Source organism: Simochromis diagramma, unplaced genomic scaffold, assembly GCF_900408965.1.
Source record: "Simochromis diagramma unplaced genomic scaffold, fSimDia1.1 OVJJ01000685.1, whole genome shotgun sequence".
In the NCBI taxonomy this organism is placed as follows: Eukaryota; Metazoa; Chordata; class Actinopteri; order Cichliformes; family Cichlidae; genus Simochromis; species Simochromis diagramma.
The window spans coordinates 1,157,798-1,300,148 of record NW_024387477.1 but is presented as its reverse complement, the minus strand read 5'-3'; the positions used below and the strand labels follow the sequence as shown (position 1 = coordinate 1,300,148).

Sequence of the window (142,351 nt, the reverse complement as noted above, 5' to 3'; positions counted from 1 at the left end):
GTGCAGTGGCCTCAGTCAAGTCCTGGTTAAACACAAAACATTTTTTTTAAGATTCCTTTTTAAACTCATCTCTTTTGAATCTACCAGTTCTAATGTTAGAGTAATTTAAACCAATGCAAGCAACATAGTAAATAGCTATAGCCAAAGAGTTACCTGCCATGCTGCCATTCATGGTCTAACAGAGTTTCTAAGACAGAGTGAAAACATAATAATTTCAAATTCTTTACATTAGTTTTTGTTAGAAAGACACCGGCCCATCAGAAATCCAGGTTATGTCACTCAGAAGATGTTAGAATTTAGACTTTCCCCACAATTTGGTTAGCTGTTGGTCAGTTGGTCTTTTTTTTTTTTTCAAACAAAAGCTAATGTAAATATTGGTGGGATTTTCCTTTGTTCACTAGAATGACAAATTTAAAGTTTTTTCACACTGATGTGACCCCTAATACAGGGGTTGGGGTGGGGCCTTAAGGGCCGGCGGCCGAGTTCACTACCAGGCCTCATGTGAACTTCAAATTATTAAAGAGGACTACTGGTCCTAACCAGTCCAATGAGGATCAAGTGGATAACTAAATGCATATTTAAATGTTGCAAAGCCACAATCTACTCATAAAACACTCACCATGAACTCCTGCACCAAGATGTTGCAATTGTCTTTCACACAGATGCGGAGCACTTTGATGAGGGACTTCAAGCATTAATGTCATCCTTGAGTATTATAACAAAGAAAACAAAGATTTGTGAACTTTTCAGTAGCACAGAAGAAAATGATCCCAGACAAAAACTCTTGACTTTTTAAACCAGTCAACATGCAACACCAGCATCTACAAAGCAATATCAAAAATTCCTGTTTGACATCAACTTTATGGATATATAGTTTCCAGAACATATATTTTTAAAAAAAGATTAATTTTTCTCAGTGGGCCAGTAAATGCATGACGAAAATTATGGCATCCTTTCAGTGGAATCAGTACTCACAGGTAATAGTTGACTGTTTCAATGGATGCCGCATAAAAATCTTTTACTGACCTAATGCAATACATATACACTTTGTAGTTAAAGAATTTTAAAGTTCTTACTGTCATCATGGCAGCTACATCCTTTAGCTTTGTGTCCTGTTCCCCCGATCACTTTGCAAACACTTTCAGCAGACTGTCAGAGAGAAACTCAGCTCCGTCAGAAACCTTAACTGTAAAGGCATGGTTGGGATGCACTGGAATGCTGCATTTTATCTAAAATGACATAAATTTATTTTGAAATAACAGCAGGCACTGTGCTTGGTTAATCAGTAATGTTTTGTTGAATAAAAACTGTGTTTCCAGATCTTATGGGATTAAAAAAATCCAAAGATGTTTGTTTTCTGATTTGCAACCCAAGAACCCACAAGTTACAACCTCATTTTAGTTCAAGTGTGCATTAATGTGAGTCCAGTAATCATCTTTCTGACAATACATACAGGTATAAGTTAAACCTATGGCAGATTTTGGATTTCTCAGTTGTATTAACAGGGTGGTCTATTTGTGTATGCATGCACCTAATAATTATACAAAACCTATTATAATTAAGTTACAGAAACCTTAAGCGAAAATAGAATATACTTTCTTACCATAACACCTTGAACCCACAATCCATCAGCTGACTCCTGGTGAAATGCAGAATAGAGGTCATCTCTCAATGTGCAGCAAAAAAAACAAAAACAAAAGGACAGCAGGTGAGGGCAGGAGGGGTAGGGATGTAAGCTAGCATAATGCCGCTAATGATATTAGCTAAAGCTGTTCAATGTTCAAAATCTCACTAACACCACGGTGCAGTAAATACACAATGTAACTGAAGAGTCAGTTGGCAAATCTATTTACACAGAAAACCAAATTATGTTATGAGTGCCTCATAATTAGGTTTAATGTGATATTACGGCTCTTGTGCCAAAGACAAATTCAAATGAAAAAGCACCAATTCTTTGACAACAGATAAAACAGCAAATAAGCTAACGGCTCTTTTTTAGCATGTTACAAGGCGACACTCTAGACGTTTAACTACATTTGGCTGAAATATGGTAAATATTAATTCAAAAAATCAAGACATACCAAAAACGTAGAGTTGGCTGCTCGACTTGACTGAGATGGATGCCTTTTTGAACCACGATCGAAAGCCCGCGAGATGAAATCACGCGTGGTTTCACGAGATTTAACGTTGCTATCTTATTGACTTACTTCACCTGAACATGATATGAACAATTTAATACACCCTTTCTGCATATCATGTAGTTTTTACACTATATAGTTACATTTATCTTTAAAACATGAGGTAATTGTGTTAAATACATGCAAGACGCTTACATAAATCCAAGAGATGGCCAGTCCCTTTTTTTCAGTGAAGGAAAATATCTGAGGGGAAACGAGGAAGGACACAACACGGAAAGTCAAGGATATCATATTTTTCACTTCCTTTATTTGTCACATGCATAGTTATACAAGTATAACACCCAGTGAAATGTAGCCCTACATGCTCCTCGACATGTGCAAAAATGGGGGGGGGGTAGAGGATGTGTGTGTGTATATATATATATATATATATATATATATATTTTAGGGGTGCAACGATATTCGTATCGATATTGAACCGTTCGATACAGTGCTTTCGGTTCGGTACGCATATGTATCGAACAATACAAAATTTGTAATTTATTTTATCAACTTTCCTTCTGACCATGCTGTCTGTGTTGAGCGCTCAGTGAATCTGCGTTCGACTACTCCGCCTAGGCTCGACAGTGCAGCCTAGACGGAGTAGTCGACCGCAGATTCACTGAGCGCTCAACACAGACAGCATCGTCAGAAGGAAGAGCGCAGGGCAAGCTAGCGAGACAGAAGTTAAGCTCTCCTTGTAACATGGACCTCCCCCACCCTCATTCAGATCTGGCGTTTGGAATTATTTTGGTTTTCATGTGATGTATGACCCTGAAGGTAAGCGAGTCATGGACTAAAGTAAAACAGTATGTTGGATGTGCCACGCAATGCTCAATTACATGGGTGGGAACTAGTGTGTTAGCGCAGTTAGCTCGTTAACGTGTTGGCCGTCTAGCCCCATGCACGGGGCGATCGGCGGTAGCTCGTTAACGGAGATTTGCCGTGTTGTGGCGTTAAGGTCATTTCAACGAGATTAACCTGAAAGCACTAGTGGGAACACAACGAATATGACTGCACATTTACGCCGACATCATCCTAGTGCAAAGACAAGTGGAAGCAGAAAAAAAACAAGCAAGCATGCTACTAACTTTAGCCGAGTCATTTAGACAGCTGTTAGCACATGATTCTCCTTATATGTTTAATATGCTGCTGAGAATATAGCCCAGAAGAAGCGGATAGTATAGCTTTTATTTTGGAAAGAGACATTTCTCTGTAATAAACTCTCTTTTCCAAAGATGAGTGATTTCTCAATCAGATACAGGGCTCGCAATATCGCTAGCCCGACGTCCCGGGGCTAGCGATTTTTTTCAGTCGGTTTACCAAAATCTATCTCTGCCCTGCCCGTCGGGCTATTGTAGGAAGGAAAAATATATGTCAATGCTTTTGCATTCTTTCAGAAATGTAGCTGGGTAATTATGTCATTGGCATCGGTGAGCCACTGTCAATATGTGACATATTGCAATCGCGTTTGAATTTGCGCTTGTTTTTTTGCTTTCACTTTGCAATTGCGCGAACTGTGTATAGAGAGCGACAGCACTGATCTGTGAGTGATGATAATTTGTGCACCAATTCCTCTGACATCGTCTTATTAATTGTTAGCTTACTATGCAAACATGACAAGTGAAATCTCCCGCAGCAAGCTTAAACATGTGAGAGGTTGATCGCGCAGAGAATCGCTGAGCTTATGTGAGTGCGTGTGTAAAAGCAGCAGGATATATATTTGACTACGATGACCTGGATGACTGAGAACCTTCACAGAAAGATATATATTTTAGTTCTGCTGAGCCAAATAAGACAGGTCAGGGTGAAGAAGTGACAGCCAAAGAAAAGCTTACCACAAAACGGAGAAGTTATGACAAATCAGACTATAAGGCAAAAAGAAAGTGCAGCTTTATGGTTTCATGGACAAAAGAATTTCTGTGGCTGCAATATGACGAGCTAAATAACCAGGGCTGCACATAAGTGGTCCGCAGGTGCGCATTCGCTGTCAAAATAAAAAACACGCACAAGGGTTAGGGTTAAATTTAAAAAACTGTACTTTTGAGTTAAAATATATATTTATAATTTTAATAAATGACAAATTAAAAAGGCATGAACATTTTTTTTGTATCGAAAAAATATCGAACCGTGACACCAAAGTATCGAACCGAACCGAACCGTGAATTTTGTGTATCGTTGCACCCCTAATATATATATATAGAAACATACATACATTGGGTGAATGTGCAGTAGTAGCAGCAAGCACAAGCGCGTTACTTGTAACGCGTTACTGCCCAGTAACGCTGTGTGCAGATCAACAATGGATCATACAGTGGGGCAAAAAAGTATTTAGTCAGCCACCGATTGTGCAAGTTCCCCCACTTAAAATGATGACAGAGGTCAGTAATTTGCACCAGAGGTACACTTCAACTGTGAGAGACAGAATGTGAAAAAAAAAATCCATGAATTCACATGGTAGGATTTGTAAAGAATTTATTCGTAAATTAGGGTGGAAAATGAGTATTTGGTCACCTCAAACAAGGAAAATCTCTGGCTCTCACAGACCTGTAACGTCTTCTGTAAGAAGCTTTTCTGTCCCCCACTCGTTGCCTGTATGAATGGCACCTGTTTGAACTCATCATCTGTATAAAAGACACCTGTCCACAGCCTCAAACAGTCAGACTCCAAACTCCGCCATGGCCAAGACCAAAGAGCTTTCGAAGGACACCAGGAAAAGTATTGTAGACCTGCACCAGACTGGGAAGAGTGAATCTACAATAGGCAAGCAGCTTGGTGTGAAAAAATCAACTGTGGGAGCAATCATCAGAAAATGGAAGACATACAAGACCACTGATAATCTCCCTCGATCTGGGGCTCCACGCAAGATCTCATCCCGTGGGGTCAAAATGATCATGAGAACGGTGAGCAAAGATCCCAGAACCACATGGGGGGACCTGGTGAATGACCTGCAGAGAGCTGGGACCAAAGTAACAAAGGTCACCATCAGTAACACACTACAACGGCAGGGAATCAAATCCCGCAGTGCCAGACGTGTTCCGCTGCTGAAGCCAGTGCATGTCCAGGCCCGTCTGAAGTTTGCCAGAGAGCACATGGATGATACAGCAGAGGATTGGGAGAATGTCATGTGGTCAGATGAAACCAAAGTAGAACTTTTTGGTATAAACTCAACTCGTCGTGTTTGGAGGAAGAAGAATACTGAGTTGCATCCCAAGAACACCATACCTACTGTGAAGCATGGGGGTGGAAACATCATGCTATGGGGCTGTTTTTCTGCCAAGGGGACAGGACGACTGATCCGTGTTAAGGACAGAATGAATGGGGCCATGTATCGTGAGATTTTGAGCCAAAACCTCCTTCCATCAGTGAGAACTTTGAAGATGAAACTAAGCTGGGTCTTCCAACATGACAATGATCCAAAACACACCGCCCGGGCAACAAAGGAGTGGCTCCGTAAGAAGCATTTGAAAGTCCTGGAGTGGCCTAGCCAGTCTCCAGACCTCAACCCCATAGAAAATCTGTGGCGGGAGTTGAAAGTCCGTGTTGCTCGGCGACAGCCCCAAAACATCACTGCTCTCGAGAAGATCTGCATGGAGGAATGGGCCAAAATACCAGCTACTGTGTGTGCAAACCTGGTAAAGACCTATAGTAAACGTTTGACCTCTGTTATTGCCAACAAAGGTTATGTTACAAAGTAATGAGTTGTATTTTTGTTATTGACCAAATACTTATTTTCCACCCTAATTTACGAATAAATTCTTTACAAATCCTACCATGTGGATTCATGGATTTTTTTTTTTCACATTCTGTCTCTCACAGTTGAAGTGTACCTCTGGTGCAAATTACTGACCTCTGTCATCATTTTAGGTGGGGGAACTTGCACAATCGGTGGCTGACTAAATACTTTTTTGCCCCACTGTATATCGAGTGCGGGAGAGAGTATGAGCGTGCAGTGTTTAAAGCATGGAAGTACTGACCTTACTTTGAGTTTGATTCCATAAAAAGTGACAAAAACATTGTGTCCGTTGTGCGTGGGAAGAAAACTTCTTTTTACAGCAGAAAAAAACCCCGTAACTTCCAAACAAGTACCGAGTGCGCTACGACGTAATGGGTAAACTCACAGAGAAACTCGCGGATTCTTCCACTGACCCCTGCGGCACACCTGCACCAGGGTAAACCTCCACCTACCCCACTCCTGCTTTACAGGTGAAAATAGAGCAAAAGGACCGCTAATCTTTATTTATTTTCTGCTGTGTTTTACTTGCATCTATTTGAAAGACTGAGTGTTAACATAAAAAAAGAAAAAATTTATGTTCTGGAATGTGCAGAAAATAGGTTTAAATATTAAACAAATTTCTTCCAGTCAGAGAATGTTGCATATAATTTAATTTTTGCTTGATGCATAAAGTTAAAAGATCAAAACTAATAAAACAAGTTTTAAAAAGAGACTTTTCCATTTGATTACATTTTGTATGGTGGATTATGTAGAAAAAATAGAATTGGGCTGACAGATCTATCGCTTTATCACCTATTCAGGTTGTAAATCATGTTTTTAAAGAGTAACTAAGTAACTAAGTAATTAATTACTTTTGAAAATAAGTAATCAGTAAAGTAACGGGATTACTTTTTGGGGGAAGTAATCAGTAATTAGTTACTGATAACTTGACCGACACTGGTCCCAACACTGGTCCTATAAATCACATGTTCCCTCTGATAAACAGTTTCATTACATTCTCACATTGTATAAGTTTATTCACTAAGAATCAGAGTATCAAGTTTCCTCCACGTCAAAGGTAGTTTCACAAACTCCACTGCAGCAGCTAACACTGGCTAACAGCATCAAAAAAGTTCAGCATATCCTCAACAACTCACCTCAGTATTGCTGTCATCAGTCAGAAGTGAGCTTCTCTGTGAAAGACGTACGACACTTGTCAGTGAGTCAAAGTTATAAAGCATCTTCAGGAGTAAATAAAGATGGACGCTTCTAAAGCTTGTCGGAATTGACAGCTGAGGTAAACTGTGGACAGAAAGCGGGTCCATCCAGACTACAGGGAGTGCAGAATTATTAGGCAAATGAGTATTTTGTCCACATCATCCTCTTCATGCATGTTGTTTTACTCCAAGCTGTATAGGCTCGAAAGCCTACTACCAATTAAGCATATTAGGTGATGTGCATCTCTGTAATGAGAAGGGGTGTGGTCTAATGACATCAACACCCTATATCAGGTGTGCATAATTATTAGGCAACATCCTTTCCTTTGGCAAAATGGGTCAAAAGAAGGACTTGACAGGCTCAGAAAAGTCAAAAACAGTGAGATATCTTGCAGAGGGATGCAGCAGTCTCAAAATTGCAAAGCTCCTGAAGCGTGATCATCGAACAATCAAGCGTTTCATTCAAAATAGTCAACAGGGCTCGCAAGAAGCGTGTGGAAAAAACCAAGGCGCAAAATAACTGCCCATGAACTGAGAAAAGTCAAGCGTGCAGCTGCCAAGATGCCACTTGCCACCAGTTTGGCCATATTTCAGAGCTGCAACATCACTGGAGTGCCCAAATGCACAAGGTGTGCAATACTCAGAGACATGGCCAAGGTAAGAAAGGCTGAAAGACGACCACCACTGAACAAGACACACAAGCTGAAACGTCAAGACTGGGCCAAGAAATATCTCAAGACTGATTTTTCTAAGGTTTTATGGACTGATGAAATGAGAGTGAGTCTTGATGGGCCAGATGGATGGGCCTGTGGCTGGATTGGTAAAGGGCAGAGAGCTCCAGTCCGACTCAGACGCCAGCAAGGTGGAGGTGGAGTACTGGTTTGGGCTGGTATCATCAAAGATGAGCTTGTGGGGCCTTTTCGGGTTGAGGATGGAGTCAAGCTCAACTCCCAGTCCTACTGCCAGTTTCTGGAAGACACCTTCTTCAAGCAGTGGTACAGGAAGAAGTCTGCATCCTTCAAGAAAAACATGATTTTCATGCAGGACAATGCTCCATCACACACGTCAAAGTACTCCACAGCGTGGCTGGCAAGAAAGGGTATAAAAGAAGAAAAACTAATGACATGGCCACCTTGTTCACCTGATCTGAACCCCATTGAGAACCTGTGGTCCATCATCAAATGTGAGATTTACAAGGAGGGAAAACAGTACACCTCTCTGAACAGTGTCTGGGAGGCTGTGGTTGCTGCTGCATGCAATGTTGATGGTGAACAGATCAAAACACTGACAGAATCCATGGATGGCAGGCTTTTGAGTGTCCTTGCAAAGAAAGGTGGCTATATTGGTCGCTGATTTGTTTTTGTTTTGTTTTTGAATGTCAGAAATGTATATTTGTGAATGTGGAGATGTTATATTGGTTTCACTGGTAAAAATAAATAATTGAAATGGGTATATATTCGTTTTTTGCAAGTTGCCTAATAATTATGCACAGTAATAGTCACCTGCACACACAGATATCCCCCTAAAATAGCTAAAACTAAAAACTACTTCCAAAAACATTCAGCTTTGATATTAATGAGTTTTTTGGGTTCATTGAGAACATGGTTGTTGTTCAATAATAAAATTATTCCTCAAAAATACAACTTGCCTAATAATTCTGCACTCCCTGTATAGCAGAAACACGCCACGAATTTAGGCATAAATCTATAGACAGTCTAAATTTAATGTTTTTGATCTCTCATGGCTGACTAAAACATGTACCGCAGGGTCACCAATGCTACGATTATGCACTCGAATTGGAGAGGTCAGAAAGCCAAAGTGCAATCTACTGACATCTAGTGGTGAAAATCTTACACACTGTAAATGGAATTAAGCATTAATCATCCATTTATTAATTTCAGATGTAATTGTATGTTATGAGGGAATTCTTGTTCAAAATGGACTCAGACCATACTTTGAAGGCCCAGACGATGATTAGTATGTAAGGTTTTATAAATGAATAACTACAGAATAATAAAATACTAGTTTAGAACCTGATGAGTAATGTCACAGTGTGATCCTTTTTTGTGCACTGTGCCACCCTCACCGTTTAATGATGACTCATGATTTATCTACAGGTTTTTATTTGAGAAAACAGCGTATGCATTTCCTAAGATGAACTTCTAAAATTAGATCTTCAATATGATGTACCAGCCTTTCATATTGTGCTGTTTCATCCAGGCTATGTAAAAGCGCACAACACTGTGGAAAATATATTTCATAACCAAGAAATATATGATGTCTGCCACAGTACTGATGAAAAAACAAGTATTTGACTGCAACTATGTATGAGTTCCTGTGGAGAGAGCTATAAATGCAATATAGACAGTAGTACACATTTCACATTTGTTTTTCTTTTTGTCTTTTATTTTAATAAAATGTTTAAAATCCCATCATCTTTGATTAATTTTGACTCCAGTATATAGTATTAATTTTAACAATTTTTATTTTTACAAGGAAAAAAGAAATTTTATGTAACCTCCTAAATTCCTATTATTCTTTACGCTTGAAGTAACCAGAGAGCAATCAGAGTAACATTAACTATTACTACTGAATGCTGTTGTGACTCTTTAATGATTCCGTGTTCAAGCTAATATGGGGTGTTATGTTGGCCTCTGGGCAACTAAAATGAATGAGGGGGAAACATGGTCTTGATTAAATGTTAGATGGCACACAACATTCAATCTTTAGCGCCACAGTTATGTGCTGTGCGGCTGGGCTACAAGCCCAGTCATTAACCCCAGCCTCCTTCCAACTGCCAGTGCCAGTGAACATAGGCTGAGTGGCAGGTTTACTCCAGAACATTTTTCAAAATGCAAAACAGGAATGTCTATGGGAGATGAGACAGCAAAATAGCAGAAAAGCACGGCCAACCCAAGAAAAATAGTGAGATAAAAATTGTTAACAAGTGTATGTTTAAAAAAAACAACTAATATCATGAGAATGTTGTTATATACAAAAGCAATATCAAGTAAGTTATGTAGAGGCATTATTTGGAGGGATTTTGCTTTCCTTCCAGGAACAAACTGATGTCATTGTGTAGGAAGTGCAGACTTGCCAACGCTGAATATTTTGCAGCGCAAACAAGGCACCAAGGCAAAATGATGTTAAATCAGCTTGGAAGGAGGGAAACCAATGTGGTGAATAGCTGTTCTGGCTTCTCGGGAAATAGAGCCTAATGGGGGGAGATATTTAATGATAAGAAGAAGAGCCAAACAAAAGCTGGCAATAAACCGAAGAGACAGTTTGGGGACAGAAGGGGCCATCAACAGCCAGAACCCAGCCGGAGAAGATGCAGCTGCACCTCCTCTCCCGAGATGGCTAGATGGATAGTTTTTGGAGGAAAAAAAATTAATTCTAAAAATGTCTTTCTTTTAGTAAAAAGTAATAGGTGCGCGAATTGCTACAAATATCAATAGTATTGATAGCAATGCTGGTATTGGTATCAGGTCAGTACTTTGTTTCTGTCCTTTGGAAATGAAAGAAAACACCTCAAATGCGCGCTGGGAAAAATAGTAAAAAAAAAAAAAAAACATACAATAGCTGGCAAAAATGTTATGTATCTGGAGTTCAGAACTTTTGGGAAATTGATACAAGATCCCAAAAGCATCACACGTCCTGCAGTTCAGGGTGTGGCTACTACAGCTCATTTGCCAAACAAGAAGCACGGCACTCCCAAATATGCCTCCCTGTAGGAGCATTGGACAACCAGCCACAGAGCTGTAACCTCACCTGCCTAGTCTACCAAAGACTGACTCAGCTTGTAACTGTAACAGCCATATCTGTGTCCAAATGGCTCTTACACTTTGTAGTATTTTATAGAAATAAGAAGCATGCCACATCTGATAGATGATGTTTGTCAGGCAAACGGAGTATTCAAAGTGCAGAGTGTAGTGATGGGATTTCTGGCTGTTTTTAGTGAACCGGCTCTTCAGGTTGTTTTGTTGCTTTAATTAATTTATTATTAACAACAATATAAAATTATGCACAAAACGAATTACTAATGTAAAAAAAACGGTGGTTTTATTTATATATGTTTATATATAAATATATATGGTGGCCCCTAGAGACAAAGCACGTACAAGATTTATATATATCTTTTCCATATGGAAAAGATATATATAAATGTTATAAAGTTTGTATCTGTCTTGTGTGAAACTTGTATGAAATTATATAAATCAATTATAAATTGAATTATATAAATGAAACTTGTATGTTTTGGATATTTACTAAAACAATATATGAAAGTAATGAGAAAGTGGCCACTTTCATGAGTAAATCATATACGCCTTATACAATTCACTATATGAAGTAGGCCACATCTTATGCAAGTCTCTTATAAGTTTTTACTATTTCTTTTCCATATGGGAAGATTGTCATTGTCTGGATTTAGCCTCAAGGAGACTGGACCTCCCTACCACTCAGACCTTCTTGAACTGTGTTTCACTTTTATATTTCTTCTCTCTTCCAAGTGAATGCAGTGATTTTATTACAGTAAATAAAACTGCTTTTGACCAGTGTGAAGTGAATTGTGAAAACATAAGGGCTGTTTTTAATATTTGCAGGGAAGTCATTGCACCTTAGGCAGGTCTCCAGCTCATGGACATCACCAAATGCTGCTTTTCCTCTCGCCGAAGGAAATGAGAAAAATGGGGGGACTGTGTATAGAAATGGCCATAATCACATCCTCACATTTGATTTCATATCCCCTGTTAGTGTTCTATTTGCACTAGCTCTAAACCCAGATAAATGGAGAGCGTAGTGTCAAGAAGGGCGTCCGTTGTAAAGTCTTTGCCAAAAACAAGTATGTGAATTGTAAAGAATAAGACTTCCATACTGGACATGGTATGGGACCAGGTTAACAACAGTTTCTGCCACTGTTGGCCAACAGGGTGCCGATGTTAACTGTGCTACTGTTTCTACAGACAAGGAAAAGAGTTGTTAGGAGACTGGTGTGTATAATAGAGAGAGCTGGCTGATACGATGTACAGATGGAAAGCAGTTGTCCACAGAGAAAATTCGTGGATGTGGTGAAGGAGGACACGCAGGATGATAGGGATAGGGTGAGATGGAGAGTGTTGGGAAGGTTACTTTTAAATTGTATTCCACTACAGATTACAGAATACATGCCCCAAAATGTATTGTGTAACGTATTCCGTTACGTTACTCATTGACAGTGTTGGGAAGGTTACTTTTAAAATGTATTCCATTACAGATTACAGAATACATGCCCCAAAATGTATTCTGTAACGTATTCCGTTACGTTACTCGATGAGAGTAACGTATTCTGAATACTTTGGATTACTTAATATGTGCTGTTTACAACTACGTGAATGTACTATTGCTGTGATTTATTACTGTTACTCACCGCGGCTCTGAACCGTAGTAAAGGGACCTCTGACTAATACGGTGGGTTCCGTGTTGGGTTCACAAAGCTGGGTCAACTTTGTTAGCGAGAGACAGAGAGAGGCGTTGAAAGGCTGCTCCAACGGAACTTATTGTTTCGGAGGAAAACACGAACACAGCGTACAGTCGAGTCTTAATAGCTTACTTACAATTGGGCTCCTCAGGCACTCTTCTTGGCTGCAGTGGTTATTATTATATTTACATGCTTCCAGCTCCCGTTTTTGCTCGATGACAGCTCGTACTTTTCCTTTTTCTCCCTCCCTCGCTCACAGACACATAACGTGTATGGCAGTCCATTCTCCCTGCAGCACGGACTACACTGCCTATGATGCTACATTCTTTAGAGCTATACCTGTAGCATTCTGCCTGTTAGCTTAGCACAACAACAACAACAAAAAGGCGCTCTCTCACCCAGGAAACAGGCAGAGAGAGAGAGAGCGTCACCCTTTTGATTGTGGCTCAAGAGTTGGGAGTTCACCTTGTAATTGGAAGGTTGCCGGTTCGAGCCCCGGCTTGGACAGTCTCGGTCGTTGTGTTCTTGGGCAAGACACTTCACCCGTTGCCTACTGGTGGTGGTCAGAGGGCCCAGTGGCGCCAGTGTCCGGCAGCCTCGCCTCTGTCAGTGCACCCCAGGGTGGCTGTGGCTACAATGTAGCTTGCCATCACCAGTGTGTGAATGTGTGCGTGAATGGGTGGATGACTGGATATGTAAAGCGCTTTGGGGTCCTTAGGGACTAGTAAAGCGCTATATAAATACAGGCCATTTACCATTTACCCTGTAACCATGGCAACCGTAACGCTGCCGCCTGAAACAACAGAACGTAGCTGTCAAACAAAACCCAAACAGTCCTGACCCGCGACAATATGAAATAGGAAAGTACCGCCATGTAATCCATTTATTCCAACAAAGTAACTGTATTCTAAATACCACCTTTTTAAACGGTAACTGTAACGGAATACAGTTACTCATATTTTGTATTTTAAATACGTAACGGCGGTACATGTATTCCGTTACTCCCCAACACTGCTCATTGAGAGTAACGTATTCTGAATACTTCGGATTACTTAATATATTATCATGCTGTTTACAACTACATGAATGTGATTTATTGCTGTTACTGAAGGTCCGCGGCTCCGAACCGTAGTAAAGGGACCTCTGGCTAATACGTCGGTTCCGTGTCGGGCTCGTAGCTGAAAACTAGCTTTACTTTGTTGTCTGGGTCAACTTTGCTAGCGGGAGACAGAGAGAGGCGTTGAAAGGCTGCTCCAACGGAACTTATTGTTTCGGAGGAAAACACAAACACAGTGTACAGTCGAGTCTTAATAGCTTACTTACAATTGGGCTCCTCAGGCACTCTTCTTGGCTGCAGTGGTTATTATTATATTTACATGCTTCCAGCTCCCGTTTTTGCTCGATGACAGCTCGTACTTTTCCTTTTTCTCCCTCCCTCGCTCACAGACACATAACGTGTATGGCAGTCCATTCTCCCTGCAGCACGGACTACACTGCCTATGATGCTACATTCTTTAGAGCTATACCTGTAGCATTCTGCCTATTAGCTTAGCACAACAACAACAACAAAAAGGCGCTCTCTCACCCAGGAAACAGGCAGAGAGAGAGAGAGCGTCACCCTGTAACCATGGCAACCGTAACGCTGCCGCCTGAAACAACAGAACGTAGCTGTCAAACAAAACCCAAACAGTCCTGACCCGCGACAATATGAAATAGGAAAGTACCGCCGTGTAATCCATTTATTTCAACAAAGTAACTGTATTCTAAATACCACCTTTTTAAACAGTAACTGTAACGGAATACAGTTACTCATGTTTTGTATTTTAAATACGTAACGGCGGTACATGTATTCCGTTACTCCCCAACACTGGAGATGGAGGCATATGACTACTGTGGAGAAACGTAAAGGGAGCATCTGAATGAAGTAGTGTAATGTACAGAGGTGAGAAAGTGACAAATCTCCTTGACAAAATACTCTTTCACCTCTGTATTAACAAAATCAAAGTATTGCTGCTAATTACACACGGCCCTGTGATAGACTGCCTTTCACCCTACGACAGCTGGGATTGGCTTACCCCCCCTTCTAATAACAATAACAATTGGGTAAGTGGATGGATGGATATTAATACAACATAAAATAGACAGAAACAGTACACCTCAAATAATAAAAAATATTTTTAAAAAAGAAGCAGGCAAAGCTGGACACACACACACACTCTTCCTCTTCTACATCGGCTCTTGGTACTTTTAATCATCTTAAACTCTATGTGGGTCAGCCAGTTCAGCCGATGTCTGAAACAGGCTGTTCCAGCTCCAACTGCACCGCACGCAACCAAAGAAAAACAGACAGTAGACCGACTTCACCTCTCCTACTCATCATTTACATAAAATGTCAGTTTCTCAGATACTTTCACACATGTTGATGAATAAATATGTGAAACAATGTGTATCAACATACAACAACCAGTTGTTTGCAGGGGCACCAAAATGAGCTGGTTGAGTCTGTTTTTTTGTTTGACACAAGGTTGCTTTGCTGCGTCTGTGAACTTCAACTTCTCTTCGACTATGTACAGACCTCTGGCATCACAACAGTAACTACTTTTTTATTTAAAAAAATCACAAAGCAATCACAAGTATGTTATATCTGCTTTAAAGTTTGGACAAAGTGAGCTCTAACAGTTTAATATAGTCCTGTCAAAAATGTGTTTGACAGTTGTTCCAATAGTATTTGTGGGTATAAAACAGCACAAAGAAATATAACTTCAGATCAATCCAGGAACGTCACTGTTTTCTGTTCTCTCAGAAATTACATTGAAAGAAGTCATGATTTTTTTTGAGCATACAACAGAGAACTATAATTATCCACAAACAGCAATCTGGAGTGTTATGTGGTGTGTTGACACCACACTGGGAGCTAACACCCAGCTTACTGTATGAGAACACTGAGATAAAAAAAATTATAAAAGACTCATTTGATCATCTGTGACTGTGTATGAGGGTCACCCGCGGGATGGTGGTGGAGGTCCTTTAATGTAAGGTGCTGGAGTCCTTCATACTTCCCTGCTTCTCACTTTGGCTCCCTGTCTGAGCACATCTATGGCTCCTTATCTCTCCATGTTCATTCTATTTTGAGCAAGGTCTTCCCAGGTACAGGCATCTACTAAATATTTTGAGAATGACACTGACTTTGTCTGTAGTCTTTTTGTGAACTCTGCACCCTGATCCTGCATTTGATCATGATCATAAGTTACAAAGATCGCAGTGGAAAATATAAAGGAAAGCGGGGATAGCATTTAGGTGCCAATTCAAAAGAACTTTGAAGAACCATTGAAAAGAAAAGGCATAAAATCAAACAGTTAAATGATCAAACACACTCTTCCCCACAGAGCAGGAGTAAGCGTCCACAATCATAAACCCACTACGCAAGTAGGAAGGGGCTACATGAATAGGATGATGGACCTATGGATTCTTCGATACCCAACATCCACAATGACGGCGAAACAACTAGTAGCTCAGTGTTCCAACATTCGAAAGAAGGGACTGCTCTCACAGCTAGAGATTGACGAGGTACAACACAAATGCTACGGCAAGGACGAGTCAGGACGCCAGGTCAGGGGGGAGATATCATCACCCCCACCCGAGATTGGGTACATAGCCCCAAGTGCGATAGGAGAAGGACCGTTGAGTGCGAGAGGAACTGACCTGAAAAATAGGATCATGGCCAAGCTTGAAACCTGGATCCCCCGTAGCCGGTTACCAAGATTACGTGAAGTACCCTCAGAAGGTCTGCTAGATGATGTTAATGCAGCACTACAGACAATACCTACAACCACGATTACCGACACTAACAAGCTGATCTACAATACGGCAGCAGTGATCAGTGAGATGCTTGGCTACAAGTTGAACAGCCACAAGGGGCAGTACCCTCCATGGAGAAGGAGGCTAGAAGGCAAGATCAAAGTAGCACGGAGGGAGGTTAGCCAACTAACGGAGTTGCAGAAAGGTGCGACAAAGAAGGTGCATAAGAAATACAGCAAGCTGTCCATACCTGAGGCCTTGGAAACTGCCAAGCAAAGACTCACAGCCTTGGCCAGCCGCTTGAGGAGGTACACCAGAGAGATAGAAGGCAGGAGAATAAACCAGCTGTTCTCCACAGAACCAGCAAAGGTGTACTCTCAGTGGCAAGGGAACAATAATAATAAGAGAACAGCACCACCAAGGCTGGAGACGGAGCAATACTGGAAGAGCATATGGGAGAAGGACGCAACCCATAACGGCAATGCTCAGTGGCTAGTGGATCTGAGGGCAGACCACAGCGACCTCCCTGAACAGAGTCCAGTAACCATCACAGTGGCAGATATCCAAGAAAGGGTCTCCAGTATGAAGAGTTGGACAGCACCAGGGCCCGACATGGTTCACGCCTACTGGCTAAAGAAGCTGACTGCACTCCACGAGCGTCTGGCAGCACAAATGAACCAGCTGCTAGTTAACGAGAGACACCCGGAATGGCTAACCGAAGGTCGGACGGTCCTGATCCCCAAGGACCCCAAGAAGGGACCGGTCCCCTCCAACTACCGACCAATAACCTGCCTCAGTACTACATGGAAGCTCCTGTCAGGCATCATATCGGCTAAGATGAACAGGCACATGGGTCAATACATGAGCGGGACACAGAAAGGAATTGGCAAAAATACCAGAAGTGCAAAACACCAGCTACTGGTAGACAGAACAGTTAGCCGAGACTGCAAGACCAGACTGACCAACCTGTGCACTGCCTGGATTGATTACAAGAAGGCCTATGACTCAATGCCCCACAGCTGGATACTGGAATGCCTAGAATTGTACAAGATCAATGGGACCCTAAGAGCCTTCATCAGGAACTCAATGGGGATGTGGCGTACAACACTAGAGGCCAACTCCAAGCCCATAGCACAAGTCACCATCAAGTGCGGGATCTACCAAGGAGATGCTCTGTCCCCACTGCTGTTCTGCATAGGCCTGAACCCCCTCAGTGAGATCATTAACAAGACTGGCTACGGATACCGACTACGGAACGGAGCAGTTGTCAGCCACCTCCTGTACATGGATGACATCAAGCTATATGCCAAGAGTGAACGAGACATCGATTCACTGATCCACACTACCAGACTATACAGCAATGACATTGGAATGTCGTTCGGACTGGAGAAGTGTAGTCGGATGGTAACAAAGAGAGGGAAGGTAGTCAGAACTGAGGGGATTGAACTACCAGAAGGCAACATTGCAGACATAGAGGACAGTTACAAGTACCTGGGGATCCCGCAGGCAAATGGGAACCATGAAGAGGCCACTAGAAAGGCTGCAACCACCAAGTACCTGCAGAGGGTCAGGCAAGTCCTGAGGAGTCAGCTGAATGGTAAGAACAAGATCCGGGCCATCAACACGTACGCCCTGCCCGTGATCAGGTACCCTGCTGGGGTAATAGGCTGGCCAAAGGAGGAGATAGAAGCCACTGACATAAAGACAAGAAAGCTCCTTACCATGCATGGAGGGTTTCACCCCAAGTCCAGCACCCTGAGGCTGTACGCTAAGCGGAAGGAAGGGGGCCGGGGACTGGTGAGTGTCAGCACCACAGTCCAGGATGAGACAATGATGGCCCCAACTGACCGAGTGCTCAGTGAATACCTCAGGCAGCAGAAACCCAAGAAAGAGGAGGGAGACGAGGAACCATCATGGAAGGACAGGCCCCTGCACGGTATGTACCACCGGCAGATAGAGGAGGTGGCTGATATCCAGAAATCCTACCAGTGGCTGGACAAAGCTGGACTGAAAGACAGCACAGAGGCACTAATCATGGCAGCACAAGAACAAGCTCTGAGTACAAGATCCATAGAGGCTGGGGTCTATCACACCAGGCAAGACCCCAGGTGCAGGCTGTGTAAAGATGCCCCAGAGACAATCCAGCACATAACAGCAGGGTGCAAGATGCTAGCAGGCAAGGCATACAGTGCATGGAACACCATAACCAGGTGGCTGGTATAGTGTACAGGAACATCTGTGCCGAGTATAACCTGGAAGTCCCGAGGTCAAAATGGGAGATGCCCCCAAGGGTGGTGGAGAATGACCGAGCTAAGATCCTGTGGGACTTCCAGATACAGACGGACAAAATGGTGGTGGCTAACCAACCAGACATAGTGGTGGTAGACAAACAGAAGAAGACGGCCGTAGTGATCGATGTAGCGGTTCCGAATGACAGCAATATCAGGAAGAAGGAACACGAGAAGCTGGAGAAATACCAAGGGCTCAGAGAAGAGCTCGAGAGGATGTGGAGGGTGAAGGTAACGGTGGTCCCCGTGGTAATCGGAGCACTAGGTGCGGTGACTCCCAAGCTAGGCGAGTGGCTCCAGCAGATCCCGGGAATAACATCGGAGATCTCTGTCCAGAAGAGCGCAGTCCTGGGAATAGCTAAGATACTGCGCAGGACCCTCAAGCTCCCAGGCCTCTGGTAGAGGACCCGAGCTTGAAGGATAAACCGCCCGCAGGGGCGTGCTGGGTGTTATATATATATATATATATATATATATGTGTGTGTGTGTGTATATGTAATATGGCAAAAACAGTGTTTCTACAATTCTAATGAGTGTGAAAAGTCAAAATGTGGTGTGAACACCTTTATTCTTTAACACAGCCTGAGCTCTCTGAGGAAAGCCTTTTCATCATTTCTACAAGTAAGTCTCCAGCAGAGATGGGCGCGTTACTGTAATCAGATTACTTTTTTCAAGTAACGAGTAAAGTAAGGGATTACTATTGCAAAAACGGTAATTAGATTACCGTTACTTTCCCGTAGGAACGCTGCGTTACTGCGTTACTAAAACCGTGATTTTTTGCGAGAATGTCTAATGACAAAGACGTTAGCAAGTGCGACGTTTGTGACAACAGCTGTGTGCAGATCAACAATGGATCATATATCGAGTGCAGGAGAGAGTATGAGCGTGCAGCATTTAAAGCGTGGAAGTACTGACCTTACTTTGAGTTTGATTCCATAAAAAGTGACAAAAACATTAGCGTCCATTAGCATTGTGCGTGGGAAGACAACTTCTTTTTACAGCGAAAAAAAACCCCTAAACTTCCAAGCAAGCACCGAGTGCGCAATGACGTAATGGGAAATTCACAGAGAAACTCCCGGATTCTTCCACTGACCCCTGCGGCACACCTGCACCAGGATAAACCTCTGCCTACCCTACTCCTGCTTTACAGGTGAAAATAGAGCAAAAGGACCGCTAGTCTTTGACTTTATTTATTTTCTGCTGTGTTTTACTTGCATCTATTTGAAAGAGTGAGTGTAAACACAAAAGACAATTATTTTATGTGCTGGAATGTGCAAAAAATAGGTTTAAATATTAAACAAATTTCTTCCAGTCAGAGAATGTTGCATATAATTTAATTTTTGCTTGATGCATAAAGTTAAAAGATTAAAACTAATAAAACAAGTTTTAAAAAGAGACTTTTCCATTTTATTACATTTTGTATGATGGATTATGTAGAAAAAGTAGAATTGGGCTGAAAGATCTATCGCTTTATCACCTCTTCAGGTTGTAAATCGTGTTTTTTAAAAAGTAACTAAGTAATTAATTACTTTTGAAAATAAGTAATCAGTAAAGTAATGGGATTACTTTTTTGGGGAAGTAATCAGTAATTAGTTACTGATTACTTTTTTCAAGTAACTTGACCAACACTGGTCTCCAGAAATCGTTTTCCAGGCTTCTTTCAGAGCTCTTCTTTAGATGTTGCTGCTTTTTATTTTCTGTCAGCATTATCCCACACTGCTCCACTAGTGTCGAGGTCCGGCCTCTAGGGAGACCAATCTATGACTGTTGTGTTCCACTGTGTGCTTTTCTATCCACGTATGCTTTTACTGCATTGGCAGTGTGTTTGAGATCTCTGTCATTTAAAAAAAGCTGTTTCCAGTCAGATCCTTTTCAGATTATTTTTGACAGTAGATCAAACTCTGACAGCTTTTCAGCTTTCATAATTCCTCAGTTTTAAAGAGACCAATGCAAACACAAACATTGACAGAGCCTCCACCATGCTTTATAGATGGCTATAGACACTCACTGTTGGACCTCCTGGCCACCTCCATAGATATTTATGGATTCATCACTCCATCAGACCTCTTGGCGCTGACTTTCAGTCCAGTTCATCTGTCATTTGGCATTTGATTTTCCTAAGAATGGCTTAGGAAGCCTGTCTTAGCCTTCAGTGAACAGTAAACGGAAACTGATTGACTGGAGGACCAGATTCATCTCTCAGGTCCTCTGTCAGGTCTTTGCTGGATTTTTCTTTCCTATTCCTCAAGGACATGACTTACAGATACTGTTCATCTGCTGGGTTTTTTTTTCCTGGTGCAAAAAATGCTATTTTGTGTCTGTCAAGCTGTGTTATCTTTGGCATTTCTCATAGATTCAGCTAAAGAAATGAAAACAAATTGTGTTTTTGTGACACGTTTCTAGTAATAAAAGTTTGAAAACCTTTCAAAAAGTAATACTGCTCACTTTTAAAATGAGAAGAAAGTCTGGCTCTTTGGTTGCTGTATGTAAGTAACAGCAACCAAGTAAGTGTTTAATAAACCAACACTGGAAAGATTAACAGTCACATTATCTACACCACGAAAAATGCGACTTGCAGTTTATCCAGTTAAACGCTAGCTGTGAAGCATTTGCATGTGTAGCACTGATTCTTGGTGATTTGATATTCACAGCACAGATGTATGCACTGGAGAAGCATCATGTCAGCATCTCAGTTTCCTTCAGTACCCTTTTACCTACCTTTACCTATTCTGTATGTGCAGATATGTGTGTGCCCCGACCTGCTGTGTTCCCCAGAAGACTTGCGTCATAGCACAACAAGTCGAGCTACACCGATGCGCGATTGTGCGTCCTGACCCGTGTTGTTCGTCTGAGGTAGGCGTGTGATGACCAGCAGGATGACAATCTCTGCTACAGATCTCTTTTTTGGTGTATGTGTGTGCAAGTGTGTTGGGGAATAAGTAGGATATAGAGACGATAATTGGATTTTTCGATTCACCTCATTCTTTTGAGACACTTTTTTTAAAGCTGTCCAATTACCTCTTTCCGTCTGGTTTCCTGTTTTCTCTCCACACCAGGTAGTGCAACATCGTGGCATCCTTGTACAAAAAGTCCCTCCATTGCCTCAGCCACGAGCACATTTCTTATTCCCGCTTTCACGCCTGGCTGGGAATATTTTAGACCCTATTTGATCAGAGGGAAGTCAAGACAAGACAGTACCTCCACCAACACAATTGTCTCCCTCCCTGCTTCTCACATTTCCCCCATAGGTGTCAACCACTTTGTGAATCCACTGTTCTCCTAATCGGGTTGATTGCTCCCCTCGTTCTCCCTCCCCTTTGAGATGCTCCGGGAGTGCCGATGATTCGGGTTGACGTCAGCTTGGAATCAAAAAGAATGGCTTTGTCTCTGTAATGAGGTGTGTGGGGGGTGAATGCATACATGCTTAGGTGGAGGACAGTGTACAGTTTATTCATTTGTTTGTGAATATGCTTTAGATTAACTAGATGAATCTAAGAGTTTAAATGTAAATGCATCTTTTATGCGTGTGGATGTTAAAGCTCCAGTGTGACGGTCACAGATTTCAACAGCAATAAAAAGGAACGTTTTTTTTCCTGTTGTTCATCAGGACGCACTCGAGTAAGCCCTGGATGCACAGTTAAAAAAAACAGTTTAAAGCTAAAAAGGAAAAAAATCATGACTGAATTTAGAAATCCATTTTCTGATTTTATCAAACCAAGCTGTGAGTCAGCGTCAGTGTGTCATGTTTTTTTGGATTTAGTTGCTTGTAGGTGATGCATCATTGATTGCTCATTTCAGGAAACTCACAGAAGCCAATAATTATATAAAAGCAAACGCATTTACTACAGTTTACAAGATTTTCACCCCATCGTACCAGCATACTCGCATACAGATGATACATTTTAACGTGTGTGTGTGTTCTTTGATTGCAAAGCCATTGCTTATATGCCTGATTTGCAACCCCACAAATAATTTTGTCAGCTTTAGGATTTAGATTAAAGTTATGCTTCAGAAAATTGCTTTCTCACATGATCTTGGTGCCTGTTCAACTTATGCAGCGACACACCTCAGTGATGTTGAACAGTTTAGCCTCAGACCTGTTCACAATCAGATGTCCTTTTAAAATACTTGTCAATCAGCCATGCAGGCTGGAACAGCTCTAACAGACTACAGCAGGGGTCAGGAACATTTTGTGTCAGAGGCCACTAAAGCAAGCAAAGGGCTACACTGTGAACTTGGTAGACGTGGTCTAATCTGGTCTACATTATACAGTGGAGCTGCTTCTGCCTCAGACTGATTTCACCCTGCTAAAGAACACTTCAAGAAATCATTCCTACAGGTGAACAAATCTGTGGCACGTTAAATAGCTTCTCAACTAGTTCGCTTTGCATTATTGCCTTTTTGGCACATTACACTTCAAGTATCATGGCAGCACATTGTGACAGTAACAAGATCTTTCTGATTATCAAGAAGGGAAAGCAAGTTTTATGGTGTGAGAACACACACTAATTAACATAAATAGTTAAATTGTAGATACAATACAACATTGTTACTGTGATCCTTCCTTACACCAAGAGAAAAACACAAATCGAGAAATGGAAATCAGCCATAATAGCATTTGCATGCATTTAATTATTTCCATGTTAAATCTGTGTATTGATTAAAAATTAAGTAAAAAGACATTTTACCAATATATCACTATATGATATCTGCACATCATCTACAGAGACAATAACAAAGTTCAACTTGAACTTTATTTATATTTCAATTTTGTGTAATTGGGATATTTATGTTTTAGGTCTATTTGCATTATTAGAGGTATTTTGTGATATCTTGTATAGTGCATTATCTTATATTGGGACTTTAATTTGTTACTGTTCTTACTGTCTTGGAGCGACTGTGACCACATAGTTTTCTCTGGGATTAATAAAATATTCTGATTCTGATATCTGCTTAAAGTCAATCAAGACTTCATTCTTTGTAATTTGGTTAAAAAAAATTAAATCAAGATCAGAGAAAATGATCTTTGTATTTTCAAGTTGACAGAAGATTTATTCATGATAATACGTTTATTTATCTCTAGCAAAATCCAGAAACTTTCCTTCCACGCTAAAGGTCATGCTCAGATCTGTCAGCCCAGCAAACACTTCAGGCGAGGCCCAGAAAATATTGCAAAAGGTCACACAAACAGAAATAAATTGGAAACTGAAAAGTACAAAAAGAGGTTCTAGACTTTCAGAATATTCTACTCCCTGAGGAGGGAATTTCCCCTGAAAAACTGTAAGAGGGAGCCTGGTCCCGATAATAGAAGCATAGTCCCCAGAGGATACCGAACTCCTGAGAAGTCAGGAAAACCTGATTATCTGTTGGCTACAAAGAACTACGTTGCTTTCAGGGAGCTCACTTTTAATTTTGTGGTCAGAAAGAATTTTGATTTGAGTTGTCCAAGGAGCTTGGAAAGAAAAGCGTCTGGAATTGTTTAAGTTTTGTTGAATACATTTCATCTAGAAGCTTCTTCAGTTCTCAGAGCAATTGGTGCAGTCCCAGATTTAAGTCCTATGGGAGTGTCCTAAGACGGTCATGGACCACCTATTGATCATCTACATAATCACACAAGCCAAGGTGTGAAAACGGGTGTAGGTCACAATCAGCCAAGATTTTGGGTGAGCTCATTGTGAAACCTAACCCCACTCTATCATGTGATTTATTGAGGTCAAATGGCCCAGGATGTGAGTGGGGATTAAGGCATCTGGGAAGGGATGACTTGAGTTGAGTTGATTTAGCCCATCATTATTCTTGTGAATATGAATGACAAGCAAACAGGTAAACGTAGCTCCAGTATCACCACATGCCTCTCTTCCACGGGGGAAAACCTGCTAACCACTGATGAAGCTTGTATGTAAGTTCAGTAAGAAAGATGTGTTAACACTCATCTGCCAGCTTTCCTGGTTTTTTGGATGCTGCTCTGTTCTTTACATCTCTACCACTTTCCCATTCTGTCATCACCATACTGACAAAAAACAAAAAACTGATTCATCCCAAAGACAAACTTAACAATGTGGTGTATGCTGTACATTGCAGCGAGGAATGCCCAGACCTCTACATCGGAGAGACAAAACATTCATAAACGCACAACATAGAAGAGCCACCTTTACGGGACAAGACTCAGCTGTCCATCTGCATCTAAAGGTCAAAGGTCACTTTTTCGAGGATGCCAATGTTCACATTTTGGACAGAGAGGACAGATGGTTTGAAAGAGGAGTGAAAGAAGCCATCTATGTCCACTGTGAGTGACCACCTTTGAACAGAGGCGGTGGTTTACGACACCAACTGTCTGCCATCTATAATCCAGTTTTGAGATCCTTCCCAGACGCCTTAACACCCACTCACATCCTGGGCCATCTGACCTCAGGAAATCACATGATAGGGTGGGGCCAGGTTTCACAATGAGCTCACCCGAAACCCTGGCTGATTGTGACCTACACCCATTTCCACCACCACCAGCTGAAAATACAGAAGATCAGCTGTCGTGTTCATTCAGAAAACTCCTGCAGGGTAAATTTTGTTTGTGCTTTAAGCAGACAGAAACATCCTAGCATGACAACACAAGGATTATAACCACCCACAGTGCAACAACCATATAACTGGATTTTCTAAAGGGAAAAAAAATCAGATCAAGTCACCATCGGTAACAAAATGAAAACCTTGAGAGTTCAAACTGGAATCAACATTAATAAAGTCTGTTTGGGTCATACAGAGCAGCACATGGTGACTGTCCACCAGCGAGAAAGAAACTGGTTGTAATGAAGTTAAAATGCCAAGCAAGTGTCAATAAGCTGAAATATCACAGGCGAAGCTGAATTTGAGTTCATTCTAAAAACAAACAGCCATGTGATCAAAGATGGCGTGTGATCTATTAGAGCGAGGGAAGCCATCGGTCCCAGGAGTGGGGCGGATGACCTGCAGTGTATTAATATGGATGAGGCTCTTTCACTGTGTGTAGTTCTAATTCAGTCTCATTTGCACACTTGCACACATAAACAGGCTCTCATCTATTTGTCAGTTCACTTCCTTTTAAAGATTATTTGCCTCCCTCGTCCTCTCTTTGTGTTTTCCCCTGAGGAGCCTGAGAACAGCAGTACAACAGTTTATTATATCAGCGATCAAGATATTAATTTGTTCAAAGAGACAGAATGAGTGAGACCGGGGGGGGGTAGTGGGATTTTGATAATGATTATCTCATTCATCATCTCTTCCTCACTTCATCCTTTATCTTTCTGTTTCTGTCCTCGCTCGTCTACTTCATGTCTCCTTATCTTTTCAGTTTTATTCAGTTTGGAGAGAGAGAGAGAGCGCAACCCAAATTGATGACTAGTTAGGGAACAAAAACATATAAATAATTACAAATATGGAGTTATTATTTAAAATAAGCATTTGTTATTCAAAGAAATATGGGATTAACATTTCTACTCCTTTAAATGCTTTGGAAGAACAGCCACATACGTTACACCTGATAATGACTCTGATAGTGACTAATTACAATGACTTAATTAAGAAATGGAATATGCTTAAAACATGCAGAGTCCTAAAGCAGTTCAGTAAGTAAAATATATTTAAAGAAGCATTAAAGGGCCCATTTCACACCAGACATGACTTGTCCTCATTAACAATGTAAAAGAAAAGCCATGTTCACCTTCTTAGCTTTGAGGAAAGCAGAACGAGTCCTTAGCTGTTGAGCATTGATAACCCTCTATTCTAAAATATAGTATGACCTGGATTTTTATTTTTTTACCTAAAATGAGCGGCGTAGCCCGTAAACTCAAAGTGTTTGCAGATGTCAAGTAGATGGCCTTATATAGGACTGGACAGTGAATCTAAGAGATTAGATGCACTGCAAAATTAAGATAGGACCAGCAACTAAAAAATGTTGCAAAAGTGCACAAAAGTTGTCTTTTGCTTGGTGCTTTCTTAACTGCAGTGCGTTTGACCTCTCATGGCCACCGTACAGAACTTGTTTACAACCACCACATTTTCTGAGCCTGAAGCTATATTCATGAGCTTGTTATTAAAGGAAAACGTCAGTTAGCATTAACAGTTAGCATTTAGCATTAACCACGGCTTACCATGATAAAACTGAAATAGTAACTTATAGTCTACTATATAAGCCTGCAGTAGCAAACATATTAACATAAAAACATTTGTTTGGAGCTCTTTTTGTCGTTCTGATAACGCCATCATTTGAAGTTTTCCCTCTGGTTTTGTGTCCATTACCCGAGACAGTCAGCAGCCATGCTAGCACCTCTTTGAGGCTGCATTTACTTTGCGCTTACACGATCCTCAGTGGTCTCATTTCTAATTTGTGGAGTTGTTCTTCTGATTCACATATTCATCCCCTTTTAAAATAGAATGTGGAAGTAATATGAATACCTTTGTCCATAAAATAAATAATTTACCCAATTCGGAAATGAGTTTCTTCCGAAAGGTAGCTCAGCCTGAAAGAGGGTGATGATCTCACCCTCAGAGTAGAGCCGCTAATCCTCCACATGAAAAGGAACCAGTTAAGGTGTTTTGGGCATTTGACTAGGATGCCTCCGGGGCAGGTCCTAGATGAGGAGAAGGCCACAGGCAGACATCTCCGGATTGGTTTAGGAACAGCTTGGTGTTTTATTTTAAGAATATATTGAGGGGTCAGCACACCTCCCCATATTTCATGGCCACCAGATTTTCAGTCACTATGTGCTGCCCAGTGTCCACCAAGAAAAAGCTGGATGAGGTTAAAAAAGTCCTTTTTTCTGCTTGCATAGTGCAAAGAGCTGCAGAGAGCTAAAGAGTTGAGCGATTACTGCCTGCAGCTTTGAAGTGACACCTTCGTCAATACACAAAGTCATTTAGTTGCCAGTTTAGAGGGCTGCAGCTGTCTAAAACTAATGCATTCAAGTGCTACAGCACTGCAATAAATGTTAATGTTCACATTTTATGAAACTGATTTTGGGAAGGGGTGATTCTGCTTTAAAGATTGCGCTGGGAGTGCTCAAACAGTGACAGCAGACTAGGTATTAGCCTCCCTGTAAAAGTGTTCCTTTTATGTAAGAGTTGTGCACTAAACTTAATTTTGTCCTGTGTGCACATTGCACAAGTGCATGTTTGTGTACAGCGGCACTCGCTGACACACAGAGCACGGCTGAGGGAGACAAATCACCTTTCTGGCCCTTCACGGCATGGGACAGTTCTTTGACAGAAGAACACAACACACAACAGTGCTGTGACACACACATATACATACCCTCGGTCCCTCACAAGATTCTTGGGTAGGGAGGCAAGCGACAAGCTGTCAGTGTGAGAGAATCTCTTCTTAATTAGCAACCTATTCTGATGACAACAGACTCGGGTCAAACTGTGCCGGGCTGCGTGTGTGTGGGCGCTAAGGAGCGTCGTTTGACTTCCCTCCTCTGTGACACGTCTGAGAGCTGAAAACACTCGCTAATCACTTCTGAGGCACACACCCCCACCGCCGTCACCAGCAAACTCACCCACGCACACACAGTTCATGATGCGTGCTGATGGATTGCACCCAGCGCGGGCACCGTATAGCTGCTCTTCCCTTTTGTTTCTTGTTTGCTGAACAGATGCTTCATAATGACGCACACGCAGGCAAAACCTGGAGCTGCTCCATTCAAAATCAACAGGAAACAGCCTTTGTGGATTCACTGCTTGTTCTCCTAAATGATGATTTGTTGCGATGAGTCCTTTATCTGTACAAAAACTACTTCTTTTTTATTTTTTGCTTTTTAAACCAATCAGTTTAAATGAAGGAATCGTTTTATGCCAGAAATAACCTTCTTTGCATTAATATTGTCCTGTCAGCAGTCTGACTCGCTGCTCTCTTCCCATCAATAGTGGCTACATGCTACATTCAGCCAGCTAAAGCTGAAGGCTGCACACTGGCACAGAGGCAGATATTTGAATTAATGGCCATAAGGTTGAAGGTTGCACAGAAGGCAATTTTCCAGCTGTGTATGATGCTTTAAGTGGTTAAGTGCACATGATTTAATGATATCATTTTGTGCTTTCAATGATGTCAGAAGAGGTCCAGTTCTACAAGTGACTCGTCTGCAGCTGGGCTTTAATCCAAGCACTTGAATTGGACAGGCTTGATGCAAGGGCTGCTTTGAATGGTGTCTCTTTCAAAAGTCACATTACGCTGGGCTAAAAAGTGGTGTCTCAGTGCTTTCTCTCAGTAAAGGTTTCGTGAAAGGAGTAAGTCAGGGTGAGAGTTACAGTGAGGCTGTGGTGGGAAGACTGAATAAATGAATCCTGGACCTCAATCTGCATTTGCAGGGAAAATGACGCGAGCAGCAGAGGCAGAGTTTCTCATTTAAATGTACAGCAGCTTATGCTGAACGGAGGATGCTGTGCAGTTATTTTTAATCACGTTTGTGCATTTGCAATTGCATGTTCCTCACTGGTGAAGCTGAAGTTGAAGTTGGGGCCTGCTCCAAAAGTGAATCACCACAGACTCCCGTGTAAAAAAAGCCCAACTTTAGCCATGAAAATGACATATTTAAAGCCTTTAAACATTTTTTGATCTCTGTGGCTGATTTCATCCTTCTAGAACTCATCCAGGTGGATTTGGTTAAGGTTTAAAAGTAGAGATGTGACAACTTTAACTGATATGTGTGCCAACGTAGGCTGCTATAGCCAATGGCTGTTAGCTACATGTCAGTAAATTAGAGTCACTCTTCACTGTGGATCATTTTAATGGTATTTCTGACAAACTGTGTTGCCTGCTGTTTGGTAAAGATCCAAAAACTTGGTTTTTCAGTTTTGGAAAGGAAACTCTACTCACTGTTCTAAAGTTTCTCTGTCTCTTGCTTAGCACTAATCAAGGTTACAGTTCAGAGATGTAGCTTGCTAGCCAAGCTTGTTAATGTCAGGTGATAACTTAGGACCACCCTCTAATCTAAATATGGCCACTGTAGAGCAAACACTGTTGACACAGCAGCAGTTGAAAGAAAAGTGTTTAAGGCTACGTTCACACTGCAGGTGAAAGCGCATCAAATCAGATTTTTTTGACCCTATGCGACCCATATCCGATCATGGTATGACAGTGTGAACGACACAAATCCGATATTTTCAAATCCGATCTGGGTCACTTTCGTATGTGGTACTGAATCCGATACATATCCGATGTTTCAAAAAGCGACTGCTCTTTGAACGGTCAAGTCGCATTAAATCCGTCTTTTACGTCACTGACACAAGACAGACGCCAATTATCAGCGCCGGAGAAGCGCCTGATAAGACATCGCAAACGCTTCCTGGCCATCCGGTCAAACTGCTGGGAAGACAATGTTGGAGAAACGTTAACATTTTATTTGTACTGCAGATTCTGACAGAAATCTGCAACTATCCTTTGAAGCACCGCTCCTCTCTAAAACAGCAATAAGGATAATTATTAGGTTATCTACATTATTATGTAAATAACAAAATAACTTAAAGCAAAAATTGGGAAACGTGAAGTCCGAAGTCTTCATATTAAGGGCCATCAGTCAAACAATATTGTTTGCTCTGGGTCTAAACAGAGCGCGTTGTGTGTGACATCTTCTTTTGCGCATGCGGGCCGCTTTGAGCGTTCACACTAGAGCGCGTTTGCTGTCACATTTTATTTGTAGTGTGAACGAGCAGACAAAAAAATCGGATTTGATCAAAAAATCTGAATTGAGCATTAGGACCTGCAGAGTGAATGTAGCCTAAGATGAATCTCTGCACAGTGAGAGAGAGCTCGTTAGGCAGGCAGGTGTGAGCCTGGTTGCTATAGTGACTGCACCCAATGGCTCCATACACACGCATACAGACATGCGCCTCACTTTTGCTGCTTAAAATGAACAGAAAAGTCAGCCCGAAACAAATCCGTCCCAAATGAAAAGTACAGGTCGTATTGACAAAATTCTTTCACCGTGAGCACCAGCAATGTCCAGTCTACCGAAATCTCAGTTTTCATGCCTGTGGAATTTATTATATGGATGTGGTGACAGTGTAAAGACACCCTGTACTTCTGATTTTCAAAAGAACTTTCTGAGCCATTTTAACATTAGAGTCTATGGAAGAGTTGGATGGAGGAGGCTGTGCATTGGTGACATTTATGAAAGAACCATAACACCTATTGCAATAATAAACACATTGGATGAAAGAGGACAGCGATGGCTACGTTTTGAGGGTAAAATGATGGCTGTAGAGCGAACATTGTGGACACAGCAGCAGTTTTAAGAAAATATTTTAAGATTAATTCCCCCCCTCCTCTCACTCTAGCAGTTGAGCTGTCTCACTCTAGTGCCAACATTCCGTCCCATATACACCCATTATAAACTCTGAAACGGCTGAAAAAAAGGATGAAACTTAAACTGGAACTGAAGAAAAAGTATAATAGATATTGAAAAGATAAATACAAGTTGAATAGTTGAATGTCTTGTCTTTGTTTTAAAGTTTTAATGGTGGCTCTACGTCAATGTATGTGAAAGTAGATACAGTTTAAAGAGGAGTAAGTTGAAGGAGAATTTGAAGGGTCTCCCCATTGAAATACATGGGAAATTTTTGTTGAAAAAAGTTGAATAATTTTAAAAATATAAATGTTAAAAGTGAGAAAAATACAAGCACACATGTCCAAAAGAATAGGAATCTACGGATTCCCGCAGGGGACACGGGAGAAAAAAAAAATTAAGACGGACTTTTGCGATATCTCACAAAAGTTTTGCGAGATCTCGCGAAAGTTTTAGCCACATTCTTCGGCCTTCGACCTCCCATTAGCTCGAAGCTAACGGGAGGTCGAGACCTACAACAGCCGGGAGGAACACCGCTTTCCCGGCACATCGTGCCTCGACCTCCCGGTCGGCTTCGAGCCGGCGTCCGAGGAATGCGGCTAAAACTTTGGGGAGATCTCGCAAAAGTTTTGCGAGATCCCGAGTTTGTTTTGCTGAATTGCTGAATTTACGTTGAAAATTTTGAATGAGATAAAAAAAAAAAAAAAACAGAATTTAACCTGAAAACCAAAGTGCTGAACTGCTAAAAGCTGACGTTTACACAGAAGAAGTTGGAAAATAGCTGAAAATGTTTTAAATGTAAATTAGAAAAACCTAAGTAATGAGAAAAGAATTTTTAGAGTCTTTTCAAGCGTTCACACTAATAAAGATTAGAAGAACAATACTTCTGGATGGATTTTGTACTAACAGATGAGGCACTTTCAGGTCAGCAGACCATAAGATTAATCTCATGGCTACATGTATGAGAGAGGGTTTCTAACACGGCTGCTAAACTAATTCTGACCATTCTTTGCTCTCCCATTAAAAACTCTGTACTTGGAAAGGTTAGTGTACACGACCTGTCGAGCAAAATCTCGTAAAAAATAAGTTGGTTGTCCATGTTAAGCCTCTGCTATGCATGGCTATTACAGGAGTGCAATATTAAAGTTTTGGTGGGAGGAGGGGGGGGGTCCTTCTCATCTCTAGACAGTTTGAAATATGCCTGACACTATTGTCACTAAAGAATAAAAACAATTTGACCAAAACCACTCGGTTTTTATTTTCCGTCAGATGTGGCATATTTCAGGAGTTTTATTTATCAAATAAACGGGAATGAGTAAAGTAATTCAGATATTTCAAAAATGTGAGGTTAGACAGCTGACAGTTGGGTGGGAATGCCGCTGAAGTGTTGCTGGCTGTCTCTCCTGCCAAAAGCTGCCTGCTAGCACTGCTGCCCCTTCTGCTGCCATTATTTAAATACTTAACGCCATAAAGAGATACAGAATAAAAAGAACAGAATGGGGCCATGAGGCAGCAGTAAAGAGCTTGTAATGGACTATAAAACAGCAGTAAAATCCTCACACTTACCTTTACAGTCCAAATAGGACACACACACACAGAAAAGCCGTATCTCTATTTGTCACAAATTGCCTTAATCTGACACAGATCAAATGATAGTGATAAATAAACACACATGCACCTGGTGTCACGATCCTGGGTCTTATGAACCAGTGTTTTGAGTTTAGTTTATTTGGATGTTTATATGATTAAGCTCATGAGTTTTTCTAGTTCTTTGTTATTAGATTCCCCTTGTGTCTTCCAACCCCTGTTAAGTCTCCCTTGCCCTTCATGTGTTTCATGTCTGTTATGTTGTCAAGTTCATGTAGTCATGTCTGCGTTTCATTATGTTTCCTATTTTATTTTCTAAGAGGTTCTGTGTTTTGTTTTACTCTTTCCCTGTGGTGTTGTTATGTCCACGTTGTGTCTACTGTGCCTTTCTGTCCCATGTTTCAGGTCCCTATGTTCTGTCTTCTCAGTTGCTGTTAAGTTTGCATGTCTAGAGTTCAGTCAGTGTGTTTCCTGTTTTACTTTGAAGGTCCATGTCTCATGTGAGTGATTCTAGTTTTGCTTCCCTTGTCTCGTCCAGCCTGATTACTCCCAGCTCTGCTCTCCTTCTGTGTCTCATTCCTTTGTTATCCCTCTGTGTATTTAAGCCCTGTGTTTCTCTTTGTCAGTGTCGTAGTCTTCCTCATGGCTGTGTTTCCGTGTGTGTCAGTTTATCCATGTCCCAGTTTAGTTTAGTTTTCCATGCCATTCTGCAATAAAGCAGCTTTTTGAGTTTGATTTTATTGTTGTGAGTTTTGTGTTTGGATCCTTCTCCTGCCTGTACACAGCTGAAACATGACACCTGGACAATCGAATGATGACACAAAGGGAACTGTTGTCTATACAACACCTACCACTGTGTAAAATTTGCTTCAGAAGTGATTTTCGGTCTGCTGGAAAATGTCAATACTGTAATAAAGGAAAATAGGATTGAGCAATACAAATAGGAATAGATATTGAAGCAGACAACGCACACAGGCCCGATGAAAGTCTTTGGCACGGCAGTTTGGCGATTTGTGTTTCAACAACACCCTGTATGATATTCTCAGTCAGACTGGTCCAATGAAGCACACTGCCACCATCACCAGTCCTCTTGGGTATCCACGACTCTATTTCTAAACAGAAACCAAAAGTTGTGAGGATTTCTGGACCAGATGCAAAGCAATTCTTCACCATAAAAAATGTTTTGTACAGTAAATGTTTGAGTGAAAGTCTAAGATCTGATTCATAGTGGTAGGAACCAAATATCCTAGTAGGCCACTGCATGACCTTAACGTGCTTCTTCTTCAGCCACTCCTTTGTGGCCATGGTGGAAGACCCATCCACAACCCCAAAAGGTTGATTCTGTTCATCTGGACATTTTCAGTGGGAGAAATCCATCCAAGTGACTTCTTCAGTCTCAGCTGAAACTAGAACCACTGCAGGAACAATGGGCTGGGAGGTCGGTTCCTTGATCATTAATATGCAAATTCTCATGAACATTGATCAACCACTACTGATCAAAGCCCAGAATCAAGAATCAACCTTTTGGGATTTACTTACCTGGATGACTGAGCATGCATCAAGACCCATCCATCCCCCATCTTCAGTGTTCTGCTGAGGGAATAAGGTTCTCGTTCAAGATTTTGCATCCATTGTCCTCTCACTGTATCTTTGGGTCATACTCAGCACTTCTCTTCCTCCAAACATGATCAAGTTGGAGAGACGCTGATGCCAAAGAGCTCAATTTTGGTTTCACCTGACCAAAGCACTTTCCCCCCAAGACTTCTCTGAATCATTTAGATGTTCACTGGCAAGACCTGTACATATGCCTTATTGAGTACGAGGATGTTTATGCGGATGTATGGAGATTTCAGTCCATTACAGTGCAGTGCGTTACCAATGGTGTTCTTGGTGACTGTTCCCAACTACCTTTAATCATTAATAAGCTCCTCCCATGTAGTTTTGGGCTGATCCACCACCTCCAGACTGAATGTGACTGAGGGTCATTATATATCCTTTGACAGCTCTTTGGTATTCCCAATGGTGGTGAAGAGATTGGAATGGAAGAAGTAAATTCCATGGATAGGTGCTACATACACAGCAGGTTAACATCAGTGTATCTGTGAATGACTGACTGTCACAGTTGTCTCAAATTCTGATTCACATATTGTGAACATTTAGCCACCATTTAAGAAACCAAAAAAAACCCCAAATAAATCCCCTCCTTCCACCCTTCTGTCACCTTCATTCCTCATCGCTTGTCTCCAGGCTACACGCTCAAACTCTGTTTCCTCTCGCCTAAATAATATTAAAACAACCCTAGCAGTGAAGTAGAAAGAGGGAAAAAAATCCCTGTCTTCATTCAGGCCGCAGGCGAGACATCAGAAAGTAGACACCCCAGTTTCACAGTAATCTCTGTGCTGCTACCTGTAATATGTACACTGAGACACAGGCTTGAAGCTAAAGCTCTCCCGTGTTTCTGGAGGGGAAAATTCAATTCTTAGACTTTCCAGCAACAACATGTGTGCGCCTGTGTGTGTCTTTGTGTGTGTAGCAAATAAAGTTGATAGCACTTTGAGCTATTGTTTGATTAAAGACAGTTACTCCGTCTTCTTCTGTCTCTGCTCGCTCATTCTCATTCCGAGTCCAGCTCTCATTTCCTCTGTCCCTCTGTTACTTGGGGAGAAAGGGAAGGGAGGAGAGAAGAGGGTGGGTGGTTGTTAACCTTTATAGAGATGCCACTTTGTTGATTTTCCTCTGTGTTTCATCACACACTTCAACTAATTAAAGCCATCAAACACACTCACACACAGCTACAGGCATTTCTTAGTCTGCTAATTAAAGCATCTGTTTTTACCTGATCGCTACTTCAAATATTTCCATCTTTCTCTCCATCCCTCCATCACCACGTCCCCCGTTCAGCAGAAGCTGCTGCACATTTAAATGCATCGATGAACCTGAGGTTCAGGTTCATCGATGCATTGATTCAATCTTCCCACCGCTGCCTCACTGCAACTTTCAGCCTCACTTCCTCCAGTCGGTGAAGACGCTCTATCATCATTATAGTAACCTCTGAGCAGTTCAGCAGGCCCTTCCGGGATTTCCCTCAAATTTGGACTCCTCACTTCCACGGACGGGAATTAGATTTCTGCGAGAAAGGTGAATCAGAGTTCAGCAGATGCTAGATTTTATCGATTTAAAACGCGAAAAGAAACGATAAGCACGTCAAACAAAGGAGCTAAATGCTCTTACAGATAAACGCTGTTAAATTCTCACCAGTAAAAGCAGTGATTTCCCAGCTTTCGTTAAAGTGGCCGAGTGACTTGACAAGCCAGCTGCTACAAAACGTCCACCAGTTGTCTTTTCTCTTTTTTTTCCCAGTGGCTAATAAAAGGAGCAATATGATGAAAGAGGTTGTCAAATTTAAATGCTGACACTCAGAAAAAGACCCAGTCAAAATGCTTTTTCTTCTGGTTTTTAAATGGACTAAACAAGAATGGTATTTCTTTCATTTTGCTTTTTTTGTTGTTGTTGTTCTAGAAAGAGCTGAAAATGTTAAAATGTTAACGTCAACTGTGAGACGGGAGGTCTGGAATCTTAAACTTTAAACAGTGTTATGGGGAATGGTAAAGGATAGAGGCTCGCAGGGGGGTAACGTGTAGCGTGGACCAAATTCCCGTTTGTCAGCTCCTGTCGGGTGGTGGCGCTGAAACAGAAGAAAGAAGATGGAACCTACCATAGACTGTATATAAAAGATGAACGTAGCCCTGAACTAACCTTTAGCATAGTGTGGATATCGTCTTTTTCTCATGCATTTCTTATTTTTTGTGCTTGATATTAAAATGAACTGACTGTGTCTATGTTTAGAAGCAACTTTTGTAAATCACCTGTGAAATTCACCACACCTATGAGCTCTATTCGAGGATTTTGCCTTGTTTAGTAAATTGGGCTTAAATCTGCTTTTGTTCAAACAGCCACCAGGGGGCAGCAGGGGTCACAAAATGAAGCCGGGTTGTGTTGAAGTCAGGCCGCTCCCTCCATCTAAACCCTCAATAAACACTTTTATGATGCATTTATCAATTTCTACTTATACAACTCACTGAATACAACGTGATGTATATTTTGTAAATTATAATCCCCATTAGTGTTCAGAAGAACAACAAAGCAGAGAACTGCAAGGTTGGCCTGCCCTAACGCACTACGGTAACTACAATATAAGCATGCAGTGTTCTTCACTGTCACAGATCTTACTCATCTTTACACCAGGAAATGATTCTAATGTGCCAATGTTGAACCAAAAAAGGGAGAAAGAAAATAGTAACTGTGTATCTGTACTACCAACTCCTGCAGAATCTTTTTGTTTCTTTTAAACACAAGAGTTTTAAATCTGGGAGCTGACCACCTACTCGCCGTGTGCATACATTGTGTAACGCCTACACAGTTCAAACAACAGGCAGCAAACGCCGGCTCTGGGGATGTGGACTGTGATGAGGTGAGGGTGGGACACAATGCGAGGATGACTTAAGAAGTTCACATTTCATCCGCTGATCTTTGTTACGAACCCTCCGCTGCGGTCGTGAAGGTTTAGGGGCGACTGTAAGACCGAAATCAGAAAAATGTGGACGTGCTCATAGAATAAGAATCCAGACAGAGCCGCTGCTCCTGAGTTTTAAAGACCGATAAGGACACATCCCAGGGCACGAATTTCAAAAGGACGAGACCCCGAGACAGATCCGAGCAACAAAGGAGGGACTACATGTCCCACGAGGCATCGGAAAGCCTTGGGAATCACACAAGAAGAACTGGGGGAATTAAAAGAATGGAACCAGCAACACAGGCCTTTTTGCCGCTACTTCCTCGTTGACTTAAACAGGTGATAAGAAGTGGGTGGATGAAATTCTGTAGCATCGGGCACAGATCAGAAAAACATTAAGATGTTTAACAAAACCTGGACTCAAACTAAGCATAGTTTGAATTCTGATGTGAAGGTTTTTGTCAATGACAGTTGAAAAATGTGTCCAACAGACAAAACATGGTAAGGTTAAGCAGCAATCACACTACAGGCTGTATTTCCTCAAAAGTTGCAGCCCTTTGCAGCTTTAAGCTCTCTTATCTTCCATTTTACATCCCTCGCTTCCTTTTTTTATGGCCACTGCTGTCCTCTGTGCGAAATAACAATATAGTAAAAAAAATAAATATTTGGTTTGCACTCAGATAGCAGGAAAATAACCTGATTTTCATAGTCTGCTGCGCAACATGGTCGAAGCAAACCATCTTTTCTGTCAAAAATCCATAACTCTGCAGGATGTTCACTTTAACCAATCACAAAGCGAGAGTCTTGCCAGTGCTCCCCTCCATCTCCCCATGTCCCTCAACGATTTTTTTCCCCCCTCCTGCAACACACAGACACACACACCCTGCCGAGCAAGAGACTCTGGGTTGGCAGATGAGTAGTGCTGTCATTTGTCAGCTACATCCCAGAGGTAACATAAGGGATAGGCCACACAAGTGTGTATCTGCACGGGCAAGTGTCTGCGTCTGTGTGTATGTCAGCTAAATTGGGCGTAGCGGTGATGTTGTATGGAATGATCAAGTGATTGATCCAAAATTTAGTCCAATGCTTCCCGGCTTGAACTTCATGAGTGATGAGAGGGAGGAGGAGGCGGGGAAGAGGATGAAGAAGGAAGGAGTGGTGTAGAAAAAGGCAAACAAACAAAGAAGTGAGTTTTCCTCTAAGGCTGAAGGTGATACACCACGGGCAGAGTTCACAGTCTCAGTGTGCATACATTTAAATATGTTCTCATCTTTTTAATCATACTCGCTGCGCCCACTGAAATGAGCCCAGCCCGGCTCATGTGTGTGAATATGTTATTTCACAGTCTGAGATTTATTCTTGGGAGAGAGCCTCTTTAACTTACAGTACCATTAACTAGTCCAGTGTAATGCACTACTGCCATCCAGTGGTGGTGCAGTGGAGTCGCTCGCTTCCAGTAACAACTTTAAAAATACATCGACAATCGTATGCAGAATCTTCAAAAAGCTTTTTTCCCCTCTTTGTGTTCAGCTTGAACTATGGCAGCCCTGTTCCCCGAAACACTCAGATATAGATGTGCAGAGATCATTTATATCATTCATATCCACACATGCACGCAGTCCCACTCAAACTGCATTGGGCAGTGCAGCCCTGATATCATCCATTACACAGTGATCTCCACTAATAGGGCACTCCAGTGGCAGGCTAATTCAAGAGACTGATTAGCATAAGTGAGCAATGGCTTTCATTAGCCTTATCAAGGATTCATAACACTGACCAAAATGAATGGGATCCTCGGCACGCTGTCCGAGGCGAGCACCGAAGTCATTTACTCAGGCGGCATTTTCTCTGCACTGCTACTGACACACACAGCACACGTGTAGTGTGTTCGTTTTATTTTTTAAGGAAATGGAGGCCACAGTTGCCCACTGGATTTGATGATAGTGAGACGAGTTGTTGTTGTTGCCCCGTTCTTGACTGTTTCCAGCTGCTCAGCAGTCCCGGGTCTACTTCTTCTGCATTTTTTTTTTTTTTATTTCATGATGGGTTTATTCTACCACGAAACCATGCTGTCGTAACAGATGTAGTATGCTGTTTAGTCTTGCTGAAATATGTAAGCCCTCCCCTGAAAGAGAGATAATGTGGCTGGGAGCATATGTTGCCTAAAACCTGGATATACCTTTCAGTGCTGATGGAGGCTTTGCCAAAGTGCAAGCTGCCAGGTCTATAGGTACCACTGCACCATCAGAGACGCAGGCTTTTGGACTGAGCACTGACAATAAGTCAGATGGTGCCTCTCCTCTTCGGACTGTGGACACAATGTCCATGTTTTTACAAACAATTTAAAATTTTGATTCATTTGACCACAGAACCGCTTTCCACTTGTTCAGCTTCTTCACGTTCCTCTTCACTTTGTGGATGTCAGGAGGTGTTCCTGAGCTCATGCACTGATTTCCATGACAGTTCTGCAGCCCAAATGCTACGAACATCCAATTTGACTCATTTTTGGCCTTGTCCCTTGCACACAGAGATTCCTCCAGATTCTCAGAATGTTTTGATGATATCATGAACTGCAGATTGTGAAAACTTTAAAAACTTCATATCCTTACATTGAGGAATATTATCCTAAAACTGTTCCACAATTTTTAAACATTTTTTTTTTTTGCAGATTGGCAAACCTCTGCCTGTGTTTACTGCTGAGGAACTGGCATCAGACCAAGAGAGGTGTTAAAAATTATGCAACAGAACTGCTGCAGACAGCTTAGCGGTATGTGTCTTTAAATCCAAAATAACAAAAAGAGCACTGTAGGAACTGTGTGCACAGGCTCTCAGTAAGACTGGAAAACATCCTCTATGGGCTATTAATGACATTGTCCTGGAATGTAAACGTGTGAGAATGCTGACTGCATAAATGAACAGACCTATCAATATCACAGCTCTATCTTATATTTACGTCTCTAACGTATTAATCCCTGATTTGCCACTCAGCATAGAGTGTAAATATAAAAGTGAAGGATTTCAGGAACTTAAGAAGTTAAGGCTTTTTTTTTTTTTTTTTTTTTAAATGATGCACATGCATTTCATTTTGTTATCAGTCTTAGGAGGAATTTTAAGGGGAAGATTTTTCTGTGAAGACGCGATCCAAATTATGGTTTTCTGCTGGACCTCGTCTGCTTAACGCACACCCGTGGATTCAGTTTGAAATCGGCTAAAATCAGACACTTTTAGATAGGCCATGTCACAAAACAACCGAGTATAGATTTTATAGATGCCATATTGGACATTAATCCCAGCTGTCTCCATGCTAGATGCCAACAGGGGAGCGAAGGCCTTCCCGTTCTCTCGTGGTTTGGGTTGGGCCACTAAGTTAAAGACCATAAAATGTGTTCGGAGCAATAAATTGTTTCAACCAAGTGAAAGGATTTTTGCCTGGACAATCAATTTTTGGATGAAGTTGCGAGTCGTGCTATGTTGCTGTGGCCTTCCTGAGTCAGTGTAATGCTGAGTGGGATGCAGTGTGTGTATGCATTTATATTGACACTGGGGTGTCTGGTTGAGTAATGGGCACATAGCAGAGTTTAGATGGCTTCTATCCTCCTTCCTATCCAATCCTGGAAAGGGTCATCACTCATACAGAGTGAGGGGGAGGCGGTGTGAGCGGGTGACAGTGTTAGTCCAGGAAGGAAGGAGTAAAAAGGTGAGGACGTGTGCAGTGGCGAGAGAACGTGGCACACGAGAAAGACACTTTCTCTTGTTTGGGATCGTACAACCTTGAACCGCACAGCTACCAGCAGAACCAGTACAAAGCCAAAAACACACTCCGATCTCTGCAATCAGTGCAGAGATCCAGTCTCCCACCACACACAGCAGTAACACTGTGTTCATCCCCCACTGCCACTGAGTTTGGTGGACAAATAAACAGAAATTGTCTCTTTTGGGCAGTAATCCATGTCTTGGATTCACACCAGCACTTGGTTTGTGCTTTGTGTGTTGTTCTGCTACAAATTACGTCCTGGCAGATGAACCCCACATCCAGAACTTCAACGGTAAACAGCTCCGCTTTCATTTTGTCAGAAAATCAAACCCAGAAGACAAATGATAAACAAACAGCTACAGGCTGTGCAGCTTTTGTGCCGTTTTCTCTAGGTTTTGGTCGGGGATACGATGTAGAGCACGGCTCTCGCGGGTCTATCGAGATAAAGAGAGAACATAATTCATTCATCCTGAGAGGTCACGATGTTTGTCAGCGTGAGTTCTCACCGAATAGAAGGCGGCAAACGATGTTCAAGTTAAGAGAAATCCTAGAGCTGCTTGAAAGATCGTGTGTAATAGAACAGCTTCGAGATGTTTCAGTGACGATTTCTGCGAGAGATTTGAACCTTTCCTTTTACGTCACTGAGTCACAAATAATGACAGCTATGTTAGCAGCGTTTTCTGGGTAGTACAAAAATAAAACATTTCAGCTCTGGAATAGCACATGTAGCAAAAATGCTAGTTCACAGCTGAAGTAGCTAACATTGATACCACTGACCAACACTTTAGAAACACTTTCATGGTCATTAAAGCTCACGCTTCAGCAACACTGCAGTATGAAACAGCCATCATGAAATTTAACCTGGTCAGTGCTCACGTTATTTTTTTATTTTAGTTGGGACAGTGCATGTTAAAAAAAGAAATTACATGAATGTAAACATACAAGATTATAGCCAAAGGCTAATTACCATCTGTTGTCCAAAAAACCATTAAAAATGGACAAATAATTCATAAAAAAAAGTTCATAATTTATACATAATATGTTAGCATTAGCCATGTAGCAATTAGCCACATTAGCCATCTGTTATCATTAATATATCAACTAGCTGACTGCAGTTAGATCAAACATGAATAATTTTTTCTTTATTAATTATTCATGTTTAATAATTAATTATTTGTTTAATAATTTATTAAACATGAATAAACATGAAAATATTTTACTCGGACAATACAAGAAAATTATCTAAATTTGCAAAATAATCAAATTTTAATCTGAAAATTACTTATTTTGATCAAACTTATAACTCATGGGAAAATCTGTTTAAAATATGTTAATCTTTTCAATATATGTCTCGGTTGCTATAACTTCTGTTGCTGCAGGATCAAATTCTTCTGTGGTACTGAAAATAGTATTGCATTTGAAATTCCAGTATCGTGACATTGCGGTCATAATGACTTGATGCTACTTTGTGTGACTTGGCATATGTAATTCACATTTAAATGCAGCAGTGAAGTCTTAATTTTGCCATGCAATATGAATGAAAAGGGAGAAAATTGAACCTTTGAATAATTGAGGGAAAATTGTTGACATGAACATAAATTACAGGCAAAGAGCAATTTGCTTTAGCGATGATATGTCTTGTAAAAGGAAGCAAACCAAAACACAGTACATAAAAGTAAAAAATAATTTATTTAAAAATATATTCAATAAAACAATAATTTACATGTAAAAGAACACAAAGGTTCCCACACTGGATTACAACTGTGAGGTTTCAACAGAAGCAAAAAGAGAAACATCTTTTCCTTGACAGTAACTTACATTTATCTTTAATCAAAGCAATAAATTAAAACCAACTTTGAACTTATGCACTCAAAATCAAAAGGACCCTCCAAATCTTAGGAGACAAGGTGCTACGTTGCCAGCCGCTCCCTTCTGATCGCACGGTCTAAACACTTCAGCGTGTCTGATGTTTCTGGCCGTATCCAGCGATCGGTTTCTATAGACCCCTGACGATTATGAAGAGAAAACCGCGGAGGCGAGTCGTCGTCGTTAGACAGATCCAGCGGTGCTGAAGAAAAACAAGTGAATACAGAAAACACACATCTTCACTGTGTAATTAACAAGCTGGGAACGGGCGGCTACAATGCATGCTTTATATAAGAACAAATATTTGATAAATATATATTGTTAGTTTGCAGGTTTACATGAACAATGCTGTACTTACTGAATCGAGCAAACTTCAAACCCATTAAAAATCCTAATGCAGAATTTTATAATGATCGATATATTAGACCCTGAGCTTCATAATCCTGAAGATGGTCTGAATGCTGGTCTGGGCTTTTATACAACGAGAAACATATTTACACAAAAAAATATGAAGTCGTACCAGCTGTGTTGCCACGACGACTGAGAGCCTGATGACCCGTCCTGTTCCGGTTTCCCCATTCCCCATCCTCATTCTGCCGCTGTCTGGTAACTGCGTGGCCGGAGTAATCATCATGATGACCAACAGGGTGGCCAGAAGCAGCTCGCTCCTGAAAAAAGGGAGGAAAAAAGTTAAAACTTCAGCAAATAAACTTCGTGTTTGACCAGGACTCGCGGATGGTTTTTAAGAAGAACACCTGTGGGCGCTGTGACTGTCTGGAAAGCCTCCTCCTCTCCCGGGCCGACAGCTGACGAGTCTTCTCGGGTTCTGGGGTTTGCAGCACTGACGAGCCATCGCCCAGAGGGTCTTAACACACACAACCAAAGTCAGTCATTTCAAACATCGCTGCAACTTTTTATGTGATCCTCGTCACTTAAAGCGTCCTCGACATTAAAAAGTTCCAGATGTCATTTTGCAGTATACAGTTTGGCCCCACTGAAATAAACTTTCTCAATAATTTGAAAAGTTAGATACATTCAGGTGTGTGTCATACTTCTCCAGCATGAGCTAAACAACACAAACAAACAAAGCAGGAGGTAAATTATGTTTGTGATCCAGAGAACAAGCGATGTCAGTACTGTAACAGCTCAAAGAATTCGGGATGGCTGTCTGCCATGAAGACTCGGGTCTTGTGAAGTCAGTGAAACGCCTGCAGCTCTATGACTCAAAAGGAGAATGTGGATTTCACCAGCAGTAAAATGCTTTTATTTCACCATGTCTTACCAATGAAAGCACTCTCTGACTCCAGCAGAGAACCTCTTGCAGATCCCCTGGTCTCGCTCCTCTGAAATACACACAGCTCTTTTCACAGTTCCACTCTAATAACTACAAGCTGGTGGATACGGTACAAATCACAGGATTTTTGTGCAGCTTAAACATTATTTCTCACCAGTAGATCATTTTGCTGTGGTGGGGACAGGTCGAAATAATCTGCAACACAAGTAGGATATTCTTTATTATCAACAATGGATGGCACTCTGGCTGTTGAAAGGTAATAACAGGGTAAAAAAATAATTGAAATATAGTCTGACCGTCCTGGACCGTAGACCTCTGGCTGCTCAACTGGTGATATGAATCCCTGTAGTCCCGCCTCCGTCTGCTGGTCCCACCTACTTCCTCTAGTTTAGGATCTTCACTGGAGCCCAACCTCGATTCTTCATCTACCACATTAGAAGTAAATGTAAACATATAATAGTGAAGTAATGTTGTTACTAATAGAGTACAGTCAACACTTTGAGATCACTGTGTTACCTCTGTACTTGAGCTGAAGGGAGTCGTGGATTCGTAACAAATTTCGTGGCTCTGTATATCTGGAGTTAGGCCTACGAACTGGAGCCTGGAGCCTCAGCCTGGCCATATCAAACACATCCACCACAGCACGCTCGCGATACCTGGAGGAATGGAAACAGGTGTACGCACAGAAATATCCGTTTCTATGGAAGAGCAGAGCAGTCTTTTGTCTGAGTTTGGCTTGTTCTGCTAGACAATGCCAAGGATCAACGATGGTCAAAGCGATAAGCAGTAGGTCGCCAAGCTTTTTAGCTCATTTCCATGATTGAGTCATTCAGCTACATGTACTCTGCCTCGCTGTAATTTCATGTTGCATCTCCACATATACCAACACAAACATGTCTGGATGTTTATGCTCGTGTGTGCAGAGTGGCACACTGACTCATTATGATCAAATGAGAGACGAGATGGAGGTTATTTCTGACTGCTGGTTTGATTTTTAAATTATAACTCAATAAGTCTGCACTTGCACAGATGCTTGTTTATTTCATCTCCTCAACTCCCACCCACCCCACCGCCCACTTTTGTCAGTGGGAAACTGTTGTGTGTTCTACAATGAAGAATGAGAAGACAGACAGGTGAGACACTGTAAACATACAAAATCAGACTGTACAAGCACAACTATACAAAGCATTAACAGCCACTTGCATCTCTTCAAGAGGTTGTTAACGTAAATACCCAGGCAGCCAATCACATCAGAAAGGGAAGGAAAGGTGGTTTAGGTCACTTTGAACATTGAATAGCTGTTGGTGCCAGACAAACTGCTCTCAGTATTTCAGTAACTGCTCATCTGCTAGAATTTTCCCCACACAAGCGGGAACCAATCAGCTAAGTAAAGACAAATGACAGTCCATCATTACTTTAAGAACTGAAGGTCAGTCAGTGCGGAAAATTTCTAAAACTTTGAATGTGTCCCCAAGTGCAGTCGCAAAAACCATCAAGCTCTACAATGAAACTGTCTCACATGAGGACACCCCAGGAAAGGAAGACCAAGAGTCCCCTCTGCTGCTGAGGATACATTCATCCGAGTCACCAGCCTCAGAAATCACAAGTTAACAGCAGCTCAGATTGGAGCCCAGATAAATGCCACACAGAGCTCCAGTAGCAGACACATCTCTACATCAGCTGTTCAGAGGAGCCTTTATGGTCAAATAGCTGCTAAGAAACAACAACTAAGGAAAAGTAACAAGCAGAAGAGATTTGTTTGGACCAAGACAAACAAACAAAGGAGTGGACATTAGACCAGTGGACATCTGTGCTTTGGTCTGATGAGTCCAAATTTGAGATCTTTGGTTCCATCCACCGTGTCTTTGTGCGACACAGAAAGGTGAACGTTGGTTTCTACATGCATGGTTCCCAATGTGAAGCATGGAGGAGGTGGTGATGGTGTGGGGGGGCTTTGCTGGTGACACTTTTGCAGATTTACTCAGAATTGAAGGCAGACTGAAGCAGCATGGCTACCACAGCATCCAGTAGCAACATGCCATCCCATCAAGTTTGCATTTACTTGGACCATCATTTATTTTTCAACAGCACAATGACCCCAAACACACCTCCAGACTGTGTGACCGAGAAGGATGTGATGCACCAGATGGCCTGGCCTCCACAGTCACCTGACCTAAACCCAGTGCAGATGGTTTGGGATGAGATTGAGCGCAGAGTGAAGGAAAAAGGACCAACAAGCACTCAGCATCTATGGGAATTCCTTCAAGACTGTTGGAAAACCATTTCAGGTGACGACCTCATGAAGCTCATGGAGAGAATGCCAAGAGTGAGCAAAGCTGTAAGCAAAGCAAAGGGCGGCTGCTTTAAAGAATCTAAAATATCAAACATTTTTTGAGTTATTTCACAATTTTTTTATTTACTACATAATTCCATGTGCTCATTCATAGCTTTGATGCCTTCAGTGAAAATCTGCAACATAAACAGTCATGAAAATAAAACCATTAAATAAGAAGGTGTAACAAAACTTTTACTGGTATTGTAGCTCAATGTGAATGATAGTGTGTATTAAACACTCAGTTTCACTTGCTAACTTCACTCTTCTCCACGTCTTTCTGAAGGACCAACAACAGCACAACTAAGAGCAATCTGTAACACAGTCTCCTGGTGACAACATGAAAGCAAAAGCCTGCAAAGCTGCTCGTCGACAAACACAGAGAAGAACACTTTTGGTGGTTACAATATGAAATATCTAAGTATGCAATGTGCATTAACGGATGCACAGCTACATCCAATATGAAGTCCGGTAAATGTATATGCATCCATTAGTATGCCAAAGGTTACAGCATGAGTGATGAATGTGTTTTACCTGTTATTCAGAGGAGAGTCTAAATCCTCCCAATCCGCCTGCTGCAGGTCACCCTCCAGGCGTTTTTGTTCATTGCGGAGCCTCCGACGCAATGCTGACAGCTCACTGAACAGATCGCAACGGTCTCCTAAAACACACACAGTCTATAGCTGATACAGTGTTTTCAATATCATTACCCTTCTCAGCACCAACAAAACGTAAAGAAACACAGCCGAGTCGATGTGTAAGAAAGGACGGATCACTCTAAGTGTCAAAGAAAATGTAACACTGTTTATGGGAGACTGAGCCCAACACAAAGATCCTGCAGATATGATCAGAGGCATCTATGTTTGCTCTCACACAGTACCTGCAGCTCGCAACTGGTTCCTACAAGCAGGGACGGGAGGGGACTGCAGACCGGACAGAGACCGCTCCTTAAAAACAAAAAGATTAATTCACAAAGGATTTTAGCAGAAAATATTCTATTACAGAGAACTAAATTAAACATTTTCTAACTTTTAAATAAACTGGACCAAGAAAAGTCTTAAAAACAGTGCAGATATAGTAGCCTGTGTTTAAGCCTTTCAAATATTAAATACAAAACACTGCTGGTAACATTCTGTCATTGAGTCTTGGGTCACTTTGACTTTAATGCCTTTCACATCATCATTCATCACAGTACAGATGTGATCTGTGCAAACACTTGTAGAAAAGACTTGTTGCAGGTAGTTAGCACCGGCTAACTGTGACCTGAGTAACTCTGAAAAGCTATGCATAAGAGACATGAAATAAATGTGTACATGTGCAACAGACTGAAACTTACACAGAAAGTGTTACTCAGTCTGGATGAGTAACATTAGCATAACAACTTTTACAAAAAACCTCTGGGTGCATTTAACCCTCAAACATGTTCACATAAGATAAACCAACCTCAAGATGCTGTCAGACTAATGGAAGTGAGTGTAAGAGACTTACAGACGATGGGACTGTAGAGTGTTGGCTGTCAGCAGTGGGAGGTCTGGGGGTATACTGGTGAAGACCTCGTTTCTTCTGCAGAGTGGGGATTGGAGGTGAGGGTTCCCTGTGGACCTGAAGACACACAGCTTGTGATTTACTACATAAAACTTTAAAATACTACAGTTAATATAAGCCAAGTGATTATTTGAAACTTATTGTTCAGAATATTTGGAAGTTACTCCACACAGCCAAGAAGGGTATAGCAGTGTAGTCCCTACAAATGGTGACTACCTTCATCTTGACCTTTGAAAACACACACACACACACACACACACACACACACACACACACACACACACACACACACACACACACACACACACACACCTTTGTGAATTAATCTGTGTGCTTTATTTAATCAAACATATTGATATAAAAACTGTTTCATTTTATTTTTTCCACATCATCATGTTTATATTGTTCTGCTGTTAACAGTATTTTGGTGCTTTGAGAATATCTTTTTCAGAAACCATCATGCCAATAAAGCATGACTGAAGTGATCTGAACTGAGTGAGAGTGTCCTGAGTGGAATCAGCGACGGCCATTTTCATCTTGAAAGCTAATCAAAGGAAAGAAATTAAAAGAAGCAGCTGTCGTTCAGGAGGTAGGTGGCCCAGTAACCACAGGGCTGACAGGCTTGTCCATCTGTCAGAGTGTCCTTGGACAAAACATTGAACCCCAACTAATTGCTCCCAGTGCTCACACCAGCACCATGCACGGTAGCTCAACTCCGCTGGTGTGAGAAGGGATAAACCAAATAGTGGCACTGTTTGGTCTTTGGATCAAAATAATGAAGGGGTGTCTTCAAATAATTCAAGTGAACACACAGACACATACAGTATTTGTATGTTGGTGGTCAGCTGGTCACTGGTTACAGTCTTTGTAGTTATGTGTGTCTTGAAATATGAAGCATAAATACAACACCTGAGCAGACATTTGGTCACATGGAGGATGATGACTTTTATTCCTGAACATCAGATGTCTGCTTCGCATCTCATACTTCTGTTCCTTGTATAAACTGACTTTAACCCTGACAGTACTGCAAATTGTGTTTCACAATAAGTGTAAACAGTTAACAAAAGTGAGCAATAGAGTTCATTTTGTTCATCTGGACTCGGGGAGATCCAACCTCGAGGATCGCGTCCCTCAAAACAAAGACCAGTATAGTAACTGGACTGGTATTTATCGTTCTGCTCAACTTAAACACTCAAAGCACTTTCTCAATCACCCAATCTATCCGTGCCTGAGCACTTTCCAACACACACAAACACCTGAGATACTAACCCTGGGGTTCAAGTGCCAAAGCATTGAAAACCCAACAACTTCTGGCTGAGCAGATGGCTCAACACAGAAGAGCTACCTCATCACGCCAGGACTCAGCCGCCTATTTACCAGCTCATAGTGATTCCGTCTCTGTCCAGGTGTATAAGTTCATCACTGAAGCAGGATCACAGAGTCACGGAGACCATTTATGTGAAAAGGGAATGACCGTCTCTGACCCACCGAGGGGGCGAAAATGTATCTTTCACCATGTTACAATCCTGTGATTTCAGCCATTCCCCAGCTTTCTGTGATCAGTACTCTTAGTGATTAATGATTGGGACAATTTGCTTTCTGGGATTTTGTTACCTGGATTATTAAGTAGACATCAAGTCAAACGATGGACAGCGTGACACAGCTGTACATCTGTGAACTGACCTCTTCCACCCGTGCCTGTCTCTCTATCTCATACTGTCTCCTCAGTATCGCACTCTCCTTCTCCTCTGCTTCCTTCTTTATCCTCTCAGCTTCCTTCTTCCTCTGTTCAGCCAGCTGAATCAGCTCCTCATTCTTGGCCTTTTGCTGAGAGAAAGAAAAAATATTAGAGGAAGTGCACAAGACAAAGATTTAGGGAAATGAAAAAGACTTGCAATGTGTTATAATTAGAGACCATCACAACATCCGCAATCCCCAGCAACATGATTTACAGTCCAACCTGTGTGCACTTGTTACTACATGCGTGTTCACTCTGTAGGGGTTGGCCAACGCCCATCTCTGGACTCAACCCCGATTTTAAATTCAGCTACACATCTGCACAGTTTCATGACTACATCTTGCACAGAAAAGATCGGTCGACAGACAGGCATAAAAACACCTGCCAAAGTACTCAAAGTGACTTTGGCTACGTTCACACTGCAGGTCTTAATGCTCAAATCCAATTTTTTTTTCTGCTTGTTCACACTACAAATAAAATGTGACAGCAAACGCGCTCTAGTGTGAACGGTTCACGGCCCTCAAAGCGGCCCGCATGCACAAAAGAAGACGTCACACACAACACACTCTGTTTAGACCCAGAGCAAACAGTATTGTTTGACTGATGGCCCTTAATATAAAGACTTCGGACTTTACATTTCCCAATTTTGCTTTAAGTTATAAAGTTATTTTGTTATTTACATTTGGCCTAATAATGATCCTTATTGCTGTTTTAGAGGAGCGATGCTTCAAAGGATAGTTGCAGATTTGTCAGAATCTGTAGATTATACAGTACAAATAAAATGTTCATGTTTCTCCAACATTGTCTTCCCAACAGTTTCACTGGATGTCCAGGAAGTGTTCACGATGTCTTCTCCGGCGCTGATAATTGGCGTCTGTCTTGTGTCAGTGACGTAAAAGACGGATTTAATGCAACATGACCATTCAAACAGCAGTCGCTTTCTAACACATCAGATATGTATCGTCTTCAGTAACACATACAGAAGTGACCCAGATAGGATTTGTGCCATTCACACTGTCATACCATGATCGGATATGGGTTGCACAGGGTCAGAAAAGTTGGATTTGATGCACTTTCGCCTGCAGTGTGAACGTAGCCTAAGTCAGAGATTAAGCCTTCGATTCGATTGAAATTAATTACCAATCGAATCGAATCAAATCGAAGCCTTTCTATCCGTCAGATTTTAGCTTCTCACCTCCATTTCCTTTCGTTTCTTCCTCTCTTGCTCCTCCTCGTACTCCCTCTGGATGCGAGCCCTCTGCTCTGCCAGCCTCTTCTCCTCCTTCTCTTCCTCCAGCCTGATTCGTTCTCTCTCCTCTGCCCTTTTACGCATTTTTTCCTCGATCTGCAAACAAATGCAGGCTGATAAAGAACTAAACCAGCGATTTTCAGCAAGACAGCGTAGCATATAATACCGACAGGAGAAATGCCCCCAGCTGCGTAGCCTTTTACCTGCTGTTTGAGGTAAGCTTTGTACTTGTCCTGCTCCTGGAGCTGTTGCTCTGTGGGCTGGCTGGCAAATACTTTGCCTCTGGCAAACTGTGGGGTTTGTACATTGGTGAAACCTACAAAACATGAAACCGATCTTTCAAAATAAACGTATCAGTCTCAATGCTGTTGTTTCTGGATATTCTGATATGCTACTCGGTGGAGATGCCAGTTTCTGAACATTGAAGTAACAGCCAGTTTTAGCCTGTTTTCTTTGTGTTTTATAGCTGTGATGTCAACAATAATCTGATAGCAAACAAAAGCTAAATAAAGCAAAGTCATATTTCTAGTGGTATGGATGCCACACTACCAGAAACCCTCTCATTGGAGTCCAGGTGCTCAGTCCGGCTGGCTGCCGCAGCAGCTGTGGCTCTCCTCTGCCGCTGCTCCGGGTTGCTGTACGCCTCCTCGTTCAGCTTGTGCATCTGACTGAGATCAGCTGCAGAGTCAGGCAGGCTAAGTTAGAACAGCTCCTCTGAATTCGTAACATGCTGCATACTATAAAAAGACGGTACACAGCGGGACATACCAAAGAGATTTCCAGTGCTGTCCCTCAGCGGCGCTCCTCCTCCACCTCTCCCCCAGGGCTGGTGGTTCTTCATGTCAGCCTCCAGCTGAGCCTCGTAACGCTCCCTGTCCTCCCTCTCCTGACGCCTCCGCTCCTGTTGCTCCTGGATCTAACAAACAGTATTTCTCGGTTTATTCAACACTCATCAAATGTCAGCGATCAACAACTATGTTCCCAAGACACTGTGAAATGTTCTATTTTCATCACAACTATCTGTCCAATTGATGAAGACAGTAAGCCTCAGTGATGAATGTTACCACCGTTTTCTCATTAAATGTGTCAAGATGCCTATTATATAAATTCAAAAACATTTAAAAAACAAAACAAAAGTAAAACTGAATATCTTGTGTTGACTTCATTTGTTCCAATTTTCACATTTCAGCTCAGTTTATCAGAAGCTTTCAAACATGAGCTGCAAATATGGAACCAAAAAAAGCAGAAGAATTAAGTTATTACTGCACCAGAACGACAAGGAACCAAAGCACAGCGACGAACTACCTGGAAAACATTTTACGGAGTCTGCAGTGATCTTGTATGCTAAAGAGAAGACCAGGGAAAAATGCACGCTAAGCAGATGGAAAGAGGATTTTCACAATAAAAGGGGTCAGGGTGGGATTTGGTTATGAAGTAACTGAACAGAGGAGGATCTCAGAATTACTTCTACAGCCAACTCGACTAATACATGAGAAGGATTTTTGATTCCAGATAACTTACAGGGAGCCTTATCTATTTTACCTTGCTGTAAAGATCACCATTTCCACTCCTGGAAGCTTCCTGTCAACACATCACACACTAGGATGCAGTGAAATTTCATTACCTTCAACTCTCTACCAATACTGTTTTCAGTCAAATAACAAAGGAGGAGCCCAGCAACATCATCACCACAAACGTCCGTGATAGCCAAATTTATTCACCTTTAAATATCAACGGTGCTGAATGCTTCTCTGGTGATTTAAAGCCCCCCCCCCCCCCTTTAATCATATAAATCAAATCCACATCCATCGACATTCTTCTGTGCTTATACTTTAACGCTGTTGTTACTAGATTTGCTGTATCACGAGCACCAACAAAATTTAAGTTCTTTGGATGGTGGCAGCACAAAGAAAAGGGTTCCTTTTATCTCACCTACCTGTTGTTTCAGAGCATCCCTGTAGCTCAAAATCCTTTCCCTGGCTGATCTGGATCTCTCTGAAGGGAACATGTTGGCATGCGATGGCCCAGTAGCCGTCTCGTTGCTGGGCCTGTTAGAGTAGTTGAGACCCGATGAGCACTTTGGTTGGTGTGTCTTACTACCATGTCTTACAGCAAACACAAACAGGAGTTAAAGCCACGTCCTTACCATTCTGTTGGAAACTATAATGAGTTTACTTGGCCTGGGCAGGATTCACTAACATGACTGTGTGTGTGCAGGTATAACAGATATAATTACTGCCATCTTGTCTTCTAGAAAACTGTAAGAGTAGATATTTACTGCATAGGAGGCTCAGGAAAGCTGCTGCCACTGTGCTGGCTCTGAGGGCTGTGGTTACCAAGCTGGCTGGGCACGGCTTGCCCTGGTGGGACATTCCAGTAGGGCGTGGGAAAGCCAGCACCAGGAGCAGGCATGTGCCCGTCTGAAAGAAAATCAATCACATAATAAACTAAAAGTAGAACACCTGTCTAATATACCAATTATACTCAGATCAGGTTTTGTAATGTAGACCAGAAAGTGTTTTTACTCCCATGTAACAGAGACCCGGACTTACAGTAGGCCATGTTTGGATCAAGCATGCTTCTGTTGGCGTAGTGATGTGGCTCTACGTAGGGGCTTCTGTATGCATCACTCACTGAAGGAGGTGGGCGGGGATGAAACAGAGGATGTCTGGGGAGGAACCATTTCAAAACATGTGATTTGTAACTAAATAAATATTCAATCCTGAATGAATTTCTGGATTCAGCTGGGGCTGGGACTAGTTAGTGTTTTTTTAAGTGTCTTTAAAGGGTTCATGAAGCCCTGCAACAGTTAATCAAAAGAGTTTCATTCTAGTTTCTCTTTAAGGTCCTTTTCATTAACTGCAGTTAGGGCCGTGCAATATGACCAAAATCTCATATTTATCGTCCCGACAACGATATGTATCACAAAAATTGTATATTTTCTGTAAACTCTATGAATCTCAGGCAACTCAACTTGCAAAGTGTTTTCAGCTGGGCGTCGTGTACCTGGAGTTACATAAGATGAAATGGCCGCAATTTTCTTTGTGACTATTTATTACACGGCGTGCTGCGGAGAAAAGCCTGCTCTAAGGTTTTTGGGGGGTTTTTTTGGCCTCTCATCCGTTAACACTCTGCATACTATTTCACGTGATTCTGTTTATTTTGAAAAATCTCAAATCTTCAACTTTATTGTGAAAGGTTTATGTGGAAAATAAACATGCGGCTTGTGGAGCCACGCGATCGTTGTTGCTAACGACAACGCATAAAAACAGTCGCTTGTCCGTCTGTAGTGTGGTTATATTAAATATAAGAAAAAGGGAGAACTTCAAGAAATTCTACAGTGACCATCAAAATGATGGAAAAAATTGCCGTAAACAGTTTATTTTGTGACACCACGAAACAAACGATAGCGTATAATATGAGACGATAGATGTTTTCATATCGTCATCCGATATATATCTTTATATTGAGCAACGTTAACTACAGTGTTTGTCAATTCTGCTGGATCCAGATTCTCAACACACAAACACGTACTGGACACAGATTCCCAAAACAAAACGCTGTATTATCATTACTGTTTGATCTCACTGACATGAGCCATTATATACTGTTTACTCTTCCACAGCTGCATTCAGTTCATTTAAACATGTCCTGCAGCATGACATCATTGCTATTATTAACTGACTTCGTTATGAAAACCATGCAGACATATTTGGCTCCACTGTCAACCAACTTGCTGCTCAAGTGTTGCCTCCTGTCCTAATCTTAAGTGTTGCATTATGAAATCATTCAGACTGTAACTGATGTAAAGTTTCGTATTACTACCTAGGGATGTCCATGGACGTCACAGGGTTGGCAGGCTGGCTGTTGGGAGGCAGACCACCTCCACCTAAGCCCAGGGCAGAGCTATACTCCAGCAAAGGGGACGGGAAGGCCACGTGAGCCTGCTCGGGGGGAGGCATTTCCCTCTCTCTAGCACCAATCTTCTCGATGTCAGGTAGAGCACTTGATGATGATCTATCACCTGTGGTTACAGGATCTAACACCTGGGCACCTTTTCTTCTGCTCAGTCCAAACTGTCTGATTCGGTCCGGCTGGATAAAGAAACAGCTGATAAATATCCTGCAGAGTGTAAACATTCTCAGAGTAAAGGAGAGTGGCTTATGAGCTGTAAGCTGACCTGTTTCTCAGGGTCATTTATTCCTGTTGCTGCGACTTTCAACTCGAAATATTTTTCCCTGAAACAAAGACACAAATTTGTATCCATTTCTGCATTTCTGCAGCCACTGCAAGTCATAACTAAGTGCTAAGTGGTGAAATATTTAGGGCTTCTAGTAAGCACCATAAATAAAGACGCACCTCTTCTTGTTGCGGTGCTGCTCAGCTATCTGCTCCTGCAGCTCCTGTCGGTAGCGCTCCTTCCTCCTCTGCAAAGCCTCACATGTATCAGCTGCTCCTGAAAACACGGGACCGCATCTGAAACCTTGAATTCATTTTCCCAATTCTTTTTCACATTTAAAGGGTTCATAAGTTTGTAACTGTATGTTCAGCTGTTTTAACACAAATGATGTTTTTTGAGCTGCTCACGGGAAGTCTTTTTACCTATTAAAAGGCCAGTGGCAAACTCAGCATCTGCAGATTTGTTCCGCACTCTGGATGTCTGTCCATCTCTGGTAACACCAGCTGAATCTTCCCTAAACACACAAATAAAATGAGGGAGAAAGAAGTCACTATCTTTAACACTACTTTTATCATAAACACATAAATCAACATTACAAAAACAAAATCTTCTACCTGCCATCGGTCTTTGTAGGTCGTCTCTTCTCATAATTGCCATTAACTGCCATACGTCTCGTGCCTTCAATCAGCTCCACTTCATCTTTACACTCCTCTCCCTCTGACTCCTGGTCCGTTGGCCTCCCCAGCCTGTCTCGATGCCTGAAGAGCGCTGGCGACTGCCTCTCTTCATCCTCAGCTAGGCACAGAGGCCTGTGTAGCGTCCTGCTCTCCTCTGTTAGAGTGGCTACGTCCTTCTGTTTGAGCACAGACAGGCGTGGCTAGAGGACACACCATCATAACAAGGCAACATTGAAGAAATAAACCGAGATCACTAGAAAGAAAGAGGCTGCCTTTGTTCTGTCATCCATCCATCCACTTATCCTTTTCAGGGTCGTGGGGGGTGCTGGAGCCTATCCCAGCTATCATAAGGCACACCCAGGGTACACCCTGGACAGGTCGCCAGTCTGTCGCAGGGCTAACACACAGAGACAGACAACCATGCGCACTCACATTCACACCTATGGGTAATTTAGATTAATCCATTAACCTAACCCAACAAACTGCATGTCTTTGGACAGTGGGAGGAAGCCGGAGTACCCGGGGAGAACCCACACAAACACGGGGAGAACATGCAAACTCCACACAGAAAGACCCCGGCCTGATGGTGAAATTGAACTCAGGGCCTTCTTGTGCGGCATGTGCGCGAACCACCGTGCTTGTTTTGTCATGTTAGATGAAATCAAGTACAGTAACAAAGCTACTGTCTGATCTGACATCAGATGTTAGAGTCTTTCATTATCACATCAGAGTGGATTAATGGACTGTCGAGCTGTCACTACTGCATTTGTACGAGTATCACTTGGAGTAGTGCGGTTTCAAAGTTTACAGCTTTAAATTGCTTATAAAGTTAGATGAAAGCCTTTATTGTTGCAACAGTTTAGTCGATGTGTTTAGCTTTCTACGTCAATCGCTGATCTATTGTTTTAGCTTAGTTTTTAACTTTAGTCTTTACTGACATTCACATGGTGTTTGTGCACATATTGAGGTGTCTCCATCTTTTATACACACACTGAAGCTCTGAGCCAACAGAGTTGTACGTAGGAAGGAAAATGTCTGTTTGAGGTGTGACTGTACCAGCGACAGATAGTGCCAGCAAGCAGACATTCTACTGCTGCATCCTGCATGTGAAAAAGGACAGCTTCAGCACTGCCACAACATGATCCTCCCAACAATCACATGTTGATTCATGCAGGACAATGGCTTATGTAACATCTGGTAACATCACAAGTAACCGCTCCACTAAGAGTCGCCCGGATTGAGAATCACTGATGAAAACATGTGTGGGCTCTTTCACAGTGCATCTTAACTGTGTTTATAGTCTTTTGTGTTTATAGTGTTTTGGTAAATAAAAGTGTTTTATTCCAAATGAACAAATGAGAAAATTCTTTTCAGCAGGACTGTCATCTACCATCCACTTTAGCAGCCATTCTGTTCGGCCAAGCATCTAATCTTTAAATATATTAAAATCATAAAAGACATTAAGGCATTTACCTTGACAGGCCTCCTGTTATTGAACTGGAGTAATGGTCCTGCAGTCTCAACACGTTCAAACTGGTTTTTCTGTAACATAAAATAAAAGCAGAGATGAAACAGGTGGTGTAAACCTAATGAGCAGACTGTAGCTAGAATCTAAAAACTGGCTTTGATGCTAGAGCTGCGACCTCAGGTGTACAGATAGGTACACAACAACGCTGATGTTTACAGTAGAGTGTGTAATATTTCATGTGTGTCACTGTATTACATGGAGAACAACTGAAACCTTTGTCTTATTTTTTACTTTATTAACACAGGATTAGCAACATAAACAGGCCGAGCAGATGTTTATTTGGGTTTTTATGTTTCTTATTCCTGACTGTCTTTCAATTGCCACACAGCTTTGTCATATTTGTGACACAGCATGACGAGTGCTTTATACAACATGCCTCATTCACCCAATGTATCCAAGTGCTTTCTATCTAACATCACATTCACACTTTGGGGGTTCAGTGGAATTCAGTATTTTGCCCAAAGGAAGACATCGAATCGCCAACTGTCCGATTAGAGGATCTGTCCTACCTCCCGAGCCACCGCCACGGAAATCTGTCTGCAATCTCTCTCAGAACTATGTCTAAAAAAAATGTAGTTTATTGAACAGTTTCTCACCAATAAACTGCAAAGAAACAATGCTCCATTTTATTCTAAATCCTATATCCAGCAAACCTTTCCACGATGGGGAGAAAACCCCCACTCAGCACAGTCACACACATCTAAAGGTGTGACCTGGTCAGGCAGTCAGTTGGTGAAATTTGCCTCCTTACTGGAGATTTATACTTAAGTGGGAAAATTCATGATATTGCTATGTCGTAACCGCAAAACCAACTGAAACCCTACATTGTAACTAAAGTGCACCTCCTTGGAAATATAACTACATGTCAAGGATCAATCTAAGGCCTCACAAATGTTAGCAAATTGCTAGAGGGGACTGATATAGGAATGGATGTGAGGATATGCACAAAGAAGTGGACAAACTCGAAAAAAATGGACAATGACAACGAGTGGGGACCCAGGTGGGGGGAAAAGTCCCAGCATTTTATTTGTAGCTATCGGCTGGCATCATGTATAAAACACAATCACAATATACTTAACCCATAATGCAGCACACACAAGCATAAATGCCAGCAACAATTTCAGCCACTTATATCAGTAAAGTCTACAAAGATTCCCCACAGAAGTCTAAGTCAGCCTCAGTGATGCTAGCAGCTCTCTTTAGGCTGTGATGATAGTGCTGGGTGAATTGTGGCAAACTGTGATGTTTGGGTCTACTAAACCCCAACAATTTATAGAATGGAAACAGTTTGATACCCGAAGAATTCTCAGAAAAATGAAAAAGATATGTAATTTTTTTGTAAACCTGAGACAAGTGATAGCTAACTTGCAGCATTAAAGTATAAGTTTAGAATAAGGATCTGACACATATAGATTGAAAACTCAAACTCGCTACAGTGTCACACACAAACATAAACAGGGCAGTGTGTGACAGTCACCTGAGTCATGTAGCGCCTGTAGTCCATACGAAGCTCGTGCTGCAGCCTCTGTTTCTTCCTCTCGTACTCCACACCAAGGGGGAGACCCACACTGCAGCTCTCCTCTGAAAACACATCAACATTTCATAGAGACAGAAGGTAAACAGTGTTATGCAAAACAAATCTCAAGTGACAAGTGAAATACTTAAATAATATTTAACTTAAAGTATGAACTGACGTGACAAATTGTGGCCAGGAGCTATACCTCTTCCCTGTGCTTTTGACTTAGGAGGAATGTTCTCCTTAGCAGTAGACCCGTAGCCTCTGTAGGGTTTTGCCTGTCAGTCAGACGGAAAAGAAGATCCACATTACTTCTTAGTTACAGCATATAACGGCAAAGAGGGCGGCTAAAGTTTAACTTCAATAAACTTCTTATTTGGTCTAAAACTGTGTTGTTTTTCCAGATGTTTATCAAAAGGCCTGCCTTGAAAATTATCTATTTCTAACCCACCTTCATTTCCATGTATGGGGGGTCTTGTTCTAAACAGGCTTTATCCTCTGCCACCCTCGCCTTGCGTTCCCTGATGAAGTTCTCCAGCTCGTCGTCCATCTCCATCCGGCGAGGTTACACAACCGAGCTGGAAACAACAACTTAGTCCTGCTTACAGTGAGCTTACAGAGAGCTCACTGCAGCGAGAACAAATGATAAAAATGTATGTTATACAGGGTTCAGTACGTCACGGCCGTCACTGATATGAACTGCAGCACACAGCGGTTCGCGTGCAAGTCGGTTCTATCACTTTAATTTACTGTTGTCAGGCAACCGGCGTCAAGTTCCAGGCACAGATAGCATTAACCCGCTTATTAACTGTATTAGCTTAGCAACTAGCAACATAATAATGCAATTAGTATGTAGCGTGGAAAGTGCTCGTAACTGTAACGCCCAGAACGGCGTTCGCTTGCTTATTAGCTTTGACTAATGGAAAGCAAAGTAAAACTAGCAAAAACACCACAAAAGCACATGAAAGCTAATCTTAGCTAATGAGCACTTGGCTTCGAGTTGCTAGCGTTAACCGTCTACTGGAACTCTGTACCGTTGTTATTAGAATTAAGTCAAACCTACCGTTAGGCGGTGTATGATTGCGAGGCAGTGTTGGTTAGCTTGAAAAGGATGGCGGTGTCTTGAACGATTGTATATCGCAAACAAATAGCAGTACTTCCGGTCGCAGGTGTCGAAATAAAATGCTGTGTAGGAATACTTTGTGATGTGTCAGCTATCAGAAACCATTCAAATTTGAAACTATGTTGATGTGTCCGTGATAATAGGAACATATGTTTTTTTATTTTGGAATTCATCAAATCAAGTTTTCTCTGTATCTCCATTATAAGCTAGTTACAAAATTTCACAACCATTCACATATCACAGGCTTTTCAATGTCATGTTCTCTAGCATATCGACACTATGGCTCTATCCCAATTCAGGGTCTGCAGCCTTAAAGGTCCACAAGGGCCGCGTACTCAAAGACCGCTAAGGCCGGAAGTGCGAGGCTTGTGAAATGGGACGGTCTAGCCTCCGTCTCGCTGTCCAGGTTGCCTAGCAACTATGATACTAACCGCTGGAAACGTTTCGTACAGCACTTTTTGACAGAAATGAAGAAAAAAATATTTTGTTCATTTGTTTGTTTGTTTCTACATAAGCTTTGATTTGATAAGTATCTGAGGCTGAGACCACGGGACTGTAAAAACATGATTGTTGGGCTTCATTTCTGTACTGAGCAGTCATTTTTAAGATTAGCCAATTGTTATTTACTAGCTAATGTTGTTCATGAGACTAAAGTCAAATATTGTTCTTTTAATATGTTGGCATTACTAAATGTAGCGCAATGCTTACATATCTCTGCTGTGACCTCTAAGCTCTTTCTAAACAAGCGACTATGTCATTGTGCTTTTTTCTATCCATCTATATCTATATAAAAAAATAAATAAATAAAAAAAAATTCCCCACTCGCCCCTGTGGGCGGTCAATCCTTCAAGCTTGGGTCCTCTACCAGAGGCCTGGGAACTTGAGGGTCCTGCTCAGTATCTTAGCTGTTCCTAGGACTGCGCTCTTCTGGACAGAGATCTCCGCTGTTGTTCCCGGGATCTGCTGGACGCACACTTTTTTCAAAGAAATGCAAAACTCACAGCTTTTTGTTTGCAATTTATTGCTTATATAAATGCTCTCTAAACAATTTTTGGTAAAAATAAAATCTATCAATAATAAATCATAAATAAAATCATCACAATGACTTTTACATTACATTATATTGCACAATTATAAGCCTTATTACAAGAATCACAGAACAAGTGTTGCTCAGGTTGTGTGTAGAAGGAATGTTCAGAGGTACGTGGGCTGGGACTCACAGCGGTCGCCTCTAGAGGGCAACAGCGAGTCTGACTGTCTTTTTTTTGTCTTTAGTCAAGTCAGTCGATTATCTACTCTAAAAATTAAAGATGTACAAAGAAGTTGTCGACCAAACCACCATCATTTACATTTGAGCGAAACATTTCATTTCAGTCTGTTCTGGCACAGATGCTGAATGTCAGTGCTAGTGAAAGAATTATAATTATTTTTAAAAGAAAAACACAGATGTGAGTTACTTAAGTCAAAAATACACTTTGTTCTTCTGTGATCAGTCTCATCAGACTGCAGTCTAGATAGGAAGAAGTCCCTGTGGTTTCTCCCTGTCCAAACGCAGGTTTAGAGATGCACCCTTCTGTCAGCAGCTTTGTCAGGAGAGTGTCAGGCCAGCTTTTCACCGGTTCACAGCAAATTTCTTTGAACAGAGTCTTCGTGCATCTCAACTCTGACCAACGCAGCTTGCTTTCTGTCTGAGGATTCACCCAATGGCCCTCGTCCCTGTCTGGCTTGGCAGTTTGTGATTGGTCAGCTACAGAAAGGCCTGAAAGACGAACCAGCCGATCCTCATTCTCATGCATGTGTTCAGATACTGTCCACCTCAGCCCTGAGCTCAGGACACAGCTCCTTTAGTAACATTTCCATCAATACCTAACAAACACAGGGAGACGGGGAAAAAAGAAATGGCTAAGAAATCTTGTTTTAATGAAACGCTGAGGTTGGAAATGTGTGTCACGCTTACATAGAGAAGGTGCTTATTGGCATTGGCCTCCTGCAGAGCACTGAAGATCTTGATGATGCCGTAGCGGGCATTCTGCTGGCCAACTAGATTTGTGAGTGCATCTGGTAGACGAGGAAAAGCATGCTGAATCAAGCACTTTATTCTTTATTTCTTTTACACTGCAAACATGTGCAATCATAATAAATGAAATAATAAGTCACGCCTGTGTGTGTGTTGCTACCTGGGATGTTGTCAAGTAGTTTCTGCTGAGCGCGCTCCTTGGTCTCAGTGCGTTCATAGTCCGTTCGGGCTTTGATATGTGGCGCCAGCTTGCCATCAGGCCAGAAGGTGTCCCTGAACACACTGATGTAGCACACCAACATCTGTTCACAGAAGATCCAGTTTACAGTGTCCCGGATCTGTCTGAAATACACAAGAGAGGCCTGAAAACTTTCATCTCAGGAAAATGTACAATAGGTGTTACGCTCTCTACCTTGCATAAGTTAACAAAGCCTCTGGATCTGGACTCGACAGATGAGATATTTTATTCTGGATCAACAATACTGCCAGACCACTGACTAAAAGAGTACTTGTTAGTACTTACTTGTTGATAGTTCGTCCAAATGTCACCTGGACTAGTGCAATTAAAGTCTTCCTCACCCACTTAAACACTGAGCAGGAAGACAGACAGAGAGGGAACGTATTCAGATAAACAGACTCTGAGGCAGTTAGAATTCACCAACACGAGCATGTGTAACATCACAACAGTGTCCTGCTCACTTCCTCTGAGTTCAAAGATCTCTCCTATGAGCATGAAGCAGGGTTCAGCCAGAGCATCTTTCCGCCCGTCTGTTTCATCGTAGTCTGACAAGTCACTGTCGTCATCGCCATCCTCCTATGAAGAAAACGTACAGCGCACATCATGCAAATGAGGGGACAGCATGGGAATGCTGCTTTACTCGTCGTGCATGATTGTGTACCTCAGTATGGGAGAAAAAATCTCCAGGTAACCTCTCCAGGAAGGAGGCCAGTGAGAAAGAGGATTTCTTCTGAATAGACATCACCTTCAAACGTTATACAAGATATCATTACTATAAAATGGTCTGCATACAATGGACAAAATCATCCAGATAACACAACCATCAGGAAGGTCTGAAACATGAAAAGATCCCTGTGAATCCACAAACACGGCCCTGTAATCAGCGTCTCCTCATTAATGGTGCCAGTGTCAAATGAGTAGTGACCCTCTTATGAAGCGGCTCTGCCAGTGTTGCTGCTCTAACACTGCACAAAGCCATAAATGTGCGTAAAAGAGCACCAATAAGCTGCTGGTAATTAGAGCAATAACCTTCTATTTAATGGCCCATATCTGATGTAAGTAATTGCCGCTCATTGTATTCACAGGGTCAAAATTTCAGATTTAAGTAACAAACACAACTCGTGTCAGAGACCTTTAGCTGATTAACTAATACAGGAAACTAATGCTTCTTCTGGTTTGGGGTTTAAAATAGATTGAGTTTTAATGAAGTTAAATGGTTATTTAACTTTTAAAAGCATTAAAACAGGACAAAGTGGTGGCTTTGAAAAGAAAGGAAATATGTGATACAATTTTGGTCATTTCACACTGTACACCCATACAGTGGATTTGGAATAAGGTGAGGACTTTAAGGTAAAAAAGAATGATAACAAAAACTGCTGTAACATTCATGAATTACAGCATTTTGTCACTGCACTTCCATTTAATAGACGCTAAATAAAATATACAATTGCAAGACAACAATTTCACGCCTGGGTGGGGCCTGTTTCTTCATTATTTTATGAAAAAATAAAAATTGAAATTTATAGCCTCAGACAGGAAAATCCAGCATCGCATGAGGTCTATGGGCTGCAAACCTCTGGTAGTCATTAAACGTGAAGAATTAAGAAAATAATTACTATATGTACAATCTTATCACTGATGAATCTGTAAAAATAGGGAAACTAACTCCTACAGAGCTGATCTAATATGTCAGTTAATCCCATTGAGTTAACAACAATGGATTTGAAATAAAGTTATGTACAGGCAATAAATTTAAAAAAAAGAAATGTGCAAACACTTATGGAAATAAGCATATATTATTCCCTGTTCTTTTTAAAATTGAAATATGAGAAATGGCTTACCTTCAGATGTTCTGGAGACGGGCTGAGGAAAGCATAGAGAGCCTCTGACTGGCACAACCGCTCATCTGTTAGGAGACGCTAACACACGACACACACACACACCTGAGGTTATCATCAACAGCTGTGATCATAAGCAGAATAAGCTTTTGTGAGCACAGACTTTGTAAGGTTACAGACCTCGTTACAGTGTAATATTTAATTAAAAGAGCTCACACATTTCATAGACTGAAATAGGTTGTGATTCAGCACCCTGGTTTTTGTGTGTTATAATTAACAATGTAGAGATAAAGTGAAGCATTTGTAATTGAATCACAGCAGGTGATAGAGATATAAAATATAGATGCAGCAGCTGCTTGTTTACCTGGAGAAAAGTGTTGAGTTGTGTTTTGCTTTTGTCCAAAAACTTCTGGTCAATAGATTTGAAGGGAAGTTTACTGAGTGATGGTAACTGGAGTTTCTTCAGTGATGGAAAACACTGAAGGAGAGACACATTAACAGGTGATGATTTTACACTAACAGGAGGCAAAATATGTGTATTTTTGATTTAAACAGCTACTCTGTTTACTCTTGTTAGATTCAGAAATGCATTAACAACCATAAATTAGTCAATAGAGCAGACTGACTAAAAGCATGCAGCTCTCCAGATGTCACAGATATTAGATTTCATCTAAACCAATTTATCACTGTACAGTGACTACAGATAGTCACACAGAGGACTGGAAATGCTTCTAACAAACAGCAGTCTCTGCTTTCTGTGGCACGTAGGCTGCAGTAAATCCATCATCACATTTTTTTTTTTGTTGCGAGTCTTTCCATTTCAGTGCTACACAGTGAGCTGATGACCTTACTGGTTTATTGTGCAGGAGACATTAAGCATTTAAACAACAAGGCAGCAGCTGTTGATCCATGTGTGCAGGATTGGTGCCTTGTTACCTCTGTGAGTTTGCGGTGCAACATTTGGAATTCAGTGAGTTTCCTCTGGACGCTCCAGCGACTGTTGGCTGTTTCTTCTCCTTCCACCAGGCTAACACACACACTGTAACAAGCTACAGTCTCACCACCTTCCTCTGCAGCCTGAAATACACACAAACATACACAATAAACCACCACCTCTTTACTCTGGAGAGAGCTTACTTGGGAATTTACAAAAAACAAACAACACCAAAACAACCCCAAAATGGACAGATGTAGTATCCATACAGGGCGTATCAAAAAGAATCTGATATCAAAAGGTGAAACTTTTTTAAAGTAAAGAATATACTTTAAAAAAGAAAAGAAAAAAAGAATATAAAAACAATATTCCCAAGTGCTCAATGTGTCCCCCTCCAGACACACAGCTTTAGTCCATACCACGGGCAAATCTGTCCCATACTTTTGAGTCAACGCAGCCACTGCTGTCGTTATGCTGCTCACAGATCCACTCTTTTTAACAATGCGCAATTAAGTCGTTATCGGTGAGTGGCCTTGAAATTAAGCTCTTTGAAATCAGAGGATTCTTTTTGACACAACCTGGATATTCTTTATTCAGGCACATTATTAAATATGTGGTGGGGTGTGGCTCAGCTGCAGGGGAAGGGTGGAGCAGTGGAGTTCAGAGTGTGCTGTCAGGGGAGGCTGACACACCTGACCATCTAATCATGTCTCCCCTGTTAAAGATGTTGCCAGGACCGGAGGAGAGGGCGGTGTTGTGTGCTACAGGAGCAGGGCAGCCAGAAAGCTGCGCATGTTGGGAAGTCCGTCAATAAAGGATGTGTTAAACTGCAACGCTGCTGTTGTCGGGTCCTTCATTGTCACAATATATTTTTATAATTTAGTATAAATTTACAAAGGATTTACACACGTAAGTACACAAAAGTCCAAAATGAATGAAATGTGAATGACTAGGGTCAGATTTAATGTCGGCTGGAAAAACAATCGTTTAGCATTATAAAGATACTGTCAATATTCATTAACATAGGACAGTGTTAGGGCTGGCCTTAGTGCGTGTTATGTGTAAGAGTTTTGAAGGACGAGACACTCAGGCAAACCTGCAGTGTCTTTGATTAACATCCAAAGTTACAATGTTTCACACTGACTTTTCATTAAAAACATGCAGCCTGGTGAAAAACTAAAGAAAGAAAAATATATGCTTCTACACACATCAAAGTAACAGTAATATTTTCACACACATACACGATCTGACTCTAAATGATGATTTCTGTTATTCTATGAATTTAATGTGCACTGTTAGTAGATCAACCACAGAACTTTCCACTCCCACTGGGCCATTTCTGTGATTGCTGCATGAAGTTTAGTGAATCTAGTCCTGTATAGATAAAGAACAGAAATGTGCTTGATCTATACAAATGTATGTGTTGTCCAATCTATCTTCTATACTTAAGCATAAAGTATGCAGAGTATTAAATTATCTGTGCTGTGTGGCTCATTTGTTTCTTCTGTGCAAGAGCATAAAGGATGAAGGGCATGCTTGCAGACTGCTGTAAACTGTTTAGGTGAGTGCATCATTTGTTTCTACACTCAGGTTTGTAGTTTCCTTTTACCTCAGCTGTAGTTATCGTAGCCCTCCAATTCCCCAGGTTTTCACACCACCAGTCAGTCCTTGTGATGTGTTGCTGAAGTTCGCTGTGTTCTTTTTCCATGGCTCCTATTTCTTCTTTTAGTTTGCTTACTATCTGCAAAGCACACACCAGAGGCAGATAAGCACACGAGTTACAGTAAAATGACATTATGCTGAACCACAATTTTAAAAAAAAAGTCTTTGCATTCAGAGGTGTTTTCAAAGCTCTACTTTAAAGTTGTCACATACTCTAGCAGGGACCACGTCAGATAAATGGGAGTTTAACCCAATCAAACAGCCTGCAATTGGTTCCACTTCATTCCAACATCCTGATACTCAATACTGAAGTGATTCTACAGACATTGACCTATATTTTGTTACCTTCTTGTCTGGTTTGGGTGCGTTCTGGATTGAGCCCAGGGCTTGTCGCTTGTACTCCAGTTTGTCATAGAGCTGGTGTAGTTTAGTAGCAGCATAGCTCGCCTGCTCATTGATTCCTTTACTGCCCTCGTCACACACCTCTCCTGTATCTAGACCCTGGCACTTCACAGAGGATATAAAGAAAAACAAGTGTTAAACACATTCATTTAGTATTGTATGCATGTGTGTCGTTTGCATATGAATGTCTCACCCCTTCTCCCTTTTCCTCTGGGCTACACCGCGATTGGCTGTGATGGTCGTCTCGTCTGATCAGCCTATCGTAGAGGTCGGACACCAGGAAGGAGGGGTAGTAACGCTCTCTCATTGTCTCAGCAACCTAAGGGATGTGTCAGTTTCCACTGTTACACACGCTTTTAATGATCGAAGTTCAACAGCTTTCTTTTGAGATTTTCAAGAAATCCACCGTCAGCTGCTGTAGCTACAGGTAGCTGCAGCTGGCTAAGCAGAGCAGCACATACCTGTTCTTGCAGTTTAACAAAGACTTGTGTTCCTCTGTTCCCCACCAAACTCTGCTGGATCTCTTTCAGAAGAAACTTCTCCACTGGAATGTCTCTGCTCTCCACAAAGAACTTCTGGTAAATTTCCCCAACAATTTGGGGCACCTCATTCTGTCAAACAAAAATTATTTTCTCACATACTTTTCAACATTTTTTGCTTCCGTTTCTCACTCACTCACACACACACACACACACACACACACACACACACACACACACACACACACACACACACACACACACACAAAGTTTTGAATAACAAATAATCTGAATAAAATGATCTTACTTCTTCACTCACCTTTCTTCCCCCCCACTCAGTGTTTATACAGAGCTCTACATTTATCATTAGTTAGTATTAGTCTCTGGATCACTAACACTAACTAACGTCCCGTCTTCCTCCCTTCACCCTCAACCGGTCAAGGCAGATGGCTGCCCATACCAGAGTCTGAATTTACCTGATTTCTTCCTGTTAAAAGGGAGTTTTTCCTTCCTACTATCGCCAACTGCTTGCTCATAGGGGGTCATATGATCGTTGGGGTTTTCTCAACAGGAAAATGGGATTTGACACTATTTAAATAAAACTGAATTAATGTAATCTCTGTGAGCAAAAATCTCAAGTTTCTGTTTTTCTTATTTCTACCCTGAAGTCTTTGTGGTGCAAATGCAAGTGGACATCCTAAATTTGGTCACATCAGTGGCTTTAAAGGAGGTGAGTGAAAATAGTTTGCTTCAGACGGTAGATGAACTAACAAGCTGCACCAAAGCTTTTAATAAAATGAATAAAGTTTCTTTTAACTGTCAGTTACAGCCACACCAGCAGATTCCAAGTTTAAAGACATTAAAGCAAAAGACATTTGCTGACACTATGTGCAGTTATTTTCAAGTCTGATTTTGTGCACTGGACTCACAAAAAGCTTTATGCTACGTTTCTTTACACAAGACTGTTTAATAAAATTACAATCCCCTTTTTTCCATCAAGCACTCCCATTTTCTACTTTTGTGTACATCTCAGTATGAATGCCATCGCTTCGTCACACCTCTTGAGCTCTTGACAATGAAACAAGTAACTTCAAACAGGAAGCCTAATAAGCCATTTTTACTTTGAGGCCTAACAGTAAAAGAAGAAAAAAAAAAAAAAAAAAAAAAAAAAAAAAAAAAAAAAAAATAGAAGCAGTGTTGGGGTAAAAATCTCTAGAATGTGTGCAGCCGTTACCTTGTTGGCAGTTTTCAGTGTTTCCACCAGTTCCCAGAAGCTTATCAGAGCTCTCTTATCTACTCTCTCCATGTAAACTCTGAAATGATCCCTGTAACTTGGATTACACAGGATGTCATCAAACTGGAGAATCTGCATAAGGGGAGAGAATTTTTAAAAAGAACCAAAGTAATTTCACACCTTACAGGAAATAAAGAGAGACCGCATCAGTTACATCAGCGGTCCCCAACCCCCGAGCCTCGGACCGGTACCGGTCCGTGAGTCGTTTGGTACCGGGCCGCGAGAGTTGAGGCTCAGGTGTGAAATGTATAGTTTTCAGGGTTTTTAAATCGGTTTTCAGCGTTATTTTGTTATCGTTTACTCTGTTTTCCTTGGTCTTTTCACGTGTTATGAATAAGTTTTCTTTTTTTCAGTACCGGTACTAGTTTTATTTTGTTGTATTTATCCGCGACACCTTAAAGGCCGGTCCATGAAAATATTGTCGGGCATAAACCGGTCCGTGGCGCAAAAAAGGTTGGGGACCGCTGAGTTACATGATATATTATTTACCTTCTGGCTTTGAGGCTCGTCGTTGTCATCGGCCCCTCCTTCCTCACTATTCTCATAGTTTGGCCCTCCAAGGAGGCGGATCCTTTTTTCACATTGTTTCTTAGCAACAGTCAGCTGATTGATATATCTTTTCATATCTCTGGCTCTCAGCAGGTCGGCCTTCATGGCTGCTGACTCTTTACCTTTTTTCTCTAAGGGAGAGGGAAAGCCTGTCTGAGCAAGTTCTGGCCACATAATAACACAAAGGCGCACAATCACCTGGTGTGGAGCCACTGAACTATCGGGATAAAGCTGATACATACCGATGGCCTGATTCTATGAAAATGTGCTTCAAGCTAAGCACACCAGCAAGTGAACTTTATTGGTCATTGATTTTCAGATACAGCATGTGAATGCACTTGCAGTTTCTACAGCCGACTGGCCTTTAAATGTACTCATGAATTCATTCACTGCTGAACAGGGACTGTGTGTTTCAACAGCAAACAGCCTGTGCAAACAGAAACCAGTACTGGGTCTCCAAAATCCCCAAAAGCAAATTGAAAAGTGCTGGTCTATACTGTGTAGTCCAGCAGGATCACACAGTATAGACAGTATAGTGTTTAAAAGTGCACATGGAGACAGTTTATGGACCATTTCCCCCCTCAATCAATGAGAATAAAAATTAGGCACTGCACTGCAGGGCAGTTCAAATCCACTCATTCCCTTGTTTTGTTTGTAAATCTGTATCAGCTGGTGCTGTGTGTCCATCCATTTCAAACTTTTACATACAATACTTTCCTTCAGACCCAACCACCTGCAACACTAATGATGTATTCCCATCAGCCTTTGCTGTAATACATTTACGACTAAATTCGCTCTGGTAATGTCATTATAACCACGCTCACATTATTTCCTCAGCAGAAGCTCACACAGCTGTCCTGAAACTTCGCTTTCATTGTCACTTCCTGGTCCTTAAAAGTCTTTGACACAAGGCTGAACTCAGGCATATTGCAAGTGTCTGACAGATAAATGTTCACATCACTTCTCTTCAAATTGTTGCAAAACAAGCAGAATTGTGACTGTACTCTTATTGTTTACTTCTATGAATGAATGCCTATATTGCATAACTGGCTAGCTTTTTAGGGGCAGTGAACGTGAACTGAAACGCTGCCATACTTTTGAGGTGGCTCAAGAGTTGGGAGTTTGCCTTGTAATCGTAAGGTTGCCGGTTCGAGCCCCGGCTTGGACAGTCTCGGTCGTTGTGTCCTTGGGCAAGACACTTCACCCGTTGCCTACTGGTGGTGGTCAGAGGGCCCGGTGGCGCCAGTGTCCGGCAGCCTCGCCTCTGTCAGTGCGCCCCAGGGTGGCTGTGGCTACAATGTAGCTTGCTATCAACAGTGTGTGAATGGGTGGATGACTGGATATGTAAAGCGCTTTGGGGTCCTTAGGGACTAGTAAAGCGCTATATAAATACAGGCCATTTACCATTTTAAATGCAGGAAACTGTAGTGTTGTCTGTACCTTTCTGCTTCTTGAGCTGAGGCAGGCTGCTGATGGTGGTGGCATGAATAATCTCTACCACGATCTGATACCTACAAAAGGAGGAAAGACGGGAGACAAATACAATTATTAGATGAATTACATCACAGAAAGATGGAAATATAGTATGGAAAGTGACGAGGCCAAAATAAATCAAAACAAACAAAAAGAATAAACATTTCAAAAAGAAGCCAGTACTGAGCCACCATTTCTCAAACTAACGAGACAATATAGCAGTATCATGTCTACCCCGCATTTAGATCAAGTATATTGCTGCAGAGACATTGTCTGTTCCCATGGTAACCCCTGAGCAGCAAACATGTTGGTGGCTAAGACTGCCCGGTTAACATGTTTGACATTATGTATATAAGGACACACGTGGTTTGTTTAATTTGACTCTATGTAGGTACAGGATAGTCTACTTAAATGAGGTAATGTAGGCATCTACTGTGTGTGTGTGCACGTTGTCAATGTCATGCCTGAGTTGCTTGAGGAAATTGACATCAGTAGAAGTTGATATCAGTTTGATAAAGTCTTCATAGGAGGCAGCGTAGGTGTAGGCTTTCTTCTGCTGCTCAGCCTGCTGCTCCCTCTTTTCCAGCTGAGACAACAACATCCTGTTTATGGAATCTGGATCGCTGAGTACCTCTACCAACGGCTTCAGGACTGGAGAACGAACACACACACACACACGATAAAAATACGTTGATGTAAAAAGGACGGACAAATTAGAACCTCAGATCTCTGTGACGCATAATAAAATGAGACACTGAACTAAAAAAAAAAAAAAAAAAAAAAAAAAAAAAAAAAATCCTAGGTGTGGGAAGTGGAGGAATGCAGTTCTAGAAACAGAACAGCAGCTAGACATCAAGATATCACACATTTTCTTAAGACTATCGTTTCATCGTTCCTTCTCACAGTAGGAACACAACAACAGCTGCATTCAAAACAACACTGACAACACACCTGCTCAAGAGGAAAGGATGACCACAGAGTTTGTAAGATTCCAGTTTTTCTCAGTTGAATTCCAACTTTTTTTGAAGTTTTCCGGTTTTTCAGCAGGTAAATTTTCCAGAACAGCTCAAACATGCAGTAAAACATTACAGATAAATAACAAAAGTCCATTGATTCATGTGTCGGGCCAGCAAAATTGCACATTTGTTTCACACCATGTAAACCAACATGTACTCTGGAAACAAGAGCCAAGTGCAGCAGTAACAGTGCGGCGCTCTGCTGCAATGCAGGAGAAGAAGAAAAAGTGTTCTGTATCTTCCTGCATTCTTTTTTCCTCTCCTTGCTTCACTGCCACACTTCCCTTATGAGTCAGTGCTGTTACAACAGCTAAGAGTACATTTTGCAATGCTCAATAATTAGATGACAATTAAATTATTTATAACATGCAGTAATGTCCAAAGACTGTGAGCCACTCGTCATTTGTTATATTTTGTTACAACCCTAACAGGTTGTGTTAGTGGGTGTTTTCTGCTTTCCTTCTCCCCTGCCTGCAGCTGCCACACGTTTTCCTGTGAGGAGCCACCAGTGTGGAGCATGCTCTGCTCACCAATCATCATCCAACACTATAAAAAGATCTGGTGTGGAGTTGCTCGGACTCAGTGTGTGCCAGCCTGAGAGTGATGAGCTGTAGTGAAGTGCTTTGCCTGAGTTTGGACTGAAATTAATGGTGGAGCTACTAGTGAGCAGCAAAGCCTTTTCCTTTGGCTATTTAATAATCTCTCTGAGTTGAATCCTTTGTAAGAAAATTATTATTTTCACTATTGTTACTCCCCTCATCCCCTGGCCTTTATTCAAGGTACAAAGACTGGAAGGAATATGAGTCCAGTCTTTGTCCAGAGGAATGTTTTTGTTTGTTGAGCCACACTGACCTACGAGTCATTCATTCAAATCAGTCAAAAAAGCAAGCATCTAATTCAAGAAAAGAAGCAATGCTGTCTCCAAACATACCAGGAAACTTAGCAAAGAGACAGTTTATATTGTATTTTTAGGCGCTTTGTTGCTAAAAGCCTGTCACAATAATATTTGTTCCAATTTCTTTATTCAAATCTAGTAAAAATGCCAACGGCAGGACACTTTGACAGGCAGAAAATGCACCAACAAGGTGATCTTGTCATATCTTGACAAAGTTTACATCTACATGGTTTAAAATAGGGGTAAAAGAAAATGAGGAAACTGGCAAAGTAGAGGACAAAAGAAGAAGTGACAGGCATAAAAAGCAATCTACAGCAGATGGAGTGTAAGTGAAAGTCATGTAATAGGCAAAAACCAACAAAGACGTGACACAGGACCTGAGAAATCCATCTGACCCTGCAGCTGATCTAAATACTGTTTGTTCAAACGTCACCAGAAATGGTCTCGGAAGGCTGACTGTAAAGAAGTCATTCTTAAGGAATGGGAACAGGGAGAAAAGGTGGAGATATGTCCAAAAAAAAAGAAGAATCAGTGGCAGAAGTAAGTGATAATGGAGTGATGATTACTGCATTTTACCAATGCAGTAAAAGCATGTGTGGATATTTAAAAATAAAAAAAAATTTAAAAAAAGGGGGAACACACTGGAACACACACACTGGCCTCCCAGCGTACAGACCTCAACATTACTGAGGCAGTGTGGGATCATCGACACAGAAACAAACAAAAGACAGCCAACACCCAAAGAAGACCTGAAATGAACTATACCAGACTGTGCTGAAGAATAAAGGTGGTCATACAAATATTGACTTTAAAACTAGTGAGAATTGTACAGACTCTGTTTTTGCCTTATATTATTGTATTCACATGTATGCTTGGCTATGATTCAATAAATCGCTGCACCCGTTTCTTATTTTCCTAGCAAAATCAAAAGAAATTAAAGAACTCAAGAGTTCTACATAGTATTGTATATTAAAGAGTAAAACTATTCAGCAGAATATTGTATATTTATTCTTTGTTTATCAAACACACCTGAAGAGCTGCGAATGTTATGCATCTATGTCAACAACACCTCAGTGTTACATCTCTTTCACTGAGCAGGTGCAACTATTAAACAACTAGAGGAAAGGAGACACCATTTGTGTTTTTAATTACAACTGTGCTTATCATGAATTGTGTCCTAATGTGTTGAGTAAAGTTTCATTCTATTTAAATGAAATTCATTCACAGGGTATGTTTAATTCCCCAATTATGGGAGTGTGACACTGACAAACTGAGTCCACCAAGAGGATGGTGCACATTTCATCACCGTGTCTGCACTGTGGAGCTGATTCAACTACTCTTGTGTTTAATGACTTTGAGTAGAGCCAAAATAAAGATATAAACATTCAACGACTGCTACTTGTAATAACAATCCATAAGACAAAAAAAGCAATGACTCATAAAAGGTACATTAAAACAGAACATATTATTCTTTGACAACAATAATGCATATATGTGACTTCACAGTTTGTGACAATGACCAATTAGAATCAGAATTCTTTATTAATCCCCAAGGAAGTTATGTACCTTTATTAGTGATGACTTCAGTGAGACAGCAGCGTAGTGTGTGCGACTTGGCATCCTTTTGTGGCAGCAGACATAGCAGTAGTAGTCTGGCTACACAGCGGAGGAAGGCCAGCTCCGATTCCGGACTGACCAAACAGGGATGGAGAGGAAACGGCCGAGCCACTTCCTCTGGTCTGGGGACACGGACACACACACACACACACACGGACACACACACACACACACACACACACACACACACACGGACACACACACACACACAAATAGACGGAGCTGCAGTGAAGTGTTATTCTGTCACAGCTTAGATGTCCGATTATATTACGTGAGCTAAAGCTTCGCTGCCTCTGTTATTCATACTTCAGCTGTGTTGTAGCTCGCTGTTTTTGCTTCTAAAGACATGCTGCTGCCGCTACATTGTTCCCAAGCAATTGGAAATTAGGCAGACCAGACATCACAGCAGTGCAATCAAATCATAAGTCTCGTCTGACTGGCCAAGATAATAAAACCAGATGATGTGTGAATCATCGCTCTGTCTGTTCTTTTTCCTGCACGCGCATGTGTGATAGTGTACCTGGCACACACTGAAGGGGGATTTTAATGCGGTTACGCTGGACCAAATTGCAGTAATTTCACACCATTTGTGTACATAAAATTATGGTACTAGGTATGGACACTGGTGGGAAGAGAAATCTTTTTCAGTAACAAATCAAAGATGGAACATATTTCCTGATAAACAACTGTGAGTCATACCTGTGCAAAGAAAGCTGTTAGAGGCTCAGTGACTCTGACAGTAACAACACATTATTTCACTAGCTTTCCCATCCTTGATTTGCAGATGATGAATATTGTGGGAGAACTTCATACAATTAAAGAGTGTGTGTTAGTGCACCTTGCAGATGCAGCTTTGAGGTCGGTGAAGTGTGTGTGTAGAATCCGGATGCTGTCATAACACACTACGTTGACGAGGTCGATCTCAGCAAGCCTGGATCTCAACTGCCCGATCATCTGCCACCAGTCCTCTGACAGCATGGAGTACAACTGGCCTTCATCATGACTCAAAGGAATGTACCAGGACAGGATATAATCTCTGTAGGCATAGTCAAACACTGCGGAGACAGCAAAAGAAAATCTAAATCCAGTTTTTGTTAGACTAGACAAACAGCTGCAGTCAGTACTCTTCTGACAGTAACACCAAATGGCTTTTTTACATTTCAAACTTTTGATGCACAAAAAAACAAAACAAAACACAAACCCTTTATAAACTCTGTTTTCAATGAGCCACTGAAGACCACAACGGGTGCATCGAGTTTCATTTCCCCAAAGCCCAGGTGCAGCCTATGAAAGCTGGAGGGTGGTTCACGCTTTCCATCATCTACTTTCTGTGCCCGCTTTTCTGTAAACGGTCCCCAGCCCTCCCCCCCGAGAGCTTATCCCAGCATTCATCCTGTGAGGGGAAAGCTGTAACTGGAAACTGGACAGCTCACCACCTCATCACAGAGCTGACCCTTAGATGCACAAAAAAAAAACCAAACAAACAAAACAAAGGCAATCCCTCACACTCACTTTCAAATGATGTAACTACAGGAAGAATATAGAAGGAGACACCTACTACAGCACCTGGAAAAAACTGACAGAAATATATAAATAACACACCCAGACTCCACACAGACAGCTGCAACTGGAAGGTTAATTTTAACCCTGGGAACACCATAGCTTAACAGTGAGCGCTCTGCTTTAACTAGCTGCTGAAAAACAGATTTTACTGGTCAAATCTTTAACTTACAAACTGCACAAAGAGCAAAATCACAGGGAAAAAAAAAAAAAATCAGATGCAATCTAAATATGAGCAGCTCGTCCAGTATTCTAAACAGTACAACATATACATAAAAAAAATGAATTCAACTGTAAAAATTAAATTAATATTATCACTTGAATAACTGCATATTGATCGAGTTGTGCTTTGAAGAACAGTGTGGCACTTCCCCTTCTCTGTGAAATTCAGTTTTAATGTGTGAACCAAACCAATTGTTCTGTTGGGATCTTTTAACTAAATGCAGAATCTCTCTGTCTTTGAAGTGTATGCAGTGATCCAAGCTAACCCTCTGTAGATTATATACAGCACATTATCAACATGTACTGTATGTTGCAGAACAGGAGGAGAAGCACCCTAATACTCACAACGGACATGACCAGCATTCACTCTTGTAAGGAATGACTGTAAAGCACATACTTTGTCACCTTCTTGGGGTTTTTCCCTTTAACCAGAGACATGCAAGTTAAGCGACCATACAACCTCTATGTGTGCCTTTAGGCACTGGAACTGACCAGGATCAGTGCTTTAGAAACAGATGAAGAGGGGGGGATGAATGGTTAGAGAGGTTAGCACTCTAATAACAGATAAAGACCAATCTTGCACAATTGGATTTGCTCCATTTCTCAGTTTCCACTTCAAACAACATTATGCTCTCATACTACTTCTTCATCTTTTTTTTTAAAAAAAAGAATAAAATAAATGAGACACAGTTCAGAAGGTATTTTGTGTTGAGCACTCACAGTAAGCTCCTCTGGAAAGGTTCTAACTAGAATGTAAGTATTCTGCTTGCTTTAAATGCATCACTCTAAAGAATCCCACAAAACATCATCAAGGTATATCAAGGCATCAGTTCACTGACACAGCACGTCTTGATTATAAAGCTAATAATGTCATAAACTTGTATCACACTGCAATCAAAGGACCATTTTTTAAAAACACACAGAAGGATGTGCAAACACACACCCTCGGTGTAAATCCTGGAGCCATCTGTTACTTGGCAGGCACATGCACTGATCTACTGAGCGTGCATGGGTGTGCGAGTGTCTGTTTGCGGCTCCCAGTGTGTACGCGTCTTTAACCTTCTACTGGTTTAATGTGTGGGAGAGATGGGTGACAGGTCGTGGTGAATGACAGAAGCAGAGCTCCGTCAGTCAGCAATTTTGTCAAAAACAGAAGTTGAAACTTTTTCCATCAGTCAGTCATTTCAGGAAAGGTCTCCTAATACTACTGAGAGTGAAAAACAGATTTTAATGCTGTGTAAGCTTCAAGTTTTCAATATGAAAAAAAGCAAAGTTTTTTTTTTTTTTTCAAAACAGAGCCAGCCACAATAAGAATCAACATGACTATCCTTTTGAATCACCACTGTCGAAGTGCAGTATTATACAGTGTATTGTAATGCCACCAAAATATGTCTAATTCGATGACTGGAGAGAAGGCAGTGTTGATGCTGTAAAGTACTACATTTTAAAAGTTTTACGTTTTCCCAGCTCTCAACTCTGAATAACACCAGTGAGAATGGATGTCCTTATTACAGTCATCTCAAAGTTAAGACCACAGCTGCTGTTCATGTATTTTGTTTGAGAGTGGCAGCCAATCAGGAGCATTAATGGACAGGAAAGGGAGCTGAAACATTTTGTTTCAGACAGTGTTATGAACTGAGAGGCTAGACCGAGGCCCAGTGTAAGATAAGCTACTACGGTAGAGTCCACAAACAAAACAAAACAAAAAAAAATGCAGAGCTTGAAAAGAGCATAAACGCTAAAGGAAAAGTCTTTTTATGGAATTTTGAACTTTTTATACGTGGAATTCAAACACTGAAATAACTGAAACTGAAGTTTAGAGGAAGACACATTCATGTTTGCTTCTGAAGTTTTTGGGGTTTTTTTGCTTCTGAAGTCCTTCAAAAAAGTAGCATGAATAATCAATGAAAATCTCACTCTTCTGCAATCGCCAATTTAAAGCCTTTCAAAAAATGACCACACTTGACTCTCAAGTGATCTCAGACGTCTGACTGTCATATGATCCAATTTCAGAATCCTGATTCGCTCACACATTTTACTCTATAAAGACAGGATGCCACAAAAATGGCAGAAACAGAAGAAGCAATTGGGGGTTTTTTAAGTTCTTTTTAACATCATCTGCTAGAATATCAAAATCTCCTCACACATCAATAGCTCCTCATGCATTCACATAAATGTGCCATAAAACAGGTGACTAATTACCTTCCTTCAGGGTTTTGTCCACATTGTGCGACACCACCACCCTCCTGCTCTGGCTTGACTCCTGAACTGGCACCAAAAAACGAACCTGAAAAGTAGCCAAACAGGCAATTCCAGTTAAGGAACAACATAAAAACAGGAAATACAAGGAGAGAAGAGAGCTAGGACTTAGAACTGTGTGTCCAGAAGGCCTAAAATCATGACAAATGAAGCAGCCTAAATTGGTCACAGCTCGTGCAACATGTCACTCAGACTAATGTTTGTGACAATACTCATCCACTGTCAACATCAATAAGTCATAAGCGCCACAGAACATCAAACATCACAGATGAAAGACAGCCGCTGGGCTGAGGGATGCCATCAACCGGCTGCAAACACCCAAAGGCTTTCCTTAAAGAATAAATTACCATTTGTTGTGTGTATGCATGTGCTCAGTGTTGCGAATCAGGCTAAATCCAGAAGAATGACTGTACCTCTTCTATTATAGAACACAGCAAGGATAAAAGAGTCGGGAGACATCATCAGAGAGACAGAGTGGGTACAAATGCTGAGGTGGAAGGAAATTAATTGGGGCAGGAAACAAGGGGGTGCAATGGTTGAGAAGGCCAAATCAGGAGGCAAAATGTAAAACATCAGATGCTCAACAGATCTAGTTTGTCAATAACGCAGAGTGTGCAAAAAGCCCTTGGATATAAGTCTGCATGTCAGCAGTAAACAATGTTTTCTGATGAGACACAGTGTGATCCTAATGAGATGTCGCACAGAGCTACAGTTTGTGTGTTCCTGGAGGTGTGCTGCATGTCCCTTAATGAATTTAAGGGGTCTTCTTACCATGAGCTTGTTGAAGAACTCCAGCCATTCAGAAGGCTGCCTCCTGCTCCGGTTAAAGCAGCTGACTTTGAGAGGACTCTTCCTGACCAGCAGGGCAAAGCTCCCAGCCAGGAAACACAGGAGGGCGAATGACACATAGATGAAGAGCTTTAAGAAGAACGAGGTGAGAGACAGGCCTCCCCATGCCAGCTGAAATACTACTGCTGCCACCACGCCCAGGCAGAAGGCTGGGACGAACCGGAAAGATGAGCCGATTGAGGTAGAAGCTGCGGACATGGGCCCCTCTTCCTCTCCCCCGGTATTGCTTCTCCCTCCAGCCGATGATGTAGTGGTACTCGAGGGGGTGGGCATACTGCGACCCCACCATCCATATATGTGTCACTGCTAGTTATGCTGAAACCTCGCTCCGCTGGTTTGCACGCCAAGTCCCAGCGGGAGGTATACTGTGTACACTCGTGTATACCCTCGCCTACAAAACTGTCTCCAAAAAGAGGCATCCCCGCTCTGACATCTCCTCACCAGACACACGCCGCTATGTTCCCCCACGCTCCTAGCGTCGGCCCGCCTGGCAGCAACAATCACGGACCCCCGAGAGCTTTCTCAGCCACAACACGGCGCTCCAGACAACAAAAGAGGGCACCGGGCTTCTCCTGGGAAAGGCGTCAGGAGCTATCAGAAAGCAGAGAGAGGGAGAGAGCAGGGAGTAAATGGATGGAGAAACAACCACCGTCACCTTGGAGACACTTTCGGTGGAAGGGTAGCTCACCGACTGTCGTTTACAATCTAAGCTAGCAAGAAGCTACGCTAGAAAGCCAGCATAAGTTGCCGTTACCTGCTTCAAAACGAGGAAGAAAAAAAATCATAAAATACAAGGAAGAGTCGAGCAACCTCGAACTTCTGTGTTCTTTGGCTGCCAAGCTAACTGCAACAGGCGGCTAACTAGCTCGCGTGCTAATTAAGCAATTTAACTTCAGCTAACGTTAGCTTACTCACCTATCGTTAAAAATTGGGGTGGACGATAACAACGCTACATTCCCGCTTTTCTCTCCGTAAAAGAACGTTCCACGGGCCGTTTAGTAATGTATTAAAGGTGCCATAAACGCAGCGAGAAAAAATGTCTCCAGTTCAAAAGCCCCTGAAAGATAAAAAAAAACAAGTATTGTGTTGTTTTACTTGAGCTCCAGCTGACTGACAATCTCTCTAAACGTGAAAGGGTGTTAGCCAATCAGCGCCGGCATTAACCACCGACGGCGCGTCTGTTTTAACTCTAGAGATGGTGTGATTGGACGGGGCTTTCACTTGAACCTATCTGTAGCAGGGAAAGCACCGCCCATCGGGCAAGTTGGTTATGCTAATTAAGCACACCGCCAGATAGAGGATAATAGTTGGCTTATGATTGCGTAGATTTTTTTTATTTTACAGATACTGGCTTAAACAAAGGCGATACTGTGTATTTACACAATGATAATTTAGATTTCACACATATTTATTTTGCATTCCGATTTCCTGTTGCCCTCATCCCTACTTTCTATAATGATAATCACAGGCTTGCATTTTCTCATAATTGACGCACTAGTAATGATTGGCACAAATTTGTAGTTAGGCCATTATTAACTCCAAAAGGCTTTATAAAAATAAAATAAGCCATCCTCCTTTGAAAAATCCAGCGATCCAGTGATAATACACAGTTGTCAGTTCATGGACTTATTGTCAGTCAAGTAATCTGGGTGGCTTTCTTTTATTGTCAGTATCCTTCTTCAGATTACATATAAGCCTTGCTGTTTGGTCGATGGCGTTCAGTCCAACCTGACCTAGACGAAAAATTAAACATTAACATACATCGATTCATACATTTACTCGTCACAATATGTAGGCAAGCAGTCCTGTACAAAGTCATGTGGGAGTCTATTATTTTATTATTTTATTTTAGTAAGCCATAAACGGTACAGAATAAAGAGTGCAAAAAGTTGTGGATAAGGTTGAATTCCACCTTTGAGTGACAGTGATTTGGCATGTGGAGTAGCAAAATGTGCTCACAAAATGTCAGAATTCAAATAAAGGTGTCACAAGAAATTTGATATTTAACGTTTTTAATAAAAGAATAGAAACAAATACAACAGCATTAGAACAACACAACTAGTTAATTCAGCATTATGAAATAACAGGGAGGACTTGCATGTTTTATTTCTGGAATTATGGTTATAATTCAAATAAGAGGAATATGGAGTTGACGGTGTGTCCGCAGCCTGTAAGTGGATAACAGTCCATGCATAGTATTTTTAAGCCTCTATTTATAATAATAATAATAATAATAATAATAATGGATTGCATTTATATAGCGCTTTTCGGGGCCCTCAAAGCGCTGTACAATTGTACTATTCATTCACTATCACATTCACACACTGGTGGAGGCAGCTACAGTTGTAGCCACAGCTGCACTGGGGCAGACTGTTTGTGTGTGCCAAAGAAATAGCATTGGCTTCAGTGCTATGTTGTCTATCTTCTCGGTCTGTATGACTTTATGACAACATCAACTCCTCTTACAACTATTTTCAGTGACATGATAATGGCTCCTTTCACTTCAATGTTTGCGCCTGTGTCTGGCACACACACTGACATCAGATTCCCCTTTTCTCCACCAAAACAGACAGCTGTGTGTGCATTCTACTTCCTCTTGTAACATGGAGCTATAAAACAGTATTTCATAAGCATCTCCTACTAAGATAAGCTAAGAAGGGTTGTTTATTTTTATATTCCCAATACCGGTATAGGAAAAATAATGAATTCGAGTTAATCCACTTTTTACTTCTCTACTTGCCATTTACCATTAAGATATAGTCCAATAACACAGGAAAAATGTTTACAGTATTACTGTAAAAGTACTGTTTTCTAATTAGTTTCTGCCCACAACTGATTTGAGATCTTCTTCGGCCTGTGAATCGGGGCTGCGATGAATCACATTGGGGTCATCAATGGGATCAATTTCGAAGGCAGTGGGTCTCAGCTTCATGATGCTGGTTTTCAGAGAGTACCACCATCCTCTCCAAGTGTACCAAACTACACCATCATCTGTTACAGAGTTGTAGTACCCACTGGGATAGTATCTGCCATTGAGATGGGCTGAGTGACACCTGAGGAGTGTGAAAAAACAAATGTCCTTTTGTTATTTTTTATGATAATGGATGACTGATAAATACTTTTCCATCTTTGCAAATCTTTTGATGAATGGGCAAACCCCATACTTGTTGAACCACCAGCCTCCTTTGTCTTCTTCGGCACAGTTTCCCTTGTAGTTATCGTTGTCCTGGTCATAGGTGCTAAATTTAATGCCTTGGTGGCTGGCCCAGTCTGAAACCCCAACCTGATAGGTTCCAGAAAGAGCATCTCCAGCTGTACCTACATAGACTCCAAAGCTAAGGCGATAGTAATCCTAAAGAGAAGGATACAATAAGAGATTGTCAGCTGCTATAAGTTTAAAATAACAGCTGAAGTATGATACAAGTTACCCAACTGATGGGAAACCCTGGGGAAGACCCAGAACCTACTGGAGAGATTACATATATTTCATCTGGTCTTCGAATATCTGGGGACCCACCAGGAAGAACTTGAACTTGTTTTGGGGGAGTGGGGCTTCAAGCATGCTGCTGCCATCATTTAACAACACATAAGAAGTTAATTGATGGATGGATAAAATTCAATTAGACCGACTCAGAATGAGAAAACTTAACCCTCTTATGTTACAATTCCCAAATTTTAGTCTTTATGCTATGATAAGCTAACCAGCAGCTGACTGTAGCTTCATATTTCTGTTCAGTCTCTTTCAATTAGCATCGATCTTTTAAAAATGGTACAATCTCATAGAGAGAAGAAAACCAGATATAAGATATATCAGAGACATGCATGAGATTCAAGATTATTTTCCCCAGCAGCAATCAAACACATTAAATGACTGTCAAGTCTACTATCTATTAGTTTAGCGGTCGCCTAGCATCGTTACCTTTTCATCCGCGACTCTGAAGTTCTTGTACTCAGCGTAGCGCTGGTTACCATCGAAATCTTCCAAGTTGATTCTCAGAGTATAATTCCCTGGAACAAACACATGAACATAACAAACATGACAATTTTAAAGCAATTTAAAATCTTGACCCCTGCAAACACAATAAGGATCTGTAGCAGTTTTTTAAGCAGTAATAACTTCTTTTGTGCACCATGTGATTTTATGCATTCAATGTTTTTGTACTCAAAGCTTTCTGGTTTATGTTTGTAGTCTGTCTATAGTCCAAGTATTGACCAATCACATCTCAACAGGCTGTATTTGGTTTATGGGAATTTAGTGTTACTAAACTGTGACGGTCAGATGTAGCTGTAGCTAGCACCTCACCTCCTCTAATAGTATTCACTGACCTGAACCACCCAACTGTGTTTGTTACATTTTTGCATATTGCAACAGGAAGTCTGTGCATCAGTTTTGGTGAGTGAAATTCTAGTATTTTGTTAATGTTGCTTACTTAGTGCAACACACAAACACAAATATCTGCTAATTAGTGCTATTTCAGTTTTAGAGTTTATGAATTCATCATGCTAACCAAGCTTGCTAACATTAGCTGATAGCATCTGGCTTCAAAAAAATAAAATAAAATAAAAACATAATACTAATAATAACATCATGGTGGCGGCCAAAACACTATCGTTGTTGCGTCAAAACATGTCCAAAACCTGTAACTACTCCACTGACGCCAGAGGACACTGACTTTTACCCACAAGTCATTGCGTAGTGAACAAGAGCAGAGAGCAATGTTCTGCCATTATTGTGTTCCACTTGATAATCAGTTACTGCACCTTTAAACAATAAGAATAATATAGTGCATTGCTAATACCTTGTTCGGTGATGTAATGCAGGTTGTCATTTCCGAGCCAAAATTCTGCATCCATGTCCCCAAAACCATTCTTGTACTCTTCCCATGACCTTGTAGGCAAATAGAAATTTTTTAAAATGTAAATAATACATTTTTTTTACCCTTGCTGTTAGATGTAAGACACACCTGTTAAATGTCCGAGCTCCGCTGATCCGTCTCTGAATGATGGTCCAACCACCTCCGTCGCTCATATCACAGTACACTTGGACTGGAGAAGGGCTGTCATTGGCTTTGATTCTGTATAAACCACTGGATTTGTGGCCAGCGCTGAAGACCTGGGAGCAATCTGATGCATACACCCTCAAATTTAAATATGTAGACACATATTTTGTATTTAACACATTATCTGGTTTGTGATTCTGCGGCAGGAGATTTTCAAAGAAGATATTTTTAGTCTAGTCCTGAAGGTGTTGCCCTGACCTGCATACTGTCTGTCCTGGCTCTGGTCACCTCTGACTTTGTTGTTGCGAGGCTGGTTCAGGAGCTGTAATCTGTGCAGAAGGAGCTCTTGTTTCTGAAGTTGGCCCTTCAGAAGATTCTCCTGCTCCCGCAGACGAGCCGCCTCCTCACGGCAACCGTCTGACGCCTACACACACATAATTGTACTGCTGTAATTGTAGAATCATCATTCATTCTCATTCCCTCCTCTACACATAACATATGATAGGTATCCAATGTTATGCTGATATACAGAGTGAAACATAGATTATACAACAAAACTGAATCTAACCCTGCAACACATCACTAAAACTTTTCTTTAGTAAAAAAAAAATAAGCATCAGCTTCCAGTCAAATCAACATTTAACCCTCTGCTCCAAGCTTCATATCCAGTTAATGTTTATGTGCATTTGCAGTTTTGACAAGCTGAATAACTATAATTTTGAAATCTGATACGCCACATAAAGTGCCATTGTTTAATACTTACTTTTATTCTTATGTTAAATTCAAGATCAGGCTGTACAATTCAAACTGAATCATTTGGGGAAATATAGCCTGGTACTTATACAGCAGTCTTCCACTCTTTATTGCCTGCCTAAACACTTTGCCTACCATTGACACATACTCGGGCAGTTCGGGGTTAAGTATCTTGCCTGTGCAGACCAGAAGAGCCAGTGATCAAGCTATCAAATTTCCACTTGGTAGGTAACCTGAGGCTCTGCCTCCTGAGTGGTACAACTTTAATCTGATCCTACAATGAATCTTCATAAATATTTAAATATGAACTGTTCTGAGTTTGTATATGTCCTGCAATTTAAAATAGGTAAAAAAAAAAAAGACATAATTAGAGTTACGTGGCTAAGTTGATTTCATCATTTGTCAAAATATGCTTAAATGGTAGATTGCATTGTTAATTGGTCAATACGACACACAGCTAACATCATACATTAGGCAGAAGAACTTCATTTGACATTTGCTGTGGTTTAGGAAAAAATGAAGTAAATACAACTTAAAATTAAATTCAAATGATCAGCCTACCTGGTAAATTATGTAAAAAGAAACGTGTCAGATCCACGTACTTACACACAGAGACTGGATATAAGCTGTCAGTATGAGCAGCAGCAACAGAGAGCCTCTCATCCTCTTCGTGTTTGGATATCACAACACCAATAAGTGGCAAGAAGTCGCAAATGAATAAGTATTTCGCTTTTTCCAGTTTGGTTTTATCTCTTTGATTTTTGCCCCTGAGCAAATGCTGCTATTTGGATCTTCCCCTCAGCTGGAACAAAACCACGATTGTGCCCAAGAAGAACAAGAAGAACTTGACCAAATACCTGATTCTCTACAGTGAAGAAATATGCAGCAAATATCCAGAACAGATGTCCGCTTCCCAAAATCCAGCCACGGTTTCAGGAAAACACCATAAAATAAGAGAACAGACTTTTTTCAAACAATTTTAACAGAAGGTTATTTGAAGTTATTCCTTTTCAAAAATGTGCATTTGGTGATAGTCTGCAGATCCATCCACCACTTATCACTGATCTGTATGGCATTCTTTGTCAGTGTCATTAAAGAGTCAAGTAGTCATTTTGTTGATGAGTGAGTGTTGTGCCATTTTAAATAGATGTTGCCAGCAGCTAAATGCCACTGAAGGTCAACTCTAACAGGAGCAGGAAGAGCAGAAGATATTTTATCTCAAAGGATTACAAAGAGACTCGACTGTATTAAGTGGCTTTTAGTGATTTCATTTCAAGGGAAGAAGAGGCAAGTTTTCTGTTGGTTGAAAGCTTTAATAACCAAACAATGACAGCTTTAGACAGTGATGCTGTAGGAGGATGTAATAGTATATAGTAGTGTTGGCTGTCACAGCAGGCATACATTGTGTAAATATGCCTTTTTCTTCAGTAAAGTTAAACAAGGTACTTGCCACCGCTCTCACATCTGTATCCTAAATATATAGTTGGAGTAGCAGGTTAGCTTAGTTTAGCATGAGTGGTCATGTGACAACTAATCATGTGATGTTAATTTGTCCACTATTTTTGAAAATGTAGGATCAACTAAATAAATCACCAGTCACACAGGGATGGGAAACAATCACAGAATAGCAAGTGATTGCTTGAAGTTGCTGGTAGTCGCTGTGAAAGTTGACTGGTAAAGCCCAGTCACGCAGTCCTAGAGACTGGTCACTGACTGCTTGGCAACCACTGGTTGCTACAGAAAAATGTGTATTGCCTGACCAGTTGGCAAAAAAACCTCTTTTTTGCTTTGGTTGCTTGCAGATTGCCGCGGTCGCCTGTACTTTACACAGAACACACCAGCTCATCTGTAAAAACTGTCCAACTACACTCCAGGTGGTAATAAAACACAAAACCAGAAGAGGAGAACATTAGCCTTCAATGAAAACATTACACTTTTTGAAATGTGTTGCTGTAGCAATGAAGTGCAACTTTTACTTTGAGGGTGAATGTTCACCATTTCCAGTTCATCCTATAATGTTTCTACTCAAATAGTCATTAGCAAGAGTTTGCAGAAGAGTTTGTATCTTCCATGCAAACTACAGGCAACCACAGCAATCAGCTAGTGGCCAAGGCAATCATAAACAGGCCTTGGATGTAGCACACTCTTGCATCTGATTTCACCTAGTCACAGCAAAGAAACACTCAGCTTCTAACTGGATAATAGATTTTTCCCTCATTACTGGTGGCTGTATCACAAGCAACTCTCAAGCAATGTGTGCACGATATCAACTGAGAACCTGTACAGCTGTTGTGACAAACAGATGTTCTCGTTTTTTACTCACAAGTAAAAGTAAACTTCATAACAGGTAGTAATCTTAAATATGTTTCTTAGAAAATGTTGCAGCATTTGGATAGAGAAGTTAGCCTTTGTGCTAAGCTAAACTGGCTAATGGACAGACTGACATTTATTCTCACTTATTTTCTAGCAAGAACGCAATTATTTCCTCTAATGCCAGTGTACAGTTCAATTGTAACAGCCAAAACAGGAATCAAGCAAAGACTGTAGAAGATGAACATTAAAAAAAAATCCTCTGGTGTGATCTTAAATTTTTATTAGTTTTTATGATTCAAGTTCATAGCTTCAAAAACAGGTATACTTTTTGGTGGAACCAGTTATGTACACAGCAGGCGAGAGGAACTGATATATAGAAGTACTTAGTTACTGCAGTAATGTGTCATTTCCCAACACACGGCATATGTTATGTCCAGTTAACTGTGGGTTTCGGCCTCTGTGAATCAAGCTTGTTGCAGCATATCCTGCAGATGTAGTGAGTTGGTGGGAGGGGGTGTCAGGTTAGCTTTCGTGTTCCTCTGTATAATTCCTGAGCAGTTTTATGGGGTGATGATAGGACCCATATATGTGCAACTAAATACGAATACATTGGTTATGTTCATTTTTTTTAGTTTGCCTAAGTAAGGGGATGCCATTCATTCCTTAGCCTTTCTTCTCAGCAGGTTCTTGTGAGTTTGTTGGGTTTCCTGTTCTGAGGTTCTTGCTCTGGTGCATGAATCTAGATACACATACAGAAACAGACAAAAAGTTTCATCAACAGTTTCCATGGCCGACCGCAGGTTTAGTAACAATCCTACTTAGACTTTGTCAAAAAAAACAAAAAATTGTTATAAACTAGCTAAATTAGATAATCACTGTCTGGTTCCAATAAAAAAGAGTAACAAATAGGAAATTGTATATAATTATATATATATATATATAATTTTGCCCAATTAATATGATGTAAAGGAACTTAAAGGGCTGTTGAATTAATTTTAAGAAAATATAAGCTAGCTATTTCCAAACACTGTGTAATTAATGTCACAAGATCTTTGCCTAAGAGCTCAGATAATGCTTTACTTATTTCTTCATTACATATCTTAAATTTCATGTTGTAGAAATAGACTACTTCTGTTGCATTCATGTAATAATAATAATAATAATAATAATAATAAATTACCTTTTTCTATCGATTTCCTTGGTGGTGAGAGCTCAAGGTCATCTGATTGATCCTCATCACTCTTCTTATAGTAATATGGTTGATCAGGGGGACCAAACCTCTGTAAGCAAGCACACCACACAGTTAAAGATTTAGGTTTTTTTGGAGCCGTCGTATTTCTCTGGAAGACCAAACTACTCTTAAGTATAATGTACCTTGTCTGGCCACATGAAGCTTATGAAGAGAACGATGGGGAGTCCAACAACAAAGACATAGAGACCCCAGAGCCAGGGACGCTGGAAAGTGGCCAGAATGAGGGTCTCTATGATGCTTGGCTAGAGCGCACGTAAACAAATATGTCATTAGATAAATAAAGTAACTGCATATAATGATGGATAAAAGATAAAAGATCAAAACAGCTTGTAAAATGATCACATGAATGTAAAATGCCAAAAAATTAGAAGAAGGCAAGTAACAAACAAAACTACTGGATTTAAAAAAAAATGTGACCAAGACCATTATTCGGGGTCATAAAATCAGCAGGAAACATGACTGACTCATTTTTATGCCATGCATTTCTACATCTGACCACTAGGTGGTGTGTAAGTAATCTAAGTGCATGGACTGCAGAGCAAAACTATTAGTCTGTTATATCAACCCGCATCTATAGTGGCAGATTTCTATATGTTTTTTTAAGCATGCCTTAAAGATAAGAAAAGAAAAAGTATAATAGTAAAAAAACATTTTTTTCACAATATTACACTGTATACAATCTGTATACAATCTTTAGTGAATACAAAAAAAGAATAAATGCAGTAAAACTCTTACATTTGCTGTAGCAGAAGCTGGTGTCACATCTGCTGCCAGCATCATGCACAGCACCAGAAAGCTGGTGTCCATCCCTAAAATACAAGTACAGGTGTACACACACGCATGCAGTGAGATCTGAATGTCTTTAGACTCTTTTTTATATGCTTCAAACCTTTTAAAATAATTCAGTTCATTTTCTCTGATCAATCTATCCACAAGAATCATAGCCAAATAGATTTTGTAGTCCTTTATCAGTTTGTTCATAATAAAGATTAAAATATTTCATTTGTTATATATAGTACAGACCTTATAGTTAAAAACAACTTTTGGCAACAATGGCATCTTCAAGTATAGATGATTCTAGATGATTCTCTAGAACTGGCATAGTCCCCAGTATGTTCACAGAGCTGTCCCACACCCACCCACCTTCTTTTTAAATATTCTGATGTAACAGTTTGACTACCTGTCTAATTTTCTGTTGGTTCCCCTTATGCTACCACAACAGGCCTAAATGGTTGAGGTATGGACCATTGAAGGTGTGCTGTGGTATCTGGCACCAAGATGTAAGCAACAGATCCTTGAAGTCTTGTAAGTTATACAAAGTGGGGCCTCCATGAATTGTTCTTGTTTGACCAGCACATTCCACAGATGATTAAACTGGATTAAAATTGGGGAGGATGGAGCCCAAGTCAATACACAGTGCTCCTCAAACCATTCCTCAACCATTTTTGCTTTGTGATAGTGGCCACAGCCATGAGGGCGTACTGTTTCCATGAAAGCGTGTAGATGGTACGTGTCAAAGTAACATCCACATGGATGGCAGGACCCAAAGTTTCCCATCCGAACATTGCCCAAAGCATCACACTGCCTACGCTGGATTGCCTTCTTCAGGTAAGTGCTGCAAACAAATCCAACCATCCAAATGAAGGCCAGGTCACCTTCTTCCAATGCTCCATGGTCCAGTTCTGATGCTCTCATGTTCATTGTTGGTGCTTTCAGCAGTGGACGGGGTCAGCATGGGCGCCCTGACTGGTCTACAGCTATGCAGCCCTATACTCTACGACACTCTGTGCATTCTGACACCTTTATACCAGAACCAGGATCACGATTTTTGGCAATTTGAGCTACAGCAACTCGTCTGTTAGATTGGACCACATGGGCCAGCCTTTGCATGATCCTGTCACTGGGTCACAGTCTTTCCTTGTTTGGCCCAGTTTTGGTAGATACTGACCACTGCAGACCGTGAACACCCCACAAGAGTCACAGTTTTGGAGATGCTCTGGTCCTTCATCCCTAATCACCCTTGGATGGATGTGTTCATTTTAGTCCCATAAGAAATCATTTGAATATGGGGTGTTTCAGTCTTTTAATCTTAATAAATAATAAAACACAACAGAAAACTGTGAATTGTACTGAACTGAACAGTTTTTGACATGAGTCAGAAACACTATGTATTAACACATTTTCAGCAATACTCATACTGTCTACAGGTGTTACTGTATACACATGCATGACCTAAGCATACTTGGTTAAGACCATGTTCAAAGATTCTGAAGGAAGAAAAAATGTGATTTCAATCATAATCATTCGTTATTTATTTGTTCTGTGACTACAATGATCAGGGGCAGGAAGATAAAGTGCAAATAAAGCAGAGGAAAACAAGAAGATGAAGTCAAATGCAAGCGAGAGAGAAACGCAGAGACAAGAGAGATAAAGATTAACAATGAAGGGCGAAAATAAAAGAACAACGAAGCAAATAAATTGTTTTTAAAGAGGGTTTTTTTACCTGCTTTTCAACAGTGATTATTCCCCGTTTCACTTCCTGAAATCTCACAGCTATGTAGTGTTGGACTTTGCTCTAAAATCAGTTGCTGACATGACTGCAGTTATACAGTTACCATGTTATAATGGGTATGACACCGTTACTAACTTGCGCGCGCACACACACACACACACACACACACACACACACACACACACACACACACACACACACAGTATAAAAGAATGCATTCAAATGATGTAATTTATTGTTAATAAATGTTCAGTATTTGTGTTAAAAATATACCGTTTTAATAACAAAATTGTTCATACTTTTTCAGAGTTTCTGAGAAATAGACTAAACTGCATGCTAAAAACACTGAAAATAATAAAATGACTCATGCTGTTTTATCTGTGATCACTTAGACAGAAGGATGAAAGACGTGCTCTGTATTAATCTCTTTAATTAGAGCGGATGAAATGAAATGAAAGGAAATGGGCTGTGACAGAAAATGTGATCAGTGGAACACTTTGAACAGCAGGAGTCCTCATAAACTAAAAATGCACACTGTATGATAGCATAACGTAGATAAGAGGGACCCAGTCTGAAATCATTTACAGGGCTGAAAGTCCCTCCACACCATGAACTGAATCCCCAGGATATCTGATCCAAATGTATTATTATTTCTTGAGAACAAGAGGATTTTTTTCAGATGATTAAGTTAATCATTTCTAAGTTGGAGCAAGGCCCAACACTGATAAAAGCTCCATGGGAAAAATCCTGCTAACAGGCATACTAACAAAGACAAACCAAACCAACCACATGACCAGAAAAACCTTCACACTTATGTGATTAAGTTTAAGATGATTTGATGGTATAGTAAGTATTTTTTTTAAGTTATTTAACATAAAACTACTATTGTACTTATAGCTGAATTAAGTCTACCAGCAAACTGGTCCATTCTCATAAACTCATAATTAATCCATGAAAAATACAAAGTGGCTTTGTGGAAGCTGCCTTTTTGTCACACAAATCTTAAATACAGTGGCCAAAGTCGACATCGCTGTAATCGTCTTTTTATGTATGTGGCTAGAAATCAGTGGCAAGATTGTTCTCATTCTCCCTCCATTCACCTCCTACACCCTTGCCCACTCTCCTTCCTCATTTGCACCTCATTTTCTTCCTCCTTGCCTCAAGCCTCATGTCCTTAAATGAATTTAGGGCTTAAACATTTTCATTACTGTCACAGTTAGCTAGTGTCAGCAGGTTAGGCATGCAAACCTGCTGTTTTCAGACAGCTAACAAAAAGCCACTAAAAAATGCAACAACAACAAAACATAAGCTAACATTATACCAGCTAATGTGAGGCTTAAGTGTCCTAAAAATCCCACTTTCCCTCTGATAAACAATTTGATTACATTCTCACATTGCAATCTGCTGACGTGTAGTGGTGAGATTTTACATACTGTACCTTTAATGCATGCCAAATAGTAGATTAAGACATAATTAGGACATAAGTCAGCTGTATTTTTCATCTTTAGGTTCCCTCTCTCTCAAGCATTGTTTATTTATTGCATTACTCTACTGTATACTGGCAATTCTATCTATATATTTAATCATAAAGATGTGAGCAACTGTTCAGTGGTATTAAGAAAGCTTCAAACTAAAAGAAACTTCTAAGAAGAAATTATCCTAAATATTTCAGGAAAACTAATTTAAGACATTATTTAAAATCGGAAGGTAATTTCACTTCGCACACTGTCACCACCAGAAATACTCTCATTGCCGTCAGCATCTGACAGGAAGCCGCTGCCAGTTGCTGCTGTGGGGATGTTGCTTTCCAGGGCCGTTATTCGCTGTTTCAGTCGAAGCTGGGATGAGTTGAATTCACTCTGCAGACGGGCCAAACACGTCTGAAAGTAACATCAATGTTATTAGTCATTCTAATTTTTCAAAAACAAAGAGCCATAATGCAAGAAACTGTGTTATGAGAAACAAGACCACCAGCTACAATATTCAGCATAACAGTACTGACCTGCAACCGATCAAGACTGGTTTCTAGCCTCTCCACCTTCGTCTCCAACTCCTCCCCTGCAGACACATTCAGTTCCTCCAGAAGTCCCTCCTTCATCAGGATGTCCCGCCCCCTCTGCTCCAGCTGTGCCCTGGCATGGGGAAACTCCTGTAGCGCATCCATCAGGTCTTGTTTGGAAAGGCAGAACAGGTCAGAATATCCCAGGCTCCTAATATTAGCCGTGCGTCTATTCCCCATCTTGCTGCCACTGATGTTTAGGATGCTGATTTCACCAAAGCAACTTCCTGCGGTCAGAACAGCTAACTGTGTGACGCCATCCTCCCCAACCACTGCAAGGCGGCCCTCTTTAATTATGTACATCTCTTTACCCACATCTCCCTTGGATAAAAAAGACAGACAAAAAATATACATTAGCATTTTTAACAGCAACACTGTATAAAGAGAATTATGACAACTATCTTGATAACCGGGTATTGCTAGGTATGTTACTAGCTTCAGCTACCAAGAAGTAAAGGTGCCTATGAAGTTTCCGGCTATTGGCAATGATATGAAGCTTTTTTGGGGGGGGGTGTTTACAAGTGTTATAATGTTTTGCTTGTACAAGAATGCACATGCATGTACAGCCCTGGATTCATGCATGCACAAGCAAATTCTGTGTTTGATCCAATAGCTTGTAACAACAGGTCCTATCCCCCTTACTTCCAAACATCCTCCTCAGGACACTGGTTCATGGCTGAATGCCTTCTCCAAGACCACAAACGCATCTAGACTGGCTAGGCAAACTCCGATGCACCCTCAAATATCTATGAGGGAAAAGAACTCGTCCAGGATTTAACAACCAGAAAGAAAACCACATTGTTGCTTCTGGATTTGAGGTTTGACTAAAAAGTGGGCTTCCCTCTCCAGCACCCTTGCATAGACCTTGCTAGGGAGGCTGGGATCCAAGTGAAGTTGAAGGGAAACCAGCCCACATTTCTTTAATCCGAAGGCACGCGAACTTCCAAAGGCATGCCAACCAGGACAGCCCCACCACATCCAGAGCCTCAAGGAATTTGAGGGAAGTCTCATCTGCCTCAGAGGTCCAGCCACCAAACAGTTTAGGAGAAGGCATAAGAAAGTCGAAGAAAGATTTAATGAATTTATTTTTGTGTATGCGCTTTGTAAATTTTAGCAGAATTGTTGGACAGTGACGTTGTACAGCCCTTCTATCTATTGCATATATACAGTTAGGTAAACCAGTAAACGTGATACCTTTCTACAGATGTAGTCTCCAGGACTGAAAACTTGCGGTCGGAGTTTTAACACCAATTCTACAAGGAGGCCTGCCTCACAGTCCTGGAAGATACGCACCTAGGTCCAAAAACAGACACAAAAGCAACATTTAGGAACTTCAGATCGTTTGACTAGTTTTGCCAAGTGAGGTAAAAGGGTAAGATATGGGTCTTTACCTTCTTAAGTGTGTCCAGGTGAACATTGATAGCTATCTCAGCTCTCAGTTTATTAGGCAGACTCTTGAGGACTTCTTGTTCATCAATTGTCTTCTGATTGGTCCAAAGGTAGTCAAACCAGCGGATGACACGCTGCTCCAGCACCTTGCTGACATGTCTGAAGTGCATGTAGTGTTTGAGTCCATCTACACGTGTTTGAAAGGTTGCTCTTGTTGCATTCATATTAGAAATCATGGATCCAACATTACCCACAATGGAGGCAAATATCAGAACACCAACCTGGAGAGAAATACCAGTAGTAATTGTTTTAGCAGACTGGAAAAACTAGTATACACCTTTTGTATAGGGTTTGAGTAAGCTATAAACCTACCAGAAAGTCAAATATCAGGAACAGATATTCTTCATCTCTAACGGGTGGAGGAGTTTCTCCTATAGTGGTCAGCGTCATGGTCGACCAGTATAGGCAGTATATATAACTTCGTGACAAGGTGCCGAACTCAGGGTCAGACGCATTGGGATAAACCCATGAGTCAGAGCCCAGTCCCAGGATTTTGGAGAAGCTGTAGTATCCGCAGGCATTCCAATGGATTATGACCAGGATGTACAGAATCAGTTTACAGATGCGGAAAGCATTGGGGTAGCCCGTTCGTGTTTCTGTACGCTCAAAGAACTCAAAGAGACGGGGCAGGCGCAGCAGTCTGTTGAATCGAAGAAGCGGAGTGTAGCCGATTCCAACAATCAGGTACAAGAGGTCAGTTGGAAGAATGGAGCAGATGTCAAACTGACACTGTAACGTTCGAATGTAGGTTTCTCTCAGACGGCGCACATCTTTGATCATCAAGCCTTGATCCAAGAAACCTTGATGTACATAATAAATGTAAATACAATGTCCCACTTCTGGGATTTTTAGAAACCTGAATTAAGATTCCATCAGGAACAAAAAAGAGGTCAGTGTCATAATATTTCATGTTCAGTAGTTTCTTGTCTGTTTCATGATGGAAACTTATCAGAGTACCTGTGTGAAGCCGAACAGCAATATCCAGGATATAGACTCCATCACAGGTGTAGTCCAGCACTTGCCAGATGAGCACGTTTCTCATCTGGAGTTCATCGAAACAAGCCCTAAAGAAATACAAACAGCAAAGTGACAAAAATGATATCAATCTGCTATTCCAGACACATGTCATTGCCCCAGAGACGTGTTAGTAAGAGTAATAACACAAACAGGAATCTGCTTCTGAGAGGGAGTTTGACCGTTTGTATTAGCAGAAGCTATGTCAATGTCAGCTCCCTACCTGACAACTAGCAGGGTCCAGTTGTAAAAGGCTGCAGCACCAATCACCATCAGCCAGTAATAGTACGCGTCATCAGATGGAGATAAAACCACAATATTACACTTTTTTCTCCTGACAGAGAGAACCCAAAACACAGACAGTAAGCATCAACTGAAGTTTCACACTGTTTGCATGTTAGCTGTTGTTTCCTCACGTGCGTCTGGAGCGTCTGATTTCGTGATCTGCATCTGAGCCGGTACGGCTGTGGCTGAACCTGCTGGGCGGCGCCTGTATGTCCATGTTAGCAGGGCCTCTGAACCGCTCCAGGAAAGAATCCGGTCGCTCCGTCTCCTCAGCCAAACTCTTCTGCGCCCATTCTCTCAGGGTCATCACCATACTGACTATCCTGAAGACAAACAAGCAGAAAATGTTATGGTAAAATGGTAAATGGCCTTCATTTGTATAACGCTTTTCTAGTCCCTAAGGACCCCAAAGCGCTTCACACTACATTCAGTCATTCACCCATTCACACACACATTTACACACTGGTGATGGCAAGCTACATTGTAGCCACAGCTGCCCTGGGGCACACTGACAGAAGCGAGGCTGCCGGACACTGGCGCCACCGGGCCCTCTGACCAAGGTTGTATTGTTGTTTTGTTATTGTGGTTGTATCCAGCTAAAACATTCACTCTTGTACTGTTTTACTCCATTATCATCTGAAAATCAGCTATCATACCTGGACAGAGCCCCTCGGGCCCGAAAGGAATTCTGGGAACCAGCATCTCTCCTGTCAATGGCTGCCATTTGCTGTAGCTCTGAAGAAGTGTCGTCACATATTGACTGTCCTCTGTGTATTCATGCACATACAAAACACATAACACACAAACCATGTAACTCAGCAAACAGTGTGTAGAGCTTTCAACAACTTGAAACTAGTGATTATCCTTCTGTCCACTTGGACTAATTTTGCTATCACGGTTGTCGCCCCCTGCTGGCCATGAGAAAGAATACGGATTTAAGCATCAACTAAACTGTAACAATACCTGTACAGCATCATCGGTGTGTGTGTGTGTGTGTGTGTGTGTGTGTGTGTGTGTGTGTGTGTGTGTGTGTGTGTGTGTACCTGCTAAGTGTGCTCTCAGCTCGGTCACTCTCCTCCTCTGTCCATGTTTTCACAGACAGCCTGTGAGAATCCTGGACCAGACCCGTCATCCTACAGACGCAAACACAGCAACACTCAAGTCATTTTCATTTTGTTCACTGCGAAAAGAACACAAAAGAACACAACAAAACACACACATGGAGCCAGGTCGACTGTACCCAACCCAAGATCCCAAGCACCGTCAGAATATGTGTCAGAACACACACTCACGTGTGCACACTCACACCCACATATCGCACTTATATGGAAGGTCATCTAGTACGAGGTCATCCTTTGTCGAGCATCACCACAGAAACCAGATGACATAGCAACAAGCTGTACAGTAGTTATGACAACAGATCATAAGAGGGAGAGACAGAAATGCAAAAGTGATCCATTCAGCAAACCTGGTAACTGTTCTGATGCTCCAGCGTTCAGGTGGTCAGTCCATCAGCTCAGATCCTGTGCATCTCGCCAAAGTATTATTTCTTTCTAAAAACACAAAACAAAACTAAACGTCTTTTACAGGCTATAAGACACGATGAACAGACTCGAGTGCAATACACACATAACACGGTGGATGGAGTGAACAAATGTAACCGATAAAAGGAACAATCACGTGGTACTCGGGGGGGGAAAAAAGCATCGTTTAAATTGCAAATTGTGTGTGTACGTGCATTAATGTGTGTGTTTCTTTTCACCAGCATGCTCATCTGAATTCAAGAATCTCGTTTGAAGTGGCCTCTGATCTGGAAATGTGTCTTTGTGCATGTGTGTGTGTATTCTGCTGATTACTGAGAGAGATTTGTGTGAGTGCACCTGCACTATTTCAGCTCTGTTCAGATGGATTACAAAACAACACAAAAATATACCCATCTATCCAAAAATGTGTTTTCACCATGTGTTTTGATTGGTTGTGACGGGATGTTGACATGTCTGTTCAAAATGACAGAAAACACGAGTGCCTTACAGGGTAAAAGTCATTTCTGGGATCGATTGTCACATGTAATTGGCTCAGTTATTACCAGCACACATTTAGAAAGTGAAGCAGCTGCCTCTCAATCATGATAGCAGCTCCCCTGCTGCAGTGATGACAAATACACCGCACTGCAGACACATTAACAACCTGTCAGAAGCTCAACTGACCTATCCCAGTTTTCCCTCTTATATTGCAGGACAGCTGCAAATATTTAAGCCTTTCACAAAAACAACTCCTGCTCATTTTAAGCCTGGAGATAGTCACCTTGCTGTATATTCAATAAAGTTAATGCTACCTGCATTCCACCCATGTTAGGTCATGCTACTGTGCACGCTGCCTCCACTGAAAACATCACTTAAACCCTTGATGGATTCTGCCTGTCATTTTAGCAAAATAGCAAATCAAATATAATGTCGGTTCCCATTAGTGTCTTAACACATTTTAACATAATGCTTTGTCTGTAAATCACAGCTTAGCTCCTTTTTGCTTCAGATAACTCTGAACTTGTATTTAACACTCTCAGGGGCATCAAACATAAGGCCCGGGGACCAGAATCAGCTCAGCGAAGAATTCCAACCTGGGCAGCTCGAAGGCTTTGGAAAATGTGAAGGAGTGCATGGATTTTGAACTTTAAACTGTTTTTTCATAAATTTGACAGATTTCCTGTTGACAAAGACTTTCACACTACACCAAATAGATAGATAAACAATTCAATGGAAAAAGTTAGTTTTTCCACTACCTGCCACATAATAACTTACAATTTTATTCTATTCTAAAAAGCATTTACTAATTCTTGTACATGTACAATAACAATATTAAGACATCTCAGGGATTAAGTGTTTAGCTAAAAGTCTTCACACTGACAGAAAGATTTTCACTGGTCCGGCCCACTTAAGATCAAAGCAGGCTGTATGTAAAATTAGTTAAAACAAGGTCATGGATCGCTAGCACTGCTATTGTTTGCTTGTCTGTGCATACATTTGGCTGTGATTCGTGTTTTTGAGTCCTAGGACCCGCCCCCTGATGATAGATGTAGTATAGTGGCTTCTGCCTCGGCTCTTTCTGCTCCTTTACGCTCCCTCGTAAAGCAGCAATCTGGCCTTAGTGTTAGGTTGCTGTTCCTTTTTGGTTTTGTGCTTTCAATATTGGGTAATATATGAGCTTCAGGAGCCTTCCCGTGATCCTGATAAGGATAAGCAGAATGGATGAATGGATTGATGACTATGACCTTCATTAGAGAGTTGTTAGGTGCGGCTGTGTGCAGGCAGGAATAGGACCCAAGGTGCAGACTCCGGAGACAGACGTGAACTCAAAAAAGGCTTTAATTTAGTACTCAAAAAATATAACATAACTGAAAAAACTCAAAACAAACTTAAACCAGAGGAATGACGGAACACACAGCAAAGAAAACGGTAGATCGCAACACCGACACAGAGAAACACTGGGCTTAAATACACAGAAGGAGCAATCAGGGAATGGGTAACAGGAGGGAAACACAGCTGGGACAAATCAGAACTGACGAGACCAAAGAAGCGTAACCTGAACACATTGAGATAAGACACAGACCTTCAAAGTAAAACAGGAAACGCATAACACAGACTGAACAAAGACACAGACTCACATGCAGGCACTACACAGGGAACAGAGACGTGGGAACAGGGCAGACACAAAACACTGACTGAACACGGGGATATAGGAACCAAAGATACACATAGACGCGAACTAGACAAGGGGATGCAGGTGATAGGGGAGACAGAGCAACTAAAGAAGACAGAGACCTAAGCCATAAGACAGAACACAAAGAAACCAAAGACTAGAAAGTATAAATAATATAATAAACTCAAAACCCCTGGGTCAACGACCCAGGCATCCTAACAAGAGTAAATGGTTGTTGTGTTCCAGCCTTACAAGCCAGCCGTAACTGCGTCCTGATAGTTTCTGCAAAGTTTATGGAAATAATTTGTAATCATTATATTAAATCTGTGAAAGGACTTCTGTGAAAGGACTGCTGCTATCTACCCAAACGAATGTGACTGGAGTTTGTTTTAGAACTTAGATCTTATGCTATTTATGCCTTTTTTTTACTGCTCTTTTTTTAAACTTATTCTTTTAAACTGTATTTATTCTTTTTAAACTGTATTGCTTATTGCACTGTAGAGGCTGGTGAGAAACAGCATTTTGTTTCAGGCTGGGTAACACCATATGAAATGACAATAAACTTCTTTAGTCCTTGAGTCCTAAATATAAACATAAGTAAAATAGCCACTTTCTTAGGACCAACTGCTCAACTATTGGCTAATGTGAATCTAATCAGCCAATCCCAGGGCAGCAACCCAATGAATTTTTGGCATGATTGTACAGGAAACACACTGAAGTTCGGTTTGAGCATCAGAATGAGGAAGAAAAGTGATTTAAACAACTTTAAATGTGGCGTGGTTGATGGTATCACACAGGCTGGTCTGTGATCTGCTGGGATTTTCCCACACAACCCTCTCTAGTGTTTACAGAGAGAAGAGGAAATATGCAGTGTGCAGCAGTTCTTCTGGCAAAAATAACTTGTGGATCCCAGCAGTCAGAGGAGACGGCCAGTCTGCTTCAAGCTGACAGGAGGGCAACAGTAACTCAAAAACAACCAAGCCATGCAGAAGAGCACCTCTGAATGGACAACAATGTAAGCAGATGGGCGACAGCAGCAGAATACACACCAGCTGCCGCTCCTGTCAGGTAAAAACAGTACATTGATGCCACATTTCACACATGCTCACCAAAACTGGACAACAGTAGATTGGAAAAGGGTTGCCTGCTCTGATGAGTCTTCTTATTTGCTGCAACTTCATGCTGCCTTCTATCAGTGCTTCTGGCAGGTAGTGGTGGTGTAACGGTGTGGGCTGATGCTTTCTTGGCACACTTTGGGAGTATTGAGCATAAATGGCACAGCCTACCCGAGTACTGTTGCTGACCATGTCCATCCCTTTATGACCACAGTGTACGCATCTTTAGATAACGATCAACGTCACAGAGCTCAGATCATCTCAAAGTTTCTCAAGCATGAGTCCACCCCCCCCCCCCCAATCCAGTAGAAGATTTGGATTAACCTGCTGCTGTTTGCTGAGCAGACTGACTGAAGTTAAAGCCAATTCTTTGATGTAATACTTAAGCAGCACACACACATACACAAAAGAAATGACTGGTATGTATAATTCAATTCAATTCAATTTTATTTATATAGTGTGTGAATGGGTGGATGACTGGACGTGTAAAGCGCTATACAAATACAGGCCATTTACCATACAGCGCCAAATCACAACAACAGTCGCCTCAAGGTGCTTTATATTGTACAGTAGATCGTACAATAATAGATACAGAGAAAAACCCAACAATCATATGACCCCCTATGAGCAAGCACTTTGGCGACAGTGGGAAGGAAAAACTCAATGCACCATGGGAATCCCCAGCAGCCTACGTCTATTGCAGCATAACTAAGGGAGGATTCAGGGTCACCTGGTCCAGCCCTAACTATATGCTTTAGCAAAAAGGAAAGTTTGAAGCCTAATCTTGAAAGTAGAGATAGTGTCTGTCTCCCAAATCCAAACTGGGAGCTGGTTCCACAGAAGAGGGGCCTGAAAACTGAAGGCTCTCCCTCCCATTCTACTTTTAAATACTCTAGGAACAACAAGTAAGCCTGCAGAGCGAGAGCGAAGTGCTCTAATGGGGTGATATGGTACTACAAGGTCATTAAGATAAGATGGGGCCTGATTATTTAAGACCTTGTATGTGAGGAGCAGGATTTTGAATTCAATTCTGGATTTAACAGGAAGCCAATGAAGGGAAGCCAAAACAGGAGAAATCTGCTCGCTCTTTCTAGTCCCTGTCAGCACTCTGAGTTCTCTTAAAAATTAAACTTACATTTATCCATGATATCCTGTTTCAGTAGACCAAGAAAATTCAGAGTAGCCTCAGCTGTGCCATCAATTAAATGTAAAACAATCTTTAATTGCTAAATACAAATAAATATAACATCGTGCTATTTGCTACGTGATGGAAGCAAAATCTCAATAATAATATTTAAGGAAATGGAAATGAATGACTGCTATTGGTTCTGTTCAGTAAGTAAATGTGTGGTTGTTGCAATAACACGCTTGAAACGGCAACAGAACAAATCACACAGAACACAAAACTAGATAATATATGAAAAAAGATTTTATTGTTTACCATAACAGACGTAATTGTGCACACAACACATTGAAAGTATTGCTCGCATGACTTTAAATTCATCCGGGACTAAACCTTTGAGGTTGTTTATTGCAGTCATCATGGCAGCAAAAGCAGAGCTACTGAATTCAAGTGTTATGCTGGAACAGACCGTCTACAGACAAAGCGCTAGAAAAAAGCACTACAGATGTGCTGTTCTGGGTTAAAAATCCTAGTCAAAGCATTTAATAGACATTGAAGGTTAAAACAGGTTTCAGTTTTATATTCTGCGAATATATTATCTGCCTATAATGTAGCACAGCTTTGGTCATACACATGAAAGATTATTATGGCTCGAGAACAATAACTGACACATGGGAAGTTGAGAGGAAAAAGCAGCTGAGAAAATGTTAAATATGTTCAGGAATGGAGGAAAGGCAGCATTAGGTGCTTCTATGTGAGATGTGAAATAGTTGTTTTTGAATATTTGCCACGTGTCATAACTTAAAGACAAACATAAAGACACAATTTCATATTTTCTTAACAGGTTTCCCCTTCGCACAGTCCTAGCATGCATGGCTCAGACCCTGTGATAGTCAGCGCTCTATTAGATTCATCTCAGCGAGCAGCACAGACGATGATCACCTCGTAAACGATCGTAAAAATGAGATCCAAAGAAAAGCCCCAAACCAAACCTCAACCTTTATATCATGTAGCCGTTAAAGAAGTCCCACTTTACTGCACTTTACTGTTTACACTCAGATTGGATTCACTCTGTTTTGGTTAGCTCAGAATAACCACATAAAACAACAACGCAGTACATCTATGCCCACTACACGTGTGTCTGTTTGTCTTTAGGTGCAAGCGTGTCTCCTTTAAACTTTCTTCATCCCTCTCCCCATCAGGCAGGCGAAGATGGTCATCACCATTTTGGGGTTGACTTCTACCAGGTCTTCAGGCAGGGCGTAGACTTTGGCACCAATCTTCCTCGCCATGGAGACGGCATACCTGGAGAAAGGAAGGATGGTAATTAGAGCGTATCACCTCATCATCACAACGTTGATGTAATAATCAGAATGCCTCACTGCCAGCTAAGGTTCTAGATAGCAATGTAATGAAATACAAAAGCCCAGTAACTACTGGAAACAAACGGAGCAGCAGAGGTGATTACTTGGCATTGTTCAGTTTGTCTTCCTCTGACAGATTTTCCTTTTTAACCAGCTCAAAGTTGACACTCTGCGGCTGGATGGCATCAATCAGGTCGAGAACTGGCAGACTGCTACTGATTATTTTGTCCTAAACAGAAGAGCACACAAGCATCACACGTCCACAGCTGGTCTTTCACTCTTCACAAGCAATAATCCACAATGACAAAACAGAATATACATGTGAAAATATCTCACATTACACTAGTAATTGGCTAGTTTGTGTAATGAATGCATACTTTCTCTGGCAAAGTGTAACTTTTTACCTTGAAGCTTTTTATAGAGGAAGTCTTGCCAGCGCCAGACAAAGTCTTGTTGACCCAGGAAATGATCACATCATCTCCAGCAACTTCTCCATGTCCAAGGTCTTTGAGGACATTTAACGTGTACCTGCATGTGGATGTGAGAATATTAGCCTCGTTACTGAGCACTATATTTCCCATAAGCCCCGGTGTTTTTAATCATCAGTGCACCGATGTGTCTCATCATAACAGCTCAGTGCATTAAACTCAATGAACTTGGTGAGAGAGCTCTGACTTTTTCGGTTTCCATCCTGAAACAGCAGTACCCCCTATCTGTCCTCGACTGTACTGCAAACCCAACATAGGAATCAAAAGAAAATCACCTCCTCATCAGCTGCCACACCAGTGCCAGGGTTAGAGTAGAGTTTCCATCGTACAGGTCCTGTCCACCAATCCCCACCAGGAAAAACCCGGCTTTCTGCTTCCCCAGCTGCACGGCGTAGTTACAGTTTTCAATCTGCAGTGCGCAGAAAGACATTTTTGGGATCTGCAACTTGTTGTTTACACTTTATACACTGTCCCAACTTTTTGGGGAATCCTAGTTTTTACACGCACACAAACAAAACAATGCAAATTTCAAAAGCCACATTTAATTTATAGTAGAAAACATATCAAATGGTTAAAAAGAGTAGATTACCATTTTAAATAATAATACTAAAAAGGTCAATCTGTAGATGCAGTTTTTTCTAAATTCTACTGTGAGTAAAATATGGATTTACGAGATTTGTTAATGTTGTTGATGGATGGATACATTCTGGATACATTCTGTTTTTACTAACGTTTTACACATTGCAACATTTTTTAATATATTTCACGAGTCATAAGTTCAGCTTTCAGGCTGATCTAAACACTAAGACAGTTTTTCTATTCTTGGCTGTCATCGCTGTGAGTAAGATGTCCTTAATATGATCACCTAAGCTTAGACTGTCAGCGTACAAGCTCCATACATCTGCTGACTAGACTGTCTCTGTATGAGGGGCAGCCAATAAGAAAACAGTTGTCTTAAAGAGACGGGAAGAATGTGTGTCGAGTGTGAAACAAAACAAGGTGCTCCACCAAGACCCAATCTAAGGCATAAATATATGGAGCTGGAAATGAGCATCATACACACCCATTAAATGTGTATGTGTCGTTTCCACGTGAACATCTTTTATTAAAAACTGTTCTTTGAATGAAGCAGTTTGTGTATTTACCTTTTTTAAGTGGCCTCCTCCTGCTTTGAATGGAGGGCGATTGACTTTCTCCCATTCCACTGGAACTTTAATCTTTTCATAAAGTTGCAGAATCACTATGGCATTCTGCAGATCACTGTACACACACACAGTGGCGTGTGAGGTGAACATGCACATGTAAAATACATATCAGAGTGTTGCTAAACGGTACAGATCGCACACTGACCCATAGATATGATGAACATTTGGAGAGACGCCGAGAGAGTTCATCCAGTTCCTGAAAGTTCTCTCCTCCCTGGTCTCACCTGGAGATCGCGAAAGACAGAGTCAGCCACAGGATCTTACCTCAGCGACTACAGGAGCGAGAAAGGAAATGCTCATCCATGCTTACTCTCCACAATCCACTCTTGGTTCTCTGGTTTAGTGAGAGCCGGGTGTTTGTTGAAAAGGGTCGCCACGAAGGCCATGTTGAGCTTAGAGTTTCCACTCACGACATCGGTGGCAGTGACAAACTGCCTGCAGCCCAGACGGTTGGCCTGCTGCAGCATGCACTCTGCTCTCTTTACCAGATCCTGCTCCTGTGACACACACACAGGCACAAAGGCGTGTGATATGCATGTATTTAAATGACAGATTCATCCTCTGTATTAGTTCTCAGTTTTCAAGCGTTCAAATAAAGAAATTGAACCATTTTCTCTGACATCACTGGGGCATTTTTCTACTGTGTGTGTGTGTATGCAGGGTGTGTATGGAGGGTTAGGCCTGACTAGAACAGCACTACAAACAAAGAATCTACAAGGCAAACGACATGCTGCCTTTCAAGCAAACTCACATATAGACCGCTCATTTCAATGTTAACATGGGGAACATCCTCTTTGCTGCCATCTGGGGCGATCTGCTCGAGCAGGTGGAAGTAGGCCTTGGAGTCCTGCGTGGGAACAGAAGTGCACAAAGGCAGAGACAGACCCGTGTCAGACTGCACTCATGTTTATTCCCAGTGCTAAAAAAAAGATTCTTCACCTTCAACAAACATGAAGGAGTAAAATTCAATTAAATGTAATATTTATATTCTACTTGTACTTAGCGTAGTTTGATTAGTTAAAGTCAGCATTTTGAGAGTAAACATGCATTTTGAGTGACATTTATCCATTTATTCAGGGTTGATTTCAATAGCATTATGTGTTGTTGCAATATGTGACAATACTCATACAAAATAAATGTAAATGTGTATTTAATGTGTGGAAATGTGTGCAAAAATAAAAGTGCATTTACAATTTTTATATGAAAGCAGAATACAGTTAATTGCAGCCAACTGCAGAGCCAACCTGCCTTTGCTTTTTAATATTTTACTGAACATCTATTTCAGCCGTCCCCAACCTTTTTTGCACCACGGACCAGTTTATGTTGCGGATAAGGTGTCGCGGATAAGCACAACAAAATGAAAACAGCACAGGTACCAAAAAAAGAAGATTTATTCATAACAAACGGGAAAAGACCCAGGAAAACCGAGTTAACGATAAATACGATACAAAATAACGATAAAAAAACCCAAAAACCATAAATTTCACACCCGAGCCTCAACTCTTGCGCCCCAGTACCAAACGACTCTGGGGGTTGGGGACCGCTGATCTATTTAATTTGACCTATAATTATTTTGCTCATGCTGGGCTTTGGTGGAGACAATCAGTTCATCCTCTACCTGAAACAAACTATCCTCTGTCTTTAAAACGTCCCTCCCCTTTAGCCAGCTTCCCTCTGATTGGCTGTCCCTCATGAAGAGAAAGTTCAGAGAAAAGCAGGTAGCTGTGTTTAGCCTGACATGACGATATCAGATATGTGAACTCAAACAGAGCCATGAGTGGAAAACAAACGTTCTTCTGTTTCACAGGGACTATTTGTGCATATTCTCCCTCATCATTTAAATACTCTAGTTTAATGTTTAATCTAAGCAACTATTCAAACGCCCGCGTGTCAGAGCTACAACCCATGAATGAAGTGTTTATACTGTCACAGGCATATTACCCTGAAGAGAATGTGATTTTTTTTTTATTGTGACCCAACATCTGTAAAAGATCAAATAAGGATTCAGTTTCTGATAGCAAACAGTGAAGCGACTGGTTACATTTTCTTACCTTAACATCAGCAGAAAAGTTTGATATCTTCATCCCGACTTTCTTTAAATGGAAATTGACCCAGCGGAGCAGCAGCTCTTCAGGACTGAGCTTCATCAGTTCCTCCAGACTCTCACCTTCCTCTAGCAACGCTGCAATAGCTATACAGAGAGAGAGGAATGACTCTGGTGCCTAAACTGAACTCCAGCATGTATTTAAAGGACAACTGCTATATAAACTTCCATGTTCTGATCCTGGGACTCTCCTTTTCATCTGGGATTCACTGGGCTCAAACTGTCACAGAGGGTTCAGATTTTGTCAAAGAAGTCAGTGCAGCTTTGGATAGAATGGCCTGTATTTATATAGCGCTTTACTAGTCCCTAAGGACCCCAAAGCGCTTTACATATCCAGTCATCGACCCATTCTCACACACATTCACACACCGGTGATGGCAAGCTACATTATAGCCACAGCCACCCTGGGGCGCACTGACAGAGGCTGACAGAAGTAAATGTAGTGACACTGCATAAGCTTAGTGAAGAGCTAAAGGCGGTTCAATGTGACATTTTACAGTGAGTCACTTTTTTGTGGCCAGGAAGTGAAATGATAGAAAATATAGGAAAACAAATAATGGGTCCCCTTTAAATTGTGTTTTACTTTTTGCATGTTTGCAAACTTCGCTCTCCACAGACAAATTTATCTGCAAATCTATCTGTGCTCCACCTTCATTGCGGCTCAGCTCGATATCGGCAAACAGCCCTATCTTGATAATCTGCCAGAGGAGCCCGAGCACCAGATGAGGTTTCCCCTCCTTCAGATCTTGAGCTCCGATGTTGACGACCTGGCACCCGATGGCTGAAGCAGAATTCAGAGCCAAGTTCAGATTCTCCTGTAGGATATGAAGGGTCAGGGGTTAAATCGCATTAAGCCAGCACACGATTAAGATGTGAAAGGGAACCAACTGACCTGTTTGGTGAAAGGAGTCAGTTTCTTTTTGTTGATGGTTCTCTCGTCGATGGTGTCAGGCACAGAGAGGTTGATGAGTTTACTGAAACAGTGAGCGTGAGGGAAGCATCTTAGCGCACTGCCTGAACGTGACAAACAGTGTCTAAAGAAAACTGCTTTACCAGAGCATGATGCCATCTCCGACAGCTTTAAACAGATCCTCGGTGTTGGGGTTGATGGGGAGAACGTGCTGACAGTCAGGATCCTTCTCCAAAGCCGAGTTGAGGTAGTTGGCAAAGGCGAAGCGCTCCTGCTCTGAAATACGACAAAGCCAAGTGTCAGATCTGTTTCTGCGACGACTAAAACCTGAGGCTGTTTGATCAGAGAGTTCTCTGACTCCACCGGGTGGTGACACCACACATATTATATATGGCGTTACTAACCAGAGATCGAATGTTGAGTTCCTGCACTTGAGAGCTCGCTGGTGCCCCCGATGGCTACAATGCCTTCTTTCTTGTTGAGAGCTTTCCTGAAACTCTGGGCTATGCGGTCGTCCTTGAGTTCCTTAAAGAGCTGAATATATATGCAAACACACGCTAACTTACAGACAATCAAACCATGGTTACTGTATATTTGTCAAGATATTAACCAATATAAGTCATTTATCACTTAATATGTTATGGTAGTTTGCCTTTCTTTACAGTACATTAGTATATAAACAGATTTTTATGTAACATGTTTACTTTTTTGGCTGCTGTGAGTAAACTGTTAGTAAAGCTGTGAATTACTACAGTTAGTTAACTAGTGTTACCTACAGCCTCGAACTCTGATAATTCAATTTTGCTGTCGTTGTTCAGGTCCAGCTTCTGGAGGAGTTGTCTGAGCTGATATCCGGGGACAGGACAGCCAACCTCTCGGAAGAGATTGCTAAGTTCGGTGGAGGAGATGTACCCATTGCCATCCACATCTACACATGGTGTGTCAAGACAGGAAATGAAAGAGAACTTTACTTAAGCTTAAACTTCTACTCTTTATTTCTTTATTTACAGTTTTCCAGATATGCAGGGCGAGATTTAAAGTGCTGCCATTGTGACATGCTAAGAGTCAGTGCCCTAAAGTCTTAACTTATGTTTACTCTGTAGTATTTTCCATTGAAATGATGTGCAAATCATGGCATTCTTTTCTCTTCTTACGTTACACAGCGTTCCAACTTTTCTGGAGTAAAATTTGCTGAATTGCTCCTTTAGTGCAGCGGTCCTTTTTTGCTCCACGGACGGGCAGACAATATTTTCACGGTCCGGCCTTTAAGGTGTCGCGGATAAATACAACCAAATAAAATGATACGACCAAGACAAAAACTGTGTTATTTTGTAAATTTATTAATAATAAGCAAATTCACTGTGTAATTGTGTAACTTTATTAGCAGCGTCCTCCTGAAATGCACCAACAACATTGAGAGTAACATCCTCCTCTCTGCCCCTTAATGCTCTCTGGTCGCTATGGTAACACATAAATATTTCTTTCAAAATAAGACGCACGACTACAAAACATATATAAAGTACATGAAAATATATAATTCACCATAATGCTAAATCAATGAGAGGGAAGACAATGACACCTGAAGTGTGTTGCTTATGCTCAGCCTGCTCCGCAATTTTGTTTTGGTAGCTGGAACCGCAGAAAACCCCACTTCACACAGACAGTGTGTGTGTGCTGTTGTGGCAATCTTGGAATATTCTGCCATGACTTTTATCCAAAGTAGTTGATGTTTCGAACATACTTTTAAAGCTTTTAAAGCAGTTCGTGGGTCTTTTGTGAATGGAAAGTAGCACTCAGACTATTTTTAAAAGAAAAGACAGGTGATCATACACTAGTAAGTTTTTTATTTTTTCTGTGCGGCCTGGTACCAAAAAAATGGGAAAAAAGACCCAGTGAAACCGAGTTAGCATTAAAAACCCTGAAAATCATCAATTTCACACCCGAGCTTCAACTCTCGCGGCCCGGTACCAAACTCTCACGGCCCGCTAACGGTCCGTGGCCCGGGGGTTGGGGATCGCTGCTTTAGACAATAACGGGAATGTAGGCGTATCAAAGCTTCTGTCTGCCAGATCCTGCACACGTACACAGGCGTGCACAAAGAGGCACTTTTCACAGTCATGTACACCACACAGTCAAAAATAAGTGGCTAATTCATAGATTTCTGCAATGTGGACGAACACACACAAACACACACATTTTTACTCACCCACTTTGTTAAAGGCCTCCTTTATCTCCGCCATCTCCTCGGCACTGAAAGACTTTGACATTCCGACACCTGTGAGACACCTGACACCTACACAGGCAAATGATGCATGTAAGTGCTGCGTACCAACTCCGGACACATCGCACAGAGCATCAGGAGTAATGACCATAAAAGGCTTATAAAATGCAGATTCCTTATGCATGCATTGTGACTGAACTGGCTGCAGTGCTTCAGTTCGCCCTGCGCCAATAATTTTCTTTTTAGCAGTGCAGATTTATCTCAGTGATTACATTACTGCTGGTTGGAATAGCATTTCCCAGCTTTCCGTGATAGAGCTTAGTTTCAGATACATGGCTGCACTTGAATAAATCAGTATGTCTCAATATGACATACAGACAGTTGTATTACTGTATTACTCATTATTTCTGCATTTACTGTTAAATGCTTCTCTCAACCTGGAGCCAGCTGCAGATCTCACACAGCAAAACTCTGATAACTCCGTCAGGAAGAAGTCAGTAGCTTGAGCTATCACAGGCAGGGCTCTTTAGCACTGTAGTTACACCAGCCTATCATTGCTAAAATCTTCTAAAAGAATAAAACAGACGCCACGGGCATTCACTGGCCAGTTCCTCAAGTGCACCTGTTCTTTGTTGGCATACTTTAGGCCTCTTAGTACTAACCGAACATCATTTAAACACCATCTCAAAAGGACTTTGTCTCAGTTCCCTGTATGCAAATGGCCTGCACAGTCACCAGATCTCAGTACTAAAGAGGACCTCTGGGACATGATGGAATGAGAAATTTGCATCATGGATGTGCAGCCAACAAATCTGCAGCAACTGTGTGATGTTATCGTGTCAATATAATAATTACAGGGGCGATCGTGGCTCAAAGAGTTGGCAGTTTGTCGTGTAACCGGAAGGTTGCCGGTTCGAGCCCCGGCTCGGACAGTCTCGGTTGTTGTGTCCTTGGGCAAGACACTTCACCTGCCGCCTACTGGTGCTGGCCAGAGGGGCCGATGGTGCGATATGGCAGCCTTGCTTCTTTCAGTCTGCCCCAGGGCAGCTGTGGCTACAACTGTAGCTGCCTCCACCAGTGTGTGAATGTGAGAGTGAATGAATAGTGGATATATATAAATATACATATAATATATAAATGCAATCCACTATTATATGGACCAAAATCTCTGAGGCACGCTTCTAGCACCTTGTTGAATCTATGCCATGAAGAATAAAGGCAGCTTTGAAGGTTAAAGGGGGTCTAACTCAGTACTTAAAAGGTGTAACTAATGAAATGGCATGTCAGTGTACATTACAGCATAGAGCCTGAGTGGTATAATAGCCATACACTAATATCATTATTGAAAGCAGCTGTAAATAGAAGAAAAGAAGCTTGATGTAATGACACAGGTTGTCCAGCAGAGCGGCTCCAAATATGCAGCTGGCACCAATTTCCATTTTCAATGTGAAATTTTCCAGCAATGATACCAAAAATATTAAATGTTATTAGGGATCATTTTGTACAGCCATCCAATAGGCCAGTGACTATCAAAGTGTGAGGCCCTGGTGGACCACGCAGGTACTGCAGGTGGGCTGCGGTAATAACAGAAATTGAACTAGAAATTAATTACATGCATACAAATACATATTTATATTAATACATTTATTAAAAAATATTTATATAATAAATGAGTTTTAACAGTTTTCTCACTCAATAAGGTTTTTTTTTTTTTCAAAAACTGAGCTCCTATTAGGGCTGCATCTCTTGAAACAAAAATCTCTCATGCACCCTGATCATGTTACAGCATGACAAACAAATTAACAGGCAAAGCTGAGCGTGAATATGCAAACAGTGGTTTCTCAACCTGATACACATGGATACAGGCACTTGAATACAAGCCTTCTAATATCTCTATAAAAACTAGAAACAAAAATGCCCCTCCCATGTACTCTGTTAAAAAGACAACAGTGGTGATCAGACGGCAGTTAGCTATACCCACGGTTATTTGAATAAAGGAAGGAAAAGCATCTCTCCTAATGCAAACCAGCCCAAATATGTGCACATCATACTACTGCTTTGAACTGGTGCAAACAGCATAGAGGTATTTAAAAAGTGTTGCTGTTTTTTAATGTTGATTTTACAAGCTAGATTTCACAGGTTTTTAAGCTTTTAAAGGCAAAAAATGTGATTCGGATTATTTCGAAAATATCGTATTATGATCTAAACATTTTAATTGTGTAGCAAGTCTTTCACAATACTCAGTTTATAGGAAATGTACATATCATGCCGCCACCAGGTGTCACTGCTTTGGGAAGATCAGACCTTCAGATGGACGTGTCCTTGCCAATAAATCCAAATCCTTTTATGAGTATTATTAGTGTTTGTGTGTGTGTGTGTGGGGGGGGGGACTATTATTTGGACAAACCGACCACCTCAAAATTGCCCCTCTATTGTGAGATGTGACACTGACTGAACAGCACTGCAGCACCGGAGCCCGCTGTAAAAGTCTGGCTGTCTGCATGCAATTTGTACTGCAGATTTAGATTAGGCAGAGCCCGCGCACATGAATGATGTTTATAGCTTCTAAAGCCTGACACATGCTCAGTGTGACGACGCACTTCGTCCGGCCGCTGCTGCTGCACCGTCTGCCAATCACATTCTAGCACTCACCGAGAGAAAAAGCCACTTTCACGTCTATTAATGGTGTGGCTGAGGCCTGAGTGGGAGTTTTATCAGACAGGCTGCAAGTAACGCACAATATGCTGTAATAATATATGCAACTTAGAAGTTATATAGTATTCCAAGAAGACAAAGTCATGAAATAAGAATAAAAGTAATACACAAAGTGACATTTTGCTTAACTACCATGTGTGCATACCATGAGCCATCTAACCCACAAATACTGCGTATTTTAGCATGTGTTTAAAATATTATTGAATACAGTCTCTACAAGCATCCCCACATAAGCTGTAAAATGGGATTTCTAAGTGAATGGACGGACAGCTGATGTGTCGCAGTGAGTTTTATATTGTTTTCTTCCGATGCATAAAAGTCTTTACCTCCTGTCATTAGTCACGAGAAAACGCCCTGTAACTCTCATTGTGCTTACCTGTAGTCGGCGGATGGGGCAAAATCACCCGGGGAAACCAATCTCTCTGTCGGCCTCGCTCTGCCCCTCTGTCCCGTTTTCTTCTGCTGACGCCGCCCGGAGAAGGGAGCCGCTCCGCCCCCTCGGCGCCACCCTTTCCCTTAACCAAGCCTCCTCCTCATGCCCGCGGTCATGTTTGAGCACCAAGCAAAAGAAAACACTGTCTGTGGTGTTCTTCGGAGACAATGGCGAAATTTACCAAGAACATAAAGTTCTTCACTAATGAAACAGAGAGAAACACGAAGACTCACTTATGGCCAACTGATATGTAATGCTAAACAAATAAAATGTAGTAACACTAACAGTAGCTTATTTAGCATTAATAGCTTGTGCTTCTCAACTTCAAACAATAAACTCTTTGATGGGCAGACTTGAAATACATTATATATAAACTAATGTAAGTAGTTCTAACAATTTTAGCCTATTTACATTAACACTAACTATAATCCATCTGGAAGCAGGTCTCATATCTGGCATCTTTTCACAGCTTTGATAACTTATTTATCAACCACTTACAACCTTTTACTTAATAAGGGAATTTATGGTATGTTTAACGGTAGAGTAAGAAAAACTTCTAGATTATTTAAATGAAAACATATATCAATATATTGTACATGTAAACATGTAAACAAAGGTAATCACTAGGTTGTGAAAGGCGGCATGTTGCCTTCAAAGGATACTTTTGAGCTTTTAATAGTGTAAATGTTCCTCACTGGTTCACATATGTGGGAGTATTTATTTGAAAAGAAACTCAAACTGAGCAACATATTCAAAATCTGTGAACACCTCATTAGCTTGGTGCTATCTTGGCTACATAAAGTGCTCATAATATAAGTGTAACTGTAAAATTTCTAAATTAAAGTTACAGTGTGTCAAATCTCACCACTAACAGAATTCTCTCTTCTTACCTTCTCATCTCACTCTTCATAGTGACAGTAGGCTGTTAGTCCATGTTTATCTCAAAGTCTCCACATCTATTTACAGTGATACAGTGATACATTTTGAAGATATCCTAGACTTTTCTGTCTGTAAACACTGCTGTCTTTAGCTACTGTTAGCTGCTGTTAGCTGCTGTTAGCCAGCATTAGTAAAGTTTTTGTAATCGTTAAATTAATATCAAAGCAGTTGCCACACCTATGTGCCACTGAAAGAACACCGTCGGCAAATGTTTATTTAAACTCAACTCACATGTAACTGCTATGTGCAGATAAGCAGAAGAAACTTTAGTATAAAACATAAAATAAATAAAACATACACTCTATCAAGAATGCCAGAAAAGGGACCCGTTTCTTTGTTTGGGCAGCATGAATCCAAAGTAATAGCCAACAAAATGGTCCAATGAGATAGTAAACTCATTATATCAATCTCAAATTCTAATATGCATCACCATCAGTCATGTGCTTATTTTTAAATTATAGTCTGCTTCAGATTATTCTACAGATTATTACATTTTCTAAAACAATATGTGTAAACAGTCAGAGCCCTGCTGCTCCTACCAGTCGGTACATGTAGGAATTCCTCCTGCTCCTCTTCCCATTCCTACTCTTCTCATACCTTTCCTTCCTCCCCCTGCTCTGTGATGTCTCTCTCCCTCAGTGGACTGATGTGTTTCATCTTGTCAGAACTGTCACAATTCCTTGATTGTGCCAGACACTGAGCGAGACATTTCCAAAAAGCCACACAGAGAAGGGATGCAATTCATGGCTGTTATTGTAATGAATGAATCCAGTGATGCAAAAGTAAACTGAAACCAGTGTCTAGTCGTTTTTGTAACCTTATACTAGACTAATGAGTGCTGGATTAGACCGCACTGGCTTGTGCACAAAACACTGTGGCTAGATGCAATTGAACCTGATTGTCATAGAGAATGAGCTCTGTTTGCCAAAGCTTGGATATATTGAGTCGTCTTTTAACGAAACAAAAAAATCTCCTCCAGCTGGCCTGGGGATTTGTCTTTAACTGACATCAATAAATAGCAAAGATCCTTTTTATTCAGCGTTGTGGTTATAGAAGGGCTTTGGCAGAAAAAGGAGCATCCAGAAAGGTCACTGTGCCACCTCAGCTGATTTCTACTAATATACCTTTACAACCAAAGTAATAATAAACTATAGTTAAGTTACTGCAGCTCAAGCTCAAGTTAAGCAGCTAACAGCGGCTTAGTGCATTTGCAACAACTGTGATAACGTTCGTGGCTAAGGAGGACACTGGTGTTGGAGTGGATCGGCCTCTGGAAGGCAGACTTTTTGAAGCATCCCCTCATGTTTCATTGGAACTAAAAACGAAAGGTCAATTATCAGCCTGTGCTCCAGTTTTGTAACTATGTTCTCACTGAAAGACTCCAAAATCATAGGAAATGTGTTGAGTATATTCTGTGTTCACAACTTAGCTCCAACTATCATTGTGTGTGTGTGTGTTGAGTTCACTGAATCGCTTCTGCAGCTATAGAGGAAGCATCTCTCCTGCCCTGTACACGTTGCAGTCTAAGGCACAAGTGCATTTGCATTGTACTATGCATGTATTTGTAATTATGCATACCTGTTTATAATCTCGTTTAAACTCACTCGTTTTTCCTTAAATCTGTTGTGTAGCCTGTAAAGGTGCCTGAGTGTACTGATTTATTATTTAAGATTGGAAGCACAGCTGCTCATAAGTGACTACATTTTTTAATACATATATTTTTAAATAAAAGCCAAATGCCACCCTGTTGAAGTTGGTCCAGATCATATGCTCTGACTCCAGCCACAACTATGATCAGTTGATCTTGGTTTGGTGCCAGGAGGAGGAGGAAAATTTACAGATTTTGAGGAGTGCAGATATGGACAAAACCTTTATTTATTGCATAAAAGAACAAGAAGGTAATGGTAAAGTGTAAATTGCATCCAGGACAGAAACAACTGCCTTATACTGCTGACACAACACAAGCTCTTTGCAAGCATCCGCACAGACAGCATGCAAATGCAAAGCTAGCACCTAGAGTGATGTTATAGCTGAGTGCATACTGACCCCAGTCCAGCAGCGACAACATGAACTTACACAGGGAGAAAAGGCAGTGCTGAGCAGGCTCTGTTCTACATTTTTAAAACAGAATTATTGTCGTTTGAAAACTCTTTTCAACTTTGCATTTTATCGTTGGTTCTGTGTTCATATGTAATAAAAGAATGACTTATTAGAATAGAAATTTGTGGGTTGGTCGTCCCATTGCTTGTTATCGCCACATGAGAGGCCGCTATGAACTGTGTTGATATCACACGTCTGACCTAATCGGTCCATGTCGGTCCTTGGTCATTTTGTGGAAAACATACTAGTTGTTGTTGTTGTTGTTTTTGTATTATATAATACAAATACAAATACAGGCCATTTACTACTGTCAAGACTATGTGCTGGAAAAGTTAAAAACAAACAAAAAGGCTGTTTGTCTTTAACAAATACCAAGAACTACTGATATTTTTTAATGGAAATGCTTCAAATACTCTTATCTGTTCTCAGGTGTTTTGTGGCTTTAATAATGGATAGATTATATCAGCACTGAAACTTCCTACATGTCACTGCTTATACAGTCCCGATCAAAGTTTCAGACCACTTGAAAAATGGCAAAAAAATCATATTTTGCATGGTTGGATCCAAGTTTCCAAGGTTCCAAATAGAGCTTCAATGTGCAGCAATAAGAAAAAATGGGAGTGAGACAAACCATTTTAATTCAATTCAATTCAGTTTTATTTATATAGCACCAAATCACAACAACAGTCGCCTCAAGGCGCTTTATATTGTGCAGTAGATCGTACAATAATAGATACAGAGAAAAACCCAACAATCATATGACCACCTATGAGCAAGCACTTTGGCGACAGTGGGAAGGAAAAACTCCCTTTTAACAGGAAGAAACCTCCAGCAGAACCAGGCTCAGGGAGGGGCGGGGCCATCTGCTGTGATTGGTTGGGGTGAGAGAAGGAAGACAGGCTAAAGACATGCTGTGGAAGAGAGACAGAGGTTAATAACAGATATGATTCAATGCAGAGAGGTCTATTAACACATAGTGAGTGAGAAAGGTGACTGGAAAGGAAAAACCTAGTGCATCATGGGAATCCCCGGCAGCCTACGTCTATTGCAGCATAACTAAGGGAGGATTCAGGGTCACCTGATCCAGTCCTAACTATATGCTTTAGCAAAAAGGAAAGTTTGAAGCCTAATCTTAAAAGTAGAGATAGTTTTATTGAGCGTGCGGTTTATTGAAAATAAGGCTTAAACTGAAACAGGGCTGTTTTACAGCTGATCAAAAGTTTAGGACCACATGTGCTAATCTGTGCAAAAATGTGGATTCATTGTCATTTTCTATCAGTAGTCACGCTGTTATGACGTTCTGATGGCAAAGGCAAAAAAATGTTCCCTTTTTGAACATGGTCGGGTTGTTGAACTGCATGAGCGGGGTCTGTCAGTGCTGTGTCCACTCTCACAGCACTGCTGAGGTCGGACACAGTAAGACGGTTATTTGGAATTTCTTAAATGATCCTGAGTGTTATGGAACAAAAAAGGTCAAGTGGAAGACCCAAAAAATATCACCAGTACTGAGCCGGAGGATCCAATCGGCTGTCCGCCAAGACACTGGATGAGCTTAGACCCAGATTAAGGCCGTTACTGGTGCCGACTGCAGCCTCTTAACCATCAGACGGCATCTGAGACTGAAGGGCTTCAAAGGCCTTGTTTCCTTGGACTCCAAAGAACCAACTGTTTGGACTTTGCAAGAGAACACCAAACATGGGACACTGAAAGATGGAAGAAAGTTTGATCCTCTGATGAGAAAAAAATTAACCTTGATGGTCCTGGTGGTTTCCATTGTTACTGGCATGACGAGCGGATCCCACCTGAGATGTTTTCTAGGTGCCACAGTAGAGGAGGCGCCATAATGGTCTGGGGTGCTTTTTCCTTCAGTTGAACAATGGAGCTTCAGGAGGTGCAGGGGCATCAAACTGCTGCTGGCTGTGTCCAGATGTTGCACAGAGCATCCCTCATGACTGAGGGCCCTCATCTGTGTGGTAACCACTGGGTTTATCAACAGGACAACACTACAGCACACAACGCCCGCAGGACTTCTTCCAGGAGAATAACATCACTCTTTTGGACCATCCTGCGTGTTCCTCTGATCTGATTGTTTTCAGGAAACTGCATGCTCAAAAAATGTTTTGTCTCACTCCCATTTCTTCTTGTTGCATGTTGAAGCTCTGCTTGGAACCTCGTTAAGATCCAAACATGCAATATATGATTTTTTTTTTTTTTTTGCCATTTTTCAAGTGCACTTAAACTTTTGATCAGGACTGTACATTGAAAAGTTCACACAAATTATCACTACTTCAAATGAAAGGTTTATATGGAAGGAGCACCAGGTGATATTCATGTCTAAACTCACTGATGTCTTGGTCTGAAAAAAATTAAAAGTTATACTTTATTTTTTACCACCATTTTTTACTGAAACAATAGAGACAACCAACCATATGGGGGGATTGGTTGTCACAAAGTGTCAAAGCATCTTTAATTGTTGTTAGAATTCATTTCAAAAATGAAAAGTACCCATTTTGAACTGGCACCTTCATTTCCATTGTTAGTGAAGGATTTTTTGCAATTCATGCAAGAGTAAAAGGTGTGGCCCTACACAGTGCCCTTGTTTTTGGTGCCTTGTAATGTTACACAATAATAAGATAATAATGTATATTGAATTGTTTCAAATACAACTTCAAACATTGCTCATGATTCTAATTGAAATGACAAAGGAAAAAGTAGTTGAAGCATAGACCACAGAGCCACACAACAACCTTGGATTTGAGCTGGAAGCTGCTCAGCCAGCTCATGTGATAGCGCTGAAAGGACGTGAGTAAGCCAGACACACTCAAATTGAGTGTTGTATGCTCTCCAGTAATGCCTGTGAGACACACTGACAAAAACACAAGGAAACAGAAAGAGATGTGGACAAGCAGGAGATGGGAGAGAGTCAGGAACAGACCGACTGACTGAGCATTGTGCAGTTTTGGCAGGATGGATCGATTGTTTTAAACACATGTTCAGATACACCGAACAGAAGCTCACGCTGTGTATCCACGTAAGGATTGTATTGCTCAGCTGTGTGGCCAGGTGTCTTTGTGGTGCACGTTAATCAGAGTAAACAGTGGTAAGCCATTAAGCTACATTACACTGCCATGAGTTCACAGAGCTTAAATGAGATGTCACACTAAGCTGGAAATTAAATATTATCATAAACAACAAAAAGTAACTTAAGACGTTTTGTTTGACAGGAAATTCACAGGTGCAGTGACATTATCCAATGTCAGTGTGTCCTAAAACTCCCTCACACAAATGGAATGCGGCCCAGATTAAAATGGTAAATGGCCTGCATTTGTATAGCGCTTTTCTAGTCCTTAAGGACCCCAAAGCGCTTTACACTACATTCAGTCATTCACACACTGGTGATGGCAAGCTACATTGTAGCCACAGCTGCCCTGGGGAGCACTGACAGAGGCCAGGCTGCCGGACACTGGTGCCACCGGGCCCTCTGACCACCACCAATCAAACCAAATCAAACCAATACATGCTGTTCACCTGTTATCAGAATCAGAATCAGAATACTTTATTGATCCCTAGGGGAAAATAGAGCACAGGCTCTCACACAAAAGATGAGAATCACCATAGCAGCTTGCAGTAGAGAAAGCATACACTGTAGGAACGATGGTATCATGATCCAGCGACACATTGTGTCGTCTGTATCTGGATGAATGGAGCAGGGACTGATCAAACACATGAAGGTTAAAATGTCAGGCACCTAAAACATTTTCCCATAACTGTACCATACAGGTTTGATATGCACATGTGGGCATTCCTCTTTACATGTATTTGAATATGACAATATATTAAAAGCACGCAGACAACATAGTATTGTCTAAGTCCATGCAGTATGTGCACGATCCTTTTGGACGACATCACTGAAAGAGGGTGTCAGCTGAAGTATTCTATACTTCATGACTATACTGTTTACTATATTTTATACTTCATATCCTAAACTTTTATATAGTCCCGTGTTTTTGAAAGAGACCAGGGATATCATGATACCACTGTTCTAACATGTTGTTACAGAACATATAATACTCCAAAAAAGTGAGAACTGGGAGTGATTTATTTGTTACATTACAGCGCTGTATTATTATTGTTACTATTCCCTTTTAATAATGATGTTCAGTTAATTGTCTCTCTAATTGGCTTTTTAATCACAGTTAGCTATTCATTAGTGTCATCAAGAGCACTCGCGAATAATCGAAATCGAAATAATAATCGTAAAAATAAGTCATGAGAATAAATAAATATAATACTAATTATGATAATTACTGCAATCCAACCCAGTTTTATTTATAACGCACTTTAAAATAGCCAGCACAGGACCAAAGTGCTGTACAGAAAGTAAGTTAAAAACACGAGAATAAAGGAAAACAGCAAAAGTAAATCAATAAAACACATAATACATAAAAAATTAAAACAGCCATATAATAAAAAAATAAGATTAAATAGCATAGAACTAAAAACAACTAAAATAAAACTACAACTAAAACCAACATCTCACATGGTGTCAAAGGCAGTACAGAGGTGAGCTTTCGGGAGTGATTTAAAAAAACAGGCAGCAAAGAGGCCTGTCTAATCTCTAAAGGCAGATCGCTCCATGGTTTTGGAATTGCTACAGCACGGTCTCCACTAAGTTTGCGCTTTGGCGAGTTCACCATCAGAGACCTGTACCTACAGTTGCATGCTTTTTTGAGGTCAAACCAGTATGCCCCTATCCTCCTCCTGCCGATGATGTTTTCCTCTCATGTCCCTTCATTTTTATCACCAACAACCTGCTATTACCAGACTGAGGTATCAAAAACATCCTGTGTTTGTGAACAGGTTTGACCTCTGACCCCCGCTGCAGTACCGCACACTCATGCTGAGTCAGTTAAGGAGTGGGAGAAAAGAATGCTTCTACTTCCACTGTTGCTCCGGACTATTTGTGCGTGTGTCTGTGTTTTTGCAATGTATTAAGTATTTGGTTACATTTCATCCTTTAATCAAGGCAAATTAAACTCTGATGTTGTAACTTTACACGTGTCCTGTCGTTGCAGCTCATTCAGGGCACTTCTGTCCCTTAGCTACACCCACAGTTAGCCTTAAATAGGTGAGTGTCATCAGCCGGATCGTTCAGGTTTATCTCAGAAGAAGAAATAAGGGTGAAGTGAGAGCATGTGAGGGAGGGTGTTTTCTCATGTCTGTCCTAAATCAGGTCCATCAACGATTGTGTTTGTGTGTGGTAATAGGCTGTTCCTCTTGAGAACGATGCTGTCCTAAGACCACACCCATTTTAAAGTACCCCCCCCACCCTCCTCCTTCTTCAGTCCACTTGTCCTTATTTGGTCGTGCTGCCAGCTCGGCTGATGATTGGTGGAGTGAAAACTATTTTGACTGAAACACACACACGCTCGAACACACCTATATTGCTCCCAGCACCACCCACGTGCACACAGGTACAGACATGATGTAAGGGTTTTCTCTGTACTGATTGCAGCTAAAAATAAATACACAATTGCAATAAATTTAATAAGTAGTAAAGTTGTTTTCGAATGCTTGAATGAATCTTTGCCCCAAAAATTTAGTGTTAAAGGTCCAGAGCAATGTTCGAATGAGATGGAATGATACATAAATGCACATCAGACGGCATGTCTTGTCCAAACACGCAGGACAGAAAGCCTCAGTGTGCATACCTGATTCTGCAGGAACACCACTGTTTTTAACATCTGGAAGTTTCTTCTAATTATGCAGGAGGTCTATGAGGAGACACTGAAGAACGGCCAAAGCAGCATTCCAGATCCCAAATTATGACATTTAAGGAAGCAGCTTATCAGTAAGTTCAGGAAGTTGTTTTGTTATCACACACACTGAATACATCCACACACCCCCAGCCCCCTCCCCTCCACCAACACAGCTAATTGCCATGAACTGTGTAGACCATCCGTCTTGGACAGTAAATCTAGTGCTGTTGTTATTATTATTATTATTATTATCATTATTATTATTATTATTATCATTATTATTATTTATTCATTTTGTAGAATCAGAAGAAGCACTTATACGTTTCAGATGCTCTTCTTCTACTATTAAAATGGTTTTGAGCGAGCATGAAACTATTTTTCATAAAAGGCAGAGCTGAAAACAATCAGGTAAAACAGCACCACCTAGTGACCAAACAATAAAAAACAAGGACAGGGTCACATTGTATTTATTTTACATCCAGAGATAATCCAGGAAAGTACAGACTCTGTATGCATTTAGAAGATGCGAGTCTACGCTGGGTCACTCGGTGTTGTCTCAGTCAGTCAGACGGCTCTCCTGCAGTCTCCAGCTCAGATAAAATAGCTCTGGAAGGGTCAGACAGACGAGATACAGTGTGTAAGCTTTAGCAGATTAAATGGGATTCAAATTCAAATTCAAATTTTATTTGTCACACACACACACACTCACACACGCACACAGTATGACATGGGGGTGAAATGCTTGTAGCTGTGCAATGCCCGACCATTGGGATTGAGAGCTATGATGTCATTTCTGATGTCTGAAGAAATCATTCACCAAGTGGAAAACAACAGCTCAAAATCCATCCATCTATCCATTCAATAAAAGCACTTTTTGTAATAATCTTTTGCAAGTTTAAACTCATAATACTGCCCCCAGTGGTAAGGGTTTACGGTGCTTGAATTTTCTAGCCACGATTAACCACATGCATGTTTGGACAGATGAGACAACGTGATGGATGCATCACTCTGGGGCTGTTTTATGGTCAGTGGAACTGATACATTTCAGCAAAGGAAACAGACTTCCTTAGAAGTTTTGAGTATAACCTCCAGCCACCTTGGATGCTGAACATAACTGAATGTTTCAGCAGGGCAGTGACCCCAACCACAGGTGGAGGGATGATGTAGAACATTTGAATTAGTCAAAATCCAGACCTCAGCCAGAATTATGCCAGGTTTACTGATATCAACCCATAAAATCTGGTAACAGTGTAACTTGATAAGGGCAATTTAACCAAATATCCAATCTTGAGGTTTTTTTGTAATTAAATAACAAAACTATATATCTATCCAGATATCTCTCTCATGTATCCTGCTTACCTTTGCTCTTCAGTCAGATCAAACTCAGCCAGTGCTCTCTTTGCTAGCCTCCATGTTGTTGGCAGGCAGAAGGCTGCAGACAGCTGCACCAACTGCACTGCTTTCTGGGAGTCACCGTCACTGTGGCACACTGACAGGAAGTTGTTCAAGAGCCCCTCGCTGTAGAGTAACACAGCAGGAAACAGAGTCAGAGGCAACTCAGCCAACACAAGGGTTCGTCTGTGCAGGTTCTGGATCATCAAGCTCACAGTAGCTTTGAGAGCTTGAAAAGAAGAAAGTGGATTTCTTTTGTCTTCTTTTCAAACTCTTTAATATCAGTTTTAAAATGTCCTAAATAAAGTTACACAGGTGAAGTTTTCTGCATAAAAAAATAGCAATTGTTGTTCATGTGTGACATGATGAAGGAGTGTGGGCTTTGTCATTGTCATCACTCATTATGAGTCTAGTCTGAAGTGAGACTTACGAAGGAACTCTGTTCCTGGACTTGAAGAGCTGCAGCATCTCCCTGCAGAGAAAAGGTGACATTAGATTGCAGCCAAGTCAGAATACAGTAAAAGTTCTCCTCCTGACATGTGCGGCTGTCGCTCTCACCAGGCCTGTCGGGTCTTGTTAGCTCGCAGCAGCAGTGTGGTGATGTGTGAGAGGGAGGCGGCGCTCCACTCTATACTGGGCCTCAAATCAAATACACTCTTTACATCCAGAGCACATGCTGCAAAGGACTCCTGAACCTGCAGGCAAAAGGCAGGCGAGCTCATAGAAACACACTCAGGTCGGCATTACTAACTCGCTCAACATCACTGTCCAGGTGGCGAAAACTGATAACACAAATGTCGTCAGACTGACCTCAGAACTGTGTTTCTCTCTGGCCATGAGGCCGAGCAGCTCCTCCACCAGATCGGGTTTGTTATCGTGCCCGAGAGTCTTGATGTCTGAAAAAACAGGTCAATGTGACAGATCCTGACATGCAGAGGAAGGGGCTTTTTAAACAATCAATGCATTGTCTACTCTTTATCAAGATATGCACTGAACAATGCATCTTGGAACTCACCTTTCCATATAGAAGGCAGCAAGTCCAGACGGCTGTCCGTGTCCAGGGCCTGCAGCAGGTCCCTCATTCCCTGAGGGTTGGGGTAGTAGAGCTACAAACGCAGGATATAAGGAAAGGTAGTTAAAGCAAGACTGAAGGTGAAACCTATTATTTCTTTATTTTTTCCTTTATAAGACAGAGACAGCCAAAGAATCTTCCAAAACAAATCAGGTTTTTCCCCTTTTTTTCCTCAACTTAGCGCACTTGTGACCTGGAAAGATGACAGATTATAACTGAGACATTATATGCATATATTTAAATATCATTTACATATGCATATAATATAAGCACATGGAGCAGACCGAGAGAAGCAGATATGCACTGACCGAGGGAATGATCTGCTTGTACCATTTCAGCACCACATCAATGTGCTCCATCATGCACAGCAGGTTGAAGAAGCGACCACTGCAGAGGAGGGAGAATGGTTGTTTACCTACCCACGTTTACTGCTTATAACTGGATCAGATACAGATTCAGAGTGATTATACTGCATTACACGACCACATCGTTGGAAGTTAGCAGAGGGTTCCTACTTACTAGTAAATGCTCTGCTGGAAGGAGTCTCCCAGCAGCCTCCAGTTCTCCCCGACATCTACCAAACTCTGGATTTTATATCCCAGCTCCAGATCTTTACTGTCCAAACACTGCAAGGACAAAAAGCATGCACGCGGAAACAGGTCACGCTGTATAAGCAGGGCATAGCCTCCTTTAATTATAATGTATGACTGATAATTGTGTCACCACTGATCTGGGAGCTAAGAATCAAACGCTGCTATGAGACTGTAAAGCAGGACTCACTATTCTCATTGCGCTGGAGAAGAACAGAACTGGAGAGACAGAGAGAGAACACAGCATCAGTTTTACCATCCACATGTCCGCACGTTTGTTCTACCCGAACAAAAGGAAACATTTGCTAAATCTGTCGTGCGCCGTGATATACCATCGTCAGGGTCCTGGCAGGTGAAGATGCGTCCCTCCAGCTCAGCTATCACCTCCTGAAGAAGGTCAGTGTTGTTCTGTGCAGAAGAGGCTGGAGAGGAAACACATGGGGTGAATGCACATTTAAAAGCACGCAGCCGACAAACAGCGCAGATGCCTGTGAGGGTCACGTATGAGAGCAACTGCAGGGCTACCTGATTTGTAAAAGACTGCCAGGATGTGGTCGTAGGAGGCCAGGCTGGGAGCTGCACACACACACACACACACGCACAGAGAAAAAAATAAGACTTGCCTGTAAAACACCAGGTAATAAAACACGAATGGCAGTGTTACCTATCCCCAGCGCCTTCATCTCATTCAGAGTGTGCAGAGCTTGTGTTTTGGCCAAGAAGCCGCAGCGTCTCAGAGCTTTGAGGACGCTGTTGAAGGTCAACAGGTTAGGACGAACTTTCTGCTGATTCATCTGGTTCAACAGCTCCTGCAGACAAGGAGACGCCATTGTGAATATTAACTATTTGATTTGATTTGATTAACTAGGAGACCAGAAAGGGTCCAATGGAGAAGAGAGCAGGAACACTGATGACCTTTAGCTTTAAAAGGTTGGAAACGACCAAACTACCAGTGCAAAGATGGCAGTAAATACAAAACCTCTTTACCACAGGACAAATTACTTGTGTTTGTTTGCCTTTTTTTTTTTTTTTTTTTTTTTAAATACAAAAGCATTGTGCAGCAGCGATCAATAAATCAGTGTGAAGGGTCTTACAGCAACGAGGTCCCATCGCTCATTAAATTTGTCTCGGACATCTGGAGCTGCTGAGATCAGAGCATTGAAGATGTGGACATCAGCTGAAGGCAAACGATTGGGTTATTAGTTAACAGATTACATATATAATGTAAAATATATACAAAAATACATAGTATATGGCCAAAAGTACTTGGCCACCCCATTACACCCACAGTTAAACTGTGAGTCGGGCTATAAGAGTCCTCCAGTTTTTCCATCTTCGATGAAACAACATATTTCCTTATCACCGTAAGAAGACACAAAATTCATTCAATTTAAGTTCAAGACTCATTTAAATGATGAGAAGAATAACTACACGAAAGGCCACATGATTGCTAGAAGCAATGACATGACCTCTATACAGTATTTAACCAAAGCAGTGATATTAACCAAAGCAGCTCACCTGTCAGCCTGTTGTTAAGCATATCTGTGTACATGCTGAATGCCTTTGCATAGGCTCCATGCTGTGGGGACACACACACACACACACACAAATATTAGGATACACTAAAATGACCCTTTCACTGCTGTTGCAATGCTGCAGGCCTGCATTTAGCCTGTGACTCTGATGCACGCCTACCTTGACCATGCCTCTGATGAGAGCACAGTAACAGCGTGTATCCCGCTCTGGCAGCAGGTTAAAGATTCTCTCCGCATTGTTGTTTTCTTTCCAGGTGAACTTCAGGAAGTCTGAAGCTCGGCGGACCCGTGCTTTCCTTTTCTTCAGCTCCTCTCCAAATTCCTGCGGAGAAAAAAACAGAGAAGTATCCTGCAGTGCTAACGTCCTTTTCACTGGAGCAGCTACTTTAATGTTACGTCAGGCGGGAACTCACTGCGTCGTCTGTCTGTGGCTCCCCATCCTGGACGGGGTCCCTGTCGCTGTAGAGACAGATAAGGTCCAGCAGGCTATGGGTTGTTTCCATGGAGACAGTAGTGCCTGAAAAAAAATTGCAAAAAACCATTTTTAAATGTGAAGCTTTGAGCTCCAAAGTAACATTCTGCAAAATGCAAAGAACTTCTGCAGACAACACCTATACTACTGATGCACACAATAGCAGAGTAAATAAGTATTTGGAGTACAGCTTTACGATATTCATGCTGTGCGTGCATGTGTGTGTGCATGCGTGCGTGTGTGCGCATGCGTGTGTGTGCGCGTGTGTTCTCACCAGCTTGCAGTAACTGATCATACATGTCAACAGCAGCTGTAACTTTCCTCAGGGTGATCCTTTCCTTCAGTGCTTCCTCACTCACCTCCTCAAGACGCAGGGATACAGTCTCTGGCATCAGACACTACATACACACACAGACAGACACGACAACCAATTGCTTAGTGAAAAGGAACCGCACAATATGAGAGCAGCACTACACTACATACCACACACTGCTGTGCATTTCTTACGGGTATATGAGGTTCTGCAAAGTCTTTGGTGAAGAGTTTGGGGTTGTTGTTGACGATGTATTTGGCTGCAGATCTGCCGGACTCCTGAGAGAGAGAGAACAGCTTCTGCAGAGATACAATAAAGCTGGTTTATTAGGTTGCTCACAGAGTAATGAGCAATACAGGCAAAAAACAAAGTTGTCTGCATTACCTGATCTAAGACTTTTGAAATGAATTAAATAAAAAGAGAAACTGTCTGATGTAACTAACAGTGTCCCTAAATGTACATACAAGCATAAAGACATGTTTTAACATACAAACTCAGTAGAAGTCCTGGGAGAGAGGTAAGGATCATCCTGGAATTGGTAGGGATATGCTGTGGGATCCTGCAGGGGCAAAGAAAAGGCGGTCAGTCCAAGCTAAAAATCCAGCTTCATGAATACAGTGAAAAATGTGAAGGTGCTCTCACCCTGCTGACAGTTGAAGCCAGGGCCTCCAGCACTGCCTCTCTGCTCCTGTTTGATAAAGAAAAACATGAGTTTAATGCCTCATTTAAAGAACGCTTTAAACAAAAGAGCATGAGAGGCTGTAATACCCCACTTCACAGTCAGATCAGCTCATACCATGTTTTCTTCCTAGGGATGACAACGGACTCTGTCGATTCTGCGACACAATTGACGAGACGTGAAGATTAAAAATGAAAGCTTTGATGTAATAAATGCTCCTTTCACTTCAATATTTTCCTGCTCAACTAAACTCATTGATGAAATCCAAACGCTTCTTAAATTTAACCCACTGACTAACAAACACTGAATTTATATCATTTACCTTTATTGGCTTCTGCAGCTTGCTGTCGTAGAGCTGAGGTCCAACCGAAGCCCCTGAAAGATCATTTTTGTCAGTTTAGCCAGAATGATTTTCTCCATCCTTGTTACACTTCAATCTAAAAACACGACCAGCGCTACACCTGCTTTAACTGGATGATGTATCCTCACAGGTCTGTCGGCTGAAATTAAGCGCTCCTCTATCGACACCAAAATATGTTTCACTTAACAGCGGTCTGGTTTATTTTCCACTAACGTCAACACAACAAATCTCCCTAGAATTAAACTGTTAAGTGTTTGGGTTGCTTTGCTCAAGTCTGTTGTGTCACATCATTTTTGTGCTGGCTAAATGTTCAAAAAATGATCAGTACAAAAGAAATAACAATTACATAAATTGTTACTGGTTAATAGTTATTTGGTAAAGCTAGATCAGTACTGACCCAGAATATCAGTAGGAGTGTCCTTACTAGTTAGACACTTAACATGGAGCCACCACCTGCTGTATATATGGTAAATACTACAGTCTTTGTGTCACAGCTGGTTCCCTGGACAAAATGTGTGAATTTGGGTGTTTTTTCAAGCATTCTTCTTCTTCTGGCTGTTTCCTTTAGAGGCAAATAATCCACCATCTCACTCCATCTCTAGTATCCTTTTCTGTCACACCAACCCTCTGCATTTGTCTGTGGACTCCATCTTTTCCTCCTCCCTGGCAGCTCCATCATCAACATCCTTTGGCCAGTCTATCCACTATCCCTCCTCTGCACATGTCCAAACCATCTCAACCTTGTCTCCCTAATTTATCTCCAAACCGCTCGACCTGAGCTGTCGCTCTAACTCATATACTTGTATAATAATACTCATGATTCATTCCTAATACTTCTCCTTGTGGTCACTCAACAATAAAATTCAATTCTGCCACCTCCAGCTCTGCCTCCTGTCTGTTCTTAGTGCTACCATCCAAACCGTCCATTACAGCGGGTCACACTATACCAGAGGTTCCCAAAGTGTGAGTCTGTGTGTCTGTGTGTGTGTGTGGGGGGGGGGGGGGGTTATGAATTAAAAAAAAAAAAAAAAAATGAAGGGGGCCTAGCAAAAAACAGTTTGGGAACCACTGCACTTCTGTCACAAATCTCCCTGACACTTGTCGTCCATTATTCTGGGTGAATTTAAATTTGCCCATCACTACCTCTGCACCTTACATCTTCACTGTTACACCTGCCTCGCTCTCATTCCCACACTTCCTGTCTAACGTCAGCCGACTTTTGTGAAAAAGGAGAGAAAAAAAAGCTTTCACGGCGGTCACATTCTGTACATCTGGCATCGTCTAAGAGTATTGGCCAGACAGCACATCAGTAAGGCTCTGCCACCGTTGCGACCGTTCATCTGTGACCTGCTTGTTTGCAGAGAGTCCTCCAAGCAAACTCGGACATTTCAGCTGTTACATTCACACGTCATAGCTAACTTCTCAGCAGCTTATTCAGCACCTCTAGCTCCTTGTGTCAGATATATTCTTATGTGCCGAGGATTACAAAAGGCAGTTAATGGTTGTGGAAAATGCAGGTGTGACGCTTTTTAACGTTTTAGTTACTATTTTCCTCACTAATGTAGACATTTAAGAATCCGTGCTAGTTAGTTGGGGCTTCACACGTCTAGCAGCTCTCTGATGTAAACGACGTGAAGACATGACCTCCTGTCAGACGGCGCTAGCTGTTGCAGCTGTCGCACTCTTGTCGCAACAAATAAAAAACACAACATAGGAGACGAATGAATAACGCCCGTATTTAAAATAACCATTTATCAACTCGTCCTACCTGTGGCCCAACAGCTGCTCGAGGTTATATAGAAGAAATCGTCCGTTTCTCTGCACAGAGTGCCCTATGTGCCTACCGGGCGCCGCCATATTGCTACAAACTGAAGGATTCTGGGAGGGACAAAACTATCTGTGCTAAGACGGAGGGGGGAGTTAAATAACAAGTAGTGACATTTTGGAGGATATAGTGCACTTTTCCCTTTCACGTAGAACAAAAAAGAATATTTATCTTTAAGTGTGGTCATTTAAACTTTAAACATCCAGCAGGTGTTGTGGAAAGTTTAGTCATACCTATTCGTGTCTCCCCTGTCGTAGAAACTTACGTGTTACGGCCCCACGTGTGAAACAGGAGGAATAGCTTCTCACTGAGCGCCATGAAGTAATCTCTGTAAACGGGTAAAAAGTGCTGATAATTCCCCGCCAAAGAAGATGTTGTTCGGAAAAGAAGTGCCATGGCGGCGTTTGGAAGGCATGTCGTTTAGCATTTACTCCGCCGAAGAGATAAGGTGAGGGAGCTGGTCGGTTTTTAGCTACGCGCTAAGTGCTAGTTCAAAACAACACGCAAGAGACAGCATGATGAGAAGTTCTGGCTTTTCACAAAGTGCATAGTATGTCTTGTGGTTGCTGTGTTGTTGTTATTATTGTGTGTTCATCTGTGAAACGTGTAAGGACCTCCCGTTATAAGGTTATTACTGTTGTGCTACTTTACAGTCCAGCCTCCCAGTATGCTGTGATAAAGAACGTGTCATCGAGTAAACACAGATATGCACCTATTCGGAACAGACCCAAGAGCTGCTAGAAATTCAGTATAACTGTAGTAAAGACATAATACATCGACAATAACGTCAAAAATGTCTGATCTGAACTTTCTTTATGTACCATGATTCAAAAATAGCCAGTGAAACCTTGTTGTGCCCCTGTCATGACTAATGTCCTCTTAATTTCCAACAAGCTGTTGTGTGAAAGCTGAGGTTTGGTTTACAAACTGGTGCATTTCTAATAATCTATGTATCTTGCGAATTTCCCTCATGCAGAAAGTTGAGTGTGAAAGCCATCACTAACTTCAGGTTCCTGGATGGTGTTGGGAATGTGGCCCCAAACGGCTTGTATGATCTGGCTCTGGGACCAGCAGACATCAAAGAGGTACATCTCTAAGATCTTCAGACATGATGACGCATTTGTCACAGATTAGTCCGTACCATCTTATTTCCCATTTAGGTTTTATGCCTGTACAGCTAAAGTTCCAGGAAGTAATCCACCAAAAAGGGCTCATAATGTTCTGGAATCTGTAGATTTTGGAATAAATAATGATCAGTTGAATGAGTTGTTTTCATGTGTTCATGGTTGTGTGTTGCTGCTTTTACCCAGGTGTGTTCAACCTGCTGTCAGGATTTCAACAACTGCCCAGGCCACCTTGGACACATAGAGTTACCTCTACCTGTGTATAATCCATTGTTCTTTGATGTAAGCGTTTCACATGCACACATACACGCTTACAAAGAGTAGCAGTGTTAAGCATCTGCTTTTCCTTCCTCACCTTAATGTCTGCGCTGACCTCTCTCTTCAGAAACTCTACCTGCTGATCCGTGGCTCGTGCCTGGCGTGTCACATGCTAACATGTCCTCGAGCAGCCATGCACCTGCTGCTGAACCAGCTCAAGTTATTGGACCACGGAGCCATGCAGGAGGTCTACCAGATCGAACAAGTTCTCGGCCAGGTGGGTTCTGCACTCACGATGGCATGAAGTGCACCGACACAGGGCCAGGTGTAGTAAACGGAGCAAACTAGTTTTGACAGGTGTGGTTAGTTTTACAAGGGATTTAAAAAGAAATTAACCGAGTTTGGACTCTTGCAGCAGCTTCTCCTACGATGGGGTCTTTCACTGTTTTGTTTTTTCACTTCTGCTTCTCTGTGCTTTGTAATTATCACAGGTCAGTGTTAGTCTCTTTATGTTTGATTCATTTGACTCTGTGTGTGTGTTTGTGTTAGTACATGGAGGAGAATGTCAAAGCGACTGTCGATGAGGTCGTGCAGGTGCTGCAGGTGTTTACAGACGCCACAGTTGGAATGAACGCAGCGACTTCAGAGAACACCAAACCTGTGAGTACACACTTACAGACTCATGAAGGAATGCATGGAGATGTTTTGTGAATAAAATAAAACCGCACGTAAATCAGATTGCGATGTGCATTTGTGTCAGCTGTGCAGTTTTTCTGTTTATTTGGCATGTGTGTGTGTGTGTTTCAGATTAAGCACTTGGTTGAGAAGAAAGGCAGTTTGATTAACGACTTCTGGAAGATCCATATGAAAACCAGGAAGTGTCCTCACTGCGGGTAACTCGATGGAATGCACACATCTGTCACTGATATTCATCCTGTTTATGATTTCAGCAAATAGTGTCTTTACTGGATGTCAGTGTTGAAAAGTGTTGCTCTAAAGTCGTCTTCAAGTCAAAGTTTAATCATCCCTCGCTGTAATGTAATACATGATAATGGAGAGGTTTATACTTACATATAAACAATATATTCTCCCTTATTGTGATGTAGTCATGCACTCTGTGTGTGTTTGTGTAGTTGTGGCAGGTCTACAGTGCGTCACGAACACAACAGTAAGCTGATTGTCACGATGCCATCAGGAGCTCAAACCAGTGACAAAACTGAAGGTGAGCGGTGTTTTCAGGAAATGCAGATAAACAGACAAAACACAGCACAGTCCGCACACGTGGCACAAAATCAAACTGACTGTTAGCTCGACGGCTGCTGCGTAACTTGCCTTTTCTGTCATGCAGTTTCACTGCTGAACAAACATCTGGTTAATTGTGATTTGTGGTGGACTTGATATACGTCTGTTTTAGTGGTGGCTGCACGCACCTCCTCTAACTCTGATCCATAACAATGTCTCCTGCAGAAGATCTGCTGCGTGGAAAGAGAGTCTACATGACTGCCAGCACTGCTCGAGAGCACGTCAACAAAGTGTGGGAAAAGGAAGGTAGGCCAGAAATAAAGGCTCCAGGTCACATGTTTAAGGCTCTTCTAAGCCCCTCCCTCCAGACACACGCAGACACATTCACCCACATGTCTCTTGTGGATTAAAAGTCAACCCTGACTTTCAGCTGCATGTGAGATTTAAAGTCTTTTCTCCCAGATCAGCGTGTACTGCTTAACCTGTGATCTAGTAGGAAAAAACCTGTGATTGGCCAAAGCGTCCCATTAAGACAAGAGAGAACTTCAGCTGCCTTTCAGCTCTGTCAAACTTCATTGTGCTGGAAGGTTGTTGTGTATTAAAATATGATGCTTGTGTGTGTGTGTGTGTGTGTGTGTGTGTGTGTGTGTGTGTGTGTGTGTGTGTGTGTGTGTGTGTGAGCAGAATTCAAAGCACTACTTGTGTTATTTCTTCAGGTTTCTTTCTCAAGTGTCTGTTCTCTGGGCTGGAGGAGTGCATGTGGTCCAAAGAAGGGGGAAGCAGTTTCTACCCTGACCTCTTCTTCCTGGAGCTGCTTGTGGTCCCGCCATGCAGGTACAACATTACACAGCTGGCACAGTAGCACCTGTTTGTTTTACACTGAAACACCTACCACTCCGACCTGTAATCTGTTACTGCTGTACGAGCAGCTTATTTTTATTCAAACACTACACTCCTCATCTCCCCCCTGTCAGGTATCGTCCAATCAATCGCCTGGGTGACCAGATGTTTACTAACGGTCAGACAGTGAACATGCAGGCTGTCATGAAGGACTGTGACATCATAAGAAAACTCCTGGCCCTCATAGCTGGCGAGAAAATTGTCCCGGAGACAGAGGTGAGTCGGAGACGATGAAACATGAAGAGTGTAAGAAGCTGAGCAGCTGAAGCGTTTCTTCCATCCAGATTGTGATGGCAGAGTGGATGTGGTTCTTTTCAGGCTGTCGAGCAGACGGACCAGTCGTTTCTGTCCGGGATCCTGGGAGCGACTCTAACAGATAAACTGTACAACGTGTGGGTCCGCCTGCAGAGCCACGTCAACATCGTCTTTGACAGCGACATGGACAAACTGATGACAGAGAAATACCCTGGGATCAGACAGGTACCTCGCTGCACACCAGCACGAGCACAGCTGACCAGGGTTTAGGCAAGTAAACCTTACAGTTTCTCACATTACGTTACAGATCCTTGAGAAGAAAGACGGATTATTTCGGAAACACATGATGGGCAAACGTGTGGACTACGCCGCAAGATCTGTCATCTGCCCAGACATGTACATAGGCACCAACGAGATAGGAATACCTATGGTACATCCCTACCTTTGTTAAAGAAGACGAGATCAAAATGGTATCAGGACTGGAGCTCAAAGTTTTCTGGCTGTTTTGTGTATCCGTGCAGGTTTTCGCCACCAAGCTGACCTACCCTCAGCCAGTCACTCCCTGGAATGTGAAGGAGCTCCGGCAGGCCGTTCTCAACGGGCCCAACGTCCACCCCGGTGCCTCCATGGTGATAAACGAGGACGGCAGGAAAACCATCCTCTCCCCTACCTGCCTCGCACAGAGGGAGGCGGTGGCCAAGGAGCTGCTGACACCCTCTCCAGGTCCACGCAAGATGCCCATGAAGATCGTAAGTCAGCTACGTGGATTGAAACAGCAGTCAGTCACAGATTTAACGCCCTGCGTGAGCGCTCACTAGCTGCGTTTCGTCTGCTCAGGTGAATCGACACATAAAGAACGGAGATGTTTTGTTGCTCAACAGACAGCCGACTCTGCACAGACCCTCCATCCAAGCCCACTGTGCACGCATCTTACCAGGAGAGAAGGTAGCTCCGAGCTCCTCAGCCGCTGTGCTTTGTGGATTACTTTGATCTGTACTTGATCTCAACTCGATCTTCCAGGTGCTGAGGCTCCATTATGCCAACTGTAAAGCTTACAATGCTGACTTTGATGGGGATGAAATGAACGCTCACTTCCCTCAAAGTGAGCTGGGCCGAGCCGAGGCCTACACGTTAGTCAGCACTGACCAGCAGTACCTCGTCCCCAAGGTATGTGTGTGTATGCAGAGAGTACACAGGATTAACACTGCAGCCCGACAGTCTCAGGGATTATAGCTGCAAAATGTTATAAACAGACTGGATCATACATGTAAGACGACCACGAATAAAAACCCTCTAAACTTCTATTATTTCTAATGGCCAGCAGGGGGAGACTCCTGCTTATGGAAATAGAGCCTCTGGTTTTAATGACTCATGTATGGAAGCCCGTTTCTGCCACAAAAATTTAAAAAAAGTATCCATAACTTGAAATTTTGACTTATTTTCTCAAAATTTTGACTTATTATCTTTCTCGAAATTTTGAGTTGTTTTCTTGAAACTTGGCGTTAGCTCTGCCCATCAGTAATCTACCTGAATGAGGTCATTTTCTTGTTACCCGGAAGGATATGGCGCAGACTAACGTGCACTCAAAACCGGATCGCAACAAATCGGCGCTTTTGAGAGTACGTTTGCTGATAGTAACGCAGTGTGATTCAGCTAATAACACAAGAATTTCATCATTTGTGAAGCCACGCTGAAAATACTCAGAAATGTGTGCATTCATGACTGGCTGCAGTACTGCTAGCTTAGCATAGCATTTGTAGCCGAGGGCTTCAGCTTCCGGGTAACAAGGAAATGACGTCATTCACGTAGGTTACTGATTGGCAGCGCTAACTCTAAATTTCGAGTTACTTTTCTCATAATTTTGAGTTAATAAGTCAAAATTTCGATTTACTTTTTTGAGAAAGATGAATTTGTTTTCTTTTGGGGTTTTTTTTAGTGGCAGAAACAGACTTCCATATCCATGAGCTTAGCAATAACCTTCACTTTTACTCAAAGACGGACTGATTTAATTTTTAATGATCAAGTTGCGTAACCTTGAATGACTTTTGGATCTAAGTACATCAGGTGACCTGTATTTGTGGAGTAAGGGAAGTTGTGGCCTTAAGAGATCAAAAGTCTTTATTTAGGTGTGCATAATTATTAGGCAGCTTCTTTTGGGCCAACACAATAAACTTAATAGACTTTAAAAAGGCAAAAAAAGTCTTTCAGAGGGATGCAGCATTGTTGAAATAAGATATTGGTGTGTGATCACAGAAACCCAACCCTAGTCAACACGATCACAAGAATTGTGTTGACGTTAAAAAGACAAATTAACCGGCGAGGTGCAGGCGGGGTTCTGGTCTGGACTGGCGTTACTAAAGATGAGCTAGTTGGACCTTTTGGGGTTAAAGACTAAAACTCAACTCCCAAACCTGATTCTGGTTTTTATGCAGGACAACGCTCCATCGCGTGCATCAAAGTACTCCACTGTGAATCTGGAGTAAGGGCCTCCTTCCTCTCATGAACTGCAGGTTGTACCTTCTCATTCTTCTCTCCTCAGGATGGTAAACCTTTAGCAGGCCTGATCCAGGACCACATGGTGTCAGGAACAAGGATGACAATACGAGGCTGCTTCTTCACCAAAGACCAGTACATTGAGCTGGTGTACAGAGGGCTGACTGACAAACCGGGCAGGGTGAAGTTACTTCCTCCAGCGATACTCAAACCACAGCAGCTATGGACGGGAAAACAGGTGAGCGAACGTACATTTGAGTTTTGGTTTTAATAGAAGCTTTTCAGTGTGATGCTGGAAGCTGAATGAAAGAGTTTAGTCAAAGGTCAGCGTGTTAATTATCCATCGTCTTGAACTCTAATAGTAAAAATAAGGAATTCATGGCTTCAACATCTCTTGTGTGATGATTTCGGTGCTCCTCATAGGTGGTGTCGACCCTCCTGCTGAATGTGATCCCAGAGAAAGCTGTGCCTCTCAACCTGGCTGGCAAATCAAAGATTCCTAGTAAGGCGTGGATCCAGGTCCCACCACGAGCTACTCCAGGGTACCAACCCGAGAGCATGTGTGACTCTCAGGTATGTACACTCTTCGAGCCAAAAGTACTCGAATTACTCAGTTACTAAAGGAGACCAGGGATCTTGTATTTCTGCTTTGGTTCGGGGCGTTGACGCTTGCTTTTTCCTCTTCTTTCGTACGTCTTTGTGTTTAGGTGGTGATTCGTCAGGGGGAGCTGTTAGTTGGGGTTCTGGACAAAGCTCATTATGGCTCCTCGGCTTACGGTTTGGTGCACTGCTGCTATGAGCTGTATGGAGGGGAAACCAGCGGCAAACTGCTCAGCTGTCTGGCTCGACTCTTCACTGCATACCTGCAGCTCTACAGAGGCTTCACTCTGGGTAAGAACCCGGATACTGACCAGTGTTCTTCGTTCCTCCCCTGAACCCTGTTAGTATTACTGCAATCACACAAATGTGTCAGGTACACTGAGAGCAACCTGGAGAAAGATTCTGCACACTCAAGCTGTCCTTTGGTCAGATGAGACTAAACTAAGAAACGCTGCTGATGTTTGGAGAACGCAGGAAGAGAGAGACCACAGGGAAGCACGGTGGTGGGACTATTATGCTGTGGGGACACTTCAGTGTGTCTGGAACTGGGAATCTCATCAAGGTGGAAGAAACCATGAAGGATGTGTGAAGATTTTGAAACACAACTTTAAGCAGTGTGTCGTCCCACATGACAACGACCTAAACACACGTCCTGGTGAAGAACGACCTCCAGAAGTTCAAAGTGAGCGTTGCTGACTGGCCTGCACAACGTCCTGACTGTAAAATCTGTCGGGTGAACCAAAGACCGGGGTCCTCGCTAGAAGGCAGTTAAATCTGGAGGATCTGGAGAGGTTTGCCAGAGAAGGACAGGCTGGGGTTGCTCCAGAGACGTGCATGAGACGACTGCAGGCTGTTAGCCAGCATAAAGGATGCACAACTGCATCATCATTTTCATCCTGGTAGTTTTTGGTTTTAGGGGAAAAAATAATGTAGCCATCCAGCATAAAGGGATATATTAAAAATTCCTTGCTCTGTTTACCAGCACTTGGGAAATGATTGCTAAATGCTGATGATTCACCTGTTTGTCAGTTGTGTACAAGGAACAGAAACACTAACTTTTTCCTTTGACCTGTGCCCAGGTGTGGAGGACATCCTGGTAAAACCAGGCGCCAACAAGCGGAGGAAGAAAATTATTAAGGAGTCGCTGAAGATTGGAACCAAAGTGAGTAAAGCTAATGTGGTCTTCACTGAACAGCCTGCAAGCATGAACGCACACTCTACATTTGACACCACAGAGAGACTAAACTGCAGCTTTGTCAAATTCAGTGCTTCCTCCTTCCTGGACGCCACTGGCCAAAATGGCTGCCACAGTAAAGGTGTAGTTCATGGGCCCCATGGTGCTGGGAAATAGCCTGTGGGGATACATATGTACTACACACAGTAATTATATTACGCTTACCTGTACACAGTCATTAAGTGTCTGTGTGTAAGGCTGTTTCCAGTTCTGCTGTGTCCACAATAACGCTTCTACAACGCTGACGTTTCAGCGGGCAGCTGGGTTTATAAATCACTGGGAAAACACGTGTTATAAGACTCGTTCGTACTGAGGACGTGCGAATGCAAACATCAGTGAAACACTGTGCTAGTAGGCTGAATGTGGGAATGACAAGAATGAGATGAAAGCAGTTCGTGGCTGTGGTGAGATGTGAGAGCCACAAAGATCAAATGAGGGCGTGTAATGGTCTGTAGTGTGCAGTGTGACACTGTCAGCTATAGCGGATGTGGCTAATTAATGGGGAAAAAAGGAAGCTGTGGTTATCTGTTAACCACTATAGAAACTAGGGGTGCAACGATACACAAAATTCACGGTTCGGTTCGGTTCGATACTTTGGTGTCACGGTTCGATATTTTTTCGATACAAAAAAAATGTTCATGCCTTTTTAATTTGTCATTTATTAAAATTATAAATATATATTTTAACTCAAAAGTACAGTTTTTAAATTTAACCCTAACCCTTGTGCGTGTTTTTTTTATTTTGACAGCGAATGCGCACCTGCGGACCACTTATGTGCAGCCCTGGTTATTTAGCTCATCATATTGCAGCCACAGAAATTATTTTGTCCATGAAACCATAAAGCTGCACTTTCTTTTTGCCTTATAGTCTGATTTGTCATAACTTCTCCGTTTTGTGGTAAGCTTTTCTTTGGCTGTCACTTCTTCACCCTGACCTGTCTTTATTTGGCTCAGCAGAACTAAAATATATATCTGTCTGTGAAGGTTCTCAGTCATCCAGGTCATCGTAGTCGCACTCACATAAGCTCAGCGATTCTCTGCGCGATCAACCTCTCACATGTTTAAGCTTGCTGCGGGAGATTTCACTTGTCATGTTTGCATAGTAAGCTAACGATTAATAAGACGATGTCAGAGGAATTGGTGCGCAAATTATCATCACTCACAGATCAGTGCTGTCGCTCTCTATACACAGTTCGCACGATTGCAAAGGGAAAGCAAAAAAACAAGCGCAAATTCAAATGCGATTTCAATATGTCACATATTGACAGTGGCTCACCGATGCCAATGACATAATTACCCAGCTACATTTCTGAAAGAATGCAAAAGCATTGACATATATTTTTCCTTCCTACAATAGCCCGACGGGCAGGGCAGAGATAGATTTTGGTAGCCCGACTGAAAAAAATCGCTAGCTCCAGGACGTCGGGCTAGCGATATTGCGAGCCCTGTATCTGATTGAGGAATCACTCATCTTTGGAAAAGAGTTTATTACAGAGAAATGTCTCTTTCCAAAATAAAAGCTATACTATCCGCTTCTTCTGGGCTATATTCTCAGCAGCATAAGGAGAGTCATGTGCTAACAGCTGTCTAAATGACTCGGCTAAAGTTAGTAGCATGCTTGTTGTTTTTGTCTTTGCACTAGGATGATGTCGGCGTAAATGTGCAGTCATATTCGTTGTGTTCCCACTAGTGCTTTCAGGTTAATCTCGTTGAAATGACCTTAACACCACAACACGGCAAATCTCCGTTAACGAGCTACCGCCGATCGCCCCGTGCATGGGGCTAGACGGCCAACACGTTAACGAGCTAACTGCGCTAACACACTAGTTCCCACCCATGTAATTGAGCATTGCATGGCACATCCAACATACTGTTTTACTTTAGTCCATGACTCGCTTACCTTCAGGGTCATACGTCACATGAAAACCAAAATAATTCCAAACGCCAGATCTGAATGAGGGTGGGGGAGGTGCCCTGCGCTCTTCCTTCTGACGATGCTGTCTGTGTTGAGCGCTCAGTGGATCTGCGCTCGACAGTGCAGCCTAGGCGGAGTAGTCGAACGCAGATTCACTGAGCGCTCAACACAGACAGCATCGTCAGAAGGAAAGTTGATAAAATAAATTACAAATGTTGTATTGTTCGATACATATGCGTACCGAACCGAAAGCACTGTATCGAACGGTTCAATATCGATACGAATATCGTTGCACCCCTAATAGAAACGTGCTCTTGATAAATGAATCTGTGTTATCTGCAGGGTTCGGTAAAAACTGAGTTTTCTAAGGAGAGCGCTAGCAAACACGCTTTGCTTGTGAGTGAAAAACAAGTCATTGGTGAAAAAAGAAAAAAACACTCCTTCCCTATTGGTGGAAAAATGTACCATGTCGACCAATCAAAAAAATGATATGGCAACGTGGCATCTGGTTGTTTGGAAAGAGAGGGAAGCTTTAGGAGTGAGCGAAAGAGAGAGAGACAGTTTTGATACATGAGAGATTAGTGACGTTTATCGTGTTTGGAGTCTCAAGTTAGTGTGTTGTCTTGTGTAGTTAGTGTGTGGTGTAGTCGTTGTTTTGTTTTGTGTGTCAGTTCTACTAGTGAACGTCACAGTTGCTGCCTTAAAGCCACCAAAGGCAGATTGCAGCGTAAACGCTGAGTTACACAGCTGCTGTCAGACCTGCATGTTTATCCCTGTGCTGTTCTCATCTGTGTTATAGTGACACAAACTATTTTTTAGAGGTGGGAATCACCATACATCCCACGATACGATATTATCACAATACTTAACGCACGATACGATATTATTGCAATTTTTTAAAAATATTTTGCGATATTCCGATTCTGTACATAAAGGTAAACTTTATCAATATTCATTTTATCTAATATCAAAGTCTGCACGCAGTCTTTCTCTCATTTCAGTCAGTTTTATTGTTGACAAACTGAACGGTTTGTACTACAGTCTAGTCCAACTTAACTGAATGCAACCATCTGGTACAATTATAGCTATTCTGAACTATGCAATATGAAAACTATGCAGCCCCTTCAGCAACTGAAGAATTTGAAAGTAAATTAAAACAAAATATAATTTTACATAAATAAAAAAGTTTTAAACTTAATTAAAATAAAACATGTCTTAAATTAAAATAAGTAAACTGTCATGTTTATTGCTGCCAAAAAACAAGTTAAACACATTTGGACAGTGAAGGAATGTCAGGATTCTTGCTCAGAAAAAGGATCAACATGCTCTGAAGTCAGAGCATGTTCCAGTCCACAAAAACTGTTTTTGTAACAAAATATCAATTTCTGCTGTCCCTGTATCGATACATTATTAGCAAACAAAATATCATGATACTACACAGTATCTATTTTTTTCCCCCACCCCTACTATTTTTGGAGTTGCATAAATAATTTTTGTGCCTTCTTATTTGATGCAGAACAGCTGATTGTTCTGTAAATAATTTTAAATGGTTATATAAAAAAACGTCTGAGCCTTGGCTGCATTTTTAGGTAAATAATACCAAATAACTTTGTTGTTTGCAAAAATTTCTATTTGCATTTCAAGTTATCAAAATGATTCGTTAAACATGTTTTTGGTTTTTACAGTCAAAAATATCACTTTCTACTCATATTTTAAATTTTGTCTGAATTTAGATGAATTGTGCTGATACAGTTTGTCAACAGGAGAAGAATATCTCTAACAAGTTGATTTGTTCACATTGTCACATCTTAATTTTTAAGTGAAATGTGCATTTTGAGTTTATACATGATGTATATAAGGCGACCGTTTCCTTTTGCAGTATTTTTGTGTGGTTCGTTTTTCTATTTCTCAACAAAAGGTGAACAAAGGTGTTTAAGTTCACCTAGGATGGTTTGTTTTAATTTTCACATGGTCTTACTGAAGTGATGCGAATTGAAACATGCATTCTTTTTTTGGGGGGGGGCATGTGCTGGAAAAGCTTGAAAAGGGACCTTGAAAGTGCTTAAAAAGTGCTTGAATTTGACCCTGAAAAAGGCCTATGAACCCTGTA

At 41.5% G+C, this 142,351-nt stretch overlaps 7 protein-coding genes, 3 long non-coding RNA genes and 1 other non-coding gene across 13 annotated transcripts in view; 4 read left to right on the top strand and 7 right to left on the bottom strand.

The window, feature by feature from the left end:
• Window positions 1–2,373, bottom strand: part of LOC120724395 — a 3,773-nt gene extending 1,400 nt beyond the window's left edge. Inside the window, exons 1-5 of one of the 2 annotated variants that reach the window (XR_005693908.1) lie at window positions 2,334–2,373; window positions 1,604–2,212; window positions 1,077–1,229; window positions 620–705; window positions 1–22 (exon numbers count right to left, since the gene is read on the bottom strand). The exon at window positions 1–22 is cut by the window's left edge and continues 1,400 nt beyond it. This is a non-coding gene — a long non-coding RNA (uncharacterized LOC120724395). Of the gene's footprint in view, window positions 23–619; window positions 706–1,076; window positions 1,230–1,603; window positions 2,297–2,333 lie in introns of those variants that run through there. The other variant, XR_005693907.1, reaches the window with a different exon arrangement.
• A 21,963-nt stretch (window positions 2,374–24,336) lies between these two features.
• On the top strand, window positions 24,337–45,591 carry LOC120723695. The gene is made up of 3 exons (XR_005693807.1): window positions 24,337–24,352; window positions 44,467–44,470; window positions 45,416–45,591. It is a non-coding gene; the product is annotated as an uncharacterized LOC120723695 (long non-coding RNA).
• On the bottom strand, window positions 42,492–60,242 carry LOC120723690 (centrosome and spindle pole-associated protein 1-like). 2 transcript variants are annotated; one of them, XM_040015310.1, is made up of 29 exons: window positions 59,810–60,242; window positions 59,198–59,373; window positions 58,925–59,024; window positions 58,708–58,811; window positions 57,176–57,244; window positions 55,640–55,878; window positions 55,448–55,539; window positions 55,205–55,328; window positions 55,026–55,083; window positions 54,671–54,939; window positions 53,398–53,513; window positions 53,124–53,265; window positions 52,782–52,893; window positions 52,388–52,426; window positions 51,614–51,761; window positions 51,395–51,523; window positions 51,049–51,161; window positions 50,792–50,941; window positions 49,542–49,685; window positions 47,802–47,915; window positions 47,194–47,260; window positions 46,848–46,974; window positions 44,498–44,637; window positions 44,278–44,406; window positions 44,136–44,176; window positions 43,970–44,030; window positions 43,443–43,552; window positions 43,208–43,355; window positions 42,492–42,889 (listed from the first exon to the last, which is right to left on the bottom strand). In XM_040015310.1, the coding sequence occupies exons 2-29, from the start codon at window positions 59,300–59,302 to the stop codon at window positions 42,732–42,734; spliced, it is 3,348 nt and encodes a 1,115-aa protein (XP_039871244.1). In that variant the 5' UTR covers window positions 59,303–59,373; window positions 59,810–60,242; the 3' UTR covers window positions 42,492–42,731. The 2 variants fall into 2 exon arrangements, with proteins under 2 accessions (XP_039871244.1, XP_039871243.1); XM_040015309.1 differs by having other exon boundaries at window positions 52,782–52,950; window positions 55,205–55,301.
• A 781-nt stretch (window positions 60,243–61,023) lies between these two features.
• snx25 (sorting nexin 25) lies at window positions 61,024–80,337 on the bottom strand. Its single transcript, XM_040015311.1, has 22 exons — window positions 80,089–80,337; window positions 79,096–79,764; window positions 78,268–78,352; window positions 75,122–75,338; window positions 74,233–74,405; window positions 71,220–71,406; window positions 70,723–70,793; window positions 69,223–69,413; window positions 68,674–68,805; window positions 67,422–67,571; window positions 67,154–67,279; window positions 66,904–67,065; window positions 66,506–66,637; window positions 64,899–65,039; window positions 64,327–64,440; window positions 63,966–64,043; window positions 62,786–62,869; window positions 62,586–62,700; window positions 62,410–62,476; window positions 62,047–62,228; window positions 61,827–61,927; window positions 61,024–61,735 (listed from the first exon to the last, which is right to left on the bottom strand). The coding sequence occupies exons 2-22, from the start codon at window positions 79,444–79,446 to the stop codon at window positions 61,670–61,672; spliced, it is 2,925 nt and encodes a 974-aa protein (XP_039871245.1). The 5' UTR covers window positions 79,447–79,764; window positions 80,089–80,337; the 3' UTR covers window positions 61,024–61,669.
• Window positions 80,338–81,168: 831 nt separating this feature from the next.
• On the bottom strand, window positions 81,169–85,662 carry fgl1 (fibrinogen-like 1). The gene is made up of 7 exons (XM_040015314.1): window positions 85,533–85,662; window positions 84,432–84,597; window positions 84,138–84,297; window positions 83,973–84,061; window positions 83,093–83,181; window positions 82,338–82,525; window positions 81,169–82,226 (listed from the first exon to the last, which is right to left on the bottom strand). Exons 1-7 carry the CDS (start codon window positions 85,587–85,589, stop codon window positions 81,989–81,991), a joined length of 987 nt encoding a protein of 328 aa, XP_039871248.1. The 5' UTR covers window positions 85,590–85,662; the 3' UTR covers window positions 81,169–81,988.
• A 1,781-nt stretch (window positions 85,663–87,443) lies between these two features.
• LOC120723694 (cyclic nucleotide-gated cation channel-like) lies at window positions 87,444–97,059 on the bottom strand. The gene is made up of 14 exons (XM_040015315.1): window positions 96,854–97,059; window positions 96,467–96,577; window positions 95,942–96,133; window positions 95,749–95,859; window positions 95,469–95,575; window positions 94,824–95,311; window positions 94,454–94,732; window positions 94,257–94,355; window positions 93,006–93,383; window positions 90,995–92,883; window positions 89,227–89,300; window positions 88,614–88,733; window positions 88,420–88,519; window positions 87,444–87,978 (listed from the first exon to the last, which is right to left on the bottom strand). The coding sequence occupies exons 1-10, from the start codon at window positions 96,940–96,942 to the stop codon at window positions 92,698–92,700; spliced, it is 2,040 nt and encodes a 679-aa protein (XP_039871249.1). The 5' UTR covers window positions 96,943–97,059; the 3' UTR covers window positions 87,444–87,978; window positions 88,420–88,519; window positions 88,614–88,733; window positions 89,227–89,300; window positions 90,995–92,697.
• A 4,969-nt stretch (window positions 97,060–102,028) lies between these two features.
• LOC120723692 (plastin-3-like) lies at window positions 102,029–113,256 on the bottom strand. Its single transcript, XM_040015312.1, has 16 exons — window positions 113,128–113,256; window positions 110,022–110,108; window positions 108,592–108,743; window positions 108,220–108,349; window positions 107,959–108,091; window positions 107,798–107,879; window positions 107,555–107,720; window positions 106,853–106,992; window positions 105,553–105,648; window positions 105,112–105,298; window positions 104,947–105,025; window positions 104,742–104,856; window positions 103,872–104,005; window positions 103,513–103,636; window positions 103,213–103,337; window positions 102,029–103,049 (listed from the first exon to the last, which is right to left on the bottom strand). The coding sequence occupies exons 2-16, from the start codon at window positions 110,080–110,082 to the stop codon at window positions 102,917–102,919; spliced, it is 1,857 nt and encodes a 618-aa protein (XP_039871246.1). The 5' UTR covers window positions 110,083–110,108; window positions 113,128–113,256; the 3' UTR covers window positions 102,029–102,916.
• Window positions 113,257–122,431: 9,175 nt separating this feature from the next.
• ptcd3 (pentatricopeptide repeat domain 3) lies at window positions 122,432–130,292 on the bottom strand. The gene is made up of 23 exons (XM_040015275.1): window positions 130,165–130,292; window positions 128,358–128,410; window positions 128,153–128,192; window positions 127,999–128,044; window positions 127,847–127,915; window positions 127,551–127,655; window positions 127,318–127,441; window positions 126,985–127,088; window positions 126,732–126,893; window positions 126,555–126,615; window positions 126,131–126,213; window positions 125,701–125,845; window positions 125,562–125,612; window positions 125,369–125,458; window positions 125,227–125,255; window positions 124,966–125,072; window positions 124,755–124,833; window positions 124,390–124,480; window positions 124,185–124,270; window positions 123,933–124,069; window positions 123,805–123,846; window positions 123,342–123,500; window positions 122,432–122,588 (listed from the first exon to the last, which is right to left on the bottom strand). Exons 1-23 carry the CDS (start codon window positions 130,251–130,253, stop codon window positions 122,543–122,545), a joined length of 1,998 nt encoding a protein of 665 aa, XP_039871209.1. The 5' UTR covers window positions 130,254–130,292; the 3' UTR covers window positions 122,432–122,542.
• Window positions 130,293–130,368: 76 nt separating this feature from the next.
• The window catches only part of polr1a (RNA polymerase I subunit A), a 27,445-nt gene continuing 15,462 nt past the window's right edge, over window positions 130,369–142,351 (top strand). The window contains 19 exon segments of the mRNA XM_040015268.1: window positions 130,369–130,669; window positions 131,198–131,306; window positions 131,532–131,627; window positions 131,731–131,880; window positions 132,153–132,263; window positions 132,411–132,496; window positions 132,737–132,825; window positions 133,071–133,151; window positions 133,562–133,679; window positions 133,820–133,961; window positions 134,064–134,225; window positions 134,308–134,430; window positions 134,522–134,749; window positions 134,838–134,945; window positions 135,021–135,167; window positions 136,540–136,731; window positions 136,917–137,066; window positions 137,201–137,384; window positions 138,173–138,255. Of these exon segments, the coding sequence (XP_039871202.1) occupies window positions 130,593–130,669; window positions 131,198–131,306; window positions 131,532–131,627; window positions 131,731–131,880; window positions 132,153–132,263; window positions 132,411–132,496; window positions 132,737–132,825; window positions 133,071–133,151; window positions 133,562–133,679; window positions 133,820–133,961; window positions 134,064–134,225; window positions 134,308–134,430; window positions 134,522–134,749; window positions 134,838–134,945; window positions 135,021–135,167; window positions 136,540–136,731; window positions 136,917–137,066; window positions 137,201–137,384; window positions 138,173–138,255 (2,436 nt within the window). The 5' untranslated portion in view covers window positions 130,369–130,592.
• LOC120724442 lies at window positions 138,340–138,476 on the top strand. The gene has a single exon (XR_005693922.1). It is a non-coding gene; the product is annotated as a small nucleolar RNA SNORA5 (small nucleolar RNA).
• LOC120723671 lies at window positions 140,521–141,797 on the top strand. The gene is made up of 2 exons (XR_005693806.1): window positions 140,521–141,062; window positions 141,720–141,797. It is a non-coding gene; the product is annotated as an uncharacterized LOC120723671 (long non-coding RNA).

Excerpts from the sequence above, each read along its gene's own strand:
- LOC120723694 (XM_040015315.1), bottom strand. The coding sequence starts at position 96,942 with ATGACGGGTCTGGTCCAGGATTCTCACAGGCTGTCTGTGAAAACATGG. Across the intron at positions 96,134-96,466 it reads GCCCGAGGGGCTCTGTCCAG|GATAGTCAGTATGGTGATGA; the intron begins GTATGATAGCTG and ends GTTTGTCTTCAG. Across the intron at positions 93,384-94,256 it reads GAGACTACATCTGTAGAAAG|GGAGATGTGGGTAAAGAGAT; the intron begins GTATCACGTTTA and ends TTTTTATCCAAG.
- fgl1 (XM_040015314.1), bottom strand. The coding sequence starts at position 85,589 with ATGAGAGGCTCTCTGTTGCTGCTGCTCATACTGACAGCTTATATCCAG. Across the intron at positions 82,526-83,092 it reads TCAGAGTCGCGGATGAAAAG|GATTACTATCGCCTTAGCTT; the intron begins GTAACGATGCTA and ends CCTTCTCTTTAG. Across the intron at positions 82,227-82,337 it reads GGAGGCTGGTGGTTCAACAA|GTGTCACTCAGCCCATCTCA; the intron begins GTATGGGGTTTG and ends CACACTCCTCAG.
- snx25 (XM_040015311.1), bottom strand. The coding sequence starts at position 79,446 with ATGCCCACCCCCTCGAGTACCACTACATCATCGGCTGGAGGGAGAAGC. Across the intron at positions 70,794-71,219 it reads AATTTCCTCAAGCAACTCAG|GTATCAGATCGTGGTAGAGA; the intron begins GCATGACATTGA and ends CTCCTTTTGTAG. Across the intron at positions 68,806-69,222 it reads ACGAGCCTCAAAGCCAGAAG|ATTCTCCAGTTTGATGACAT; the intron begins GTAAATAATATA and ends CCCCTTATGCAG.
- LOC120723690 (XM_040015309.1), bottom strand. The coding sequence starts at position 59,302 with ATGGAGATGGACGACGAGCTGGAGAACTTCATCAGGGAACGCAAGGCG. Across the intron at positions 53,266-53,397 it reads TGATCCAAACATGGCCTACT|ACGGGCACATGCCTGCTCCT; the intron begins GTAAGTCCGGGT and ends ATTTTCTTTCAG. Across the intron at positions 44,031-44,135 it reads CACAGCAAAATGATCTACTG|AGGAGCGAGACCAGGGGATC; the intron begins GTGAGAAATAAT and ends TGTGTATTTCAG.
- LOC120723692 (XM_040015312.1), bottom strand. The coding sequence starts at position 110,082 with ATGTCAAAGTCTTTCAGTGCCGAGGAGATGGCGGAGATAAAGGAGGCC. Across the intron at positions 107,721-107,797 it reads TGACTCCTTTCACCAAACAG|GAGAATCTGAACTTGGCTCT; the intron begins GTCAGTTGGTTC and ends CATATCCTACAG. Across the intron at positions 105,026-105,111 it reads CCAAGAGTGGATTGTGGAGA|GTGAGACCAGGGAGGAGAGA; the intron begins GTAAGCATGGAT and ends CGCGATCTCCAG.
- ptcd3 (XM_040015275.1), bottom strand. The coding sequence starts at position 130,253 with ATGGCGGCGCCCGGTAGGCACATAGGGCACTCTGTGCAGAGAAACGGA. Across the intron at positions 127,442-127,550 it reads TTGCAGAACCTCATATACCC|TGTCTGATGCCAGAGACTGT; the intron begins GTAAGAAATGCA and ends GTGTGTATGTAG. Across the intron at positions 124,834-124,965 it reads TTCCAGCAGAGCATTTACTA|TGGTCGCTTCTTCAACCTGC; the intron begins GTAAGTAGGAAC and ends CCTCCTCTGCAG.